This window comes from Furipterus horrens, unplaced genomic scaffold, assembly GCF_987537825.1.
Source record: "Furipterus horrens unplaced genomic scaffold, mFurHor1.1.pri manual_scaffold_3, whole genome shotgun sequence".
Classification (NCBI taxonomy): Eukaryota; Metazoa; Chordata; class Mammalia; order Chiroptera; family Furipteridae; genus Furipterus; species Furipterus horrens.
Window position 1 is genome coordinate 193,028,920 of NW_028327173.1, and position 144,179 is coordinate 193,173,098.

Genomic DNA, 144,179 nt, shown 5'->3' on the forward strand with positions numbered 1-144,179 from the left:
CTGCCACCAGATGCAGCTTAATTGTCACTTGCCTCTCACTGATAGGGTTTTGATATGAGTCTGCAAGCAACTGATTTATTATGGTCTCTGTGCAGCCAAACCTCTCTGCTAATGATAATCTGTACTGCAGTCGCTCTTCAGCGCTGACATCACTGCCTCAGCTCCACCTCAGAACATCAGCCATTAGATTCTCATAAGGAGCGTGCAACCTAGATTCCTTGCATGCGCAGTTCACAGTGGGGTCCGAGCTTCCAAGAGAATCTAAGGCCAACATTGATCTGATAGGAGGCAGAGCTCAGGTGGTAATGCAAGTAATGAGGAGCGGCTGTCAATACAGATGAAGCTTCGCTCCTTAGCTGGATGCTCAGCTCCTGTAGTGCAGCCCAGTTCCGAATAGGCCACAGACCAGTCATGACCTGGGGGTTGGGGACCCCTGTTAAGATACTACATTTGTGGTAATTTGTTACAACAGCAGTAGAAAATTAGCACATGTACTCCCCTCCCCCTGCCTTTTTAAAGTCTGAAATGGCTGACCCTACCATGATTCTAAATGGTTCAGTGACTCAGAGAGGTGGAATGGGGAGGTGGAGGCCCAGTGGGCATTTGCCTATCCATTTCAGAAGAAAAAGCAGTATTATCCAGAGTTCTGGAGCTGGGCTGGATATCTTGGAAGTCAGGTTGACTTTGGCCCTAAGAATAAGTTAAATTGGGCAAATGCTGGCTGTCTATTTGGGGAAGGGATGGACTGGCCTTGTAGGTTTTTTATTTCCTGTTGCATGTGTATTGTGTACAAATTTCAGGTAGTTGTTACCAGCTGGTAGAACTCTGGTGCTTAGAGAATCAGGAACCCTAAAGTTCAAGGCGTAATTTTCCCTGGGCATTGCTTTCTTTACTAAAACAATTGAATGAACCCTGTATCAATTATCTATTGACAGAATACTACATTAAAGAAAACATTCCCCAAACCTCATTGACTTAAAACAATAGCTACTTATTGCTGCTCACAGGTTTATAGATCAGCTGGCCAGCTCTGCTGATCTGGGCTGGGCTCAGCTGGACTTGCTTACACATTTGTGCTCAGTTGGTAGGTTGGCTGGAGGCTGATTAGTCTCAGATCACCTCAGGTGGGCAAACTCGGTTTTCCTCCACATTCTCTCTCATCTTCCAGAAGGCTAGGTGATCTTGTTGATGGGTGGAAAGAGGGAGGAAGGCAGAGAGAGAGAGAGAGAGAGAGAGAGAGAGAGAGAGAGAGAGAGAGAGAGAGAGAGAGAGAGAGAGAGAGAAGAGAGGAGAGAGAGAGAATGAATCATGAGTGCGTGCACCCCTTGATGGCTGGGCTTGCAACTGGTATGCCATCACTGCCGCTGCTGCTTTCTATTGGTCAAAGTAAGTTACAAGGCAGCCTAGATTTTAAGAACAAAGTAAGATAAAGAGACTGAACCCTTGATGGGAAGACCTTCCCATGGTATGGGAAGGATGGCAAATTAGAACCATTTTTCCTGTCAATCTGCCACAGACTCTGGGAAGAAAAAATGTCCTGTGTGCCCCATACCTCCTGAAGGCTGAACTGAATGAGGCCACTTTCCATATCTGGCTCCTCTCTTGGCTGTGGGAGCAACCAGAGCCTCCAGATCCTTTTCTCTCTTCATTACCTATCCCTCCACCTCTAAAGCCATGATTCTTACTGTGAATGGCCAGCCCCCAGCCCCTCCCTTCTCTGTCTCTCTGCTTGGAGCCTGAGGGCTGTCGTGGGCGACTGGCTGGCTTGATGAATGCTGCTTCTGTAAACCTTCCCCTGGCCTCCGCAGCAGCATCAGCGTGAAATGAACTTGCTAATACTCGGAGAGCCACAGACCTTTTCCTCTTCCCCAGCACGACGCATCAAATCGATCTGGCTGGGTGAGCCGCGACAAACCCCGCAGAAAAAAGCATCAGCAAATTTAAAACCTCGTTCGAGGTCTTGATTCACCATAAAGTAAGTTGCCGTCAGCAGGCATTGACACCTCCTCACTGCCGCTGATACTGGATTTATCGACTTGCCGTTACGAGGCTGATATTGACCAAGACTGAGTTCCAAATGAAAAGGCCCATGGCAGTATAGCTTTATTGCTCAAGTAATCCGAGGACTTGCTAATCCTTCCTTGTCCCACTCAATAATGTTGCAGAAATTCTTTTGGAACAGAGAGACCATCACTCAGGCACAACAAGATGCTCTTTCCCAACCAGGCCGTCTGAATTGGGGATGGAGGTACAGCGATGTGTTGAGAACATGAGCAAAGTGTTGAAAAATCTATTTATGCCCACACCCAATACCATAACACGATTAACTTTTTAGAGATTAACTCTCTCCTCTTGGGAGACGACCCAGGAGTAAACATGACAGGATTCCGCACAGGACCTGCTCCTGAACAGTATCTATAGTATTTCCCTTTCTGCACTGGTCCTCAGCTTTGCCTACATCCAACACAGGCTAATGAATCCCAGTCTCAGGGAACACTGTGATGTCACCCTTAGTACTGGCCCCTGACAATGAAATTAAAGTGACATTTGGTTCTTGCTAATTTCAAGGCCCCCGAGGAACACAGAGAAAGAAGAAAAAATTTATTTTCTGCTAATTTATTTTCTCATTGAAATAGGCTGCAGCCCTCATTTTAGGAAGGACATTTTTGCAGTAGAGTTGTATATAGTGACCTTTGAGTGATTTGGAGGGTCAGGATCCCTGGGGACACCATCCAGGAACAGATGAGCAGACAGCATAGGGCTGAGGAGGGGGCCCAGAGTGGCAGAGTTGGAGAGTGACCCAGGGGGGCAATTTTCCAGCCCAGCTCCCTTAGCCAGCTCTGTTACGCTGGATAGTCTCTAAAAGGCCTGTTCAAGGAGGAAAACAGAGGTGGTGGGGAGAGGCCAACGAAGGCATAACCACAGGAAGATGGGGCTGTCACAGGCATGCTCTCCTGCCAGTGGGCACACAGGTGCAGGAGGTCCTAGATGCTGGTCTACAGAGGGGCTCCTGGGCTGTTTTCTCTCTTCTAAGACTTGGGTTGTCTTTGGCAGTGTGATCTCCACTGGCCTTCCCAGCTTGCTGCTCCTGGGAGGGGAGAAATTGATGACAGCATCAACCACATTCCAAAGAGGCACTGACACAGGGATTCAGAGCACAGGTTTGGCAGCCAGACAGTTTTGGGTTGGAAATCCGGTAGGAGGGAGTGGAGTAGACAGGAAGATGTTGAGTAGAACTATATGCACAACCAATGGGCATGGACTAAGAGAAGGTGGGGACAACTGAAGGGAGGGGGCTCACTGGGTGGAGGGGAACAAAGGGAAAAGAAATTGGAACAAGTGTAACAGCATAATCAATAAAGCATATTTTTAAAAAAATGTCTCTATAGGTATATTGCATCAAATGGAGAGTACTTGGAAGGTGACTAAAGTTTAAACATGTAAGAATAAATACATCATTTTTTATAAATAAATTCCATTTGCAGTGGATCCCCCCCATAGATGGAACAGACTAATTCTTCAAAAACCACATATCACCCAAGATGAAATAGATAAACCAAATAGAACTATAATTATTAAGGAAGTAGAATTTATAGTTATTTCCCCCCAGAAAAGGAATCGACAGGACTAGATTATTTCACTGGCAAATTCTACCAAACATTTCAAGAAGATATAATTCTAGATCTTGTTTTCTTGAAAATAAAAGAGGAGGGTATATTTTGTCTCACTTTATGACATTAGCAGTATCCTGATATTAAGAACAAAGACAGCACCCCACCCCTCAAAAAAAAAAAAAAAAAAAAGAAAAAAGAAAAAAAGAAAAACAGAGATCTGATGAACTCCTTCAGTTTTATTTTGTCCTGGAAGCACTTTCTCTGCCCTTTTATTCTGAATGACAGCTTTGCTGGATAGAGTAATCGTAGCTGTAGGTTTTTGCTTTTCATTACTTTGACTATTTCTTGCGAGTCCCTTCTTGCCTGTGGAGTTTCTTTTGAGAAATCAGCTGATAGTCTTAGTGAGACCCCTTTGTATGTAATTCTCTTCTTCCTTCTTGCTGCTTTCAAGATTCTCTCTTTATCCTTATTTCTGACATTTTGATTATAATGTGTCTCGGTGTCCAGTTTTTTTGGAACTCTCTGTGCTTCCTGAACCTGTAAGTCTATTTCCTTCCCCAAGTTAGGGAAGTTATGCTTCATTATTTTTTTCACATAATTTTTCAATTTCTAGTTCTTCTTCTTCACCTTCTGGCAACCGTGTGATTTAGATGTTGGCCCGCTTATAGCTGTCCCATAGGTTTCTGAGCCCCTCCTCATCTTCCTCACTTTTCATTTCCTCTTTCTGCACTGGTTGACTGTTTTTTCTTTCCCTATGTTCCGATTTGTTGATTTGATCCCTTGTTTTCTTTCCCTCACCACTAGTTTCATATGTCTTTTTGTTCATTTCAGTAGGACTAGCCTTCATTCCTTCCCCATCTTATTTAAGATCTGCTGTTAGGTCTGTAAGCATTCGTATAACCAAAGCTCTGAACTGAGCCTCAGAAAGATTTTCTATCTGCTGCTTCTTTAGATTAGATATTTGCTGGTGGTCAGCTGCATCACCAGGATCTCTATCATGATCTGTGCCATCCTGACAGTTTTCTGTTTACCTTTTCTTCCTGGGCAGTGCTGTCACACCTTCTATGCTACAGGGGGCAGAGCCCCATGCACTCGTCACAATGGGGTGACCCTTCTTACCACGCTGTGGCATTTTCTGTGGGGGTGGGGGTCCAAGATGGATTCCTGCCATTCACTCTCCGCTGAGAGGCTGGGAGCTTCCTCCTCCATCCCCACCCCCTCTGGGCCTCACAGTCCAAGGCAATAAGGGTCTGTCTTCCCCGGCATTGGAATTGCAAGCTGACGGATCTGGTCTGCAGCCGTGGGTGCCCCCCAGGCGCTTCTTGCCTCCCCTTAAATACAGGTGTCTGTGCTCACCGCCGTCCTGCCACCGCTGCTGCTGCTGCCGCCACCAACACAGCTTGACCTCTCCGCTCCAGCTTCGCCCCTCCTACCCATCTTGTCCAGAACCACTTCTTTATAACTTCATACATTGGACTTTCATTTATTTTCTGGAACTTCTGGTTATTTCTGGTTTTGCAGTAGTTGTATTCCTTCTTAGTTGTGGAGGGAGACGGAACATGTCAGTCTAGGCCTCCATCTTGGCCAGAAGTCTCCCATAGAGACATTTTTTTTCACTGCTCAAAACAGCTTTTGAACTCATTGATTTTGATGTTTTTAGTGTTTCTGCCATTTTTTTGTTTCACCTCTTCCACATTGGCAAAACATTTCCCTTTGAGGACTTTTTTCATCTGGGAAAACAAAAATGTTGCTTGGGGTAAAACCAAATGAATAGGGAGGCTGGGGCATGGGAACCATGCCATTGTTGGTCAAAAACTGCTGAACATTCAGTATGGTGTGGACAGATGTGCTCACAAATCACCCATCATGAAATGTGCAAAAGCCTTGAAAGACTTAAAAAATTTTTTTTGCTAAAGGTAAACCCAGCCTCTTATTACAACTCCAGCTGGTACACTGATACAGTTGGGTTTTTAGAACACTCAATAGGGGAAGCTTGTATTAAAAGAGGCCTGTCCTCCAGAAGATAATTCTGGTTTTTGGGGGGTCCTCTCTTATAAGTTTTTTATGCGTGTAGAATTGTTTATAGTAATCTCTTACTATCCTTTTAATGTCTATGGAAATTAGAGTGATACATGTCTTTCAATCCTCATATTGATAATTTGTGTCTCTTTCTTTGTCTTTCTAGAAGTTCTGCAATTTTACTGATCTTTTCATATAGCCAGCTTTTGGGTTTTTTGAATTCTTTTATATTTTTCTGTTTTCAGTTTCACTGATTTCTGCTCTATTGTTATTATTTCCTTCCTTTTTCTTGCCCTCTGTTTATCTTGTTCTTTCTCTAGTTTCTTACTGTGGAAACTTAGATTATTGACTTGAGACCTTGATTGTATTCTAATTGTAATCATTTATTGCTATAAATTTCTCTAGAAGTATGGCCTTAGCTATCTATACTTCTAAGTATAGCTTGTGAGAAACAAATTTTGATATGTATTTTTATTGTTGTTTATTTAAAAATTGTGTTCTAATTTCCCTTGAAACTCCTCTTCTAAGTATTTAGAGACTTTCCTGTTATGATCAAGTTTAATTTCATTATGGTCAGAGAACATTATTTTTTGTACAGTTTATTAAAGTTTATTTTATGACCCACAACATGGCCTATCTTTGTAATGTTCCAAGAATGTATATTCTTCTACTCTTGAATGGAGTGTATTGTCAAAAAGAATATATATTCTTCCATTGTTGGGTGGAATGGTCTATAAATGTCAGTTAGATCCAGGTGTTTGATTATTTGTTTAGTCCTTCAATAGTCTTGCTGATTTTCTGTTTATTAGTTCTTGTTATCATTAAGAGTGACTTGCCTACATCTTTTAGTTCTAATTAGTTTTTTTTTTTCTCCATGTGTTTAGAAGTTCTGCTGTTAGGTACATGTTTAGGATTGTAAATTCTTGGTGAATTGATCCCTAGTAATTTTCTCACTTCTGAAATCTTTTGTGTCTGATATTAATATAGCCACTATGACTTCCTTTTATTTATTGTTTGCATTATATACCTTTAAAAAAATTTTAACTTATTTTATCATTAAATTTGAAGCAAGTTTATTGTAGATAGCATATAGTTGGGTCATGGGTTTAAAAAAATTGTTCTGACAACTGTGTTTTAATGATGTATTTAGACCATTTCCACTCAATGTAATTATTGATGTTTGATTAAGGTCTACCATAGTAGAAGTGTTAGGAGGACACTCGGAGGTACTGCCCATTCCGTCATTTGCTGTGTGTCAACAAATGAGGACCAGTGGGCAGGAAGGAAGAGAGGAGAGCGTGGAGACCCCAGAGACCTGTCCCAGAGGCCCAGGCCGGCGCGGGTGGAGGAAGAGCAGCAGATGGTGGGGAGGCCTGGGGAAGCCGGCCCCAGGAGCTGACAGGAGCTGTGGTCAGCTTGTTGCCGGATGTCCTTGCTCCCGATGGCCTCTTTTCATGGGATAGTAAGGCTGGCGGTGGGGGTGGACGGGGGGGTGGGGGGGCAGGGAGAAGAGAAGGCAGTGTAGAAGACAGAATCTCAGGGTTTTCTATTGGGGCGAGAAAAACAAATCACAGAATTTCCATATAGTGTCATGCTATACTGAAAATCATGTTTTGGAAGGATTCAAGGAGAAGTGCGCATATTACATGACATTACAGAGCAGTTTAGATACTATGGTTTTGTAAAATAGTTGTGTGTTTCTATTTATGAATAGGGAAATGCCTGGAAAAAGTTCCACACTCAAACTGGAGTTGTGTCTAAGTTGTGGTGTTACTGATAATTGTGCATATGTGTATATATAGGTAAAGATTTTTCTGCAGAAAATACACATTACCTTAGCAATTAAGCTATAAGGTGACTTTTTGGTAAAGGCTTCTAGGGAGCCCGGGCTCTGGGGACATGTGGGGCAGGGGATATGTGGGGCAGGGGCGGGGAGACACGGGAGGCGGGTGAAGGCTCTGACCCGACCCAGACTGCCGTCTGCGGTCCTGCTGCCCCGGAGGCTCACGCCCATTCCCACTGCCTCCCCAGGAATGTAAAAACCCTTGCTGCAATGCCTCTAATTGTACCCTGAGAAATGGGGCTGAGTGTGCCCATGGCGCCTGCTGTCACCAGTGTAAGGTAAGTGGCCCTTGCCCCTGCCCTGGGTTCTGACCTATCAGCCCAATGCTCTGCTGTGGGGGTGATGAATGGGACGCAGCCTCCATCTAGGGGACGAGGGGGCCTCAAAATTTCAGAAACATGGAGCCAGGACCCTCTTAATACATAATGAGCACACGTGGATATACATGTAGATGTTTGGGGGAAATGTGTATATAGATAATTTGGGTGTATATGTATGTGTGAATGGGTCTGTGTATTTGTACATGTGAGTTTATGTGTGCACGTGTCTGTGTCTTTGTGTATCCATTAATGGGCCTAGTTCTTTGCTATTTATTCACCATGAGACTTTGGATACATTGCTTAACCTCTTCTGCCTCAGGTTTTATAATCTATAAAATAGAGATAATTATATTTCATAAAACTGTCATGAAAATTAAATGAAGTAATATTTGTACTGGGCACTTAAGTGGGAGTGCCATAAAAGTAGGCGTTATTACCGAAGTCAAGTGTAAATTGTTGCATAAATATTATTTCTTCCCTAGTTCTTGTGAAGAGGAAGTGAGTTAGCATTTGTGAAAACACCTGGGAAACTCTAGGTCACTATTCCTATTAGAAGGTTAATGGTGGTTTGAACTAATGAGGTCATGTAAAATGGTAGTAATGGGAAATTCTGTTCCACAAGATTGATGCTCACAAGCTCTTCGCTGGCAGAGCTGAGGGCGGGCAGAAGAATGATGTTTCTCCCTCTTTTCCTCGGCTCAGCTGCTGGCCCCTGGCACGTTGTGCCGTGAGCAGGCCCGGCAGTGCGACCTCCCAGAGTTCTGCACAGGCAAGTCTCCCCATTGTCCCACCAACTTCTACCAGATGGACGGCACCCCCTGCGAGGGCGGCCAGGCCTACTGCTACAATGGCATGTGCCTCACCTACCAGAAGCAGTGCCAGCAGCTGTGGGGTGCTGGTAAGTGAGCTGGGTGGGCAACCCTCCTCTGGCCCCACCTCTGCTGAGCATAGAATCTTGGCTTCAGAGCAGCATCTCCAGATACTCCCCTTGGAGTATATGTGTGACTGGGCACAGTTTCAGGGAGAGGCAGTGGACTGTGCTCCTCCAGTTCCTCGGTGCTTTGAGTTCTCAGAGCAGGGAAATGCATAAGAAGAATCCAAAAGAAAAGTGGGCAGAGGATGAAGACAGAAAAGGAAATGCAAACAGCTCTTACCAAGAGAAGATGTTTACCCTCATTCATGTTAAGTGAAATCAAATTATAACTACTGTACGATAGGGTATTTTATATATCAGATGGGCAAAGACTGAAGAGTTAATATAATAATGTAGTAGTAGTAATAATAATAATACTATACCAACACAAGAACAATAATAATACAGTGATGTGGAGAGTGTGGGGATACAGATAGGTACAACCCCTCTGGAGAGCAATTTGGAGATATGCAAATTTTCAGTGCATTAATCATTAGACCCATTCTACTTAGGAATGTATCTTCCACTGTACTTGAACATGTATGTGAAGATAAATTCATGAGGATAAATATTGCAGTGTTGTTAGTTATAACAATAGCTATATACATCCATTATAGGGACCAATTAAATTAATTCTGGTACATCCACGAAGGGGAGCGTGATGCAGCAGAATAAAAGGAGGCAGCTCTGTGTGTACTGAAGAAAACCATCTCCCACAATGAATTACGTGAACAGTGCAAGAAGCAGAACAGTGAATAGACTATGCTGTCATTCTTCATCAGAGAAATTATCTCTGAAAGATGCACAAGAATTATATCTAGAAGATACATAGAAATCTGTAGAAGATACATTGTTAATTGCGATGACTTCTCCAGGATGTAGGGAAGTAAGAACTGTAATGGCTAGTTAGAAAAATTCCCAAGGCATAACTTTATTTCTTTTAAATTTTGCATATGTATTACCTATTTTTAAAAATCCTGGGAAAGGACAAAGCTTCTTTATTAGAGAGAAGGCTTAACATACAAATTCACAGATATAAAACCTCAAGAAGGTATAAAGAACTGATATAAAACCTTTTCCTGTGAGTAAAAATGGAATAAGCTGATGGTGGGGGTACAGGAAGCAAAGGCTGAATATTCTCTCCCAAAAGGCTTTCTTAACCTTGACACTAGCTTTGCCCTTGAAGGGGCTTCTGACTTCTACTCATGTTGGCTAGTGTACTGATAAATGTTTCTCGCCCACTCAGGAGCCCGGCCTGCTCCTGATCTCTGCTTCGAGAAGGTGAATGTGGCAGGGGACACCTTTGGAAACTGTGGGAAGGACATGAATGGGGAACACAAGAAGTGCAACTTGAGGTGATGACCGTAGGGCAGACCCCCATGAGTTGAGGGGTAACGAAGCGATTCCTGCTCCGTCCTCGCTTTCGCCAGCTCGGCAGCTTGGCTGGCCCCAGAGCTGGACCTCTAAATAAATTGTTCGCAATCAGTCATCTCTTCCAGGCCCGCTTTTGGACAATACCCCATTCAGCCCTAAGGAAGTCAGAGGCAGGGTGTGGGTGGCAATGCTTCCTAGAAAGCTGGTCAGACTTCCTTTGGGGACCTTTCTAGTAGGGCAGGGTATCAGCCTTCTTGGGTCACTTCTTCTGAAGGGTGCTAATTATACCCTCATCTGAATAGCCCATCATTCATTAACTCATTCATTCACTCATTTATTCATTCATTCACTCACTCATTCATTCATTCACTCATTCATTCATTCCAGCCAACCAGCCTCCCATCCATCTATTCATCCATCTGTTCACCTACCCCTTATCTATTGAGGTGTACCATGTGCCAGATACCATGCTGAGTACATGGAACTTTTAATTAACAATGCAGTGCAATAATGGACATGTAGAGAAAGCGACCCAACCCGATCTTAGTGAGTAGGGGTGGTTTCCCAAAGGAAGTGATGCTTAAGCTGAGAGCTGGGCAAACTATCCAGCTGAATAGGGTGGAGAGTGGAGCTGGTACATGGGAGAGGGTCCCCGGCAGGGAGATATGAAGAGTGAAAAAACAATGGTCTAAGAACTGATAACAGTTTGTTGGAGCGCAGTGTAGAGGGGGCTGCTTAGAAATGAGACTAGATAATTAAACAGGGACCAGATCATAAAAAAATCTTGAACACATGGCTGAGAGAGTTTGGATTTGACTTGAGAGCAACTTGGAAATTAGATTCCCAAGGTGCCAAACTGGAGGCGGAGAGATCAGTTTCCTGGTGTCCAGATAAGAGAGGATGATGGTGTGAATTCGAGTCAATATATAGGAGGGAGGATTGACAGGGCCTAAAAATTGCTTGAACCCAAGAGTAAGGGAGAATAGGGATTCTGGGATGACACCAGGCTTATGGTTGCAGCACCTGGGTGCATGGGTCCAAGGGCCATAAGGGGACAGGTTACTCCATCAGGCTGTTGTCCTTGCAGTAAAGAGGACTTCCTAAGGCCAGCTCTTGGCCTGGATCTGCTCAGGGACAAGGATCCTGTTTCCTTCCCTTGGTCTAAGTCCACCTGGTGGGTCTCTAGAGCATGCGCATTGCCCCTTTGACCCTTCCCCAGGCTTGGAAGCCTGCTGTCTTGGTCAAGAAATACTAAGCTCTCCTATGCCCCAGCTCTTCCCCAGCCTCTGGTGTGACCTCCTCCTCTCTCTCTCCCCTCTCTCGGACCCAGAGATGCCAAGTGTGGGAAGATCCAGTGTCAGAGTTCTGAGGCCCGGCCTCTGGAGTCCAATGCAGTCCCCATCGATACCACCATCATCATGAATGGGAGGCAGGTCCGATGCCGGGGCACCCATGTCTACCGAAGTCCCGGGGAGGAGGGTGACATTCTGGACCCAGGCCTGGTGATGACCGGAACCAAGTGTGGCCACAACCATGTGAGTCCCTTCCTGCAGCTTCACTCAGGGGCTGGGCTGCAGAGGGCAGTGGCTGAGGAGCGTGAGCTCTGGAGGGAGGACGCCCAGGCTCAGATCCCAGCTAGCCCAGCATCTCCGAGCCTCGCTGGGCCAGCCATTGTCATTAGCACTTTTGTCCTCATCATTATCGTATGAATTAAGCGATGGACTAGACTAGGAGTTAGGGAAACCTGGGGAAAATCGTGGTACCCATCTCAGAGTTAACTATGAGAATGAAATTATTTAAAAAAAAAAAAAAATATATATATATATATATATATATATAGCAATTGGTATAGCGTTGGCTGGTTTGGCTCAGTGGATTGAGCGTCGGCCTGCGAGCTAAGTGTCGCTGGTTCGATCTTCCAGTCAGGGCACATCAGAGAAGGAAAACTCTGACTCCAAAAAACCTCCGCTGCCTTGCGGCATACCTCTTCAGGGGAAAGGCTAAGGGAGTAAACCCCGACAGAAAATCCGGAGCCGGAGTCCCTAAGGCGGTTTGACATTGTAGTCAACACCGGCAACTCCTGCGGCGCACCTGAAGCCAAGCTGTATTGACTCCGTCTTTCCCTTGGACCCTTCAGCTGCGAAGAGAGGGGGGGTCTGCTGCTTGGGCAACAGCAGACCCTCCATATCACCCTGCCCAGGCTCTGTAGCTTCAGCTTCACTGGAGAGGACACTCCAGCGTCATCGCAAGATGTCGATTCAACACGGGAGGAGGCAGATACCTTGTCACTCCCGAGTCGGACTGCACAACCATTCTCGGCGGTGCAGATAGACTCTTGGGAAGCTACACCATCGTCTCTCGAGACGGACGGCTGCCGATACGATACCATTTTGTTATTTGTTTTTTATTTGTAATCCTTTTTTTGTTGCTCTGATTCCCTTCTCTTGCCATTATGTAGAATATTTAAATAGTTTATAGTGTTTCATTTTAATTTATTTTTCAATCTTATCTCTTTGAACATTTTTTAGTGGTTGTTCTAGGGATTATAATATGCATCTTAATTTTTCAAAGACTTCTTAGAGTCAATATTATGCCACTTCAGGTGAAATGTAGACACCTTACCACTTCATTTCCTCTTATTCTCCTCGTTTTCTGTTACAGTTGTCATCCATAGTATATTTACATACACTGGAAACTTCAGATGATGTCATAATTCTTCTTTGATTATCAAATATATTTTAAAGAACTTAAGAGATGGCCATGGCTAGTGTGGCTCATTTGGTTGGACATCATCTTGCAAACTCAAAGGTTGCAGGTTTGATCTGTCATGGTACACACCTGGGTTGCATGTTCAGTCTCCAGCTGAGGTGCGAGCAATGTTTCTTTCTCATGTCAATATTTCTCTCCCTCTCTTTCTCTATCCTTTTTCCTCTCTCTAAAATTATTAAAATAAAAAAAATAAAAAAAACAATAGAGGAGGAATTATATTAACCAGCTATTTACCCCTTCTGTTGCTATTCTTTCAATCTGATGCTCCAACTTTTCTTCCGATGTTATTTTTCTTCTGTCTGAAGAGCTTCCCTTAGTAATTCATTTAGACCAAGTCTGCTGGCAATAGATTCTCTTGGTTTTCCTTCATCTGAGTAGGTCTTTCTTTAATCTTAAATTATGAAGAATTTTTTTTTTATGACTGTGGAATCCTGGTTGACTATTTTTATTTTCAGCACTATAAAAATGGTATGCCACTTCCTCCTGGTCTCCATTGTTTCTCATAATAAATCTACAGTCATTTGAATTATTGTTCTATAAATAATATGGTTTAAAAAAATTTAAATTGTTTTTCTATTACAGTTGCCCACTTTTTTCCTCATTGCTACCCCCCACCCAACCCACCCCTTCTTCCACAGTCAATCCCCACCCTGTTGTCCATGTCCATGGGTTATTTATACTAGTTTCTTTACTAAACGCTTACCCTACTTATCCCCTCCTTTCCATCCTCCCACCCCCTGATAACTGTTACTCTGTTCCTTGTTCAATTTTGTTCATTTGTTTGTGTTGTTCATTAGTCTCCTGTATCAGGTGATAGCATATGGTATTTTTCTTTCGTTGCCTGGCTTATTTTGCTAAGCATAATTCTCTCTAGTTCCATCCATGTTGTCACAAATGGCAGAAGTTCCTTCTTTCTTTCAGCCGCAAAGTATTCCATTGTGTAAATGTACCACAGTTTTTTGATCCACTCATCTACAGATGGGCACTTAGGCTGTTTCCAGCACTTGGCTATTGTAAATAGCACTGCTATGAACATAGGGGTGCATAGGTTCTTTTGAATTGGTGTTTCAGGATTCTTCAGGTTTATCCTAGCAGTGAAATCACTGGTTCAAAAGGCAGTTCCATTTTTAGTTTTTTTAAGGAAATTCCATACTTTTTTTCCACAGTGGCTGCACCAGTCTGCATTTCCACCAACAGGGCACTAGGGTTCCTGTTTCTCTACATCCTCGCCAGCACTTGTTGTTTGTTAATTTTTTGATGATGGCCATTCTGACTGGTGTAAAGTGGTATCTCATTATGGTTTTTATTTGCATCTCTCTGATGGCTAGTGATGTTGAGTTTTCTTTCATATGCCTATGGAACCTCTGTATATCCTCCTTGGAGAAGTATTTGTTCAGGTCTTTTGCCCATTTTTAAATTGGGCTGTCTGTCTTCTTGGTGTTGAGATGTAAGATCTTTATGTATTTTGGCGATCAATCCCTTGTCTGAGGTATCATTGGCAAATATATTTTCCCATATGGTTGTTTCCTTTTTCATCTTGCTGATATTTTCTTTTGCTGAGCAGAAACTCTTTAGTTTGATGTGGTCCCATTTGTTTATTTTTTCTTCTTTTTCCCTTGCCTTAGTAGAAGTATCAGTGAAAATATTGTTATGTGGGATATCTGAAATTTTCCTGCTTATGTTTTCCTCTAGGACTTCTGTGGTGTCATGTCACACATTTAAGTCTTTGATCTGTCTTGAGTTTATTCTGGTGTGTGGTGTAAGTTGGTGGTCTAGTTTCATTTTTTTGCACGTCCCTGTCCAGTTCACCCAGCACCATTTGTTGAAGAGGCTCATCTCACTCCATTTTATGTTCCTCCCCCTTTGTCAAATATTAGTTGAAATAATGTGTTTTTTCTATGTTGTTTTAAATACTTTTATTTTGTATTTAGTTTTTGGAAAATCGATTATGTGTTTGGGCATGGGTTTTTTTGGGTTTATCCTGTTGTGAATTTGCTGATCCTTTTGAATTTTTAGGTTTATTTTTTTCCCCAGATTTGGGAAGTTTTCAGCCATTGTTTATTTTCTAAAAATTTTCAGTAGCATACTCTTTCTGTTTGGGAATCTAATAACACAATTATTAGACCTCAGTTAGGTCCTACAGATTCCCAAGATTCTGTTCATTTTTTATTTTTCAATTCATTTATTTCTATTGTTCATTTTGGATAATTCATCCATCTTCTGGTTCGTTAAATTATTTCTCTGTTATCAATATTTTTCTATTGAGCCTATAGTGTATTTTTCATTTCTAAACTTTTCATTTGGTTCTTCTTAACATCTTTTATTTCTTTGCTCAGACTTTCTATTTGTACCTTAATTTCCAGGGTGTTAGTGATTATTTGTTAGAGCCTTTTAATAATACCTATTTAAAGTCTTTTTAAAATATATTTATTTATTTAAATATTTTATTTATTTTTAGAGAGAGAAGGAAAAGGAGGGATAAAGAAAGGGAGAGAAACATTGATGTGATGTGTAGGAGAAACACATGTGCCCTGATCGGGAATTGAACTCATGACCCTTTGGTTCGCAGGCCAGTGCTCAATCCACTAAGCCACACCAGTCAGGATACCTACTTTAAAGTCTTTATCAGACAATTCCAATATCTGTGTCATTTAGAAGCTGACATGTCTTTATTGTCTTTTCCTGAGTACAAAATTTTCTGTACAATAATTTTGGATTCTATCTCGAATGTTTTGAATATTTCGTCAAGAGACTGTGATATTTTTGTTTTGTTTTGTTTTATGGACAATGTTGATAATTTTGCTATAGTCAGCAACTGATCTCGTCAGGTTCAGGCTACACATTCCAACTCACTTTCTGTGGGCTACAGCTCCCATGCCAATTTAGTTTTTAAATCCTTCATGTGTTCCTTGAACTTCTTCCATGTGTGTGCCACCCAGCAGCTAGCCTGGGACCCAAGTGGTGATCTGTCTGTTACTTCAGTGCTCAGAATCCTTGGTATCCTGATTCAAATCAGATCCACGATGTGCAGCTTGGAGGCAAACCCAGGAGTTCATAATGAACTTTATGGGGTCACTTTTCTGAGCTCCTCCCTCTCCATGACCTCCCTATTACTTTCCTGGTCACTGGGGCTCCATTTTCTGTCCTGTAGTCAGAAATCCGGGGCTTCATTCATCGTATTTTGCCACCGACACTCACAAGTGTGCCCTGTCTGGGTCTAAAGAGTAGAAAGAAAAAAAAGCAAAGGAGGCTCACACCATTCTCTTGAAGCCACAGTTCTGCCAATCATAGAGGTTCTACTCTCTCTGAGTTTTGGTTCCTTTGAGATTTGGTGGCTACAGCAGGATTGTTTGAGGGTTGGAATATGAGGGACTGGAGGAAAAAAAATCTGGGGAAATTTCTGTACTCTCTCTGAGCAATAGGTATTCCCTTTAAAAACAAAAGATTTTGTTTACTTTTTTAGAGACAGGGGAAGGGAGGGAGAAAGAGGGGGAGAGAAACATCGATGTGCAAGAGAAACACTAATTGGTTGCCTCTCACATGCCAACTGGGGATCTGGCCCTCAACCCAGCCATGTACCCAGCCTGGGAATCAAACCAGTGACCTTTTGGTTTACAGGATGATGCCCAATCCACTAAGCCACACCAGTCAGGACTGATGTTACCTATTTTGATCCCCAAGCAGAGCTAGAGGCTTCTCCTAGAACCCACTCTCTGTGCCCCTGTGCTTTTTCTGGGTTTTGGGCTGTGTCGAGTTTAGACTGGGAGATACTAGATGGAAAAATGGTAAACTCACTATTTCCTTTTGAGAGCACTCAAATAGCTTCTCCATGCATTATGTTCAAGATTTCTAGGTTCATCCAATGGGAGAACTAGTGTGAACTGCTCTTGTTCCATCCTACCTGGAACTGGAACTCCAGTATTTTCTCAGATTTAATAATAATCACCAGTTCTACACACCATGCTAAACACTTTACATGGCTTACCTTGTGTCTTAACAATCTAATATGTGGCTTCTGTTTAAAGGAAAAGTATTCTTTCATGACTCATAGAGTTGAGTTGTTATTTTTTTTCCATCATTTTGTTTCTTAAATATATATCAACACACAACTAGGTCTTAGCTTCTTATGTTACAATGTTTAAACAACTCTTACATAAAATGATATTTATCAAGTAAATGCCAACAAAAGTGCAACACAAAACAATTCAAATCAGCATCATTTATTTAACATGATGAATGACAATGTTTACGGAAACTAAATAGCTGTTCATACTGTGAATTGTCATGGATGACAGTGATGTAGGTTTTTTTTTTTTTTTTTTTGTCATATCACTGCTCCCTCGTGCTGAGCCATGGCTCAGTTCTCCCACTACTTTCTCTGTTGAACTGGTGTCCCACCCTGAAGCTTCCAGTGTGATGTGATATCATTTGGCCTATCTTTAACTCCAAGCAGCATTTACATATGTCAGCCCCCCACACTTTACCAGCCTAAGGTCATTTAAATAGTAGTCACTGGTGATACTAAGTCACTGGTGCAAATGGCATCAGAAACTTTGGTACTGAAATCTTTCAGTAGAACTTAGTTATGAGCCAGTGATCTGAAACATGTTAATATTAGAATTTTAAGGCTAGTATCAAATGGGAAACTCTTACATTATAAAATGTAGTTTTAAAGAATTCTGAACTAAAAAGCAAAATAGAGACAGACTCATAGATAGAGAGCAGGTTGACAGCTACAGGGTTAAGGGATAGAGGGATCAAGCAAAAAGGAAAAAGGACTCATGGGCATGGACAACAGTGTGGAGGGAAAGGTATAAGGTGTATAAATGGTAATGGAAAAAGTACAATAACAATTTTTTTTCTTGATTCTAGAGAGAGGGGGAGAGAGGGAGAAAGAGCGGGAGAGAAACATCAATGTCAGAGAGAAACATTGATTGGCTGCCTCTTGCATGTGGCCCAGCTGGGGACTGAACCTGCACCCTAGGCACGTGCTCTGACTAGGAATCAAACCCACAACCTGTTGGTTTGCAGGATGACTCTCAACCCACTGAGCCACATTGGCTAGGGCTAAAGAATTTTTAAGACTCAGAAAATATATTTGTGGTTTTTCATTTTAGAAACATTCAGTATTATTAAGTGTAATTCTCTTTAACACAAATTATCTTGTGTTCAGTATAGTATTCTTTCGGTGAATGGAAGTGATACCCATTCTATAATGCATGTAGTAAAGTATTTAGGAAGGCATGCAATGAAGATGTTTTCCAACAAGCTAAAGAAATTATTTCCCCATTTTATAACGAGAAAACTAAAGCTTAGAGAGGTTAAGTGATTTGGCCAAGACCTCAGAGCTGATAAATGGCAGGTAGAGGTACACTAAATGTAGCCAAGTCTGTCTTCACATTCTTCAGTGATAAATGTGACTCAGTCAAGGCTACTGCTTTCTTCATATAAGCTCATGCCTTGATCTGTTTTTTAAAAGTGGGCAGAGGCTATATGGGACAGCCTTCCACGGCCTCCCTTCATTTCTTGATCTAAGTCCTTTATATTTCCGCAGGTTAAAGAAAGACTTGTGTTGTTATGCCACTAAGACAAGAAGTTATACAAGGAACATAAAACTGTTGAACAAAGGTAGCAGCTGTGAGTCCGCCATGGTCCTGTGGGCTGGGCGTGGAGGAGGAGTTTGCTGGTTTGTCAGCTGTGGACAACCATTAGGTGTCCACTGTAGATGTCCTGGCTCCTATGGTCTATAATCACTCTTCTTGCTTTTCCCCACTCCCTAGCTTAAACAGCACCTAACACAAGGAGACTGACTTATATTGGACTCCCAGGTACACAAGAGCTCTCTTAATTTTCTGGAAGGCTCCCAGAAAGAGACATGGAGACCATTGCCTTTAAGTTGCAGTATAAACTCCTGGCTTGGAGAAGTTGGCATGTCCTCACTTGGCAGGGATCTCTCAGTAAAGGCAGGGGCAGGTTCAGACAAATGCATCCTTTTGAACATCTTGGGTGGAGTCCCTTTTCCCTTTTGGTGTGCCAGACTCATAGGAATGTGCCTTATTGCAGGAGCATGATCCTTACAAGCTAAGTGACAGCTGCATTGATTTTAAGACTATTGAGACATTCTGTATTAAGCTGGAGGCACTTAGAGTACTTTGTCCCTGGCTCTGCTCTTCTCCAGTGTAATGTTTCCATTCAGCTATGGTGATCACATGCTAGAAGGGACTCCTTGAAAATGCCCTTCTGGGTGGGTGGGAAGGTCCCTAAACCTATCTGTTGGGCATAGTTAGACTGTAGGCCAGCAAACTGCAGGCATTGCCCCGTCTCTCCTGCCCTGGTGTTGCTCTGTGTCGTCCCCTGCCGCAGACACTGTACTGGGTGACAAAACATACGGTGGGCTTCTTATACTCGACAGCTCACAGTAGCACACACAAACTCCTCAGGGTGTTCCTTGGACCCTTCCTTTCTTTTTTTCTTTTTCTAAAAAGTATATTTTATTGATTATGTTGTTACAGTAGTTCAATTATTTTTCTCCTTTGCTCCCCTCTGCCCAGTACCCCCCTTCCCTCCAGCAATTCCACCCCCCCTTAGTTCATATCCATGGGTCGTGCATATAAGTTCTTTGGCTTCACCCTTTCCTATATTATTCTTAACTTCCCCCTGTCTATTTTGTATCAGCCAATTATGCTTCTTAATCCCTGCACCATTTCCCCATTTATAGTTTTGATCTTCTTTTTCTTAAGTAAGTCACTTTGACATTTCATATACAGTAGTCCCTCTCTATTGAGGTTCACTTATCATGGCCTCACTCTATCGTGGGATTTTAAAAAACATTATATTTAATTATTTATCATGGATTTTTCACTATGGCATGGGATTTTGCTGTACTGTATACGTATGTTGTTAAAGTTATGTAGGTTTAAGAGTGTAGAATAAATGTAAGGTTCTTACTTCACGGGGGGTCTAGAATGTAATACCCGTAATAAGTGAGGAAATGGCTTGCTGATGATGAACTCTTTTAGGTTTACTTTGTCTGGGAAGCACTTCATCTGCCCTTTCATTCTAAATGATAGCTTTGCTGGATAGAGTAATCTTGGTTGCAGGTCCTTGCTTTTCATCACATTGAATACTTCTTGCCAATCCCTTCTTGCCTGCAAAGAGTCTTATAGGAACCCCTTTGTAGACAACTCTCCACTTTTCTCTTGTTGCTTTTAGGATTCTCACTTCATCTTTAATCTTTGGCATTTTAACCATGATGTTTCTTGGTGTGGTCCCCTCTGGGTCCAGCTCCCCCAGGACTCTCCGTGCTTCCTGGACTTGTATGTCTATTTCCTTTGCCAAACTTGGGAAGTTTTCCTCCATTAGTTTTTCACATAAGTTTTCAATTTCTTCCTCTTCTTCTTTTCCTTCTGGCACCCCCATGATTCAGATGTTGGCATGTTTAAAGTTGTCCCAGAAGTTACCCAGCCTCTCCTCATTTTTTCCAATTCTTGTTTCCTCATTCTGTACTGGTTGACTATTTTTTTCTTTCTTATGTTCCAAATCATTGATTTGAACCCCAGTTTTCTTCCCTTCACCATTGGTTTTGTGTGGATTTTCCTTCATTTCGCCTAGCATAGCCTTCATTTCTTCTCTTATGTATTTTCTGTACTCAAGCATATCTGTCAAGCCTGTGAGCATCTTTATCACCAGTGTTTTGTATTCTATGTCTGTTAGATTGGCTATCTCCTTGTCACTTAGTTCTCCCACTGGAACCTTGATTCGTTTCCTCTTTTGGGCCATACTTCTCTGTCTCCTTATCTTGACAGGCTTCTGTGTTTGTTTGCCTCTGTGTCTTAGGTAGAGCCGTCACTCCTGTTACATTGTAAGGGGTGGAGCCTTAGGGATTCATCAGTACAGGGCAACCTGTTTCACCACATTGTGGTGCTGTATGTGGAGGAGGGGCTTGTGAGGGAACAATGCCGCTTGTCTATCACTCACCCCTTTTCCAGGCACTTCTCCCACTTCCGTATGGGACTGGTGTCTCTCTAGCTGTTGCCCTTGCTGTCGTTCCCAGAGTGGATGGGTCTGTGTATGTTCTAGGACCATGGGAGCCCTTTAAACAAATAGACTGTGCTGAGAGACCGGCAGTTTCGTCTTCCACCCCAACCCCCACTGGTTTGCACAGTCAGAAACAATGAGGCTTGATTTTCCCCAGTGCTGGGACTGTGAGCTGCACAGTCTGGTGAAGACCTGGGAACACTCCCCAGGTGTCCCTCCTGACTTTTTAACTGTGCTTTCTGCTTGCCTGCTGCTGCCACTGTTGCTGCCACCACCACACCTCATCCTCTCCGCCCCAGCTCTGCCCCTCCTACCTGTCTGGATGAGTGTCTCTTCTTTATATCTTTGTTTGTTGGACTTTCATGTAGCTTGATTTTCTGGAACTTCTGGTTGTTTCTAGTTTTGAGGTAGTTGTAGTCCTTCTTAGTTGTGGAGGGAGACACAGTGTGTCTGTCTAGGCCTCCATCTTGACTGGAAGTCCTTGGGATCCTTTCTTTTATTTTATTTTTTAAACTGATGTGAAATTCACATAACATAAAATTAACCATTTTAAAGTGTATAATTCAGTGACATTCAGTGCATTCACAATGTTGTGCAATCACCATTTTCTCTAGTTTCAAAACTTTTGCCCCAGAAGAACATTCCATACCATTTAAGTAATCCCTCCCCATTCTCCACCTTTACCCACTCCCCCACCTCTGGAAACCATTAATCTGCCTTCTATCTCTCTGGATTTGCCTATTCTGGATGTTTCATGTAAAAGGAGTCATAGAATATATGCCCTTTTGTGTCTCGTTTCTTTCACTTAGCACATTTCCAAAGTTCATCCACATTGTAGCATGTGTCAGTACCTCATGCCTTTTCATGTCTGATTTCTCTTAAATGAAGTAGTTGTACTCAGATTTGACACACTGTAACATGTTTTTCCCAGATTTCTCCTCCTTTTCCTTTCACCTTTCCTTCTTCTTAAGGAGGTTGTGGGAGAGAGGAACATAGAAAGATTTGATTGTTGATCTCGATCAACATTTGTTTTTAATCTAGATCAGATAGCAACACAGTGTTTTTGAAGTCTCTTCACTAGGGATGGTGGAGGGTAAAGGCCTTCATGTGATCATACAACATTTATTAAACACTTATTTTGTGCTGCTAGGTGTAGGAGACCATGTTGGTCAGATCACTGAGTGAAATAAGATACTAACCCCACACTCACAGAATGTGCATCTCAGAGGGATGACAAAGATGTGAGCCAACCATGACAATGCAGTGCAGTAAATGTTTCTGTTAGACATTCATTCAGGGTTCTGCAAAAGCACAGAGCCAGCGTGTTAATTGGGTCAGGCTTCCAGAAGGGACTGATGTTTGAGTTAAACTCTGAAGGCAAGAAACAATTACCCAGGAGAAGGCCAAGAAGGGAACAGCTTATGGGAGGGTCCAAACATCATGATGAGCCCTGGAAGCCCATCAAGACACCAAATGAAATACAATGGAAAGCAAGAAAAATGTCAGGTAGTCCTGGTTTCTTTGAAGTAAGACAACATAGGAAGGCCCATTCATTGGCTGGTGAGCTTATTCCCACCAGAGGCATTTCTTGGGTAGAAATACGGGATGTCTATCAACATGACCCTGAAAACACAAGCTGCTGGTGCATTCCATTGGAGGTAGTAGACTATGGGGATTAAGAGCTGGACTGGAGCCAGATGGCCTGATCTTGAATCCTGCCTGATTATGTCACTTATTAGTTGTGTGACCTTTAGGAAAATATTTAACATCATAGATACCTTGGTTTTGTCATCTATAACAAGGAAATCACAGTAGTACCTACTTCTTAAGATGGTTATGAGGATTACATGAGTCAACACAATATATGTAAAGCACTTGAAGAGTGCCTGGCAACAGATCAGTGCTGTCATTAATGTAAGTGCTCAGTAAATCTCAGCTTTTATTGTTCCCCTGGACTGATCACAAAAACCAATCATCAGAGGTGAGAGCCATAAGGGGTGCTATGTGCCAGGCACTGGGTGATTTATACATTGTCTCATTTACTGCTCCTGGCAACTTGGTGAGGGAGGTTAAAGAGAGATGACAGATGAGTAATCAGGCTTGGAGAAATCTTCTCCCAGATCTATAGCTACTAAGGGGTGGAGTAAGCATTTGGACCTGGGTTTGCACCATTCCAGAGGCCTGCTCTTAACCATTCTCTATACTGCCTCCCCTAGGGGGAGGCTTCACATGCCTCAGGGCTGTGTGTTGGAGGGGTGGGATGACTTCTGAGGTCCCTTGGTATTTCAACACATGTTTGGGACTTTTGGGGCATTTATCACTTTTCCTTATGACTCAAGCAATTATCCTCTAGCTTGAACACATCCCCTCATCTGTGACCTGCTATCTGTTTGCATAAGATTAATTTTGTTTGTCCCCTAAACCAAAATACAGGGGAGGGGGCAGAATCTAACTGGGCCTAGGGGCAATGTTTAGATTCTGGGGAAAGTGGTAGGGCATGCTAAGTAGATTGAAACATATACTTAGGTTCTAATATTTTAACTGGAAACTGAACCTCAAATTGTGGTCATGGAATTGGCCTGAGAAGTACTGACTTCAGATAGGACCCCAGAGTTAGTCACCGGCCTGAAGGGCACATGGCTTTCCTGTGAGGGTTGTAGCAGTATCCTCTGGGGTGGGAGCATGGGAACCTTTCAGGACCCAGTGGTTTTCTAGCTATTGAAGGTCTGGGTCAGCATTTGTGGACTTAGAAGGGTTAACTCTGCTAGCCACTTGCTGCAGGAGTTGGCATTCATTTGTGGCTGCTGTTTCTGTCTTCATCATGATGGAGGGGTAATTTTTGCTAAGAGCTGTTAGAGTGCCTGAGCCAGTAATTGGCTGGGGAGAGTAGCCATAATCACATTTCCTGCTTCTATCAGGACCTTGGATCCTGCAAGATACCACAGCATCCTGCTGGAGGCTTCCCAAGTGGGAGCTTTCAGGGAAGGACCAGGGCTTTGCGATCTATCTGATATGGGACAAGAAGGCAAAGCTCTTTAGAAGCTTAGAATTTGAATGCTGTACATTGTGTTACTGTTGGTTTTGGGTTGGAGGAAGCAGAGGAATGGGAGATCCCTGCAGGTAGTTTACATTTGTAGATATTGTCCATGCTGGTAGAACATGAGCCTTATGGGCAGCAGGCTCCTTGAGATGCTTGATATGAGCAGTGAGGGATAAAATGCTTCTGGGACCTCTAAGGACACAGGCGTTCTCTTGGAATTCTCTCTGCAATAGAAGGGAGGTTCTCCTTTCACATTTTTTCCTCCCTACTTTTTCCCCCAAGAATTTATTGAACACTTACTATATGCTAGAGTTGGGTGATATACCTGTGGAGAAAACACACCAAAGAGTTCTCCACTTAGCAGGGGGTGGGGTAGCCAGCTGTTACAATGCAGAGTGGTAAGGAGGTCTATGTAAGGAGCCAGAGGAGGCAAGGAAGGAACAACTGACTGATTAGAAAGGGAGGTGGAGGTCAAGGGTGTGAAGTATAGGGAGAGTCAAGGAAGGGTTCATAATGGATCTCGCATCTGAATGGACATTAGAGGAGTTTGCCAGGTGGTGAAGTGGGGAAGGGTACCCAGAAAGAGGGAACAGTACAAGGAAAGGCTTGGAAGTATTAAAAAGAATTGAATAGGCATTCAGGAAATGTGGTATGTAGCATTCTAATAAAAGGTATGCATGAACAGCACAAAATAAATGCTACTTGTCAGCAATATGTTGATGTTGGTCTTGGACATTCAACTATTTGTGACATTAAGGAAATTAAACTAGATATTAGTTAACATCTTGATAGTAAATCATGAATGTATTTATTAGATAACTGAGGGTTTTAGTGTATCTGGAACATAACATGTCATGAGAATGAGAAAGATATGAATGAGATGAAGATAGGGCCAACTTAATTCTTGACTTGCTACATGTGTTATGATTTTTCTTTTTTCTCTCTAATTTTTTTAATGGAAAAAGTCTCTACTACTCATTAAAGTGAGAGTCTAGTATGATGAAGGCTTGTATACCCATAACCCAACTTTAATAATCACCGACTTTCTTCTATTTTTGTTTCATTGATTTCTTCAACTTTCTTTTTTAATTGCTGGAGTGTCTTGAAGCAAATTCAGTACCCATATATACTTCAATATAATTTCTCTTAAGAAAGTAGAGCCACAAAAATATTCCAGATAATTTCTTTTTTAGAGATATAAGCACAATATCATTTAACACTCAACAAGATAAAAAAAGTTAATATAATTTAAAATCTGATTCATGTTCACTTTTCACTGATTGTCTCGGAAATGTCTTTTTACAATTGGTTTGTTGGAATCAGACTCCAAGCACAGTCCACATACAGCATGTGGATGATTCATCCCTAGAGTCTCTCTTAATCTATATTTGTTCTCTACCCATCCCCTAACTTAAAAAAAAAAAACTTAATTTTTTTAAAGATTAAAAAACTGGTAATTAGAGATAGAGGCTTGATCAGATTCAAGTTCTCTTTCTTTTGGCAAGAAGACTTCATAGGCAGTGCTGTGTGCTTCTTATTGAGCAATGAATAGTTGTTCATAGTTAGTCAGGTTAGCTTCAGTCACAGAGTTCAGGTGATTTCAGACTAATCCATTCATTATAGAGTTTGTGTGAAGGTTTTTAAGCAGGAGTGGGCAAGGCAGGTTTGTTGCACAAAGATCAACTTGGTGCCTGTATGGAGCATGAGCTAATGATGTGATTTTGGAGCTAATGAGACCAGCTGAAAGCAATTGCAGTGGTCTAGGTGGAAAGATAAAGAGTTTGACTAAGGATGGACAAGAGGGTCCACATTTGAAAGGTATAAAGTAAGTGGTGGGTGTCTCCTGAATGTTGAGGTAAAGGAGAATACAGTCAATCAGTTATCCGATCTGTCTCTTTTCTCTAGATATATTGTGCTTTAGGTAATCTTACCCATCCCCATGGTTTTAAGTTCTCTTATATGCTTCTAATGCCCAAAGCTGTATCACTGGCCTTCAACTTTTATCTTGAATGTCACACTCTTAATATTTAATCGCCAGCTGAACATTTTCACTGGGACTCCAAATTTCCATGTGCAAAATTGTACTCTTGTCTTATCCACACAAATGTGCTTCTCCCCTTTCCTAGCAATGGCATGTCAAGTTGTTCAGACAAAACCCCCAAGTTTTCTTGTTTGTTACCTATCCCTCACATGCCAATCAAGTTCTGCAGACCTACCTTCAAAACATATCTGAATCTGAACAGTTCTTAGCAGCTTTGGCTTAGGTCAAAATACAGTCAGTCATCTTTCAGCTCATGCTTAGATCTCAGTTGCCAGTCTTGCAGTGGTCCATTCGAGAGACGTAGTACATACACATTTGATCAACATTAGTTTTCTTGATCTCATTTGCCTTATGCCAACGCTGGGAGGTAGGTTTGACTGGTGTTGATGTCATCCCATTTTACAGATGGCAAATTGAGACTAGAGAGATTTATTCTGAGTTTCCTGAAGCCATTGATCTTTCAAATAGGAGAGTGAGGTTGGTCCCCATGGTGCTTCCTCCCAGCATGCTGCCTCTCACGCCTTTCTGATCATGCTGTGCTGATGGTGTCAGAAGGCGCCAACACCAGGGAAACAGGGCCTAAACATTTGCCATGAGACAGGAGGGTGCTGCCACCTTTGCTTTTGTTATACTTTTGAAAACATTTAGAAGCAGAATGTTTAAAAGCCAAACAATAGACTTGCATGTTATCAAGGGTATTCTGATCAAATTATATAATCCCTAATTACATCTTGCCTTTTAGACATAACCTTTGTTGCTCTATTTCTGGTACTTCAGAGTGTCTGTCATTATTGTTTTTTTCTTCATGACTGAACACAGGCTTGCAGGCTGGAGGATGCTGGGTGGTCAGTCAAGGCTCATGAGTCGCCTTTGTCCCCATTGTCTTAAGTTCATGAGACTTTTTACCTTCACACTCGTATCAACACTTTCCCCTTCTCTTTCCCAGCTATTAAGAATAAACAGCTCATTCAAGTCAATATTAGGCAGCTGTCCAGCTACACAGAGCTGTACCAATAGGCCAGTCGTCTCGCTGACCCTAACAGCTGAGTGGAGGCAGCGTCGTTTGCCGTGGCTCCGTGCAGGCTGCTCATTTCCGAAGCCAGGAAGCAGCCATTGGCGGCTGCAGCGCAAGGCACTGAAAACTGTGCTAACGTTGCTCTTCAGAAGGTGTGACGTGGGTTGTCACCTGCCTGCGCGGGTCCTACACTCGTGTCTAACCAGGAGGTGGCACCCTTTCTCTGCCCAGTCGGCGGTGGTGGGTCACTGGTGTGGGGAGGGAAAAGATGAGCTTCCGTGGCGTGGACTGCCATTCCAGAGGCTCTGAGGTGCGTGCTTTCCTCTTCTAAACAGACACGCAGTTCTCTTGTAGGAAACCACGTGGGCTGCAGTCCTGCAGCTGCCGGAGCCACATCGCTCCTCCTCGGAGGTGCCACTGCCACCCCTGTTTCTCTGGGTTTCTCTCCCCTCAGAGTGGCAGTGGAGGCCAGGGGAGAGATGGGAACAGAGTCCTGCGAGGAGGGTAGAGTGGAAATGGAAAAGAAGACAAGGCAGCCGAGGGGCTGCTGCTTGTGACGGTTGCTTCCCTCTCTATGAGGAGCGGCCCTTCTGCCCTTATTCCCGAGTCACAAAGCTGTGCTGTGTTTCCGCACACAGAACTCAGTCCCAGTCCTGCTGGTCACCTGCGCTGCTCTGTGTTCCCAGCCCTCTCTCTCATTTTGGATGGATTGGGGGGAATCTAAGGTCTGAACTGGGAAGAGAGAAGAAAGGGGGAGGAGAAATGAATATGAGAGAAGAAAACTTGAGGAAAGAGACAGCTAAACAGTCATCAGATAAACACAAGGACGAAAGGCAGAGAGAAACACAGGGGAAGAGTTACACCAAGAGACAGCGCAGCACACACACAAGGCGGGGGGTATTGACTTGGAGGCAGAAGAATGGATTTGCATCCCAGCTCATCCACTTCAAGCTGTGTGAAGTTCGGAAAGTCACTGGACTGCCTGAGCCTCGGTCTTCCCATCTGGAAACGGGAGTAATGACACTTCATCCACACCACTGTGATGAGAACCTAATGGAAGGCATGGACGAGGTCCTTTTGTAAGTGATGGAGCTGTAGATAAAATGGATGTTACCTAATGTCAACCAGATCTTAGGAAAGAGGATGTTGTCCTGGTCCATGCTGAATTCTTGGACTGGGGCACAGGTGCTCTCAGCATCCCATGAAGGAAACGTTAGTCCCCTGAACCCCCATTCCATTTTCTCAGAGCATTTTATAAGAGGAAGTTGGCTTGCTTTCATCTTCTGGGCAGAGAAACCTTCCTGCCTGGGGTGGCATTGTATGTGCCTGCGCGCGCGCACGCACACACACACACACACACACACACACACACATTTCTAGATTACTCTCTCCCAGAATGAACATTCGTAGCTAACATTTTATGTAGCTTACTATGTGCCAGGTGCTTTGCTAAGTGCACTCCATGAACTAACATTTAATCCTCATAATTCCTTTATGAAATAGGTACTACTATTAGCCTCATTTTACAGATGTTGAAATTAAAGCACAGAGGAGTGTGAGAAAGTAGCAGAGGAGATTAAAACCCAGGCCATCTCTGCCAAGATTCTACTCCTAACCACTCTGCTCTACTGCCTCTCAAGATAGCTCCTGGCAGGAAGCAGGAGGCTGACTCAGAGGAGAATTTAACTGGCATGCACATCTTGCTTTGGGGGCACACTCTGGGAGTCTGTCCCTGCACTCAGTGTTGGGGAGGTGTTCCAGGTGGAGAAGCCCATAATTCCTTTTCCTTACAGTGAGGTAGCATTTTCAGCACTTCAGGAGAGAGAAGGGGAGAAGGACTTCCTGTGCCCTCTATTCCTGATCACACACTGCCTCGGTCAACATCTAGACACAACTAGCCACCCTGCTTCCAGCCTTGTTTCTGGAAGTGGAGACACCTATTGTCTGAAGGTGCCAGATCCCAGAGCTGGGCTTTGGTTATGCAGCTGGGAGCCTATAGCAGGTTTTGCAGTGAAGTGGTTCCTACAAAATGAAGGGTGCTCCCTGATTTTAGTGACTTTCTTTAGGGCAGGAATGGTGGGTCCAGAGTGAAATCCAATGACAACTTCATTTTGTCTTGTTTCATGTCAGAAAGTGATTTGCAAGTGACTAGGTGAACAAGATCCAAGACAAAGACACAGCAGGGAGGACTTTGCAGGTAGCCTCATTTTGCTTCCATGAAGATGCTCTTGACATCCATTGCCTGAGAGCAAGGTTTACAGTCTATTGGTCTCATTTTTTTCCCCCAGAGAAGGGAAAATCATCACATGGGCTCCAGGGCCAGAGATCTAAGGCCCCATGTAGGGGATCTTCCTGAGGTTTTCCCAATGCCCTCAGTGCTTTGATCTTCTCTCCTGTTTCATTGAGGAGTAGTTTTTAAAAAGAAAAGGTGCTAGGTGTCCTATTCCTTGTGTTCTATCATGTTTGAGAACATCTGATTATGACCTTACATTTGAAAACCAATCTGTCTTAATTTGCAATTATGCCAAACTTGATTTCCGCCTGACCTTTGTAGACATCTTACATACTCTTGGACAGGCATTGAATGTTGCCATTTGAAGTCTGAAGGCAGTCTGATGTTTCACCAATAGTTTATTTATTTCTGAGGTATAATACTTTAGTTAGGATGTGCCTTCAGATGTCTATCGTGATTCATTTATTTTGATTATTCTTTTTTTTTTTTGATGCTCAATAACTTAACTAGGCTACACCTTGATGCCTTTTACTGTAGAATAATTATTCTAGGTTATATGGGCTACCATTTTGATTTGCTGATTCTTTCTTCAGTGAAATTTTCTTGTACTATGTTTCAGAATTTTTTTCTGAGTTTATTTTTTTAAACTTGAGTGGCACAAATTATCCTTACATTTGACAATCTTTGTCCTCTACTTCTATCCTTCCCTATGGAATTGGTTTGATCTCTTTGTTTTATTTTCCCCGCATTCACTGTGACAACATCAGGCTGTCCTCCAATCCTATTAATTCTAATTTTCAGCTGGGTCTATTTCATTTCATTCATCTGTTTCCAACTTATTTATTAGACTTGTAATAAGTTATTTTGGTTCACAATTTGTTTCCTGAGCTCTGAAATTTCTTGTAATTTTATTCTATTGTTCTATCACCTCCTGTTTATTGATTTTACATATATTTATTTTATTTATATATTCTTAGAGGGGAAGAAAAGAGAAGGAGGGAAAGAAACATTGATGTGTGAGTGAAATATCGATCAGTTGTCTCTCGCATGTGCCCTGATCGGGAATCGAACCGGCAACCTTTTACTTTGTGGGATGACACCCTGCCAACTGAGCTACACCCTGCCAACTGAGCTACAATTTTATATTTTTATTAAGTTTTTCTATAGAATAGAACTTTCATGGGGAAACTACTTCTATTTCTTGGGTTATAGTCCCCCCGCCCCCGACTTTTGGATTTGTTTATAACCTTTCTTTTTCCTGTTATGATTCTTCCTCTGCTCAGGCCCCATAGTGTGATGAAGGGACTTCTACTCAATGGAGTTTTCCCACAGCTTTTCCTAGATCTGCCTGCTTTCTCTCTCAGGCCATGCCTCTCCAAATTGTAAGGTATTTGTAAGAATTCTCAGGAACCTTTGGACTCAACCACACTAGAGTATTCTATTTCTTTTCTTGACTACCATTTTTGAATTATATGCTATACAGTTCTACCCCTGCTCTTCTTTGGTTGCTGCTTATGACCTTTTGCTGGTGTTTCACATTTTTGCTTTATTTCATTGAGAATGTGAAGAGAGAGATTCTGTGTTCTTGATCTTCTCGGGTGATTCCACCCAGATGTCTGCATTATTTTTATAATCAGAAAAATGCTTTCGTCGTCGTCGGCAGCCGTCCGTCTCGAGAGACGATGGTGTAGCTTCTTAAGAGTCTATCTGCACCACCGAGAATGGCTGTGCAGTCCGACTCGGGAGTGACATGGTATCTGTCTCCTCCCGTGTTGAATCGACATCTTGTGATGACGCTGGAGTGTCCTCTCCAGTGAAGCTGAAGCTACAGAGCCTGGGCAGGGTGATATGGAGGGTCTGCTGTTGCCCAGGCAGCAGACCCCCCCTCTCTTCGCAGCTGAAGGGTCCAAGGGAAAGACGAAGTCGATACAGCTTGGGTTCAGGTGCGCCGCAGGAGTTGCCGGTGTTGACTACAACGTCAAACCGCCTTAGGGACTCCGGCTCCGGATAATCAGAAAAATGCTTTAAGACTGTTAAAATAGAAGAAGAGAGTTTGGTTATTTCTAGTTTTTTTAAACCAATTGTTATTTTATGATTTTGAGTACATTAATATCCTCCTACATGAATAAGTTTAATAAGGCCACCCTTTTTAGTTTGGCTGCTTATGTGAAAACAGATTGGGACAAATAAATAGAGAGAAAGGTTTATCACATTTTTACTCAATACCTGAATTTCACCTTCCTAGAAAATTCTGAAACTGACCTCTTAGAGGGCTTTAAGCAATGTTTAGATTTGTTTATTTGATTTTGTATTTCATTATATCGATTCTCTATAACATTTCTCTTCTTTGGGTACAGAAACTTTGGAGAGTTTCTTCTTCCTTGGGGAAACTTCAGTTTTGTTTTCAAGGTCTTTCAACTGATTGGATGAGGCTCACCCACATTATCAAGGATATTTTTTACTTAAAGCCATCTTGACATCTTGACTGTAGATATTAAATACATCTACAGAACACTTTCAAAACAGCACCTAGATTAGCATTTGACTGGATAACTGGGTATGATTGCTTAGCCCTTTTGGCACATAAAACTAATAATCCCAAATGGGGAACAGGGAGGGAGGAAAAGGCAAAATATCAGAGGGGTTGGTTTAGCATATTACTCCCTCCAGAATTTTTTTGGTTGGCCAAAGAGTTCATCTGTATTTTTCTTTAAGATGGCTCTAGTAGTGATTAGTTAGTTTTCTTGAACTTCATTCAAAACAATTTTGTTAGATTGTATTGTGACAGCTGTCATATAAGTGTGCATTAAAAAAAATTGGTGAATTTTTGTGTAGCCATTTTAATATTGAAGATGGAAGAAAATATGCAACATTTTTATCATATTACACTTTATAATTTCAAGAAAGGTAGAAACACAACTTAAATGCAAAAAAGACTTGTACAGTGTATAGAGAAGGTGCTGTGACTGATCAAATGTGTCGAAAGTGGTTTGCAAAGTTTTGTGATGGAAATTTCTTGCTGGGCAATGCTCCATGGTGGGGTAGACCAGTTGAAGTTGAGAGTGATCAAACAGAGACATTAATTGAGAACAATCAGCATTGTACCCCACAGGAGACAGCCAACATATTCAAAATATCCAAATCAATAGAGTTATTGGTGAAAATGAAAAATGTGTCTTTTATTTTATGGAAAAAATTATATGGACTTTTTGGCCAACCCAATAACAAATTTAAAATGTTTCTGGTCCTGGCTGCTGTGGCTCAGTGGATTGAGCGTCGGCCTGAGAGCCAAGTGTCGCTGGTTTGATTCCCAGTCAGGGCACATGACTAGGTTGCACGTCAGGTCCCCAGTTGGGGGCGCGAGTGAGAGGCAACCACACAGTGATGTTTCTCTCCCTCTCTTTCTCCTTTCCCCTCTTTCTAAAAATAAACAAACAAACAAACAAATAAATAAAGCAAAAAGAAAAATAAGTAAAAAGCAAAATTGCAAAAAAAAAAAGTTTCTGCTCCTTCGCTCTGGCAGATGTGATTGACAATGAAAATAGTCACATCTACATGAGACTCAGCAAGTAAGCTTCCTGGAAATCTTTCGCCATGACACTCCACGCGAACATGTACTGTGGGCAATCTGTTGGAGGTTTATAATCTACATCAGAGACACTTGTTCATCTTCTTCTTCTTCAATTCAGTTTTTCCCACGCTCATTTGACCACGAAACTTTTCCTTTCTTTCCCCCATGTGCAATAACATCCAGCCACAGACCCTGCTTAGGGAAGGCTGGCTCAAACTCCTCTCCCTGAAGTCACAGCCTGGTTTGCTTGGATGGCGCTGAGACTTCCAGCAGAACACGGAAAGACCGACGTGTTCACTCATTGCTGCACATAAACATTTCCCGCTTTCTCAGGGTTCCTAAGAAGTCCAAGGTTGACTGACGCAACAAGGTGGAACTTTGCTGTTTGTGTCTTGTTCATATGACCAAACCTTTTAAGAGACAGAAAATTTGAAACCTTTCACCAAATCTTTGAGCAAACGGTCTCTAGGAAAGGGCTGCTTTGGGTATCACTTGACACGCCACCAGGTACCCTCAGGGGCGTTGGTACTCTGTGGGAGACACCACCAGGTACCCTCAGGGGCGTTGGTACTCTGTGGGAGACACCACCAGGTACCCTCAGGGGCTTTGGTACTCTGTGGGAGACACCACCAGGTACCCTCAGGGGCGTTGGTAATCTGTGGGAAACACCACCAGGTACCCTCAGGGGCTTTGGTACTCTGTGGGAAACACCACCAGGTACCCTCAGGGGCATTGGTACTCTGTGGGAAACACCACCAGGTACCCTCAGGGGCGTTGGTACTATGTGGGAAACACCACCAGGTACCCTCAGGGGCGTTGGTACTCTGTGGGAAAGCTCGATCTTATGCCCTTGTGAGCTGGCTTACAAGGCAGCAGGAAGCAGTGATGCAGTAATGTGCAATTAATCTCATCCAACAGTTTCCTTAGCTAGTTTTTGAGTATCTACTGGTGATAGGCCACAGTGTGTGTGTGTGTGTGTAAGCTTGTGGAAATGTATAAAAAGCAATAGTGTAAGTTAATGGACTTTTTAGGGTAGGATTTGATTTAATAACAGAGACCCCTGAAGTAATAGTACCTTAGACCAGACTAGGATTTATTTGTTTTTCATGTAACAGTCTATTACTAAATAGACCAGAGCTAGAATGGGGTTCCAAGGTGCAAGAGATCCAAGTTCTGCCATTTCTAAGGTGTTTCTGTCATCTTATCATCCAAAAATAGGTAACTACCATGTCCTCATTCTAGACAGGAAGGAAGCAAAAGTGACGCGAAGAAGGGCACTTTCAGACATAACTCATAAGTTCCCTGTGTCCCCTACCATACACCCTACCCATCATGTAGCCACAGATAGCTTCAGAGAGGGGGAGGCTGAGAAACATAATTCCAGTGTCAGGTGTTCATGAAACCTAGTACAAAAGTGGAGGTCCCATTATCTTGGAGAATGGGCAAGTGGAGTCTGGGGGACAACTAACATTCTCTTCCACAGGGTTATACAAAATAAGAAATACAGTATTAAGTCCTTGGCTTTTCCAGAGCAAGGATGCACCACAGGCCTTTTATTCCAAGGACTGGCCTAAAGGATTTGGATGCCAAGGGCTGAGAACCACAAGGTGGGTAACATTGATACGTCTGAGTGGATAGGAACCGTCCCAGGATATACAATGTTTGAGGCTGACACTCCTGTTTCCAAAGAACTCCCAAAGTACTTTTATTTTTAACAGCAACTTAACTCATTGCATTATAATTACTTCTCAGTGTAGATGTGTCTGCCTCCCCAATTATACGTGCTCCTCTAGGGCGGGGACTCTGTTCTGTGTCTGACTCATGATAGGGAGTTAGTAAACACTGGCTGACTTCAATGTGGGGAGCTGACACCCACTCATATTCCCACTTCCACCTCCAAAATGACCTGAACTCTGACATTCTCTTAAGTGGAAGTACTAAAGGTGAACCCAAATGTGAGCAGAGGACTTGGGTGCATGCTATCAGCTCTATTCTTGGGATCCCTGGCTGTTGGGTGCTTGCTTAAGCAAATCTAACTTCATATGGGGAACATCCGCTTCAACTTCTAGATACCACCTATCCCGACTACCCATTGCCACGTATCAAATGACCCCAAAACTGAGTGGCATGAAGCAACCATTTGTTGTGCTCCCAGACTCTGTTGGCCAGGAACTTGGATGGGACGCAGTGGAGATGGTTTGTTTCTGTTCCGTAGTGTTGGGGCCTCAGCTGGAAGGCTCAGAGGCTGGGCTAGCTCAGCATCTGGGGGCTGGAATTATCAGAAGGTTCCCTCACTCTCATGTCTGACAGTTGATGCTGTCTGTGGGCTGGGACCGTCGCTGGGGTTGCTGCTGGAATATCTCCATGTGGTTTCTCCTTGTGGCTTGGGCTTCCAATTATGAATGTCCCCAAAATGACAGCAGGTGGAAGCTGCATTGCTTAGTTCTAACAACATGGGAAGCCACACACTATCACTTCCACCACATTTTGTTCTTTGTGGCAATCCCAAAGGCCCTTTCAGTCTCAGTGGGAGAAGAAATAGACTCTCCCTCTTGATGGGATAGTGGTGGCTCATCAAGAAGACTGGGGACTTCTGGCAGAATGACACCATCAGCCATACTCCCCTCATTCCAGAAGGCCCATGAAGTGCCAGGATCTTTGCCCAAGTCCCTGGCATCCCCCAGCACCCTGACAAGCACCATGGCGCAGTTGAAATCTCCCTTGACTGGGGGTGACGAGGTTTGTCATCTTATTGTCATGTGATACGGGACAGACCACTTGATCCATCTGTACGTCAGTTTTTCCTCCCTGACAGATGAGATGTTTGGGCTGAATTAGTTGTTTTCTAATCCTTTATAGCAGAGGGTCCTTCTCCTTTTAAATTTGTATTCTTTCCAAACACAGTTCAGGTGGAGCCCAATATAGGAACTGAACAAAGGCCATGGAAAGGGGTTTTGAGCATGTACACGCCCATCTCAGAGCACATTTGGAAAACTCTTGGACCAGGGTCATTCCTAAGGGTCTCCAGCATGGCACTGGGGTGAGAGAGGACAGACCTACCACCAGTCTCTCAGAGTTCCCTCCTCAGAGCAGCGTCTGCTTCCTTCCTGCTCCCTACTTGAGCTCCCACCCCTGCCTCTCACACTGAAGGGTTGGTGGTTATTCTGGGTGAGTCGATGTCCCCCAAGCCCCTGGAGAGAGCAATAGTTAAGAATCATGAATATCTGCTCCTGTTGTTTGAATTGCATACCCTTTCAGCTTTCTGTCATTTGTGCCAAACCAGCCAGGTCTGGGGAGAAGTTTGGGACTCCGAGGAAACCTTCCAGACCTCAGCAGGCACCTCTGGAAATCCCCAGCGGAGGAGAGGAGCCCCGCCTGCTCTCAGGGTTCTTTCCCTTCGCTGAAGCTCTTATCCGCCTTCCCACCCCACTTCCCAGCCCACTCCCACCCCCACTTTTTCTCTCCCACATTTTTTGCTCCATATCTTTGTCTCTCCGTGCCACCTCTCTTTTTTCAAAAAATCAATCCACAGAGCGATTAGATTTGCAAATGAGCGGGCAGAAAACTGGGAACAAAGGGAGCCAGAGCCAAAGAGGGAGCAGGTGTAATTACTGTAATTAACTCAAGCAGCAGAGGCACATCCCTTGTCGGCTGCACCAAGGTGCTGTTTAGGCACAGCAGGGGATGCTGAGGGGAGCCGGGCACCCACCAGGAAACTCAGCCAGCTCCCCCTTCCCCAGGGCTGGGCTGCCCTTAAGGGGCCCTGGCCGGGGATGTTCCCCCAGAAGCAGGTGCCTGTGTGAGGATTCATCTCATCTCCTGTCCTAGACTCTGCAGGATTCAGGAGGGAGGGATCCAGGCTCAGAAGGCATGATAGCGTTTCCCACCAGCAGAGTTGGGGCCAGATAACAAAGTTACCTCTCTTATCTCTTACCTGGACACTGAGCTCTTTTCCTGTTTTATAACATCCTGAGAGCCTGCTCTGGTATCCCTGAGATCCAAACACTTCTAGAGGCCTTGGGGAGAAACATGTCTCTGATCCCATGGAACTGTCCTATCTGTGTCCCCAAGTATCCCCAGACATATACCTCCTGGGACTTGAGGACTTCCAATGCACCTTTGCACCCTTACCTTTCACAGCTGCCCCTCCACTTCATCTAGCCAAATCGGACTATGTGCTGCATCCTGAATGTGACCTACACTTTTCCATTTCTCTGCCTTCACATGTGAGGTGGTCCCTTTGCTCCTGTGTGCACTTTCCCAAATGCCAGGTGGTAGAATGTTATCCACCTTTCCTGATACATTTGAAATTAAAGTCACTTCTGTGACATCTATACAGATCTCGCCTTCCAAAAAAGCCAATAGCCCTCATCTCTTTGATGGACCTTATCCCACTGTACCCCTGCTCATCTCCTATCCTTTGGGGAAGGCAGACAGACCCCAGCATCAGGTTCAGCCAATTCTTTCTCCTTAGAACTTCTAAAATTCATTTTTTTTTCACTGCTCTCTACCCTCATTCCTCATTTCTCAATTCAGCCCTTGTTACTTCAAGTATGGATTGCTCCCACATCCTCCTGATTGATCTCCCCTCCCTTTCTTGCCTTCTTACCCATTTTTCACACAAAAATGTAATCATATCTCTCCACTGATTTCTCTTTGAATGGCAATCCATAGTGATCAGGACACAGAATCCAAACTCTACGGGATGGCATGAAAGTGACTTTTCCTTGCTTACTTCTTAGCCTCATCCCTTCCCACAGCTACGTTCACCAGTTTTTTTAATGAATCCTTCCAGGGGTACACTATGCATGAACAAGTATACATATCCCCCTGCTTTACACATATGGTGCCATTTGCTACACAGTTTTGCCTTACTTTTGTCACTTATTGTCCTACAGATTGTTCCCTATAGATGGACCTCATTCTTTTAAAGGCAGAGCCTGCACTCCTAACCTCTACTCTATTCTGCCTCAGCGAATGACAGCCCAGTTATTATTGGCTCTAATTGATACTCAGTAAATAGTTGAGTTGAATGCATCATGTTGAAACTGCACCCAGGTGGCTCTACTTTATATCATCTTCGGTTCAATTTGTCTTTCCGAGAGTTCCTATAAAAGGAATCAAACACTACATACTTTTTTGTGTCTGGCTTATTTTGCTCAGCATAATGTTCCTGAGAATGATCCATTGCATATTTTTAAATCAATAGTTTGTTCTTTTTTATTTGTATTGTAGGAATGTAACACAATTTGTTTCCTATCCACTTTTTGATGGACTTATAGATTGTGTCTAGTTTTGAGTTACTATGAATAAAAATGATGAAAAAGTTATGAAAACTTACAAGTTTTTGTGCAGACATATGTTTTCATTTTTCCTGTGTAAATGCCTAAGGAATTGCTCAGTCATATAGTAACATGATATTTAACTTTAGAAGAAATGGCCAAATTTTTCCAAAGTGCTGTGCTATTTTCATTTCCACTAGCAAAGTAGGAGAATTCCAGTTGTTCTACAATCTTGCCAACACTTAGTATTGTTTCTCTTTTTAATTTTAGCTATTCTAGTGGGTGATAGTAATATCTCATGGTTTTAATCAGCATTTCCTCAATGACAATTATGTTGAGCATATTTTCATTTGCATACTTGCCATTTAGATTTCCTTTTTTGTGAAGTGCCTATTCAAAATTTTGCCTATTCTTGATTAAGTTAATATCTTAAAATTGAGCTATAAGAGTTCTTTATATATTCCAGACACAAACCTTTTGTCTGGTATATATGTATTGCACACATATTTTTTATGGCTTGCCTTTTCTTTCCTTTTTAATGCCATCTTTCAAAGAGTAAGAAGCTTCAATTTTGATATAGTGTAATTTGCCAATTTTTCTTCCTAGAATATATGCTTTTTGTGTACTAATAATTCTTTGCCTATACTATGGTCATAACATTTTTTTCCCTGCATTTCCATTTAGAAGTTTTTAGCTTATTTACAGATGAAGCCAATGAACAATTTTAAGTTAATTTTTGTTTATAGTGTAAGGCAATATTCAAGGTTTATTTTATCTCTGGGATATTCAATTGCCCTGGTAACATTTGTTGAAAACCTTTTTGCATTGGGTTACTTTGGCATTTTTTGTCAAAAATTAATTGACCATATATGAGTGGATCTATTTCTGGACTCTTTATTCTGTTCCACTGACCTCTGTGTCTATCATATGTTAATAGCACACTGTCTTTATTATTGGTAGCTTTATGATAAATCTTAAAACAGTGTAGCTCTTATACTATTTCAGGGTGAAGTGTAGGAGGTAGTCTATATCCACCAACTTTGTTCTTATTTTTCAAAGGTTTTTTTGGGCTATTATCGTTATTATTTTTGAAGCCTACAGCACCTCTTATTCCCAGGTGGTCTCCCATCCAAGTACTAACCAGGCCCAACCCTGCTTAGGTTATGAGATCTGACGAGATCGGGCATGTTCAGGGTGGTATGGCCGTAGACTTTTTGGCTATTTTGTCCTTGATATTTATGTATAAATTTTATTGCCAGTTTGTCAGTTTCTATTAAGAAAAAACCTGATAACATTATGATTGAGGTCACATTGACTACCTGTATCTTAACAAAACTGTCTTTCAATCCATAAACATTATATATATCCTCATTTATTTAGATATTCTTTAATTTTTTCAGTGATTAATTTATCATTTTTGGTGTAGAGATTTCCCATGGTTTGTTAAATTTATCCCTAAGTGTTTTTATGTTTTGGGGTTTCTTTGTCCTTTTTTTTTTTTTTTTTTTGAAAATTTTACTTGTTCAAGCCAGAATCTGATACCAATTAGATGGTGACAGCTTTGCCAATAAAGAAGAATATGCTTTTCCATGGCTAGGAAGGGAGACCGCCACAGCGAACAGGTCCCAAAGACACATGGAGTGCTTTTTGATGTTATTTTAAATGGTATTTGTGGAAGCCATCCTCTAAAATGTCTCTCAGTGATCCTTCCCTTCTGATATTAATGCCTTTGTGTGATAGCCAGCCCTCCGTTTCAACCCCCATACACATATTATACCAGATTTGTCTGTGTGAGCAATGGGATATGGCGGAAGTAGAATGCCACTTCTGAGACTGGGTAATAAAAGGCATCATAGCTTCTTCTCTGCTCTCTTTGCATTCCTTGCTCTGAAAGACATGGGAGCCAACTTGCTGCACGGGCCAGTATGGTGAGGAGCAGAGACTTCCACAACAGGCCTCCACCAGCAAGCCGGAAATGAGTGGTTTTGGAAATGGATCCTCCAGCCCCAGTCAAGCCTTGAGATGACAACAGCCTTTGTTGACATCTTGACCACAACATCCTGAGAGACCCTGAGCCAAAGGACCACCCACTGGAGCTGCTTCCAGATTCCTGACTCTCAGAAATTGTGTGAGATAATAAATTTGTTGTTTTAAAGCTGGTAATTTTTTAAGGCAGCAATAGAGAACTAAAACAATATTATTTAAAAAATTAACAGTATCTATTTTATTTTGATCTCCATTTTTTCAATATCTAAATAGCATATAGAAATTCTATTTTTTTATTTTTAAAATATAGACCTTGTGACCTGTGTTCCTGCTAAAATCAGCTCTTTTGCAGATATTTTAGGGTTTTTTATAATAGTCAATTATGTCATCTGTGATAAAGACAGTTTTACTTCTTTTCAAATATGGATGTCTTTTATTTATTCTACTGTCTTAGTAAACTAGGTAGGACTTATGTTACATGGTGAGAACATATATTCTTGCCTTGTTCTTGATCTTAAAGGGAAAGCATTCAGTCTTTCACAATAAGTATGATATTCGGTATAGTTTTTCCATAGATGCTCTGTATTGGGTTGAGGAAATTTTCTTTTCTTCTTAAGAAATTTTCCCAATTCCTGTTATTAATACTAGGCTTATAACTTTTTTATAGTAATGACTAGTTGTTATAGTGAGACCTACACATACACAGAGAATTACTATATTTAAATTTACATGAAACAATATTTACATGTTTAAGTTACACTTTTGAAATCAGAAGATAAACTTAAAACTTAAGTTTACAACAAAGAAAAGAAAAATACAAAGGATGAAAATAGTTAATAGTAAAAATATCACTGTCTGTTCTTGATACAACATGTGGAAAGTTTTTGTCAGAAAGCTACATAGTCTTAATCTGATTGTCCAAGTCATTAAAATATGGATGGTTCAGTGCCATTTTGCCAGAAACATGTTTGGCTGGTCATAAACTAACACTTTGAAAGCAAATCTAAGGTATTTTCAACCAAGTTTTTGCCATGGGATGCTAGGTTTCCTGATTTCCACTTGGGAAATGTCTTCTCATAGTCCTGTAAAGATTTCACTTTTGGCCATACTTTATTACTGGGGATGCTCAAAACTCTGAAAATCACAGAGTTGATTAATTTCTGGATCCCCATGGAAAAGTGGCTTATTAATTGCTAATTCTTCCAGTATGGTGTCTATACTTCAAAGGTCAGCTGCAGTTGAGTAGTGAGCTGACTGACCCCAACAATGCTGCTGGAGATCTATCTATACCAGAGTGCTACTACCTCCTGTGTATATGCTCTAAAAGGTATTCTAAAACCGCTGGCAAGGCCCAAACTGGCCAGTTTAATTGTTCTTTTGAGGTTTTAAGTCTCTGTAAGATCTTTTCTAGAGTGACAGAGCACCACCCTTTGCACAATTTGGTACAAATAACTCTTAACAAGTGAAGAACCCATGAACTGGCCAGAAGGGATAGAATCCAAGTATTTCTTGAGAACCAAGGTATTCAAAGATGAAATATAACCTGGAATCCTCAAAAGCACATCTTGAAGACTCACTATATTTGAATGGCAAAGTTCTTCTAATAGAGAAATTTCCAGAATTACTGTACTAGGAAACTTTCCCTCTTCGCTTTCTTATATAATTTTCTTCATTACTACCAGTTGACCTGTAGTTTTGTGTCTTCCCTGGTACATAACTCCATAGGTACTTTCTCTAACTTTTCCCTATTTTGGTATATAATATTCTTTAGTTACTCAACAGGTATGGTAGATTCCAGCTTATTATTCTGTAGTAGGGTGGGGGGTAGGAAGATTGGGGAGTTTGGGGAAGTGGTGAAGACAGAAGTGGGTGCTACCATGTCTGTGTCACTCTTTCCTAAACTTTCAAAAACATGAGAGTTTTTATTATGAATCATTTTTCCATAATCTTTCGGAGTCCATTGAGATAATTGTATTTTTCTTTTTTTTGTTGTGATAATATGGTGAGTTACATTGATTGATATTTGAATGTCATTGCATTTCTGAGATAAACCCCACTTAGTCATCACATATAAATTGTTTTTGAAAATACTTGATGAATGCTTTTCTCTCTTCTAGAGTTTCAGGCACATCTGCGTTCCGTGCACGTGAGTGAGGCCAGGAGATACTGCTTCCCATTGGCTGCTTCACCAGATCACAGCGGCCCCTTGGTGCCTGAAACTTGCACAGGTAGGTTTTTGTAAACTTCCAAGATCCTTGGGAGAAGTCTCCAGACTGAGACATGCAAGAATCTTAATAAATTGTTGATAATTTCCTGCCACCTTGGATCAATATATTTGTTCAAATCGAATTTTGTTCAATTTTAATTTGGAGGAGGAGCTTTAAACTGGGATCATGAGTGGAAGAATGAAGAAGAAAGACTGCTGGTAGACACCTCAAAATAGGGAGATATTTAGATACTGACTACCCTAAAATGACAAATATTCATTGTTGAAAGCATGGCCCCTTTGGGTTAGCCACATCTCCAGGATCATCTTATAGTATTCCTTAACCTACATACTCTTACTTTTGCAGAGAAGTTTGGAAAACATATTTTTTCCTCTGTCTCTTTAAGTTTCCAATGATACACTAGCTCCCAGTGATGTTTGGCCACCCTTTTCTTTATGTATCAGTGCATTAGGCAGCTGCATGTGGGACCCACCTCTTAATCTGACTCTGGTCTGTCTATTTCTTCTTTGTGCTTTGAGCTCAGTAGGAGTTCGATCAGTATTTTTCCCAAAGCTCAGTGTGCCCTTCTTTGTGAATCCAAGAAGATGGGTATGAGATGTTACAAAAATTTAATTTTATTCAAGAGCTTTAAGACCAGGGAAACCTTTCTTTGTCTGCCCTTGGAGGCTGGGGCTGGTATGCATATGTTACAAGTAGGGAGACTTGAGACATGAGATTCTGAAAAGGAAACTTTCAGTGGATGAAATAATAGGAAAGAGTCCAAGTGGCTCCACTGAGTCCCAAACAGCTGCCAACTTTTCAAGGTTAATATGCAGAGAAAGGGCTAGAACCTCTTGGCTTTCTCCTGTACCCAGTCAGCTACAGATCTGGGAGTCTTTGAAAATAGCTAGGTGAGCAGATTAGAGCAATGCAGTCTCTCTTCTCTCTAGCTCATTTTTTCATTCTCTTTGCCTTATCCCTCTTTAATCTAGACTGGGACAATCAGATGACAAAAGAGTTCTACTTTAACACAAGTGCACCCAGGTATTTATAGGAATTGGACTGAATGAGCCAGCTGCTAAAAGTAGAAGGTCTTACTTAATCCATTCAGGAAGATTGTGGCCTAATGCATTTAGGGATAAAATAAATCAATTCAGATCTAATATTTAGAAAACATATCCCAGGTTGTGATGATAGACCTCTCCTGAGAAATGCTGTAGATTTTTCCAAAGTAGCAGCAAAGTGGAGTTGGGCTTTGCAGGCAAAAGACTTCACATTAGACTGAACATCGGGAGATCTTCTAAAGTCTGTTCTAATTTTCCTCCAGGAAAATTGTTCTAAGTCTTCTCAGCTTTGCACTACATAAATGCCAGTAAAGCTTGCTGAGCCCATAAGGAAGATTTGGAGCTCTAACTTATGTTTGAGGGACACTGACTCTCTGTCAGTTTTATGGTTGATGCTCAGTTTTCTCACATGCATAAGTTATTTGAAGGGAGGAACCAATGTGCAACATTTGTTGAGCACATTTAATGAGTGTCATGCACTACGCTAGGCACTTCTTGAGCTATTTTATTTAGGCCTCACTGTAACCTTGGCATATGCTCTCCATTTTGAGACTCAGCTAGGATGTTCCGAAGCCATGTTGCTTATGAGTAGAAGACTAAAATTTGAACTCATATCTCGCGCTGGGGTGGACGCCACTAGTTCTGCAATCCTCATGGCATTTTATTCTGAGTTGTGCAATCCTAGGCCCTCAAACAGTGTTTTGTTTAAGACGAAGGCTTTCTTGACTCCTCTCTTAGTATGTTTTCCTCCTTTGAGTTCAGTAGCATAATTACAGTGTTCAACTTCATGTCTACTCTATGTTATCTTATTATCATCCATTGTTATCAGTTAGAATGTATTAATTTGCAAGGAGGAAACCTCAACCCAAGTGGTGGTTTAAAAACAATGGCTGCAAGTTCTTTGATACCCCTCCCATTGAGCGTTGGGGTCTGTGTCACCTCTCCTTGAATCTGGTGACCGTTTCAACCAACTGAGTGATGCAGAAACGACACTGCGTAACTCCAGCATGAGGCTGGGTCATAAAGAGCCACGCAACTTTGGCTCAGGTCTTTCACAGTGCTTGCTCTTGGAACGCAACCATGGTGCTGAAAAAGCCTACACGGTATTGAGGGGTCCCCTGTGTAGGAACTCTGGTCAACAGTCCCATCTGAGGCCAGTTTTTGATCTGGACACCCCAGTTCAGGTACAAGACATGTGAGTGAAGAAACAATTCCAGAAGTGGATATTTCAGGTCTAGCTGTTCGAGTTCCTGGGTGTTCGAATGGCTTTCAGGTGCCTGGGTCTTCTGAGTAGAGGCCTCAGGCATTGTGAAATAGAGACAACCCATTCCAACTGAACCCTGTCTGAATTCCTGACCTGCAGAATCTGTGAGGTTAATTAAATGACTATTGCATGCCACCAAGTTTTGAAGTAGCTTATTATGTAGTAAAAGTAACTGGAATATCCAACCAGCAGCGATTTACAGCAGAAGTGTGTGTATGTGTGTGTGTACATATACAGTGATCCCTCACTTATTGCGGGTATTACGTTCTAGACCCCCCCACAATAGGTGAAAATCCATGAAGTAGGAGACTTACATTTATTTTAGTATTTACTGTACAGTACTGCAAAATCCTGTGATATAGCAAAAAATATGCGATAAATAATTAAATATAATATTAAAAAAAATCCGGTGATACAGTGAGGCTGCGATTAGCGAACCGCAATATAGAGAGGGACTACTGTATTTAATATAGTGAGCAATCTGGAGGTGGGCTGTTGTTGGCATTAGGTCACTTTTCAACAAGGCCATCAGGGATCCAGGATCTTTCGATATGTCGATGTCACCATCCTTAGTATGTTGGCTTTTGTCCCCATGCTTGTTGCTTCATAGTTTTGACATAAATGCTCGAGCTCTAGGCATTGAATCAACATTCACATTAGGAAAAAGAAAGGAAAGGACAAGCAGAGACATCTATATGGTTTTACTAGAAAAGCAAATGCTTGCCAGAAATCCCCAGGTCTTTACTTGTGTCTCATCGGCTAGAATTTTGTCACATGCCACCTCTAATGAGAAAATGAGTCTTAACCTGGCATATTGCTGTCCTAAATACAACTTGGATTCACTTAGCAAGGGACACCCGAGAACATGAACACCATGTGGGAAAGACCACTGTCTACCACACACCTCAACTGTTTTACTGTTTGCTTGTTTGTTTTTTTCTGGTTGGCTCAATTAGATGGTGAGTCTTTGAAAACGGAGATAAGGCCTGTTACTTCTCTGGAATGTTACGTAGCATCCAATACAACACTGGGAAGGTCATTTCTGCTTAATATATTCACTTATTGATGACAGGGAAGAGTAAGGAGGAAGTTTTCCACAGCAAAGGTCTTCACAATTTTCACTTTGCATATATCTTGAAGGAATTTTGAGAGACAGTTGTACCCTCTTGCGCATTTTAACTTGATATCTACAGTTTTCATTATAACTTTACAAAGTTGCAAAGAATATAATTTTTGGCATGTTGACATAAAAAAATAAACATTTACATTGCTTTTTAAAAATTCCCAATGAAATCTAAATATGATGGTTATTTGATACTATTACCTTCTGTTTAAAACTACAAAGAATAAACTTTTCTTTAATAGAATTTTTGCATCATTCCTTTTCTCCTTGAACTTATATTTTTATTCCACATTCCCTACAGAATTTTATCCTAATGTAGTATATTTTTATGCTTGAAAGTTTTTATTGATTTCTGTATCATATTTTTCTGCAACAAAAATGCATGTATAAATGAAAATAGCATTTTAAAACATTCATGTGACTAAAAGAGTTTAAATATTGAAACATTTCTTCTGTATTGAATTATCATTAAAATTATTATACAATTGAGAAAAACAACAAATATATTATACATTTTGACATATAATTATTAAATACAGAAGTGAAAGTCATTGAAAATGTATCTGCTATGAGATGGATGGAATTTAAAAAATTATTTCATATATCTGTGGGTGAATATCACTTATTGCTCAAATGAGTCTTAAGTTTGGCATCAATTGCAAGCCAATTTTTTTGTTTATTAAGAGATAAGTGCTGGTGGATGTTAACTAGACTTATTGCATTGATCTTTTCACAATATGTAGAAATATTGAATCCTTACATTGAAATGAAGCTAATATAATATCTCAATTATACCTCAATTTAAAAAAGACATAAGTGCTGAAAAAATTGTTCACATAAGTAAATGGAAGTGTAAGGAATATTGTTACATTTGAATTATTTGAGCTACTTCCAAGTCATATATTAAAAATTCACACAGTGATCTATCATTGAAAATTACTTTTAATGCTCTATCAATTAAGTGTCCTTGGATTATTGGAAACCATCTGACTTGGAAAAGAATTTGTAACCAGTCATTTGAGTCGTTCACTTACAAATGAATTTTTTACCCACTCATTAGAAACATGCACAACCTCAATATTTCTATTGACTCCCCTGCTTGGAGCCCTGGAAGCTGGACACGTCACATTAAGATTTGGGATGAGTGAAAATTGTGTCTTCCTTTGGGTTTAGTGGGAGGAGGAAATAAAAGAAGATAGGGGGAAAGATAACTTGCCCAACGCCCCAGATCAATTTTGGGAGAGTGTGAAGGAAAACTTGAAGATTTGTCTTCAAACCAAGTTCACTTGTACCCCCAACCCAGGGCATGTGTACCCTAGTTTGAAGACTGTTGTTTGAAAGGCCGTTAGAATTCAAGAAATGTTAATACTCTTGGACAGGATGGATTTGCTTGAGTTTTCCTTCCTGCATATTGGTCGTGAAGGAACTACTCTGGGCTAAGGGCCTTATAGGTACCATTTCACTGAGTCCTGGGACCAACCTTAAGGGAAGTGGCAGCCATCAAGTACCAATACTGGGGTCTAAACCCAGGGCCTATGGGCTTATAGAGACCGAGCTCTTTAGCTGCTGTGTTAGATGGTGCTTGGCTTTAGGCACAGTGAACACAGATCCTCACCCGAGCTGCTGATAACACTGCTGTTGCTTTTATCCTTGTTTTCGTCTTGGGAAGTTTCTCTAAAGCATGGTTCTCAAACACGGATGTGTGGGCCCCACCTCCAGAATTTTTGATTCAATAGGTCTGACTGAGGCCGAAAATCTGCATTTCCTAGGTCTGGAACTACACTTTGAGAACCACTTCTCTTACACATGTCCAGCTTGATGGGAGAGAGCCCCATTTTTAATGCATTTGGGGACTGTATTTATTTATTTTTTCCTTTAAGTTTCATTCACGCCTAAAGTTTTTACCTGCTTGGAAGCGAGTCTGTATAAAATGCACATTGCATGTATATTTCAACACCTGAAACAACTTTGGAAAAACTTGTGCTGCAGGAATTTTTGCTGGAGATTTTTTCTGAGTGACATTGCCCACAGGCATGCCTGCGTAAGGGGAAACTGTCTTGACACATTTTTATTTATTCCTGTACATTTTGCACATGGATTTCCTCTGAGTCTCTGCCAAGTTGTTCCCTCTGTTCAGATGGAACATTTGGTCCTCCATTCTTCACCCATTCGTTCAATATTCAGGACTCATCTCAAGAAAATGCCTTATTTAATGAAGTTTCATGGCTGAGTAAATTCCTCTTTCCTGACACTCCTCTACCTCAGCACAGCGTTCTACAGGTGTGATCTTGTGTACACAGTATCTTTCCCACTGGGTGATAAACTTGATATTACTAAGTGCTCAATCAATAATAATTATCAGCTAACATTTCATAGCACTTACTACATATTAGGCATTGGTTGAATACCTTACATATACAACTGCATTAAATCCTTACAACAATCCTCTGAGGTAGATATTGTTGTCATCCCTATTTTATATTTGATGAAACTGAGGTACAGAAAGGTATTTTAGCCAACGGCACATACCTATTCAGGGGCAGTTCCTCGTTGAAGTCCCTGTGACTCAGGACGGACATTCAAGCTGTCAGCCCACGAACCTCGCTGCCATTGAGGCTCATGACTTGTATCAAGAGAAAGCCAGTCTGTTGGTTTGTGTGGCTGGCAATGATGAAGAGGATGGACACTATGGGCAGCCCATCCTCTCTCCTGGCAGGTTTCTCAGGGAGCCAAAGGATAAGCCTCTATTTGACTAGCCAGACCAATAAATTTAGACCAGGTGAATTAGTAACCTGGGTCCAATCTGTAGTGGACTCAGATTGAGACAATTCATCGCTGTAACAGTAGGATGTCTTGGGAGTAATAGGGCAAGTCCTTGGCCACTATTGCTTCACGGATGGGAGCAGGGACTCTCCAGCTACACTGCATGGTTCAAATGCCAGCTCTGCTACTTGCTAAGTAGGAGACCTTGGGCAAGTTACCCATCTGAACGGGATGTTTGTAAAAATGGAGCCTGTCTCATAGGCTTCTTGTGATGGCCAAGTTCTTTAGTATATGTAAGGAAATTGGAAGTGTACCAAGTATATAACAGGAACTATGGAAATAGTTGCTATTGTGACTATGAGCATTGTGTTCTTAGGACCTGGTCCACGGTAGGTGCTCAACGCACATTTTTGAATGAGTGAATAAATAAATGAATGAATGATTACTTTGACTAGAACTTTGTTAAACTCTGCTGTTTACTTGACAGCAGTGGCTTTCAAAAATATTTTTTTGACAGTCACCCATAGTAAAGAAATATATTTTAAATGGAGACTAGTACACATGTACACACGTACACACATGTATACACACATGTGTTTCTGGGGCCCGTGGATGCAACTTTTCCATGAAGCTCCAATTTTCTCAGGGTTGTGGCCTAAAAGTAACTGTGCCATGGACCTCGTGCCTCTTTGGCAAAGTTTAAACTTGGCTGAGGAAATGCTCTTTTCTCAGGAAATGCTGTCTTTTCTCAGTTTTTTTTTTTTTGTTGTTGTTGTTGTTGAACACGTTGGCTCAGGTTGACTAGCACCTGCTGTGGGGATGGTCTTGACCTTTCCCTGGACTCTCAACCCATCCAGATGTAAAAAGCCACCACTCCTTTTCCTGACATGGGCTGTTGGCTCTTCGGCCCAATTCTACTGTGGGGAAGCCTTTGACTGGTGGCCCCGATTCCTGAGTTTTTGGTGGCAGGCCAGTGTGAGCAGGAAAAGGTGTTTTTCTGCTGGAGAACAGTGATGGGTGGGCTGGGCTGCCACATGGTTGAAGGAGAGGGTGGGTGGAGTGTGTCCTGAAGTGCATTTAGAAGTGTATGAAAAAAAAGAAGTGTACGAACTCTAGACAGAGGTGCCCTTTTTGCAACAGACTGCCCAGAATTCCATTTGCTGCCCTTTCTCTGGTCACTCTCAGTTTTTCTGGGTAAATGGTAAGGACAGAATCCTCAGGAAAATTTCTTAGCCACCAACTTGGTTCTCATCAAGGCTTGCATATAAATGCCATCCATGTATGATACTACTTCAGGTCAAAGAAGAGAAAGAGAAAAGGCCAAAGGTACTCTTAATGTGAAAATAATAACATTAATAGCCCTTGCTTCTATTTATCAGGCATCCCTGAGCTTTGACACCTGTGGATTCTGCCTCCTGACTCAAGATGGCAGCTGTGTCTCTGCTCCTTGGCTTGTGGTTCATGTGACCTCTATTTATCTTTGTTGTTTAAACATTTTAAAGTCTATTCCATTGTTTCTTATAAATGTTAATGCTACTAGCCTTCTCAAACCATGGCCATTTAGGGCTCTTGTTTTTTCTGACTTAAGAAGGTGAATACCTCTACCTGTCTCCCCCATTCCTTTTGTCTCTCTGTTCTCCATCACTTTTCAAAATGTTAGTGTTAGGAAAAGCCTCCCAAGGATTCAGTAATGCAGACTCCTACAATTTGCTGATTGTGTATGTGTTCACATTTTCCAAGTATTCCCTAGCCTATTCGATGTCGATACATAGATGTTTTTGCAAAGTCTTCATTACTTCCTAATTGTTTAACTGTGTTTCTTGGTCCCCTCCTTTCCTTGCTTGTACTTTCTCTATTTAAGCAGTGGTCATGGATTTCTGGATTCCATAGAGAAAAATTAAAAAAAAAAAGAAGGGCTGGGTAACTTACATACGGTTGCTATATTTTTATTTTTCCAAATAATGACAACTACTATTTTACCCTCACATAATAAAAGAAGTTGTCCGGTGGGAATGTGTTCTCACAGAAGCTCAGCTTCCTCTCTGATTCCAGTTCAGTGCAATCTCTTGGACACTGACTGTGGGCTCAGCACCATGGTGGGCACCAAAGAAGGACTGGACTTTTACCTGTACCTTCAGGGGTCCCACAGAGGAGAAAGGACAAGCAGCCGTGTAGGGCTGTAACTTTTAGGTCTACCTTCCCCACAAAAGTATATAAAGGTAAAGATCATATCCTTATGTCTCTACGTCCCACTGCACCAGCATGATGTCTCAACGGTCATGCATGCTCTATCAATGTTTGTTCACTCAAAATGAATTACAGGACAGTACAAAGTCAAGTTTACATAGATGCTCAGTTGAAGTCAGTCATGTGCCAGTAGCGTACAATGCCGTAACGGTGAGTGGTAGGCTAGAGCAGGTGGGGGAGGGCTCATTGCTGATTCAGAGTGGCAGGGGTGAGATTTGAGGTGGGTCCTCAGGAGTGAGTAGAAGTCACATGACCTGAAAATAAATAGTTGACTCCTGTTGGAAAGCAGCTTCAGGCTCAGGTAATACTGTTTAGGAGAGGTTATGTCTGTTTTGTCAGCTGATCACTACTTGAAGCATGGGATGGTGACGGACAGCAAAGAATATTTAGGGCAATGGTTCAAAACTGGGGTCAGTTTTGCCCCATAGGGGACACTTGGCAACGTCTGGAGACATTTTGGTTCTCACACGTGGGGGAGAGGTGGCACTGGCATATAGTTCTGACATATGGTAGAGGCCAGGGATGCTGCTAAACCTCTTACAAAGCACAGGGCAGTCCCCCCTCCCTCCAAACAGTTGGCTGGCCCCAAATATCAACATGCTATAGCTTAGTAACTGATGTAGGGGGATTGCTAAGAAAAAGGAAATAAATATGGTGCTATCAGTGGTATTTCATGTTCATGAGCTGTGCCTGAAAGGCAAAGCTGCTATTACAGGGTATAATTTATTTCTCTCCTCCTCTCTAAGGAACTCCCTTTTCCCAGCCACCTTCCCATCACACTTCTCTTTCTTAACCTATGTTGCCAGGTATCTTTCTCCTCTCCCATTGGCTCCTCTTTGGCTTAATGCCTCTAGAATTTTTATTGGCCTTCTGCAAGTCAAGACCTACCTGGGAGCCACCTAGGGAACTCTGGAAGGCTGTTTGGACAAAGAATAGAATTTGGAGATGAATGCACTGGTCCTGGCCCAAGATATATCTTTACCTTCACGTCATCTAGGCTCAGAGTTCTCTGTTAAGCCTCATGATTTATGTATTTATTCAGAGGGACATTTTTGGCTTTGTCACATTTCTCACCTTTGGAGTTCAAGTTACACTCCCCCCCCCCCCCACCCCCATGAGCATGAGATAGCTGCATTTGTTTACCTTAAGGGTAGCAGCAGAATACAAAGCTGAGTTTTCCGAAGTCTAGTCCCTGTAACATTAATTCTCAATATTTTAATAAGTAGTCTCTGGAAAAAACAGAGTTTAGGAAAACATATTATAACAATCACTTATGTCTAGGACACTACTAGGTTAATAAACAAATGCTTGATTGCAAGACTTCTTAGAGCCTTTATTAGTCACATGGCATTTTGAATTTTGAAGAGGAAGAAGTGGTATTCTAGATTTTAAAACTTAATTGACCATGAGACACAGGTTGTAGAGTGCATATCAACAACTTAGTTTGTGAAAGATCATTACAGGGAAAAGCATGAACTTTGGAGCTCTGTCTCCCTGAATTCATATCCCTGCCTCCATCACTGAGTAACTTATTTCTTTGCATAAGAGTCTTAACTTTTTGAAGCCTCAGCTTCCTCATATGGACAATATACTTACAAGCAAATAATACTTCCCTCACAAAGTATTGGGCGTTACTTCCTATTGTCACATTTTCATTGCTTGTCACATGGTTCTGTAATTTGTTGTTGACAACGAATGCCTTTCTTTTTGGACCAAAATCACTGAAGAATTGGATGGTTTCTTATGATCTTTGTATTCTCAGTTCTTTCCTCAATTCTTGGCACATTATGACTCTCAATAATTGCTAACTGAATAAGCCAATTGGAGAGAGATATATATATCTATATATATAGACATATATATATGTATCTATATATATATGGCACTTCTACTGTCTCAGTGAATACTAGTTTTCACCTGGCTCCATCCCTTAACCCTCCTTAGTCAGTAAAAACTTTTTGGAAGAGAGCAGAAGAAGGTGTAGTTTAGCCATAGAGTAATGGTAACTTTGACCTTGACATTTCATTCGGCTTAAAGGCTGCATGAGGATCCATGCTCCCTGCACATGACAGTTGGCCACTGTATACCTGAGACTTGCTTAAGGAAGGTGTGCTTACCTATTTGGAGTCCTATGATACAGAATGACATAGGTTAGTTCTCATCTGGAGCATTCTATTCCATCTGAGACACAGCTGTTGGGAGGGAGGGGATATTGTTTTCTTTAACACCCCTAACCCTGATGCTTTTGGAGGGGGACCATGGAGAGGGTAAGAGAGTCATTGACAAGCTGAAGAGGGTCTGCCTGGGAGGGCAGTGGAGCTTCTGAATGTCCCATTGTGTTCCATTTTCTTGGGAGGAGTCCTCAGTTTTAAATTAAAAAAATATTTATTTTGACTTGCCTCACAGGTCTCTTACAGAGTCCAAGTACTGTGAGCGAGCCCATTCTTGTTTTTATGTATGTATGTAATGTATGTATGTATGTATTTACTTGTTTTGTCAATGGCAGACAGCTGATGAAGGTATGGGACTTAGAAAGGTTGACAGAATGCTGGATTTGCTAATTACTCTTCTCTGCTTCTCCCAAGCAGGGTTTTTGAGAGCTGAAACAAATATATTGTAAATGAGGGTGGCGAATGAGGAACCAGGGAGGCTGAGGAAGAGGGAGGGGCTGGCAGACAGAGGCAGGACTCAAGCGGACTAAAGGAAAACAGTGTGGTCAAGAGGGAATTAATGGGGAGTTTGGACTCTGGGACTAATTGAACTTTTCCAGTCTATACTATCCATCAGCATTTCTTCTGGATTACTGCTGGTACCTCTGGTAATGGGGGCTGAGAAGAAATGTTTATCCTGGGACAGTGGCTGGAAGAAAAGGCTGTTCAGAGTCTCTGGCCTTTTGTCCCCAACTCGCTGTCATCATCCTGGAAATCAGGCTTTTGTGGGCCATGGTTTTTCTGCTGCTCACAGCCAGAGTTGAATGTTTGTGTCCAAGTCGGCCCTGAGCTGGCTGTAGAGCTTTGATCTCACCTGTAAAATGACAAGTTAGTTTGAACTAAAAAGTGGAAGTATAGGGACGAGTGATGCTTGATTTCTTTTCTGTACTTATGGCAGATATTGGTAATTGATACGTGGCCTCAGAATCCTTCTCAACATATGAACTACATGTCAGTTGGGGTGGGCAAGCAAGGAAATGATTTGCCATCCCTAGACTTGATGCTTTTTAAGGGCTTCTTCAGTGCTACAATTGTAAGATTTTAAGATTCAGGTTTGCACAATTCATCCACTATTCAATCAATAAATATTACTGTGTACCTCTGTGTGTCAGGCTCTGTGCTACATGTTGGATAGACGTTGGGGAATAGAAGAGCCATGGTACCTGCCTTTGTGGAGCTTACAGGTTCTATGTTCTTTGACAAATGCCATGTGTTGTATCCCAGTAGCTCTTAGTAGCTCTTAGTACAGGTTAAGGCAATCGAAGTCATCTGACTGTGGGAGGGGTAGGAAGTAGATTCGATTAAGCACCTTGGGCAACTTTCAACCGTGATACCTCATTTAATCCTTCTAGCCACCTTATAAATTAGGAAGTAGTAGTTACAATTTACAAATGAGAAAAGCGAGGCACACAGAAGTTGCCCAAGGGCCGAGAGAGATAAGTGGTAATGAGGAGATTAGACCTTTGGTGCGTCTCATGCCAAAGGCAATGGTTTTTATACTGTACCTCACTCATGGTACCAAGTGGGATGTGTTCATTAATATAAAGAGAGAGTGACTTCAATAGAGGAGGACAAATTAGAGTCCATGCTGGGGAGGAGGGGAGAAGCTGGGTCCATGTGGATGCTGGCCTGCAGCTGCTGGAGGCTTTGGCTGGGGATGCTGAGTGGGGCTGATGCAGCCCATCAGCCCAATGGAGCAGGCTCTGGCTAGACCTGTGCTATAAATGAGGCCAGCCCAGAGCATGTGCCTCTTCCTGTCCTCTGGATCATTTATCATATCATATCAGTGATTTCCTCCTCAGCCTGCCTTTGGCATGCTCTGTCACCAATTCTTTCCTAGTTTCCAAACTGCTTTAAGCTTTAAGATTTCACCCTATGCTCTTGTGTTGCCTTGAGATAGAATGCATTCTGGAGAGATGTATTTAGGAAAGAGGTGGAAGGAGACAAATATTGGGCACAGGGGAGTTGCACTTGCCTTTCTTGATGTGCCCCTGCCCCAGTGCAGACCTCTGTCAGGGCGCCATCACCCAGCTTGGTCTTGCTCTCTTCCCACACTGAGCACAACACCTTCCACGAGAATGTCGTGATTCAGTTACTGACTGACTGCCCAGACTTTTGCCCACAGAGACTGGAGACGCTCAGTGTTTGGGGGCCCAGAAAGTCCATAATAGGTTCAAGCTGGGTGAAAAAAAAAAAGACTTTCCTGGAAAAGAAATAGAAAAGAAAACCACTAAGGCTTCATTCAGATATTTCCAGAGACAAAGGAGAACTTATTTTTTCCCTCATAGGGAAGCTCTTCTTTTCTTTGTTTCCTTAGTGGACAGTGGGAATCTCTTCTCCCTTATGAGTGAACCAACTATTCCAAATGGTCATAGTAGTGTTGCCTCAGTTTCCCTGAGAGTAAAGCCTGAAGCATGGACCTGGGTGCGGACAGTTTATTTGGGAGGGTGGTGGATGCTGGATGAACCACTCAGAACCTCCCCCAGGAATGAAAGGCTGAGTTGCTATGTGCTGGGAGTACCATCACACGATGACCTCAGTTGCAAAGAGCTGCCCACTTTAAGGCCACGCCCACTTCTAGGCCTCAACCACTTCTGGGTGGCTTTCATCCAATGACTGATGGAAGTCAGGATACAAAGCTCTGGCCCCTAGATCCAAGGCAAGATAGCCCGGAAGTGTCATTTCAGCCTCACAACTCCTCCCAGGTCAGTGGAGGCTCGCCTGCTGCTTCCTTGCCTTCCCCTCCACAGGTGTTTATTCCTAGAGTTCTCTGTAATAAACCTAACCTGTGAGCAGAGGTACCAGACCATCTGGGAACGCAAATGCTAGGATGAGATATTGGACCTAGATCACCACTGCCTGCCTGGCAGCAAGGACAGACTTATTGGAAGCAAGGGCAGTGGCATGAGCTTTAATTCGTGGTGCTGTGAGATGTATACCAGTGGAAAAGAATGGATGAGCTGTGCAATGTATCAACACTTGAAAAACACAGGGTAAGTAAGTAGTAGCCATGAGGACAGTGGAATTGAGTAGCTGTTGCTAAGCTCAAGAATGTGTTGAAAAAAGATATTGAAGGGTTAAGAGTGCTTAATCACAATTATATAGCTAAGTATGAAGGCCAGAGGACTTCCTTTGTAGTATGTAAAGATGTTTTCATCTCCAGCAGAAGTAGAGCAGGGAAAGCTGAGGCCTGGGCCCGACTCGATCATCAGAAGAGCTGAAGTCAAAGAAAGGTAAACTCCCAACTTAAGCAAGGGCTCAGGTTGCGTTTAAGCAAGGTCAGTGTCCCGGTTAGGAAAGAATGGGATCCTGACACATGGGATAGGAACATCTGAGTGATGTACCTGAAAATCTTGAATTCCTAGCTTTCTCTGTACAGTAGATACTGCAGAAATGACCCCTTCCTCCCTACTAAGGGCTAGTGCTCCCCTTTGCTCGAAGACAATGTAAAGATCTCTGCAAGACAGCATGTGCCTCCTTCAGAGTGCCCCCACCTCCCTCCTGGCCTCTGGGCCAAATATTAGGGTATGGTCAAAACACCTGCCCAGGCACACACTGGATGAATAAGGAAGAAAGAACATTCCTGCAAGGAACTTGGAGAACATGCTTGGGGCAGGATTTTGAGATGCTCGATCAAGGTGGGGTGAAACACAGAGTTGGTTGAGGGAGAGTTTAGGATTTGGGAGCAAGTCCTCCGCCTGGAGGCACACTGCTGGGACAGTAGTCGGGAAGAAGCCTAGGCTCGCACTGCGGGGAGGCAGGATTGCTACGGCACTCTGTAGGAGGAAGGGTGAAAGGCTGAGAAATGAGCGCGGTAGGGTCGATATACTAGCATAGCCAGAAATCCCATGATGTTCCATGAAGGCCAGGAGGATTTATGGAAGCAGTAGTGAATGCATCGGTGGGAGGAACACCCTCTGTGTAGTGAGCTGGTGTGGTAGGAGGGCTCACCTGACTTTTCTCAGTGATCACAGTCCTGTGTTGCCTGTTAACCTACTTTTTGGAAACTCACGTTCGTATGTTTCATCTGGTTGTACAAGTTGTTTAAGGTGGGAGAGTAAATCTAGGTCGTGTTATTCCATCTTGTCCAGGAGTGAAAGTCCTCTAATTCTTTTTTTTTTTTTAAAACAACTTTCCACTTAACTCTAACCACACAAAGGACTGCGAATGAAAACTACAGTATTCGGTGGTAGTGGTGAGGGATTCCTTGGACAACAAAGCATTCAGAGTTCTACAGTTTGGCTCTTAACCTGACCAACAATTGCCGGCACTTTTCAGCTGAGATTGATGGCTTTTCTGCATAGTGGAAGTCCATCTCTTATCATAACAGACCTCACTGGAGTCTGGCTGGTGTCCTGCAAGGGTTGTGAATATCTCATTGGTAGGTTTGAGTATCTACCACCCACCTCCCACAAGGGGCAGTTGCATGTGCTGGCATCAGAGTTTTGTTTTAAGGGTCAGGGCCATTTGGTCTGGGTACTGGTATCCAAGACTATCCAGGGGCAACAGGAGCAAGGGAGTGTGTAAAATTGGAACAGCCATAGAGGGGAGTGTGCAGTATATAAAAGAGAGCAAAACCCAACGGTTGGGAGCCAGGTAAGCACAGGAAGGAAGGAGGAGTCCAGAGCAGAGGTGGGAGGCAGGAACCAAGGCCCCTTGAGCCTGGAGCACCAGAGGCTCTTTTCTTTTTTAATATTAATTAATTAATTAATTAATTTTTAAACAAGGTTACTTTATTTTATTTTTTATTTTATTTATCTGTTTTTAGAGAGAGGGGAAAGGAGAAAGAGAGGGAGAGAAACATCAATGTGCGGTTGCCTGTCATGTGCCCCCAACTGGGGACTTGACGTGCAAACTAGGCATGTGCCCTGACTGGGAATCAAACCAGCAACACATAGTTCGCAGGCTGAGGCTCAGTCCACTGAGCCACAGCAGCCAGGGCTGAGGCTCTTTCTTTATGGGAGGGTGAGTGAGTCCTGTCAAAGAAGCAGAATCTGGGATTCTGGGAGAACGGGCCTGCGGAGTTGGGTCTGACTCTTTTGGCTGGAGGACACCTTCTATTCTTTTCCAAGTCTGACCTCTCCCAGAAAGCATCAGATTTGGTTCCGAAACCTCTGAAGCAGGTTGTCCTTCTCAGGAGGGCCAGGAAGGGTGTAACTACAGGGTCTGAGGCAGCTCTTTCAGAACTGACTTCCTCAGAGCACAGTTCTGTAAGGTGCTTTCCCTTTCTCATCATCTAAGTTTGGGAAACACTGTATTCTGCATCCCCACATTAAAGAGTCATTAGCATGTTTCAAGTTCTTAGAAACCTGCAAAGGAGAAAGCTATTGAATGTTACCTAGCTTTTCCTCAGTTTATCCTGCTACAAAGACTGGTAGCCCCTCTAGGTAACCGGTTGGAGGTGGGAGTAGGGTGCGGGGTGCGGGGCACAAACATGCTGTCCATAACAGCAATTGTGAGTGAGAGATGGAGGGTCAGTCTTTATATCAAACTCACTAGCAGTCCAGCCATACTGGTCTTTGTGTTTATGGAATCCATCCAGCTATTATAGCTAGACAGTGCCTTTGCACGTGTGGCTTAGGTTGTCCCTTCTCCTGGAACATGCTGTTTATGTGGTGTCCCTCTCCCACCTCCCATCTGGTTTTTCAATGGCCCATTCTTACTTCTACCCTCACCTCACCTGCTCAGAGGCTTTCCAGACCAGCCTGTCTAAAGTTGGCCTCAGTCAATCATTTTATTTTCCCTATAGTGGTTCTCCTCTCCTGCAATTATCTTCTTTATTCCTTTACTTGTTCTTCTGCTAGAATGAGATTTCCAGGAGAGCTGGGATCTTCTCCACCATTGCATGCTGATGGCCTAGACCTGCTAGAGGGGCTTCATACATGATGATAGCTAGTGAGCACCAGGTCTGCGTGAGAGCTCGCACAGGACAGGCACTGCTCTTAGGTCATTCCGCCACTGTCTTGTTTTGAGGTTTGTTGACTAAATTAATAAGGAGAGTCCTCCCCCTGCCATACAAATCTGGCCCACATTTAGTCCTGCGTCCATTAGGAAAGTAGTAAGGTGGCAGCAGCCCTCTGTCACACCACTTACTGTTTGGGTCCCACATTTCACCTGCAGATCATAACTCACCTGTTGTTGATCCCCTTTTTACTGATGGTTAAAATTAATTGAGTGGGTTTTAAAAACCCACGGTTTGCTTTGTAATGTTTATTATGGTAGCTGCGCTGGAAAAAAATCTGAATTGTGCTACAGTGTTGCTGAAAAGTCCCTCAGTGGGCTGGTAATGCCTAGATAGGAGCTCCTCGGTGGCAGGAACTTTCACTCACTCGTTCTAGTCACTAGATATTCATTGAGCACAGAACCTGCACCACACACAGGTCCAAGTGCGGGGTCAGCGTGAACAAGGCAAGCACCGCCTTTGATCCCCCCACGCTCTCATCCTAGAGAAGTGTATGGCCTTCTGCACATCTCATGGTGTTAACACATGACTGGACATCCACTCGCCCACCCACTCACTCGCCCACCCACTCACTCACCAATATTTGAGAACCGACTGGATTCCAGGCACTGGGCTTGGTGTATGGATACAACAGTGAGTATCAGTACCTCACAGGACATAGAATAGGGGGAGGGGACAGATAAACAAAATCATAAGCATGTCCAGCTGATATGGTCCGTGGTACCAGGGAGGGCTTTCTAGATCTGAAAGAGAAGCATGTGTTCTCTGACTCAGGACTGCTTTTCTCACACTGGGAATAGAAATGCCCCGGGGGGGGGGGGCAGGAAGCCATGAAGTTCTGGGGACTCAGAGAAGGCCAGAGAGCTGGGAACCAAAGAGAAGGGGCATCTAGAAGGTGCTTCTGTAACATCGAACAAGTAGGACATTTAACCACAGCTCTTATTTAAACAAAGACTTTTTCCTAGCGTAACTCAACCCAGGGAGGGTGAGACTAGAGACAGACATGCCCTTTCAGGGTGAGACCCAGAGTGCCCTGCCTGGGTGTCGGCAAGGAGCAGCGTTGGTGCTCCTGGGGCGATACAGGCTTGTGGAGCAAATCCCACAGAGAGGAAATGATTGACACCCCCCGCATCCTCTGAACCCCTTCCCCCTCCCAGTGGAGCCACTGTTTGTGCAAGTCAAACGCTGCTTCAGCTGCCGGTGGGAAGGGGTGCAGGGGGGGGAGGGGGAGGGGCTGAGGCCAGGAGTGGGGATGAGGGGGGAGGGGAAAACTGTCAGAGGAGGAGACTTGGGGGGAGGCCCACTCAAGGGTTAATTTCCCCTACTAGCATCTCTACCCCTCTCTGCTCACAGGCTGTATTTATAGATGGGATAATTGCAGGGGCTTTGAAAGCAGCCCGCTTTCAGCAGTGGGGCTGGTGGGTGGCGATGGGGGTGGGGGTGGGGGAGACGAGGCCTGGGTCCCACCTGCTCCAGGGAGCGGCCCCTCCCCCATTCTCCCTTTCTCCTTAAGCCTCCTAACCAGACCCAGCAGGGATGGGGCCCCACCCAACAGCCTCCTCATCAGGTATTTTAAGCACCTCACATTGAATCGCCCAAACAGCCTTAGGCAGCGGAATCCAATAGTTTTCCCCAGCAATTCGGTGAGGCCTCTCCTGGCCACTGTAGCTAAAGGAGCCCCTAGAACCCAATCCCACCCTCCCCCAAAGCCACTCTAGAACCTCGTGTGTTTTATTTCTTTAGTGGTACTGATCATAATCAGAAAATTATCTTGTTTATCTTTTTTACTTGTGTATTTAGTGTCTGCTTTGTCTCTTGTTTGCTGAATGCCTGGCTTAGAATAGGCAGGCAAAAATATTTATTGAACAAATGAATGCTTATTTAATAGAATGGGAAACTGAGGCCCAGTGGGGCAAAGTAACTTTCAGGGTCACAGGGTAAGTGGCAAAGCTGCCATTATCGTCCAGGTCTGACTGTCTTTGAAGTGTAAGGTCTCACATCAGGCCAGGCTGCCAAACGGATGTGTGCGTGTGTGTGTGTGTTCAGGGTGGGGGTGCTGTATTTGGTGGCTGGTGCTCCCTCCTGGTCCTGGCTGAAGGGGCAGATGCTCTACAGCTGTGACTAATTGTTGCTGGATCTTTTCAGGACAAGCCAGAAATCTGGATTTTAATGCAAAATGTCCTGATTTTTAAATGCTGGCAACAAATCTACATTAAAAAAACAGACCACACAGAGCACAGGCCACGCACAACACAGCTGTGGGCTGGGTGGGGGTTCCGGTTTGCAGCCCCTGCCCGCTGCTCACCTGCCCTGTATTGAAACGCCAGACGGATAATGCCAATTCCTTCCGGGGATGCTGCACTTTGGAAATTCCAAGCCCTGCCTTACCTAACATTTCTTTTAATGTTCACACTGTTCCAGGAAGAAGGTAGGGGAAATTGCTGTCCCCATTCTAGAGATTAGCAAGCAGAGACCCCGAATGACCCTCATGAAGCCACAGGAAAATAAGTGGCCAAGAGCGCTCACTCTCAGCCCTTTGCTGTGCAGGCCGGGGTTGTCTGCCCTGCCCAGTGTTTCATCTCTCCACCTCTGCGGGGACACAGGAAAGTGGCCGTGTGAGTGGGGATGAAGAAAGCCCACGCTGTGTCACCCGCAGGTTTGGGGTGCCCCCAACAGGATTTATTGCCAGCTCTGTGGAGAGCGGTCTGTGCTGGTTCTCGTTTGGAGATGCAGTTCTCAAAATACTGTCACGCTGAGTAATGATAGAGCCCCATCCACACACTTTAGTTCTAATTAGGCTTTAACAGTTGTCAGGCCAACAAAAGAAGGGGGAGCCTTGGCTAGTCTGCAAGTTCCTGTTGGTGGGGAGCCTCCCTTATTCCAGCCTAGGGCCTCCCCAAGAGTAGACTGATGGCAGGTGACTGCTGAGTGAATGAATGAATGAATGAATGAATTCCAGAGGGCCCATAGGGCAAGGGTGAAGCAGAACCCATGAGCTGTTCACTCATGAGGGGCTCAATTGCCTGCTACCAAAAAGCATAACTCTCAATCCCGGAATTTGGTGAAAAGAAAAGGAATTGTTTATTTAAAGGTTATACAGATTTAGATTAATGGCGGATTTCTGCTGTTAAGTCTTACTTTCTTTAAAACATCCACAAACACATAGTTCTACCTCTCCCTGCCAAGCCAGACTAGTTTTTGAAAACCAAAGTCCGAGGTACCATCTCCCTCTAGAAAAATAGAAGTTCGTGGCTTCGTATTTCACAGACACAGTTCAGCGTTACTGGCAGTTCCCAATCTCTCGTGCCTGATTGGGGAGGTTTTGCCTGTGTTGTGGTGTTTTTCAGAACCATGTGGCACCTCCTTACCCACCCAACCCTAAGGCCAGCTGGTGAGGTACTTTTTGCATGTCTCTCTCCTTCTACCTCCTTGCAAACTGCATGGAGTTCCCCCAGTTAATGGCTCCCACTATATTTTTAAATGCCTTACAGGCAGTGTGTGGTGACCAGTTGCGGCCACTTGTAGAATTTTGCACAGGCCCCCGTAAGCTTTTCATCACCATTCTACAGTCAAAGCCCCTCCCATCTCCTTGGAGCATGGAATGGCCATAGCTATTTACATGTCAAAAAACTAGGTATTTCTTAGGAAAATGGCTGTGCTCCACTAAGTCCCATCCCCCATTCCCAAACCATGGGCTCTGGGAAATTTTGGGGACCCTGCTCTGTAACAAGGGGAAGAGGGGAGAAGACCTCTGAATAATAATGTCATAACCATGGTTAGCATTTATTGTGCACCTATATATTCCAGACACTAACTTAAGCCTTTTGCCTGTCCTTCGAGGTAATCTGTAAATCTAGGACAGTGACTGGCACTCTGTAACTGCTTGGAACATGTTAGCTATTAATATGTTATTTAATCCTCACAGCACCCCTGGGAGAAGCATTATTATTATTATGCAGACAGGGAAACCAAGTCACCAGGAGGTCAAGCAACTTGCCCAGATAACCGGTAAATGGTAGCCCAGTGCTTGAACCCCCAGCTGTCTGACCCCAGAGCTCATGCTCTTACCCACTAGGGAACAGCAAAAGAGGGAGATTGTAGAGAGAGACAAGAGAAGTGAGAAAGAGCATTCAAAAGATTCGAGAAAGGAAGGGTGCGCGAGGGAACCAGGCTGAAAAAGGGCAGCAAACGGGGGTCTCAGGCCGAAGGGCAGTGTGAGCGGAGTCAGAACACAGTCCAAGGCATCCACCTCCTCTGGGCTCTTTCCCATGTGAACAAGATGGAAACTGACAGATTCAGGATTAATCTAAAGGTTTCAGCTCTCTGAGCACCAGGTGGAAATTTGCCTGAAGCATGGCCAGAACATGATTTGTGAGCACGGCCTGACCGCCTGACCTTGGCCACTAGCTGGCCGGGTAGCCTCCACACTTGTCCAGCGAGGCTGGGAGGGCCAAGGGCCCGTGCTGAGACAGGTCAAAAGGGTTTAAAAACAGGCAAACAACAAGAGAATGGATCGATTTTTCTCAGTGACTTAATGCTCTGTGAAGGAAGTGTGTAATTATATGAACTTACATGTTCGGGGAGAGACCTAGCGCTCTCTGTTCCTCTGTGTCTCTTGCCATTGATTACCCGTGGGTGGTCTGGAAACTTTTTTAGGACACGACTCCACAGCTCCTGGTTTTAGGTGAAGTGAGGAGAGGCTGGCAGGTGGTTTAAAATTTTTTTCTCTCTCTCATTTCCCATAGTAAGAAAACCTTTGATATCAACACACGGTATACAAATACAAGGTGGTGGCAGAAGCCATAGCGTCCGTGGTCCTGTCAGACCAGGCCTGGGAGCTGGAGCTGTAGGTGGGTGTGGTGGGGGCTGCATCAAAGCCCAGCCATAACCTTCAGGGAGGTTGAGCTTGTCTGCTCCTGTCAGGAGATGAGTTGAAGCAATTGGTGGTCAGAGCTGTCTCCTCGAGAAAGACTGGCCAAGTGAATCTAGGAAGGGTAGGCTAACTTTGGTTCTACTTCCTTCTTTGTTAGTCTATGGTGACCAAGTTCTGGCCAATGAGCTTCACAAATAAGAGTGTTGGGGCTTCTAGGAAAAATGTTTTCTTCCTGATAAGTAAGAAGTGTGAAAGAAAAAAGCCCATTTTTGCTGTTCTCTCTTTTTTTGTGAAACTGTTTGTATATTGTGTGTGATGATAAGATGCTTGGAGTATGGCAGCCATGTTGTGACTATGAGGGAAATGGGATATAATGAGGGTGGCAGAGGATTTATGGAATGAGGTGCCAAAGTCATGGCTGAGTTGGGGTACTTACCCCAAGACCACCTACCTCTACTTCTTGTCTAATAAGTAACAACTGTCCCCAAAGTTTAAACCACTGTTGTTATATTTCTACTCCTTGCAGCTGAAATGAATCTAACTGATTAATATAGAAGCATTAATAGAAGCATAAACTCGGGGGCTGTATTTCTGGGTTCTAGAAGGTTCAGACATTTTGAACAGACTTTTAGAACCAGTATTGGATCATTTAGGCCTATGGGTTGGCTTGCATCTTACTTCGTTTGTGTGAAGGAAGTTAGTGCGGAGACCTCATAGTCTTGGCTCAGGATCTCTATTCCTTGTTTTGCTCGCTTTGATTTCCTTTCTTCTTCTCCTTTCCATAAGAAAAAAAAATTCCCCTGAAAATGAAATTGCAACTCCTCTGTCAATTCAATCAGGAAATGTCATGGCCAAGTGCAATGGAAGAACCACACATATGGAGACGAATTCCCAAGGTGCATGATGGGAAAGGAATAGATTGGGGACCTCTAAAGAGCTAACATCAATTATACACCTATTATGTCAGGCATAAAAATTTTTTGTTTCTAGACCCTCAGTTTTATTCCATTGACCTGTATATTCTTACGCTAGTGCCACACCATCTCAATTACTGTAGCTTTCAAGTAACTTTAGAAATTGGGATGGGTAAGCTCTCCAATTTTGTTCTTTTTCAAGATTGTTTTGGCTATTCTGAGTCCCTTGAATTTTCATATAAATTTTAGGATCAACTTGTCAGTTTCTGTAAAAAAGGCAGTTTAGATTTTGATTGGGGTTATATTAATTCTGGGGGTCCATTTGGGGTGTGTTGCTGTCTTAAGAATATTATCTTAGTCATGAACATGGGGTGGCTTTCCATCTTTCAGTTCTTTAATTGATTTCAACAATGTTTAGTAGCTTTCAGAGTATAAGCTGTACATATCTTTTGTTAAGTATAGTCCTAAGTATTTTATCCTTTTTGATGCCATTTAAATATAATTGTTTTTTTAATTTCATTTTTAGATTGTTCATTGCAAGTATATAGAAATACAATTGATTTTTGTATATTGATCTTGTATCCTGTGATCTTGCTGAACTCATTTATTTATTCTGGATAATTCTTAATGGGGTAAGTTTTCTTTTTCCTCCTTGTTTCTGATCTCCAAGCTTTCTGAGTCATCTTTGGCTCCATAAGTGTTTTATTTTTTTCCTTTCATTTTTTAATGTAAGTAGACTAAACATTTAAAAAGAAAAAACAATACAAAATCAACAACAAAAAAAACAACCAAACTGATGGAACTAGATATTCCTTCATTCTTTACTGGTTTCACTTGTGCTCTGAGTATGAACTATATAGAGTGAAATAGGGAATAATTTTAGGTATCTGGGGAAAGAAGAAAAAAGAAATCTACTTATCCAGTGAATGAGAAGGGAGGGTCTCAGGAGAGAAAAGAGTAAAGCAGAGGAAGTAAAAAAGGGAAAATAAGCAGCCGCTTGAAGCGGGTTCCCTGAGGGAGTGTGAGGAAGCAGCCCATGTAGGAAGAGAAGAGTGAGAGATGGTGAAGGGAGGGTAGGGTTCAGAGAAAGACACATCAGTACACCTGTCCCCAAGCCAGGTTGCTCAAGGTAGCGGGTGTCAACAACTTGCCCTGAAGGACTTTTTGGTGTTGGTGGGGCTTGGAGTGAGGAATATGATCACTACTCAGTTTTTAATATCTACATCGGTGACTATTCATTGTATGCCTGCTATGGCTGACACTTACATTCATGACTTTAAAAATGATCTTGGATGGTGGACCATGGGATCTCCATTTTAGAGGCAAGGGCCTTGAGTCTCAGGGAAGTCTCCCAGTGAATGAAGGACAAAGTGAAAGGCTGAGAGCTGCCTTCCTCTCGCGTGCCTGAGAGCCTCCTGAGCCCTGGCTGGGCAGCTGTGCTCTGCAGGCCTGCTCTGCTGTCCCGCCTGCAGCCGCTGCCTCCCAAGCCTCCTCTGAAAGTCCTTTCTTAGGTCAGGGTGTTTCTCTGTGCATGTTGTGCTCCTAGGTCTGCCTCGTATCATCTTTTTGCAAAGTATCCTCAACTCTGCTCTGGCCCCGTCGGCTGGAGTTTTCTGCTCTATTGAACACTCTCCTGGGTGTAAGTGGGAGAACTGGGAATGGGAAATGGGAAACACACTTCCTTTTGCTTCCTAAGTTCTACAACCACTTAAGTCCTTTGGGAGATGAGTGTTCTCCTTGTATTTGGGCTGAATGGCCTGTCGGATTTAGTTCTGAGAATGTGGGAGCCTGGCCACCCCACCGGGCTTCGGCTTGGCTAATAATATTTGGTCACCTGGAAAAGCAGTTGGGTTATAATTGGGTCTCAGAAGTATTTCCTGAATGGTGAATGGATGGATTCTAGTCCTTGCCCCAGTAGCAGCATGACTGGGGCTGTAATCTGCTAGTCACTCTCGAAATGGGAGGCAGTTCCAGTTTAGTATGTGACGGGTCTTCCTGTTACATAGATCCCACCTTCATAAGCCCAGTGTCTGTTGAAGGAACAAACACTCATTGTTCTCTGAGGAGGTGCCAGGGACAGACCAGTCAATGAGTCTTGGTACTCATGGACATTCGAATTTAGAGGGGAAGCAGCCATACTGTAAACAGTTACAAGTGTACAAATCCTGAGCACTGTGTCATCTGCTACTGTGTGACTTTTCATGACTAAACAGCACCTGTCATCTTGTCTGCTCCTTTCTCCTTCCTCCTCTTGGCTTTCTATGTCACCCCCCTACTGTGGGCCACCCTCTCCTGTCTGTCTCCCCTCAGCACTGGGTATGAGTTTACCCTCCTTTCTAGGTAAGAAGGAGCTTCCCACCTCCTTTCTGAGCAGCTCCCGGAACTGTTCTGCATGAAGTTCTTGTTAGTCTCCATCTTTCACTCCTGTCTCCACCTGTAAACCCTGGTGGAGCTCCCCTGGTCAGGGTGGGCTCTGCAGAGGGCTTTCTGCCAGGGACAGATGCTGCGGAGGAGCATTTCTCCAGCTTAATTCTTCCTGCGCGAATTGCACGTGACCGAGTTCCCACCCTTGAAGGGAAAATATTTCCTATGATCATTTATGTCGCTGACCCCTTCACTAAATATGTCTTTAAGGACATTCAATGGGCTAGATAATAGGGCCAGGGGCTGGAGATGTGTGTGGGGATCAGTCCCCATCCCTGTCCTTGTCCTTTTGGGGAGATAGGATGTACCTGTCAAATGATAGCTAGTGACATATGCAATCATAGAATCTCAAGGTTATCATTTATTCTAATACTTCTCAAAATTTTTTGATTATGAAGTATCGTATCGGCAGCCGTCCGTCTCGAGAGACGATGGTGTAGCTTCTTAAGAGTCTATCTGCACCGCCGAGAATGGCTGTGCAGTCCGACTCGGGAGTGACACGGTATCTGTCTCCTCCCGTGTTGAATCGACATCTTGCGATGACGCTGGAGTGTCCTCTCCAGTGAAGCTGAAGCTACAGAGCCTGGGCAGGGTGATATGGAGGGTCTGCTGTTGCCCATGCAGCAGACCCCCCCTCTCTTCGCAGCTGAAGGATCCAAGGGAAAGACGGAGTCAATACAGCTTGGCTTCAGGTGCGCCGCAGGAGTTGCCGGTGTTGACTACAATGTCAAACCGCCTTAGGGACTCTGTCTCCGGATTTTCTGTTGGGGTTTACTCCCTTAGCCTTTCCCCTGAAGAGGTATGCCGCAAGGCAGCGGAGGTTTTTTGGAGTCAGAGTTTTCCTTCTCTGATGTGCCCTGACTGGAAGATCGAACCAGCGACACTTAGCTCGCAGGCCGACGCTCAATCCACTGAGCCAAACCAGCCAGGAAGTAATAGTAAAAATAATATATGATATAATAGTATATAATATATACTACTGATGATATAATAGTATGTATAATATAACATCATATTATATACTATTATATAATACTATACTAATCCTAAAACTTATATTTTACATCATGACCTAATGTGCATTTATATACATTATTCATACATATACACATACATATTAAGTAAATTAATGTGTAACATAAGTTTTACAAAGCAATATTTACCCTTACTATGCCTACATTTTCTCTTTTATTTAAAAATGTGGACCCTGCAACTAACTGAATTGATTCTGCGACTCAATAGCTGAATATTAAGTTTCAAACTGCAGTTTGGAAAATACTGTTCTAATCTAACAACCTATGTAGAGCTTTCACTCTCTTCATAGCTGTCAACTAGTTGTCTAGTCTTGGATTTCTCTGGTGGTTGGGAACTCAGTATCTACCTAGAAGGTCTGTTCTATCTTTGAACACCTTTGTCTGTTAAAAAAGATTCCCTTTTGAACATCTTGTCTTCCGCATACATTACTGACTTGGTCTTCTTTCTAAGGAAATCCCTCCAGAATAGCTGTGTACCGTCCTCCATCCCTTGCTCTCATATCATGTAGCGACTCTGAATTAGCTGGTGCTTGAGTTGGAGCGCATCAGCTTGTGAGATCCAAGTTCCAAATTTTTAGGAATTTTGGGAGCTGATTATTAAAGTTGTTGTTAAGAATTAAATTCAATGACTTATAAATTATATGGAAAACAAAAGCAATAAGTACTCAACACTCATCACTTCCTAATTACTTTATGACATTTGGAGTTATTGATGTCTCTTGGGTCTCGTCGTCGTCGTCGGCAGCCGTCCGTCTCGAGAGACGATGGTGTAGCTTCTTAAGAGTCTATCTGCACGGCCGAGAATGGCTGTGCAGTCTGACTCGGGAGTGACATGGTATCTGTCTCCTCCCGTGTTGAATCGACATCTTGCGATGACGCTGAAGCTACAGAGCCTGGGCAGGGTGATATGGAGGGCCAGCTGTTGCCCATGCAGCAGACCCCCCCTCTCTTCGCAGCTGAAGGATCCAAGGGAAAGACGGAGTCAATACAGCTTGGGTTCAGGTGCGCCGCAGGAGTTGCCGGTGTTGACTACAACGTCGAACCGCCTTAGGGACTCCGGCTCCGGATTTTCTGTTGGGGTTTACTCCCTTAGCCTTTCCCCTGAAGAGGTATGCCGCAAGGCAGCGGAGGTTTTTTGGAGTCAGAGTTTTCCTTCTCTGATGTACCCTGACTGGAAGATCGAACCAGCGACACTTAGCTCGCAGGCCGACGCTCAATCCACTGAGCTAAACCAGCCAGGGCACTCTCTCTCTTGGGTCTAGGTGGTAGAATAACCCTATGCGGCAAGCTATTGCTTATCTCTTCCTGCCTCTGTGTTCAGTGACGCCACATTGGTAGCTTGGAACTGACCATAGGAAGCATATTTACCCCATGGAAATCAGCAAGCACAACAGGGCCACACCTCCTGGCAAGCCAGTTTTTAAGCATTTATCTGCACACTGTTGCCCTGGAGTCACATTGCTTGGGGTTAATCTCAGTTAGTTGTGTGATTTGGGCAAGTTACTTAACATCTCTGTGCCTCAGTTTTTTTTTAAGGCGTGTCCTTCTAGGGTTGCTTTGAGGATTAAATTAATTAATACACATAAAGTACTCGGAACAGTGCTTGGCACATGGTGCCAATGTGGGTGTTAGCTGTCATCCTGGCTGTTGCTAGATTATTTCCTTCACCCTGGTAAGGTATGGTTTCCAAGCGTCACTCAGCTTGCTCATTGTCCTCTGTCTTGCCTTCGTATTTGACATCTGGGTTTGTATTCCCTTCCCAGCTAGATCCCAGGGTCCCTGAGAGTAGGGGTGTTTTTTCTTTTGTTTTGTTTTTTTTGCAACTGCTAGGGCCTAGTGTTGAGCTGGGTGCGGGACAGATGCAGTGTCTCAGTGACCATTGGGAACTTTCCAGACTCCCCAGGGACCCTTGCTGTTCCCAGTGTGGTGCCCTTCTCCTGTGGAGGGCTCTGTGCTTGGCTGGTGGATTTGAAGATGAGTAAGTATTTGGGTTGAGGCCGCTCGGAGCTGGCTGGCCGTCACAGACAGCCCAGCTGCCACTGGGTGGGCGGCCTATAAATCACCAGGCCTTACCCTCCCTGCAACCCGATAGAGCTGAAGCATGAACAGCATCTTGTGTCAGTGATGAAGCATCTGGCCCCGCCCCCAGCTCTGGACAAGGCCTTATGGAAGCGGTGAGGCCCTGGCTCCTTTCTCATGCACAGCTATCATGCTGTTAGAAGTCAGGAGACTCTCCTGCCTCACACCACCTCCACCATAGTCTCTATTTTACCATTAGGGATTCATTCCTTTGGTGAAACAGTGCTTTCTCCATGAGGTTCTATTTAAAAATGGTAGTATCTTGGCAGAGCGGCACATTATTAAGCCTCTAAAATCTTAGTGTGAGTAAACTCACCAGCTGCGTTCCCGCTGCTCCACTGCCGTTCCCCGTCAAAGTGGGCATCACTGTACTGGAGGCCGTGCTGTTTAAATTATAGATTTCCTGTATCCTTCTCTAAACCTATAGATATAGAATATTCTGGAATTGGGGCCAGAAATCCTTATTTTAAAACATCCTCTCTCAATGATTCTAAGTATGCAGGCAGGTGTAGGGACTGGTGGAGTAGTAGACTGCTGTTTATCAGTGGTAGCTACTATCTTTGATTCATTTTCCTATCCTACATCTTCTTGCCCAGGGCTTGGTGCATAGCAGACACACAGAAGATGCTCAATAAGTGATGTTTAAACTAAGCAGGAAGAGGCTGGGTGTTGGGCAGAACTGGATTTGAATCTAAGCTTTGCTACTTCCTGTGTACTTTGAGCAGGTGATTTCTTCCTTACCTGGCAAATCAGGATGATAACGTGCACGCAAATAGGGCTGTTTAAAGGCCAGTGGGATTGTTCCACTCCCTGTTGCGCCTTGTTTCCCGGGCTGTAAGGGGAGGGGTTGGGGTAAGTCCCAGGAGGTTTTGTATCAATTACTCTAGGGACAACTATAAACCTGCTTCAAGCACGGGCCTTCCCCTGCTACCACAGGTCTCATGACACAGATGAAAAGCTGGGGACATTGGCAGGGCTGAAATCGATCCCTTCTCTGCCTGCCTGTGGCCGGATTGATCGGATTCCTGCTTGATACCTGCAATTAGGAGACCAACTGAAGCTAATTTCTAGCTCAACCTGCCCAGCTCCCGAGGACTGTGGGGGAGGAGGCATTAGAGAAAGCCACATGACTAGCAGGGAGCTTGCAGAGGAAGGGGCATGGGTGGGTGTGGATGGCATGGCATCTGCAGAGGGCACTACGCTGGGGACAGGATTGGGGAGGCGGTTTGCCTGCCATCTGTGTCTTGCCTTACTGTGTCTTGCTGACACCTGCTTCTTCCACCTAGTTTTAATAATCATGCTGTGGGTGCATTTTCTTAAATATTTTATTGAACGGGGAGACTCTGGAGTGCGTAGGGGTGAGGATGGTCCATGCATCACTGTCTGTGCTCCTGCCCTCTTCCTTTGGAGGAAGGGATGGAGTTGTCTCACTTTAGGGATGAGGTTTCTGGCTGAGGTCTCAGTGGAACCCTGGGGCCAATTCTTGGTGGGGCTAAGGGGAAAAGTGTGGGGCTCTGCTGCTGTGCCCCACACTTTTGGTTACTTAGGGGCCGAGTTGTTCTAGGGAGTGAGGCTCCCTGAGTTTCAGCCTCTTTATCTGTAAAATGGGACAACGATATCTACTTTACAAGGTGGTAAGGATACAATGAGAAAACCCAGGAAAAGCACCTAGCACAGTCCTTGGAACATAGTAGTTGCTCAATAAATGGAAACTGTTGTTGCTGTTGTAATTTTTTCTTATTTTCTACTCTAGTCTAAGACTTCCCACCCCTGCCATTTTAATGTGTCTGAAATCATGTCATGACTTACAATAATTGTATATTTTAAGTGTAGTGTTTTACTTCCTCTTCCCCCAAGAGCGGTTATTAAATCAACAATGACTTTTATAACTAAGAGTTTCTCAGACCTGAGAAAATGTATCCTGGATTTCTGTTTCCCAGCCCTCAGCTGGGACTGCAGTGATTTGCAGATTTCTTTGGCCAGTAACCTCTTTTTAAAAAGGAAGATTAGCAGGTATTAAAATTGTATTAGTAGCTAATTGAGCAAAACTAAAACAACATTGAAGAAAGGGAAATATTTGCAGAAAAGTAGGTAACTGTGCAAATCATTTCATGGAAGGGAAAAATATTTAGGAACTTCTCTGATCTGGAATTCTCCAGAACCCCTGTTTCTTGCTTCGTCCTGCTCACCTGCCAGTGTCTTCTTTAGAACAGCCCCTCTCCTCCTGTGAGGTTATCCACCTGCAGGGTAAGAGTGCGTGCCCATTTGTGACAGGGTGTCTTGGGGATCCTGTCTATAGCGTCAGTTTACAAAATACACTCAATTAAAAAAATTTAGAGCCTAATCTGAGGATCTTGAAAATGTCACAAAATAGGAAAACAGTAGAATTTTGGCCCATCCATTCATAACTATTACATAAGAAATTGGAAGGTATTCTGAATCTTCCTATTTAGTTTTGCTTTTGCACGTGTACTGTGCAATTAGGAAGTCTGATATTCCTGAGAAAATGACTCTTATTGAAATCACTCCAGAGAATTAACACCATGCTGCAGGCTCCCTGCAGCCAAAGGAAAACTCCAAGTCCACCTTGGTTTCCAGGAGCTGGGCTGTGAGCAAAGTTCTTCTGGGGTATCTCCTTTCAGTCCCGTGTTCTTGTCAGGGTAGGGAGTGGATCGCTGTTCTCACTAGAGAGAAGCAGCATGTGCTAATACTACCCTTACTGATACCACCACTGCTACAGGTAGCAGGTACCTAATTTAATCCTCACAGCATTCCTCTTAGAGAGATCCTATTATCAACACCATTTGGCAGATAAGGAAATATAATCCCAGAAGACTTCTTTCATGATTCTCAAGCTGGTGTGACTCCACACTGTAGAGTTTAAAGTTCTCTGCCAAGATCACTGCCCCCTGACTGCCCCAGAGAAGGGTGCTGAGTGTGAAGAGAGATGGGCTGGGAGGAATTTGGGTGGCCTTCACTGGGTTTGCTCCAGCCGAGCCCTGCTTCTGTCCTGGGCAGCCCCTGCTTACAATCCCTCTTAGGGCCGCTCTTTGCACAATTCCAGGAAGCATCATTCACATCCTGGTCTATGGCAGAGGATGGCAGACTTGTAAAGGGCCAGATAATATTTTGGTTTGAAGGCCATACAGTTTCTGTTTTGAGGATTCAACTCTGCTTTTGTAGCATGAAAGCAGCCACAGGCAACTTGCAAATGGATGGACAGGGCTCTATTTCAGTAATACTTGACTTAGAAAACCCAGGAGCAGGCTGCAGACAGCTGGCCTCAGGTCAGTGACAGGGAAAGGGGTGACGTTCACAGAAACAGCCATGTGGAAGGGGCCCCCAGGAGGGGTGCAGTGAGGGAGCCCTGCTTTGTGGTGACTGAGGAGTATTCCTGACAGAGAGAGTGGTCAGCTGCTTTGGAGGAAGCTGGTGTGTGTGTGCGTGGGGAGCAGGGTACATCTGTACTCCCATAAATGAATCATGTTCCTTATTAAAAGCGTGCTAGTTTAAGAATCCTTATTAAGACCAAAGCAAACATGTCCGCACCGTCAGGAGAGCCTTGCAGGTAGGAAGAGTGGTATAAGTCAAGGGCTTGCTCTTCCCCCATTTAAAGGTCAGGCTCCAGTGCAGGCAAAAGTCTTTTTTTAGTCCAAGTGCAGCCTAAACATGCAGAGACCCAAGATTTTTCAGGGCATTTAGAGGAAACCGAAGGCAGAGATGCACACACTGTAAGCTATAAAGCCGTCTTGTTTGCCACACACAGCTTTCAGACTCTGCCCCAGCCAGATTGCTTCCATGGGTCTCGGCAGTCTTCCCTTTCCCATTCACTTTTCTGGTACTTTCTAATGAAGCCTTGCTTCAGGCCCGAGGACACCCCCTGTTCTTAGGTAATCAGTGGCGTGGGGTGCTCGTCATTATGAGTGACCTACATGGTGGACCTCATTCTCAACATACAAAGAGGGCCCACGGCCATGCCATGACAATGAGCTCTGAATGAATAAAGCATGTGTTACAGTACAAGCAAGTAGAGTACAATTAGGAAGAAAGAAAATAAAAATCACGTGTAGTCCTTGCGTTCTGGGCTGGCCGGGGCACATCTGATGTCATTCTCCATGTACCTAAGACCCACTTACGTGCATAACGCCCTTTTCCGGTCCATGCTCGGCCTGTCTCTTAAACCATAATGATAAACCCATCCAACAGCAGTGACAGTGCAGTAACAGAGGGCCATTCTGCCATAGCAGAATGTGCACTGAGCGATGTTTGGTGAGGGGCAGGGAGGGGAGAGGGACTACAGGGGCACACAAGGTGCTAGGCTGTGGCTCTGTTGCTTTCTGGGTGTCCTGGCCCTGTGCTCAGCCTGGGACCAGCGGCAGGGTGGGGGCGGGGTGGGCAGACTCAGCTCTCTGAGGTGCCCTTGCCATTCCTTGCCTTGAAAAGGAGGCGACAACTGTTCTGCAAAGGGAGATGGGACAGGGATGGGAGCTGGTGCCTCCTTCTCATTCTCTGCAGCTGCCCATCCACCCTGGTCAATGATGCTTGTCCATTACCACCCAGGTCCAAGTCCAGCCATGTGCGAGGGGACCATCTGTCCCCACGGCTGCAGGGCCCTGCAGCCCCGGAGCCAGTGTGACTGCAGAAGCCAAATGTGGGGTCACTAGTTGGTCGTGCGTGTGTTGGGATGGGAAGGGGGTAAAATGGTGCAGAGTGGAGGGCAAGGGTCTGGCGTCACTGGGGGACCTGCCTGTTCCCACAGCTAGCTCATCAGACACCGGGGCTTCCGGGCCCCCTGAGCCCAGCGTCTGGCAGAGGGAGGTAGGCAGCGGCTCCTTGGGTGCTCAGCAGGCTGTGGGCAGAGAGTGGAGCAGAGTGTGTTTGTCTCCTGATCTCTGTGTCACTCGGCATTGAGAGGGTTTTGTGGCCACAGTGCCTTATAGCCTCAGGAGGTCACAGAAGGATCCACTTCCATCTTTCATTAGTTCTGCCACCAGAGTTGCCTGGATAACACAGGGTTAAGGACCTGTGAGACCAAAGTGGGTTCAAATACCAGCTTCTTTGCGTACTGGAGCAAGAGGTGAAACCTCTCTACGCTGCTTTCCTCCCCTGAAAAGGAGGATAACAATGCCTGTCTTTGGAGGGGGTGGGAAGGATTAATTGAATTAATGTACATTAATCACCCAGCTGGCTTTAGAGCTGCTATTGGGGTCAGTGTTGGAGGTTCCTTTCTTTCTTGATTTTGTTCACATCTGTAGACTCTGTGACTGTGCTCTTTGAGGTGGCACCCGGGCATTTGCCATTCACGGAAGGATCAAGGTCAGTACCTTTAAGCTCCCTGTTTGATCCTGTGGTGGCCATCTGGTCACCACCACTCACTGTTCATGCCGGCAGCCTGTTTCCCAGGCCTTACAGATACAAGAGTGCTAATGGGTCATGTGGAGGACCATGACCTGTTTCCTGGATCTTGACTTTACCTGCTTACCTGGGACGTCAGCCTGCAAAGTGCCCCTTTCCCTGGCACATCTGGCTGTGCCTGGGGCAGGGGTCTTGAGTGATGTGTCAGAGCTGGCCCACAGCCTCAGGGCTCTGCAGCTGTCACTCTGGTTCCCTCACCAGGCAGCCCCCACCTCCACTGTTGGCCAGTGGACATCGCCGCCCTTCTGATCTTTCTTCAGGCCTGTGCATCCTTCCACTGAAGCCCTTGAGCTACCACGGCTGTCCCTGAGTCTGTGCTGAATCATGGATTGGCAGGAACAGGGTGAAGGCAGAGAATTCCTGTGAGTGTTCTTATGGGGCCATGTTCTGATGGGATGTTGTACCCTGAAGCAGTTCTGCATCTGTTCTGTTCTCAAGACTTTCTCTTGAGATGTCTCTTTTCACTTTTAATTTCCAGCATCTCCCTCACCCTCCAGACCTGGATCCTATGAGGACTGGCTGGGAATAGGTCTGAAAGCCTGCCTAGATTCATCCCTTTTTCCCAACCCTGAGCTTCTGTGGGTTGTGAGATCTCCCAGGAAGCCCCTCAGACCTCACGAAGTGGATCTGGCAGGCCTGTGCTGCGGGATTGCCTGCCAAGCCCAGCTGCCCAGGCTCAGCGAGGAGGCCTCGGGCCCACATCATTCATTCACCATTTGCTTGGAGACCATCATGGGTGATCTGGCCTTCTTTTTTCCAAACTAAATAATCCTGTTTCCTACAACTGTCTGCTTCCAAACTGCTTATGCACTATGTAATACTCCTCTGATCCTTTCAAGTTCAGCTGGTTTTTCTTGGCGTGGGGGCCAGCTGGGGTCCCGGGGCAGAGTCTGAGCAATGCTGAATGCACAGGCAGTTGTGGCACTGACTGCATGCCATGTCCTCTGTGTTTGGTGATCCTTGCAGGGCTATGCCCTGGTCAGTGGGCTTCTCTGGAATCGTGGGGTTGCTCAGGTAGTCAGCAGAGCTATGGCCCTCCTCCCAACACAGATGGCTTTTCCTACCAGCCAGCCAATCCGATGCAACCTGGCCCTGGAGACCCACCCTCACTTCTCTGAAGGCCAGTGGTCTGACTGTGGTTGAGGTCTGGTCCAAAGGCCCACCTCCCCAGAGTCACCCTAGGGTTCTTGTTAAAGTACAACTTCAGAGTCCTTCCCAGACTCAGCGCCATTATATCCACTTAGCTCAGTGCTTTCGGCGCAGGGCGTGGCGGAAAAGCTTATGTACTCTTCAGGGGCCTGTGGAAACATTCGAGCCTCAAGGAGGGCCACAATATGTGAAAAGAAAATTGCTACATCCAGATTAATAAATGCTTAATTAAATGTCTGGAAAATGTAACCGTCAACTTGTCAACCACAAGTCAATTCACTCTCGCATAATTACATAGGATTTACATTCAGTGTGGGATGCGGATGGCTTTTAATATGTTCCTTATGAGGTGGGGTGATGCTCCTACAGTAAGAATACCTAGGGCCTCCTACAGTCTTAAGATGGCTCTGTCCAGACCTTACAGGATCTGAATCTCTGGGGGTGGGACTAGGAATCACATGGGTCTCCTAGTTTTCCTGAGATTCCCACAGTGCTGACTAAGGATGTTATTGAGGGACAAGACTTGCATACTGGAAGCTGGCAGTTCCCAAACCTAGCTGATCACAAGAACCTCCGTGGGACTTAAAAATAAAAACACAGTAGTCTGGGCCCCACTTCAGGCCCATTACATATGCTCATCAGAGTTGGGGCCTGGGAATCTTCATTACTAAAAAGTTCTTTAGGGGATTTTAATGATTAACTAGATTTGGGAACCATCAGAGTTGAAGAAGGGGACCAGACCAGCACTTTTCAAACTACCATGTGCACAGAGATCACCTGGGGATCTTGTTAAACCTTGGATTTGACTCAGTCGGAGATGCAGATTTATTTATTTATCTCTTAAATTAAATTTATTGGGGTGGAGCCCCAGATTTAGTGTTTCTAACCAGTCCAGTGTTGCTGCCACTGCTTGTCTATCAATTGCACGGGGAGGGTTAAGGACCTGGCCCTTGGGCTGAAATCCTGGTGTAGCTTCTTTCCAGTTAGGAGTGCTTGGGACCTTTTAGTAACACCTGAAAGCTCTAGCAAAGAGATTGCAATCAGTTTGCCCTGAGGGTTTAGAGTTTTAAGGAGGGGCCCAGGAGGTGGTGAGATTTGGTTGGTTCAGGGCCCACTCCTTGGCTCACCTGTGGATTAGGGTGACCTCCCCTAGGGCCAGGAGTGCCTGGGTTTCTCAGATTGCAGCCAGGGATTGGTGTGCCCAGCCAGCAGAATTCCATTTGCGGCTGGTATTTTTCTCCAGGCTTCTCAGTCCCCAGAGAAACACTTACGATGTGATCAGATATTGTTCTTCAGATTGGGCCTCTTGGAAATTCTACGAGCTCCCTAGTATCCTTTAATAAATTCCCCTTCTTCTTAAATTAGTCAGATGGATTCTATTGTTTGCAGTTAAGAACCCTGACCTACATGTGCGTGGAAGGGACAGGGTCAGAGCCATAGAAAATGTTAGAAATGGCTGCTCCATCTTAACTGTCTATGCTGGGTCCAGCAGTGGGCAATTCTAAATTCTTTTTATCATCAAGTGCCACTATAATTTATTTTCTAATGCTGTGTTTGTTTTATGTTGACACTTTGTTTGAAAGCCTCTTGAGGGCAGGATTGGGTCTTCATTCATTGACTTAATCAGTCAAACATTTATTAAATGTCAACTATGTACCAGGTACCAGCTGTCTTAACATGGGTTTCCCAGAAAGCAGAACCTGAGACAAATGGCTTATGTGGGAGTCTTTTACTGTGGCACGATCCCAGGGGGCAGGAGTGAGGGTCAGGAAAAACAAAGCAAGAAGGAGGGAGAACCTCACCTGGGATGCATTACTGAATTGACCACAGATATGGGTGACTAGATGATAGACTGATGGGACTCCGGGGGGCCATCTGAAATGTGTCCCAGGACTGCCTATCCAGGGTAGGTGAGGAAGAAGCATCTACTGATCCACTTCTGCACCCCATGTGTATTAGTTTCCTTGGGCTCCCATAACAAATTGCTGCCACCACAGAATGTATTCTCTCACAGTTCGGGAGCCTAGAAGTCTGAAATCAAGTTGTTGGCAGGGCTATGCTCCCTCTGAAAGCTCCAGGGGAGAATCCTTCCTTGTCTCTTCCAGCTTCTAGTTGTTGGCAATGCTTGGGCTCCTTGGTTTGTAGCAGCACCATTGTAATTTCCGCCTCTATCTTATCTTGGCTGTCTTCCCTGTGTGTGGGTGTGTGGGTGTAAATCCTTCTCTCCTTATAAGGATACCAGCCATTGGATTTAGGAACCACCCTAATCCTGTATGACCTTATCCTAACTTAGTCACATTGCCAAGACCCTACTTCCAAATAAGGTCATATTTACCGGCAGAGGGGTGAAGAACATTCTGTTTCTTCCTCTACTCACAGAACTACTCTTAATGCTTTACTTCGGAACCAAATGTGTGTGTTTTCCTCCCATATCAAGCAGTTCTCCAACACCAGCTGGATGTCCTACGACTTAACTCAGTTCCGACTCCACCTGGAGCTAGTGTCAGATTTACAGGTTAGGACTTCCCCGCGTCCTTTTAGATGCCAGTCACAAGTCCAGGTTGTCATTTGTGCCTTTGATCCACTGGCTATGAATTGAAAGTTCCTGTAACTTTCTCCTCAGGTTCAATAATTTGTTAGAATGGCTCAGAGAACTCAGAAGAGTTTACTTACGAGGTTACCAGTTTATTATAAAAGGATACAACTCATCAATAACCAGATGGAAGAGATGCAAGGTATGAAGGAAGGAGTGTGCCTCTCAGCACCTCCACATGTTCACCAACCTGCGATCCAGTACCTTTTGGGTATTTATGAAGGCTTCATGAACTTAGGTGTGGATGATTAAATCAACCTCCAGCCCCTCTCCCCTTCCTGGATGTCTAGGGGTGGGTGGGAGAGACTGGAAGTTCCAACCCTCTACGCACTTGGTTGGTTTCCCTGGCAAGAAGCCACCCCCCACCCTGAGGCTGCTCAGGAGCCCCCAGCCACCAGTCATATCATTAGCATACAACAGACACTTATGACTTAGGAGATTGCAGGAGTTTTAGAAGCGATGGCCCACGAAATGGTAGCATACATATTTCTTATGTCACAGGGAGTTAGGACTTCAGTACATCTTTTCTGAGGGATGCAGTTCAATCCACAACACCGTAGTTAAAAGTTACTCCCACGCTGCTTACCCCACTGCAGGTCCAGGTAGCACGGACATGGTGAAGCTGGTAGGGGCCACACTGAGCTGTGTGCTACAGCAGGGGCTGAAATAAGTGATGAGGGCAAAGGATCTGAAGTGGTGCATACAAGGTGTCCATACTGACAATGATAATGTTAGGAGCTGATATGCAGCCCGACTGTGTGCCAGCCCCTATGCTAAATACATAGATGAATCTTCTCATTGAAGTTTCCCAACAATCCTATGAAGCAGGTGCTGTTATCCCCATCTTACAGATAAAGAACCTGAGGCTCAGCACCTAGAATGTAAGCTTCATAGAGGAGATGCAGCACCTAGAATGAGTTCTGGTATACACTTGGTACCCCCTAAGTGCTTGTTTACTGTTTAAATTATGAAGCTAGAATTTGAATCCAAGTAGACCGATGCCCAGACCCATGGCTTTAACCTGAGAGAATCAGTGATGGTGAGAACAGAGAGGTGCCCTCTCTTTCATTTGGGACACAGGCCTTAATAAATAAATCTAAATATTTGGTCTTGGGTCAGCCCTTGCTCAGGTGATAGGCATACAGTAGGTGCCACCCACACATTTGATGGGTCAGTACTGGGCTCACACAATGCAGGATTTGCCCTTTCTGCCCGGTCTGGCCCATTCTTAACAATTATACTCTGGTCTCTTCCGCAAAGGCCAGCCTTTGCCTGCCAGATGCATTTCATGACACTAATAAACATTCACACCTACCTGGAGCATTTAGACAGAAAACAGAGCCTGAAAGCTCCATATAGCAATGTGCTTCCCCTCCTGCAAGCCTGGGGAACAAACATTAACTGAAACACACACACTACGGAAACTGGCTGCAGCATTATTGGAACTGATGCATGCTCACTCCAACCAATCTATTTTTATTTGAAGCACTTACATTGCATGAAACTGAGCATAATAACTACAGTCAATAGAGATGTATTTGTTTTTATTTAAACTCATAAATGTGCTAATGCCAATAAAGGTTATTTTCCCCTGTGAAAAGGAAGACCTGTGTGGAGGAGATGGAAATTTATATATCCATCCAGCCAGGAGGGCCCATCTTCTCAGGAACCATTTTTTGAATTGCCAGTGATTTATGGTAGCAGACTGGAGACTGAGTTGGCGAGGCTGGGAGAAGAGGGAGAAAACCCATTGATGTAGTGAGTTTATTTCACTCCATTTACAGAGCCAAGGACTTTAGACTAGAGAATGGAAGGCAGAGATAGGGTGTCTGAGCAAGGTTTGGATTCTAGGAATACGAAGACATTTTTGTCCAAATATGCTTTTGGAAATTTGGGGATTGGATAGAATGTGAGAACAGCCTGGCTTTAGAAGGTTTTGATTTGCTGCTATCTAGCCATGTCATTGTGATATGTGTCTTGGACTTCTTCTTCCGTGAACAGGACATCAATGTTGGCCTCACTTGGTGGTTAAGAGCACAGGTTCCTTAGTGTCAGACTCCTTGGACTCAAATCCTGGTTCTTTCTCTGCCACTTGCAACTTTGTGGCCTTGGGCAAGTTATATTACCTCTCTGGGCTTTGGTTGTTTCCTTAATCTGTGAGGGGATGCTCATACTGCTGATATTGTGATTTGTAATAAGAAATATACATCTGGACTTCATCTCCTGTTTCTAGCACAGAGTGCCTAAGCCCTTGGAATCTCCTACATGATGAGAGCTAGAGGTGCCTTTTGTTGTGTTAATGAGGTGACTTTGGAAAGGATGGAGGTTGACTCAATCACCAATGGCCAATGAGTTAAGTAATCATGCCTGTAGACTGAAGCCTCCACAGCAACCCCAAAGGATGGGGTTTGGAGAGCTTCTGGGCTGAACACATGGAGATGCTGGGGGAACGGTGCACCTGGAGAGAGCATGGATGCTCTGTGCCATTTCCCCAACATTGTCCTATGAATTTCTTCTGCCTGGCTCTTTCTGAATTAAATCCTTCCTAATGAACTGGTACTCTGATAAGAAGAAGGTTTCTCTGAGTTCTGTGAACCTCTCTAGAAAGTTAATTGAACCCAAGGAGGGGAGAGCGGGAACTTCCAATCTATAGCTGTTGGTCCAAAGGACAGGTGACAACCTAGACTTGCCAATGAACTGGGTCTGAAGTTGGGGGGAGGGGCTGGTCTTGTAGGACTGAGCCCTTGGCCTGTGGGATCTGATGTTGCCTCTGGGTGGGTAGTGCCAGAAGGAGTTGATGTGTAGGCCTTCCAGCTGGTGTCAGAGAATTGCTTGTTGGTGTGGGGAAAAAACCCACACACTGTAATGGGTGTCCAGAATCTTAATACTTACAGGTTTACAGTTTTTGGATTTAAAGAAGTAATGCATATAAAGGACTTAGAACAGGGCCTGGCACACAACTAGCTTTTTAGAGGTCTTCCATCATTAGTTATAAAGGCAAGTTAAAAAGTATTTAGTCCAAAGCCATTCATTTTACAGATGAAGAAACTGAGGTCCAGAGATATGTCCTGCATTAGTTTCCAATTGCAGTTGTAACAAATGACAGTAACACACATGGCTTAAAGGAACATACCTTTATCCTCTCACAGGTCCTGGTGTCAGTAGTCCAAACTTAAGTCTTATAGAGCTAAAAATTAAGGTATCTAGAGGGTGGTTCCTTCTAGAGGTTCCAGGGGAGAACCTGATCCTTGCTTCTTCCAGCTTCTAGAAACAGCCCACATTCCTTGGCTTATGGCTACACCACTGTAGTCTCTGCATCTGTTGCCACATTGCCTTCTCTTTCTGAGTTCCTACTGCTCTCTTATAAGCACCCTTATGGTTGCATCAGGCCCACCAGATAATGCAGGAAATTCTCCCATCTCAAGATTCTTAACTTATTTATAAAGTTCTTTTTACCATGTAAGGTAACACATTCACAAGTTCTGGGAATTAGGGCATGGACTTTTTTAAGGATTGGCAGGAGAGCAGTATTCAGCCTTTCACAAGTCCCAAGGTCACATAGGTGGTTAGCAGCATGGACTGGTTTTGAGGAAGAGATTTCTGGACTCAAAGACTCTTGAGACAACTTGATGACTACCTGCAGGCACCTGGCCAGGAAGAGGAGGTATCCTCAAATGTCTGAGACCTCCTCTCTCTGAGGAGTGGCTCCTACACCAGGTTCCCAACTTCCTGCTCAGGGAATTCCTAGCTCAGTGATGCCACAGGACCTTAATGAGGCTGCTGTATGGATCTTCCTGAAGGTTTGTCCCCTCAGTGGCCTGCCAGCTGGGGCCTCAGGGGCATGAGGGGCAGGCTAGATCCAAAGCTCAGCTGGTGTGGAGCTGGGGCCCTGGTACAATACACCCTGGGTATGCAGGATAGGTGGTGGGGAAGAAGAGCTCACTTAGCTGGGTCTGCTGTGGGGAGGGAGGGTACACATGGTCCCAGGGAGGCTCAGGAGGATAATAGACACTGAGTTCTTTGGAGCAGTGGTTTCTAATCCATACCAGCCTTGGCTTTTTAAAATTTTATTTTTTAAGCACACCTATGAGGATTGCTATTATTAAAAATAACACCAAGTGTTGGTGAGGATGTGGAGAAATTGGAACCCTGTACACTGCTGATAGAGATGTAAAAATGGTACAGCCACTGTGGAAACAGTATGACAGTTCCTCAAACACTAAGCATAGAATTACCTTATGATTCAATAATCCCACTTCTGGGTGTATACCCCAAATAGTTGAAAGCAGGAGCACAAGTATTTGTACACCCATCTTCATAGCCCCATTCTTCACAGGGGCTGAAAGGTAGAAGCAACCCAAGTGTCCGTCGATGGATAAACCAAATATATACAGAGAGTGAATAATTATTCATCCTTTGTTCCTTTATAAAAGGAAGAAAACTTGGACACACGGTACAACGTAGAGGAGCTTTAAAGATATTATGCTACGTGAAATAAACTAGCCACAAAAAGGCAAATTCTGTACGATTCCACTTACAAGGTTCCTGGAGTTGTCAGATTCACGAAGACAGAAAGGTTGTTGCCGGAAGCAAGGGAGATGGGAATGGGATTTATCGTTTAATGGGACAGGGTTTCAGTTTTGCAAGATGAGAAGGTTCTGGAGATGGTCATGATGGTTGCACAGATGTGAAGGTACTTAATGTCACTGAATTGTGCCTGTAAAAGTGGTTAAGATGGGTTAAAAAAGAAAAAACACCCGAAATACAAACCAAAAACCTGGAAACTAAGACAACTGTATGTGGAGCTGCTGAGGTTGAAGTAGGATGAGGAGCCTGTGCTCTGGTTCCACCCCCTCCAAATAATACTTTATTTATGTATTATTTTTACTATTTTTAGTTGTATTTTTCCATTCTCCCACTGCAATCACCACTCTGTTGCCCATGTCCATGAGTCGTTTTTGCTTGTTCCCTCCACCCCACGCCCCGTAGCTGTCGGCCTGCTCTCTGTCTCTATTTTGTTCATTCCGTTTGTTCATTAGAGTCCACATACACTGTCTCCTTTCCACCCCCCGTGGAGGCCCTGAGTTAGCTCCTGGAACTCTGGGGCTCCGGACAGTGTTGGGAAAGATTGTTTAAGTCCTCGCCAAGCTAACTGAGTAATGGAGTCTGGCTACCTGTAGCTCACATCCAAGGCACCTTGTTTGTACTGCAGATTCTCACCGTGGGAAAGACCATTCTGTCTTTGAATGGGCTCTGGATGGCAGTGGTGGTGGAGAAACCCTGGCCTGGGAGAAAAATGGGGCAACACTTGCCTCCCTGGAGCCTATCTTTGGGCCCCTGTAGTGTGGTGGTTGCATCAGATCATGCCCAGTCCACCTGCAGTGAGACTCTGGTCCTTTGCTGGAGGAGGGGAGCTGAGGAGGTGTGGAGCAGACTTCTGCTGGAGGCTTCCCCAGTTGGACCTGTGAGGGCTTCCTTGCGGGTGTGTCTCAGCAGCAACCCAGTGTTATGTGGGGGGAGGTGCACAGCAAACAGAAGATACAGAGTGTCTGTGGGTGGCTGGTCCCAGCCAGCTTGCAGCTCACACTCCAAGTCTGCATGTTCCTTGGCCTCAGCCCGAAGGCTTTGCCCATCGGCAGATAGTCACAGGCTGTGTGAGACTGTGGCTTTCTCTTCCTCCGACTATCACCTCTCCTCTCTCTCCCTCCACCTGCTCTGAAACCTTTCATTTCCTTCCACTGCCTGGTCCTTGTGGGCAGACAACTTGACCAGACTGGCTGCTGGAAGTTGTCCAAGGCTCAGCCAGAGTGGCTTCCGAAAGGGGAGCTGGAGTTACGGCTTGGGACAGCTAAGCAGTCTCTGCTCCCCGCTGGTTTCTTTGGCTGCCCTGAACCAGCGCCTCTGACCACTGAACCAGGTGTTGGTTTTGGCAAGGTGGGATAGATGAGGTGGGTGGGCAGGGGTTGGTAATAATGAGCCTGTCACCTGTCTAAAGGGGTCAAGAAAAGCTGTCACTCGGTGGTACACAGCAAAGCTCCCTTGAGTGACACAGCCTGTAATATTTAGGACATTGGAAACGAGAGCCAATGTCATGTCTTTTGAGGAGGGGCCAGGGGCTAAGAATGGGCCATGAGGGGTACATGGGTGTACTGGTAACCTTTCAGTTGTGGGAGGGGGAGAGGCTCAAGAAAACAAAAGGACTTTATAGTCAAAAAGTAAAGATGTAGATTTAACTGGAGGCCAGAACTTCTTCCTTGAGTGATGTCATCAGGAGCCTCTCTTTCCATCCCTCAGTCCTGCCTTCTCCATGTTGGCTCCTTCCCCGCCACCTGTTGGCAGCGTGGCTCCTGGAAGCCCCAGGCTCACACCCATCTGCTCAGCAGTAAGGCAGGCGAGCAGGCTGCTTTGGTGACAGCAGAGGTTTCGTGCAGGAGAGAAATTTGGAAGAATAAGGATAAAAGTTTAAAAAATAGATTGGGTTCAGGTTATGGGCATTCTTAAGTGCCAAGCTAAGGGTTTGGGCTTTCCTGAAGGTGTTTTGAATTGGAAAGCAACATGGTTAAACTGGCAACTTGGGGAGTTAGTATTGGGGTAGTGAGGTCAGAGGCTGTGGGACCATTTAGAGAGTGCTATAGAACAGGGGTCCCCAGTCTTTTTGGCACTGGGGACTGGTTTCATTGAAAACAATTTTTTCCATGGATCGATCGGGGCGGGATGGTTTGGGGATGATCCAAGTGCATTATAGTAAAGCTCACCTCCTGCTGTGTGGCCTGGTTCCTGACAGTCTCAGAATGGTACCAGTCTGTGGCCTGGAGGTTGGGGACCCCTGCTCTAGAAGTTTAGGGATGAGCAGAGGGCCTGGAGTGGCCCCAGAGTGTGTCCCACCCACTGTGTTGCTGATATTGGCACAGTTACCCCTATGTAGAGTCTAGAGGCACAGTGGGGGCTTAGTAAACACTAAAACTTGAGTGGATGGGTGGGTGCATGTCTGGGTGGGTATCCCAAGTCTTAGACTAAATCATGCTAACGATGGGAGTTTCATGGAGAGAAGGTGTAAATATGAGGAACCCCAGTGAGGATATACATGCATGAAGTTCCATCTAGGCTAAGCAGATCATAGCAAGACCGAGGTGCCCCTTGCCTCTAGCCAGCGCTTAGGGTACTGAGGGTTCTGGCCACAAATCAGCAGGGATTAGGACCCAATACTTCCCCACCTCTGACTCTGCTGGGCACCTGGCATCAGGTAATTGTTTCTGTTAGAAAACTTTCAGTGTCTCTTTCTCTTACAGAGAAAACCAGAAGCAGAGTCTTCATATAGTTTGTTGTGTCAGGAAAAGTTGGCACCAAAGAATCTTCTCCCGTCCACAACAGGACACTTTGTCCTTAATCTGATCTCATGTGAAGTTGATTGGCAGGGGGAAATTGGGCTTTCATACGTTTAAAATGGAGTTATTGAATATCTACCACATGTTAAATTTTGTGGTTGGTATTCAGACCAAAAGATGAATAAAATGAAATTAGATTATTTGATTTTTTTTTATTGCATTTGATAGAAACCATCCCTGGTTAATATAAGCCAAATACACAATTAATAGGAAGGATATTAGGATGATTGCCAGAATCTTCCAAAGAGGAGACTAGCTAGGCCTCTGGAAGAGTGGGAAGCAGACCTGCCTAGGGTTTCCACTTGCCCCCTTATTGGGAGTTTTTTTTTTTTGAGAGATTCACAAAGATCTCTAGACTGGCATTCCCTTAAGTCTCAAACTCCCAAGATAGAGAATCTGATTGGCTCAAGCTTAGATTAGGTGTTTTTCCTGGGGCAGATAAGCTGTGACTGGAGGTTAAGAATCAAAGGTCAAAGACATAGCTATGCTAGGGAAATGGGCCATTTCCAGAGAAAGAGAAAGGAATTACTGTTGTGAGTCAGACAGCTACTGATACTAACATGTACTACACAATCCCCTGTTTTTGGCCTGGGGTGGGTGGGGAAATCTGGCCCAATATCCCTCTTGATTCCTAAATTTTCACACTTGTGTAATGAGTTGCCCCATTTCTTGCCAGGAAATCATTCCCTCTAGGCACTTGGAGATGCTCATCCCATCTTTGAGTGAAACAGGTAAATGGACCTTATTTCATTGATTTCCAGGCCACTTACAAGGCTGGCAACCCTACACAGTGCTTTGATGCCAAAAGGGCTCTCTGGGTATTGCCCAAATTTCTAAGCCAGCTCCCCCTCAGGATCTTTTGCAGCAGAATCAGCAGTAGGTACCAGGGAAGACTTCATCCGCATCCTTCCTCTTCTATTTACAATCAGTTTCATTTATGGCCATCTATTTTTTTTTTTCCTTCTGGGCAGTGTTTGTGATTGGTGTTTCTATTGTAAGTGGGTCAGAGCCTAAATAGGTCATGTTGGCTCTCTAAATGTGGTAATCCCAAAATGACTGGGCAGGGGAGGGGGAGGGAGAAGTGCTTAACTGGTATCTGAAGGGAGAGGGAAGGTGAACTTGGGGCTCGTGGTCCCACTTGTGTGGAAACCTTTGATGACAGGGGCCAGAAATCCCTAAGTGAATTGATGGAGAAATGGCTACAGGCATTGAAGAGAGAGGGAGGTGGTGTGTGAGAGAGCAGTCCTTCTTCCTTCTGACCTGAACTGGAAGGGTGATAAGAGCTGACAGGGATTCTGGGTCTTTCAGCAGCTGGAAATATGTAGGGGAGAGGAGGGGCAGGAGGAGGCATGTGAGTTGTTATGGGCTGAGTTATGTCCCCCCCACCCCCGAATTCCTATGTTGAAGTGCTGACTCTCAGTACCTCAGAACATGACTACATTTGGAGATAGGATCTTTGCACAGGCAATTCAGTCAAATTGAGGTTATATGGGCGGACCCTAATCCAGTGTGTCTGGTGTCCTTACAAGAAGAGAATACAATACAATACACACAGGATGCTTTATAGAATCATATACCTGAAACCTATATAATTTTATTAACCACTGTTACCCCAATAAATTCAATAAAAAATTAAATAAAGAAGAGGAGGTCAAGACCCAGGCACACACTGAGGGAAGATCATGTGCAGACCCGGGAGAAGAAGGCCATCCACAAGCCAAGGAGTGAAGCTAGAAGAAACCAACCCTGCTGACACCTTGATCTTGGACTTCCAGCCTCCAGAATTGTGAGACAATAATTGTTAAGCCATCCAGTCTATCGCATTTGTTAGGGCAGCCCTAGCAAACTAGCACAGGGGCCTTCTGTGAGGGATACTGCTAAGTTATTTGAAAGCAGTATGATTCTCTCAGGTGCCGCTTTTATGTTTTATTATGCAGGACCAGAGCAGTGTTTAGTCCAGGGCAAATTATTTCCTACTTCTGCGAAAAGACTCCTCTGAGTAGTCTGTTCAATGCCTGATAAATTTTGTGCTTTTGCAGTCTGGCTGGTGGGAACAGGCATCATTCCCAGTCCTGAGCAGGTGTTGAGTGCTGTTTCTTCTAATGCTTTTGGGTGGTTCTTTTCTCAGCCTCTGTTAGTTTCCTGACTGGCATGAAGACTGGAGGGGGACCCTTTGCAGATCTCCAGAGTTCTCTGTCTCAGGCTCTCTCCTTTACGGTAATGACTCAAACGGTAGCTGCCTAGGACTCTCAGCAGCCTCCCAACTCAGCGAGGCTGTTGGGATCCACTTACATTGGGCCCTGGAAACTCTCAAGGCAGTAAGCTGGGCACTCTTGGGGCTCACCTCATGTTTCCTGTCCTGCAGGTGCCACTGGCTTTCATTGACTGATGTCATTGTTTACATACATAAATTTATTTCTTGGTTGTTTCAGGCAGCAGGGTGAATCAGTTCCTGTTAGTCCATCTTGGAATAGAAGTTTGAATAGTGGTGTATTTTTTTTTTTTTAAATACTGTTTTAAAAATTGCATTTAAAGATCTTCAGAGGCGGATTGTTTTCTCAGGTTGCCACAGTCCCCGCCATTTCCTGTGTTCCGTTTCATTACTCTGGCTCAGTTCTTCCATGGATGTTACTTGCTGGTCCCCTAGCCATTTTAAATTGCAACACTTGAAAGACATGGGCCATAGAATGGATGATGTTGGTGGGTGTGGTGGGGGGTAGACAGGTGGGTTCCTTGAGTGAAAATAGCACCACGGCACTTTAATCTTTGTGTCTCTAGTGCATGGCACACATACATTTTTACTGAAGGAAGAAAAGAAGGATCAGGAAAAAATGAATTATTGCCTGGGTTGACCAATGGATTTATGGGCTTTTAACTTAAGTAGATGTTACCAAATGCCTTCCAAAATGTCCGTAGTCTTTTATACCCCTACCAACTCTATGTGAGACCATCACATATTTGAAAATATTGTTGGTACCTCCCTGGGTCTTTTCTCCTTTAAGTTAAGCCTCTTGAGCTCTGCATAGTATGGTGCTGAAGACTTATTGCCAAATCTCCCAGGCCCCTAGTGAGGTCACTTTAATGTAGTTCCTGGACATGATGTCTTCCTGTGTGTCTCTGCCCGAAGGCATTCTCAAGCCTTAGGAGCACAATGACCACTTGTGCAAGATGGAAATGCTGGCAGAATCATACCCTCAGGTGCGCCTCAACCTGTGAGGGTTGGGAGTTGGTGGGTCAGTATGCTATTGGGGACCAACCCTGCTGTGTGTTCTACAAATCCCTCTAAGGGTCCCCCAGCTGGGATTGAGCCCCAGTTTCCCCACAGTGATGACCTGTTCATCTGTTCATTGACACACTTTATTTTTTTATTTTTACTTTTTTAGAAAGAGGGAAAGAAAGGGAGAAAGAGAGGGAGAGAAACATTGATGTGTGAAAGGAACAATCAGTTGCCTCTTGCACACCCCAGCTAGGGACATGGCCTGCAACCCAGGCATGTGCCCCTGACTGGGAATTGAACCAACAACCTTTTGGTTCACAGGCCGACACTCAATCCACTGAGCCACACTAGCCAGGGCTCATTGACACACATTTAACTGGCATTCCTCCCTTCCCTGTTCTACTTCTCCATGCCCTCACTGCACTTCCTGGGATTATCTCCCAATAAACTACCTGTACCTGAATTCCCATCTCCAGGTCTGCTTTGGGGGTGGCGGGGTGGTGGAGAACCCAAAGTAAGGCAGGTGGATTTGGTTAGGAACCTTCCTGGAACTCAGAGCATCCTCTGTGCGGTGCCCTCCCTCCCCCCACCCCTCCCCCGCCAGTACAAACACATATGTGTGGTAGGAGACATGTCAGAAGAAGGTGCTTGGCTGGCAGAGAGTCTTGGCTGCCAGTGGATCCATATCCATGGTGGCCATGTTGACATCCTTTCTGTGATGGGCGGGTCAGCGCAGCTTGGAGGAGGCCTGGCTGGGTCTTCACTCCTGAGGTGGATTTGCTCTGTTCAGATATATAGGTGCTGACACCGGAGGCTGCAGGCAAGGTAGGATGTGACAGGATGGAGACCTGCCCCTGGGTCTAATGATTTCATTTTCTGTTTAAAACAAGGGTTCTCATTTCTAGGGCATCATTAAGTAGAGCTATAGTAGGTCCTTGTGTGTGTGGATCTATATGACTACTGACAGGTACCCTGTGAGTAATTGGAGGCAGGATCTGTCTTATTTTCTTAGTACCATTTTTTGTGAGTTCATTAAAAAAAAATAGGTAACATATTCATGTGGTTTAGAATCTTCTTCTCGCCTCTGCCCTCACCTAGACGTCCACCCAGTTTCAACTCTAACCTCACTTCAGGCACTCTGTCATTAGCTTCTTAGGTAAGCTGCAAGAGCTTGTTTATGTTTATGCAAATAAATGTAAATAAAGATTCTTATGCCTGGTCTTCTTCCCTGCTCCCTAATCAAAGTTATTACATAGCACCCAGTTTTCTGCTTATTTCTTCTGGTGATGTATCTTGGAGATACTTTCAGATTTGTGAATAGAAAGAATTGTCATTATTTAATAGCCTCATAGAATTCCACAGTATGAGTGTATCACAATTCATTCAACCAATTTTTATCAGTGTGATTTGGGTTTCTGATCCTTGCTAGTACTTCCATACTGTGTTAATTAATCATAACTTTGTACATAGGTCATTTTACATATATGTAAGCGTATTTATGGAATAAATTCCCAGAACGGAATTGAAGAATCATAGGGTTTATTTATTTATAATTTTGATAGGTTTTACTCAGTTGTCTTGTATGAATTTATATTACTACCAGGAAGCAAGAAAGTGACTGTTTCTCCGCAGCTTCATTGACAAAGTATATAATCAAAGTGTTGGGGGTTTGCCAATCTGATGGGTGACAAATGGTATTGCAGTGTATTTTAATTTGCATTTATCTTAATTGCAATGGAAATTGAGCATATTTTCATATGATTAAGAGTCATTGTATTTTCTGTGAACTCTCTCATATTATTTTTCCATTTTTCAGTGTACTTTATTCTTACCCATTCTAGTAGTTCTTTTTCTTACAGATTCTGATAGTTCTTTATATATTAGAAAGATAAGCTCTTTATCTATGACATGAGTGGAAATTTTTTTGTTTTTTTTTGCCATTTATTATTTGTCTTTTGACTCCCCTTAACAGTGTTTTTTTTTTTTTTTTTTTTTTTTTTCCATAAAGGAGTTATTTTTATTTAAAAGATATTTTATGTAGTCATAGTTATCAACTAAAAACATATCTTCTGGGTTTTATGCATAGTTAGAAAGGACATCTTCCACTCTCCTTGGTATCCTTAGTATAAAGCAAGGAGCAGTTTAGCTTAGAGAATGCTGTAATTAATTGGTTACCAAGGCCTTCCTCCAAGTGCTCTTTTTCTAAAATCTCTGATTCCCACCTGCCCCCCACCCCGACTTCAAATTAGGCACTTTGATCAGGTGAGTAAAGGAATTCATACTCTGGTGTGACTGATAGACTTAGCTTTCCTGAAAGGTAATTCTATTTAAATAAGCAGCTGAGTCAACTGAAATAACTTTCAAATTGTAAGAAAGTTGGGAAATGGGGAAAGAAGGTCAAGGAGGCTGCAGTAAGTGAGAATGATGGCTGTTCTGTACTCCAGGCTTCTACCCCCTCATTTCACCAGTGTACAATCAATCCCAAGGACTCAACTTGTAAGGGAAATGACTTTTCATCCTGGGCTCCGTTTCTGATGATAGTAGCTGTGAAGCTGCTATGGGCTGGTGTCTGGTTGGAAAGTAGGGAGAATTTATCTTATATAGGTATTGAAACCTGTTTGGCTTCTTCCTCCCATCCTATTCCTATTCCCTAGACCAGGAGCCCAGTGGAGGGCACTAGCTAAGAGGGGGCTGAGCAGTAAGACAGCATTGTAGAGTTCTATTGGAGAAAGAAATTCTGTATTCATCTGGACCCAAAGTCTGTCACCAATGGCCTGTGGGATTATATGTGAGTTCCTTGATTTCTCTGCCCTCAGTTTCCTTAATTATTGAATGAAAGGGAACACTGTTAAAGACCCTAACATTTTTAAGCTTGCAGATCAGGTGGGTTCTCTTGGTTGAGGGCGGGTAGAAGGGAAACTAAAAGCCGTCTGAGATGCCTCATTCTTTTGTTTCTCAAACTTTCCCCTCATTTGCCCCATAGAGCTTGATCAGTCTCAGCATCTCCTCCCACTCCCTGTCCCCGCCCACCCGCCTTCCGTGTCGCCCCAGCTCAGCCCAGCCCCAGTGGAGCCAGATAGTCATTTACTAAGTGAACAGTTTATGCACTTCATTGCATTTATTAATTTGTAATTTTACTAGGCTACAAGGAATGACTGAAACTTTTAATAAGGCAATCAGTTCCATTAGTGTATTTTGTGCTTGAACAGTAAAAAAAATATTTAAAAAAATGAAATGATTTGTATTGGGTCTTGGCTACTGGTCTCTGTCCTGCCCCCACCCCTACTCTGAGCCCTGAGATTCAGGGCTGCTGATGCTATAGCTTCAGGTTACAAGGCGTTTTTCAGAACAGTGGGCTATACAAATAAAGCACATTTTATGCCTATTTTATTGCTGTTTGCTTTTGAGTTCCTAGGAAATCAGAAGAGCGGGGTGTCTAGGGCTGTCTGTGACTATTTCCTCTTGGGGCTCTGAAGGCCAGTTCTCAGCGCTGATTGCAAGCCCTCTGACAACAGGACTTGTGTGGAAGTGGAGAATTAAAATTGGGTTTTGCCTGCTCTCCTTCTAGCCCTGGGGTGAAAAGCTTCCAAGGTTAGGATTAGGAAGAGATTTTTGAGAGAGAGAGGATTTCCCTGGCTTCACAGGGCCAGTCAGAATTCCTGGTTTCGCTGTCTAAATCCACAGACTTTTATCCAAATTTTATCGAACTCCTTCTGTGCGCAGGCAAGGCCTGTCCTGTGGGACAGTCCCATCAAGTTTCTGTGGAGCCAGGCCCCATTGTCTACAACTGAGATCCTGCTTGGTGGGTCTCTCTCCAGATCTTGACCCTGAGGGGAGAAGGCCCTGGTGGTCTGTCTCTTGCTTATTTGGAAAATAGGGAGGAAGAGAGGCACTTCAAAAGGCAGATTTATGCTCAGTGTTACTAAGTCCCAAAGAATAGGTCCCTTCCTGGATAGAAACAGAATTACTGCCCCAAGGATGGCAATAGGGCTGGCACTTCAGTGGCCGGTAATGTACAGATCCCACTGGGAACAGGAGGACACTGCAAGCGCCTCCTGCTGGGATAAGCAGCATCAAACAATGTGAACAGAACTGCAGCGGGGCTTTGCAGAGCCTTTGGTAGCTGCTGTGGCGTACACACAAGACACGCAGCATTTCCCAAGCCTATGTGTCCTTGACCATAAAATGTATGAATATCTTTTAAGGAGTATCACAGGGTTTATATTCTGCAAGCCATGTTCTGGAAACATTAATCTTGCCCACTTGCAAGATTTATGAATTAATGGTAGAGTCACAATTTCTTTTATTTTCTGTTTTATTGTATTTTTTCAATTACATTTGACATTCAGATATTACATTAGTTTCCACTGTACAGCATAGTGGTTAAACATTTATATAATTTTTAAAGCAATCTCCTTGATATGTCTAGTTCCCACCTGGCCATATACATAGTTACTATATTATTGACTATATTCCTTATGCTGTACTTCGCATTCCTATGACTGTTTTGTAATTGCCAATTTGTACTTCTTAATTCCTTCACCTTTTTCACCCAGTCCTCTTCTCCCCTGCCCTCAGGCAATCATCAGTTTGTTCTCTGTATCTATGAATCTGTTTCTGTTTTGTTTGTTCATTTATTTTGTTTCCTAGATAGCACATATTAGTGAAATCATATGGTATTTGTATTTCTCTGTCTGACTTATTTCACTTAGCATAATACCTTCCAGGTCCATCCAGGTGGTCTCAAATGGTAAGATTTCATTCTTTTTTTTTTTATGGCTGAGAAATATTCTGTTGCATATATGTACCCCATCTTCTTTATCTAATTGTCTATTGATGGATATTTAAGTTGTTCTCATATCTTGGAGGTTGTAAAAAGTGCTATAATGAACATAGGGATGCATATGTCTTTTTAAATTAGTGTTTGGATTTCTTCAGATAAACATCCAAAAGTAGAATTGCTGGGTCATATGTAGTTCTACTTTTAATTTGTTTGAGGAAAGGTCATACTGTTTTCCATAGTGGTGACACCAGGTCCGCATTTCCACCAACAATTCACGGGGTTCCTTTTTCTCCACATCCTCACCAACGCTTGTTTGGTGATTTAGTGATGATGGCCATTCTGACAGGTGTGGTGATATCCATAGTGGTTTTAACTTGTGTTTCTTTGATGATTAGTGATGTTGAGCATCTTTTCATATATCTGTTGGCCATCTGTATGTCTTCTTTGTGTCTCTTTGGGTCTAGAGTCACAGTTTCTTAACCCATGGGTTTCCTACTTCATCCTTGCTACTCAAAGTGTGGTCCATGGACCAATGGAATGGGTATCACCTGGAAGCGTTTTAGAGATGCAGAATCATGGCCCATCCTAGATGTACTGAATCAGAATCTGCATGTTAGAAAGATCCCAGATGATTGATGGATGTCCTGATCTACACAACTGACACTCTGCTTTAGATCCTTCTGTGACCTGACTCAGAGATGAGTGCCTCTGGGCAGTGATAGCAGTGGTGCTAGGTCTGGTTTGGTTAGAAGATGTCTGCGCTTTTTGGTCTTATTGGGATGTCTGCTTCATGACTTCCAGGTGACAACAGTAACCTACAGCAGGGAGAGAGGTCAACTGTATAAAAAGATTCAGGGGTAACAAAGGAAAAAGAGGAGACTGTGGGGGAAAATATGGAGAGATTTTGATAAATCCGGAAGGACAAGGCCCCTGGGTGGGTAAACATGGTCAAAAATAGAAGGAATTTTATGCAGATTTGTGCCAAGGTCTCTGATGTGTTAGCGGGTGATGGTGAAACGATGCTCCAAGTTCTGCCACTCCTCTCATGGGAGGCTGGGAGAGAAGCTCAAAGATACCTTTTTTTCAGCTGAATGTGAGAAGTCTTTGCCAGATCAGATGTTCAACTTTAAAACAAATGGAGGAAAAACGATCAAATGCAGTCAAGTAGAAAAATCCACTTTTCCTATTTCATAAAAAGCAAGAGCCCATGTGATAATCCCTCCCTTGGCACATGTTAGAGATTTCTTTATCGTTTCTTTGCTTGCAGCCAAGTCTGCCACACCCAGCTGGGAACAGGGGCTACAGTGACTTCATTTACACTGGGTCAGCATGCCAGTTCCAAGCCAGTGGGTCTAAAGCTGGATTCTAGTGGTTTTCCAGAGAGAAGGGCATGCCTGCCTATGAATGAGAGGAGGGGAGAGAGAAGCGTGGAGGGGGCACAGGATGCCCCTCCCCTCCTGAAACAGAGGAGTGCACTTCTCAGCATGGATGGTGGAGGGGGGTTGGATCTGTCCCCTTCCTAAGCCTGGACTGAGAGATCCTTTAGTGCCAGGATCAGGACTTCCCTGCTATGCTTTAGAGATAAACACAGTGCCTGTAAAGCCTAGAGAGGCTCAATAAATATTTGTTGAATGAACTTTCAGAAAATCAAAACCTCTGAGGTAATAGAAAGCTCATGAGAGATGCAATCAGGAGCTGTGGGGTCTAGGACTAAATCTCACCACTACATATAACCACCCCCCATCATACTCACAATAAGGAAATGAAACTAAAGTGAAGAATAAAATGTCTTCCCATTTTATTCAGGGGGGCTTAGACTTGAGAGCTCCGTAGAAATTGAGGTCAGAGCACATTGTTGGGTGTGGATAACATTGGAGTTAATCTTGACTCCTTTTTCCTTCACACTTCACATCCAACCCATTGGCCAATCCTGATTTGCCACCTCTGCTGCCATGACTCGGATCCAAGCCCTTGTTATATGTCACCTGGATTCTTGCAATGACCTCTTGACTGGCCCCTCTGCTTTTTCCCTTATACCATCAAGTCTGTTCTCAAGTTAATAGCCAGAATGATGCTGGCCAAATGTCAGTCTCTTCATAGATGTCACTTCTCTGCCCAGAAATCTGCAGTGATTTTCACCATCTCACTCAGGATAGAAGCAGAAGTTCCCGCAATAACCTCAGACCTCCCCACCCCTTGACTTCTCTGGCCTTATCTATTTTCTTTGCTCACTCTACACCAGACAAGCTGACCTTGGTGGTCTTCAACTGCACCAGGCTTGTTTATGCCTGCACTTGCTGTTTTCTCCATTTGAAAACCTCTTGCCCTGTCATTCCCTAACCTCATCGACGTGTGGTTGCCTCTTGTGCATCTCTGACTGGGGACCCAGCCCACAACCCAGCCATGTGCCCTGACTGGAACTCGAACCTGTGACCCTTTGGTTTGCAGGCTGGCACTCAATCCACTGAGTCACACCAGCCAAGGCGAGTAGGCAACTTTTCAAAGATGTTATGAAGTAGGAATTGGTGTTGTGTTTGGTCAGTTTGTCTCAAGGGCTCTTGGGTAAGGAATATGTCATTAGGCAAAATTTATTACATTGCTCTGACAACTGCTTCCTGATTTCCACGTGTTAATTTGTCATATTTTCCTCTTACTCTGGGTTATGCTTCCTCCTTTCCCTCCTTCCCCCCATTTATTCCTCCACTTCCCTGTTCATCATGTACTGAGTGTCTCTATGTCCTTTCTCTCACCCACTGCCCAGAAATGGGAACTGAAGTGGATGGCTGCTTCTTTGGTTTTCAAAGTACTGACTCTTCAGGCTCCTCATATCCGCTCTTCCAAGTCCAAGTGGCACTGATGAGTTCTACTCACAAGTCAGGGCAGCCACATACCGAGCCTCTACAAGTCTTTGCTTGGAAGTGCTTTAGTTTTTGTGTTCTAAGCAAAGAATAGCTCTTGCTGATATCAGTACTCAGTAGGAACTCTCTCTTGTCCCTGGGCTCTCTTGACACAGCTTATAGTTAAGGACACGGACCTGCTGTCTATGGCTTCGAGTTTGAGTTCTGACCTTGCTTATTAGCTCTGTGTCTTGAGTAAGTTGTCTTACCTCTTTGAGAGGCTCTGAGCCTCAGTCTGTCACCTTATCTAAAATGAGGGCAATATGACCTATCTCCTGGGGTTACTTAATGAGGACCGAATGAGATCATGTACTTTTAGCACTTACTATAGGGGCTGGCATCCAGGAAGCACTCACTGAATTGTAATTGCTGCCACGATTGCCATTGTTATGTTGTGTCACTGATAGTGAACTCCCTGGCTTTTCTTTCCAACTGGGCAGCCTCTGACTATGTGTGTGTCCGAGAATCTAGATAGGTGGGATAGGTGGAGGTGGGGTCGGGGGGTAGGATTCACAGGTTGTTGTAAACTCATCAACAAATAAATGGAAGATTTATAGCTTCAGGGCAATGACTTCTACAGCTTTGCCCAACATTATCTCAGTTCCGGGAACAAATGCAACCCTATAATGGATTATAATCTTTAGGTATTTAGAATACAAAATAGTTCCCTGGTTTCCCATTGTGTTATGAGAAAACAATAACTGTTTGAAATGCAACCCAAAGGCAGTGCGCTGGATGGGGTCAGCTCTCTTGTTATTGGCCTGTGATGTCCTTCAGAGAAAAGTTAGGGGGGAACAGATATTCTTAACCTTCCCACAGAGTCCTAAGAAGAGAAGACAGCATCTAAATGCTGAGGCTGACCTTGATGATGGCAGCAGTGAAAGGTTTTCAAACTCCCATTTAACCACCAGGATCCAGGTCCAATGGCCCTACCTTCCTGGACAAAGGAATCACTCTGTCCTCTGCCCTCAGTAGCACTAGATGTCTCACCGAGTATCTCACCTTATGTCATGATCTTGTTTCTGTGTCTCTACCCAGCTCTGCAAGACAGGGAGATCTTTGAGGGCAGGGACGTGGTTTAGGTATCTTTGCATCCCGAGGCTCAACACAGGGTGTGGCTCTGAGATAGTGGGAGGATGGGAAGCAGTGTTGATTGACTGCCTCCCAGGTTCTTGGGCACTGGCTTGTGGTGTGTTACTTGATCCTCACTGCAGTCCTCCTAGGGAGCTGTCTCTTCCACACAGAAGCAGCAAATAATCTGAGATTTTGTGAAAGCGCTTGATAATTTAGTAATTAATGGCAGAGCCATGATTCAAATTCGGTTCTGACTCCAAAGCCTGAGATTACGTGTGTTTTTCCTTTTTCTTTCTTCTTCCCCTCTCTGTGGAGTATGATGGTTAAGAGCATGGACTCAAGCTGGATTACTTGGCTTCAAATCTTAGCCTCATCATTTACAAGCTGTGTGACTTTGGACATGTTACTTAGCTTCTCTCCATCTTAGTTTCTCAATCTATAAAGTTGAATAACAATAGTACTTCCCTAGAGGATTATGGTGTGGATTCAATGAGATAATTTAAATAAAGACCCTAGAACAGTATCTGGTAATATGTGAATATTGGCTATTACCATTATAATTTTCTTTTCTTCCTCCTGAAGTCATACCACATGTGCCTTTCATACCATCTGCCTCTGGTGTTGATGAATGAATTAGGGTACCTGGCAGGCACCTGGACTCTTCTCCCAGTGGGTCTACCGAGTAGCTTTGGGTGCACATTCACTTGATATTTAAGCTGGAACCTTTTGTCTCTCCTGGCTTCAGGAAGCTGTTGAGAGATCATTTACCTAACCTCTAGGAGATCATGGCTGAGTATGGGAACATGGTCTAATATACAGCTCTAATCTGGTTCTCTAAAACATGCCCTTGAATTTAATTTACCCCCCAGACTGACACCTTCCCCTAGCAACATAACAGGAAACAGTATAGCATAGTAGTCCCAAGCAAGGACACTGGAACCAGACTGTCTGCGTTTCACTCCCAACTCTGCCACTTGGTAGCTGTGCGACCTTGGGCAAGTTATTTAATCTCTCTGAACCTTGGTTTTCTCATCTGTAACATGGAGATAATAATAGTAATATAACTTATAGGATATTGTTGTAAAGATTAAGTGAATTAATGCCCATAAAATCCGGAATCAGTGCCTGTCATATTGTAAGGGCTCAGTAGACCCTGGTTGTTGTTATTACTGTTTTTCCACCTTGGGTTTGAACCCGGTAAATGTAATGGATGGGCAAGGAGAGAAAAAGCTACTAGAGGTCAGGGTTAACTTCAAGCAAGGGAGAGAGCAGGTGGAATGAAGTACATTCAGTTCCTTCTCCCACATCGGTCTGATAAGTCACTCCTCGTGAAGAGGGGAACAGAGAGGCAGGGGCAGGAGGAAGAGGCTGGGCCTGTCTTCTGTTCCATGGGAATTGATGCCTCCGGCCAATGTTCTCCCAACACGTACCACGGATGCGCTAGGTCGCGACAGAGAACGCAATAAGGATGCTTTCTGCTCTCACGCAGCTTACGTGACACGCAAAATTACTCTTGCTTTAAGTTAGTTTTACACAAAGTATAATGTTAGTCTGACTTTTGAACAACTTAAGGCTGAACGTCTTGACCCAGTCAGGAGGCCTGAGCTACGGAAAGCCTGCTTTATTGTCACATGCTTAGGCCAAACGGCTTATGGCTCTGTCTGGGGATGAGGGGCCCAGAACCGTGCAGGGGCCTATGACAGGCACTGCTTTCATAAGCTTTCCGTGACAACAAAGGCAGCACTGCGGGTCGGACTGCTTCCCTCTTCCCAGCCCTGTACGAATCACCAGCAACGGAAGGAATGACTACGGTTTACCTTATCCACATCAATTGGGAACTGTATTTCCACTTTCCAGATGAGAAAACTGAAGTTCAGGAGGGTTAAGCAGCTGAGATCTAGACATTTTATTCAAGCTCGCTTGGCTAGTGAACATTGGACTTGGGATTACACTTGGGGGGCTGCCCCAAGAGGTTTTGGAGCAGGGAGTAATGAAAACATCAGGAAGACTACTTGCATGGTGGTATCCTGGGTGAGTGGAGAGGGAGGAGCCGGAGGTAGGGAGAGCAAGAGGAAGCTGCTGCAGCAGCAGCAACAGCCGCCGCCCAGGTGGCAGGCAGTCGAGGGCCGAACCAGAGCTGTGACAGTGGCAGTGGAGAGGGAGAAGCAGATGCGAGAGGTGTCAGGAAGGAAGAAATGACAGACTTTGGTGGCTGATTGGATGTGGGGGTGAAGGGATTTCTCAGCCATTCAAGGGAAGAAATGCCACCTCCCTTTTCCTGCTAACTTCAGCTCAATGGCAGGAGTGTATCAGTGACAAAGAGCTGGCGTGATCTGAGCCTGGAAGCAGCTGTAAAAAGTAATGAAGTACAGGCAGCTGAATGTGACTGAGAAAAAAACGTGTGTCACTAGGTGGTCCTACTGTAAAATCCACAGGGAAACCAGCATTTATTTTTTTCAGAAAAGACCTGCTGAGAACACGGCACCTCATCCCTTGAATGGCTCTGGAGGAATTTGCTCCCGCCCACCTGTCCGTCATGTGAGCTGCTTGTTCTTGAAAAGGGGATTAAAATAATGGCAAGAGGCAGCCCCAGGAGATTTCAAGTTCTGTTGGTCATTAGGTCAGCCTGAACTTTAGCACCTCTGAGATGGGACATGCTGTCCTGCTAAAATATATAGACTTTCAGGGAGATTAAAATAAAGATTTATGAAGTTACTGCTGGCCAATTCCATAACAAGTTCGCTGTGTGAACTTGCACAGGGTACTTGGCCAGTTCAGGCCTTCCTCTCCTCACTTGTAAACATAGGGCCTGAATGAGACAGAAATTCCATTGTTTCTCCTTGGGCTAACCTGGGACTCTGTGGCCCAATGGAACCTGTTGAGGGTGGAGAAGGATCTCACAGATTTTTTATTTAAGTGGTATCTTGAATCAAAGCTTTCAGGGGAACATCTTTTCCCCCCACTCGGCTCCAGTATTTCTTTCCAACCCATCTCCATCACCTACCTGTTAAACAGAGCCACTCTGATAGATCGCTTTCTGTCGGGGCTGGGGATTATTTTCATTTTCATTTTCCACTGGGTGGTATGTAGGGTTAGTGTAATTTTGATGTAATTTACATTTTTTAGTGTCTTTGCTGTTTCTCTGGTGGGCAGTAGAGCATGATGGTTAAGAAGGAGGCAGGCCCTGGCTGCTGTGGCTCAGTGGATTGAGCGTCGGCCTGTGAGCCAAGTATCGCTGGTTTGATTCCCAGTCAGGGCACATGACTAGGTTGCACGCCAGTTCCCCAGCTGGGGGCGCGAGTGAGAGGCAACCGCACATTGATGTTTCTCTCCCTCTCTTTCTCCTTTCCCCTCTCCCTAAAAATAAAATAAACAAACAAACAAATAAATAAATTATTTAAAAAAAGAAAAAGAAAGAAAGAGGCAGGGAAATTAACGTGTGAAGCCAGGATTTGAACCCAGGAGGTCTAGCTCTGAGGCTCATGTCCACTCACTACTTACTGCCAGTACCTTTGTATTAGTCAGCTCAGGCTACCATAACAAAATATAGACTGGGTGGGTTTAAAGGCAGAAATTTATTTCTCACAGTTCTGGAGGCCAGAAGTCCAAGATCAAGGTGTCAGCAGGTTTGGTTTCCCTGAGGCCTTTCTTTCTGGTTTGCAGATGGCCATCTTCCCTATGTCTTCACATGGTCTGTCCTTTGTGTGTGAGTATCCCTGGTCTCTCTCTCTCTTCTTAAAAGTACACTAGTCCTATGGGATTAGGGCCCCACCCATATGACCCTATCCACAAATACATTCACATTGGAGTTAGGACTTCAAAATAGAAATTTGGAGGAACACAATCAGTCCATAACAACCTTCCTCATGGATTTGTTGAGAGGATGAAATGAGATTGCATGTGAAAGTACATACCTAAAACAACAGTGCCCTGCATACAGTTACTGCTCAGGGATACTGTTGTTATTTGTTGATGTCAACATAAGGAAGGGACTAAAACTATTATAAGACGCTGAGGGCTCTCAAGAAGAACTTTTCCTCTTTTCCCCATGTCCACTACTGTCACCCTTACCACCTAAACCACCAATATCTCCTTCCCAGAGTCCTTCAACAGCCTCTGGACTGTTCTCTCGGGTTCTGCCCTTGTGCAGTATAGTTCATTAGTCACACAAGTATCACAAGTATGATTTTATGATCTTTAAAAACGTAAGTCAGATAATGCCATTCATTTACCTAAATCCTCTGGCTCTCTATTAAACCTTGATCAATATCCTGCTTTCTAAGACTGGCTTCCAGACCTTACAGGATCCAGCGCCCGTCCTTTTCTCCTACCTCATCTCCTGTCAGGGTGTCCCTTGCTTGGTATGCTCCAGATGTACTGGCCTCCTTTAAGTTTCTTGAAAACAATCAACAAATTCTACCCCTAGGGCCTTTGCACTTGCTTGTCCTGAATCCTCAAACGAATTTTCCCCCAAATATCTGCTACACTTGCTACCTTCTTTTATCCAGGTTTAAGCTCACAATGCACCTCTCTGCCACTCTACCTACAGCACCTTCCCCTCCCATAGTTACTCTCCACTCTATTACCTTGTTTTATTTTTTAATAGTACTTATTTCTATCTCAATAACCTCATCTTATTTGCTTGCCTATTACCTTTCTTTCTCACTAGACTAGACACTATAAATGAAGGGATGTTTTATCTTTGGTTCACTGTTATCACTCCAGTGCCTGGCACAGAGCATAAGCTCAGAGCACACATTATTTGAATGAATGAAGAAATGAATGGTATTGAACAGGGAGATTCAAGTAGCGAGGACTGTCCAGGGCAACACCCCCAGATGAAGGGGGAAGAGCAGCCTTTGCCTTGGCCATCTTCATGCATCTCTTGGTCCCGATGAATTTCACCTGCACTGCCCAGGCCCATGCTGCCCAGACTGGAGATGACAGTGCCCATTTCCCTATGGTGATATTCTAAATACGTAACAACCAGTATAGCAATGACACTGACCATTCAGCTGTAAACATCCTGTATAGCTGAACTAATGTGTATTTGCCAAATGTCAGCTCTGACTTCCCCATCCATCTCCTCCCCAGAAAATGGGCTGTGGAGTGTTTACTGTTGCCAGTGATGAAGTGGTTGTACTTGCATGCCCATCAGCCACCCTTCCCCCATGGAGTCTTTTCTTGTGGAATCCTTTACTTTCTCCATTGCAGCTGAAGCCCCTTCTTGTATCTTGGGAGGTAGGAGAACTTCCAACTACACTTATTATTCAACAAGTATTTACTGAACACCTTTTATGTGTCCGACACTGTGCTGGATGCTGGGGATAGAGTAATGAACAAATAGGCAAGTCACCTCCTTCATAGGGACTGACATTCAAGGATATTCTAGTATATCTGTTTGGTTCTTTATGAAGTACAATATTGAATTACAAAGTTATCGAGGTGTTGGGGGGTGGGAGTAAAGAAGGAAAAACCACACTTGAGATGAAAGGGAAGAGTCTCCTGCTTAATTATTGCCAATAACTTCCACCCCAGGAGGTGGGACATTTTTTCCCCGTACTTCTCATCTTGCCTGGGTCCTGCCCCAGACAGGTTGCTCACCTGGAAGCACACCAAACCATCTGTCTGACCACATGCATTGCTGCTTCCTGGAAGCACTTACCCCACTGTGCTGGACACTGTGAACACTGATATTGCCTTAAATCATACAGGGCTGTTCTAGGCTTTTTGAACAATGGTTTAAAATTTTCATCTCCCAAGCCCTGTCTTCCTTTTGCCTTCTCTCATTTTTTCTCAGCACAACACTGAGTCTCAGGGCGACTCTCAGTGAAGGTTCTCCACATTTTGGCAGACACAGAGCCCCAGAAGCCTTTTGCCTTTACTTCTCCCACACAAGACATCCCATGACACCAGTAGGAAGGTGTGTGTGCCCGATCTTTTAATTGCAGACATTTACCAGCTACTTCTAGTGGAATTCGGTCAGATCCCTTTCCACCTGGCCTGCTCTGTTAGCTCTTCTTTTCTCCTAATTCATTTGCTTTTGATAATTTTGTCTCCTGAATCACGATTGGTTCTGGTATGCACCCTCATTTGGCTCTTGATGTCCCCATTCCAACACTCAGGAAGGTGTTTTCATTAGGAAGTTTTGGGTTGCAGATAATAGAAAATTCAACCCAAATTGGCTAAAGCTGAAAAGGGGAATCTTTGCATTGTAACTAAATGGTTCGGGCAAGGCTTGAATCAAGACTCAATAACATGACCAGAATCTCGTTTCTCTCCCTTGTCGAGCAGGCTCTTCTCTTGTGTCAAAGATGACTGTAAACATCTCCCATGGCAATTTCTTCATTCATATCCACGAGAAAGAGAAACTTTGCTTCTCTGAGCATTCAACCAAATATTGAGTCTTATTGGCTCTGACTGGCCTGATTTTGATCCTGTGCCATCTTGGTCAATTGAGACTGCTATAACAAAGTATCATAGACTGGATAACTTATAAGCACCAGAACTTTACTTCTCACAGTTCTGGGAGCTGGAAGTCTGAGATCAGGGTGCCAGCACAGTTGGGTTTTGGTGAACGTCTTCTTCTAGGTAGTATCCTCACATGGTGGAATGAGAGCAAGCTAACTCTCTGGCCCCTTATTTGGACACTAATTCCATTCATTAGGGCTCCACCCTCATGACCTAATTATCTCCCAAAGGCCTTACCTTCAAATATGTCACATTGGGAATTTGGGGTGGGGCACAAACACTCAGTTTGTAATGTGTGCCTCTTCTTTAACCAAGCACCGTGGCCAGGGTAGAGGGGGTATACAGAATCACTTAGGCTAGTCAAAACTCAACTCCTATTGCTGGGAATGAAGTTAACTACAGGAAAATTACCTGGATGGAAAATTCAGGATGATGTTAGAAAAGGCAGGGTGGGAATAGACTCTGGGACAATAGATGCCCCCTATAGCTACTTCACCCTTGCCTTAAAATTCTACCCTTGCCACCAGAACTGATATGGCATTCAATATGATTTCTCTGATAAGTGTTTAGCATGTCTTTATTTTTCATCCTGCAAGTCCTTCTATCCCCCCTCTCCTGTCCCAACCCTTTTTTCCTTCTTGGGAGTATGACCTCAAAGGTATTGTGCCAGGTGACCCCATAGCAGATCATTGTAAGAGCTTAGATTTTTAAAATGCAAAATATACATTTTATGCGATAATCATAGTAAAAAAAAACTAGGCTGGTTAATAGTGATAGGTACACTGAAAGTAGATAAAACAGTTTACATTTGTCAAGCCTTAGAGATACTCTTATTGATTTTCCTTGGCTTGATATTTGTGACATTTATCTCAATTTGTATCCCTTAACTCTTAATTTTATTCCTATAGAAGATTTCTTAGAATTATTGGACTTAACTTTGGTAATTATCTAAATTTAGACTCATTTTTCTTGTTAGAAGACAGACCCAAATAGGTTAGGTGACCGGCCCAAGGTCACACAAGAATACACAGAGCTTGGGGTCCTGTTCTCAGCTCATTGCTGTCATTGTATTTGTGGACTTGGAGGGGATGGGGAGTGTCACCATGTGGCAGTAGGTGCCACGACTGAGTGTTCTGAGCCCCAGGTGCTACCTGGCATTCTCACTGGTTGCTAAGGCTCCATTAAAGATTTATAACCGTTCTGTCTCTTTTAAAAGGAAAAATATAACTTTATTATTAAAACTGGTGAAGACAAGCACCATATTTTTATTCTAGCAGATTATAAAAGATATATCAGCCAGAAGTATAATTATGTATTTCCTTGCTATTCATAAATTTTAATTTATGGCTAAACCAATCTTAGTCATTTTTCCAGTTTGGGACCGAAATTTTGTTTTCTGCATTCCCCTTTCCTGAATTTTATAAGATTCTTTGGGACTTTAGGCCCATTAGGCATCAAATATGCTTTCAGCTAGCTTCCTTCTACTGAGGGCACCTGTTCATTCATTCATTCAACAAGTATCTGGTTAGGTCCTTCAAATTAGGAAGTTACTAATATGGGTCCTTGTTCTCAGTTTGCTAAAAACAAACAAATTAACGAACAATTCTGGGAACTTGAGACTTATTTTCTTTTCCATAGTCGTCTATTTCACAGTAATGATAATGTTACACACATGTGTGTCTGTATTTATATGTATATGTTTATACATAGGCCCACCTCTAAATGCTTTATGTATATTAACCCAATTAATGTCCACAGCAAACTTATAAGTAAATATCATTATTATACACATCTTACAGACGGGAAGAGGAAAGGTCATATCACTTACCCAAGGTCACACATTTGGTAACTGGTAGAGCTGGGATTCCTACTCAGAGTCCATGCTCCAAACCTCTAGAGATGGAGAGGCCTCTGTGTAGGTAGTATATAGACTGTATAGACATTGGGCTGTCTTTTGAATATTTTTTCTCAAATAAGAAGAGGGTACTTTTTCACTTTTAAAGAAGAATAAAACCAACACTGCTATTTCCAACTTACTCTGGGGAGATGGCTAAAAAAAAAAAATTAATAAATAGTTGTTTCTAACTTTTAGTTATAGAGGTCTGTGAGCTTATTTTTTTTCTCTTTCAAGAACCATTTTAACAGTTTTAAAATACATCTCTATCCAGTTATGGAGTATAGCTTATTCTCTTGTCGAGTCACTTTTATCTGGATCTGAAAAATGTTTCTCTTTCTAGTTCATGCCAGTCTTTAACTCTTCAGAGCAGGCAACATGGACTCTTTGGAAGAGCACTGGACTGAGCGTGCTCTCTGTGATCTAATTTGGTTTCCTTGCAAAAAAGATTTTCAATTAGATAACTTTGTCATGTCCATTAAACTCTTAAGTGCCCTAAGTCTTGGTTACCTTTTCTTAAGGTAGCAAAAAATACACTAGATCTTTTAAAAAATCTCTTTGGTGGAGGATAATAAAAATTTCAATTACAGTAGATTAAATTTAAAAAGGTTTTTTTTTTTTTTTTTTTTTTCCCCACACAAGAGAAGCCCAGGGGTGGGGGTTGGTGTTCGTAGCCAATAGATTCCCATGCATGTCCCTGAACACTATGGCGTCTTCTATTTTCTTGCTTTGTTATTTATATGATGTCACTTTTATCCTCATGATGGCAGGATGGTTGCTGTACCTCCAGGAGCTGGGATCCTACTCCTGACAGAAAGCGGGAGGGAGGAGGAAAGAAGAGAAATGCCAGCATCAGGAAATAGAACATTTTAGACTTCTTTTAGGCTTCTGCTCATCATTGGCCGGAACTCGGCTGCATGACTACTTGCTGTGAGGAAGTCTGGGAAGGTTAATGCTCTCAGCTGAATATATTGTAGCCCTGAGCAAAACTGGGGTTTCCGTGGAGAAGAGGGAACACAGACTAGAATGGGGAGCAACCAGAAGTTCTGGCACATGTCACAGCCTACTTTGTTTCTTCTAAACTTAAAAGCACTAGGTGAATAAACACACATGATCTTTCAGTTTCTGTTTTCTTTCTTTCTGGCTGGATTCTACAGTTCTTCCTTAGTTAACTTCTGTTACTATTAAATGGGACATCATTATACATGTCTAGTTGTTTATAACATTATTAGCCATTAGTTTATACACAGAATCATGAACAATTCCTTTTGCATTGTCCTAGACATCCTGTGTCAAGGGTGAGGCGAGAGGCATGACAGTTGCTGTAGCTAGAAGGAACATAGAGAACACATGTGGGCTGGACCAGAAAGCCCGATGGATCCGGGTCTGGGCTGTTTTCAGTTCACCGTGTGGCTTTGGAGATGTAACTTCATCTGTGGATCACAGTTTGTTCTATTTTATTATTTAAAAGTCAATGAAATGATGGACTAAGGCTATTTTTTGGGGGGAAAAGAACTATTTTAAAAAGTCAGTATGAGGTAAAATACATGTTCATTAATACAGACCCTACTGGGGGAAGCGCTAATTTGGAGTTTGTTATAACTCAGACAGAAATTGAATCTCACTGGGACCCTTTCATCTTCTTAAGAGAATAAACTATTTGTAGACACTGTAGAAAGCACTTTTAACAGTAAAAGAAATAATAAATAGAATTTCTTTTTTTATTTATTCAGGATTTTTGCTTGGCAATACATTATTATCATAGTTATCTTTTTTTTTTGTTTAAAAGTGAAAAAAATTGTATTTCTTTAAAAATGTTTTATAATTCAGAATTTTTGAACAAATTCAAATAGACCTCTTTACTTATATACTTCGCTGTGTTCTTGTTGCATTCTTGTCCCACAAGGAAAACCTATTTGATGCCATCTCAGGATTCACTTCTGGGTCGGCTAGGAGAACAATGACCTTCATGAGGACAGGGACTTCTGTTTCCTTCCCACTTAGGAAACATCATGGTGTGGTGTATGAGGTCAGTCTTCAGTAGACTAAAGAGCTGCTGTGTTACTCACCTTACCTGCCTGTGTTATGAGATGACACATACAACCCACCCATCATTAAGCATGGCATGCAGTAAGTGTTCATGGCAACTGTAGTTGTTAGAAGGCAGATTGTGGGATGGTTAAGGGCTCAGGACCTGGAGTCCAATACTCTAGGACTGCAGTTTCAACACTAACATTCACCAGCTGGGCAACTCCCTTCTGTCTGACCTTAAACTTCTCACCTGTATGATGGCAATAATAATACATACTGCATGGGGTTGTCGTGAGGATCAAGGGAGATACTGCAGGTAAGGTGTCACAAGGACTGGCATGTACTAAATCCTCCATAAATGGTAGCTACCATTATTTTAGTTTTTGTTGCCAGTGTGGAAGTGTATCTCACCCAGAGGTCAATAGATGCAACTTTGCACAATCCAAATCTGACCGACACGGGATATGCTCCCGAGTGTTTCCAGATCAGAGCCTGAAATGATTGGAGTCAAGACGCTTAATGCTGAATCCACTTTCAGTGCAGAGAATGCTAACACTTTCCTAACTTCATTTAGGAAAAGCTTTATTTGTTCTCCAAGGAAGGCAGTAAAAAGAGCTTTAGCTGTTAACTTTCTAACACCAGGTGGCTCAGTTGTCTTAAGAAACCATGATAGACATTTGCAAAAGGCTATGACAGAGCCTTTTGCTTGTTGCTGGCCTATTACCCTCCTAGATTTTGTTGGGATCACATCTCCTGATCCTAAAGGGAACTATTTACTTATGGGATGAAATTGAGTCCCCTTCTGATTCCTAACATAGTTTTGAGCAATGAGTCTTTGCATGTACTGCTGAGGGCGAAAGCACTCTAGTACCACCCTGGGAAAGAGCTATAGATCTGCTATTGATTTGCTCACATTTTCCCTTCCATATTAGGCAGTTAGCTAGGTGAGCCCCATTCCCAATGTGATTGGTGTTTAATATTGGTACTATACTTTATGTTTTTTAAAAGCTTCAAAAATCAATTCCTCATTAACTTGATTGAAAGAGAAGTTATACTTGCTCTGCTATGTTCTGAACAGGACTAGATCATAGCAGATGCTTGATAAATATTAAGCATTTAATTTGCACCATTTCTCCCACCCAAATAGGCTACAAGAACTTATTTTCTTAGGGATGAGAGTCATCACTTCTAGACCAACATTGCTTCTGAAAATCTTAAACTTTCCAAAATATAGACTCTCACATAGATGATATAAAACGAGCTGAGTGGTCACCCTGTTCTTTTCTTTTCTCTTGCTGCTTTTAAGATTTTCTCTTTCTCTTTAACCTTTAGCATTTTAATTATGATGTGTCTTAGTGTGGTCCTCTTTGGGTCCAACTTGTTTGGGACTCTGCTTCCTGGACTTGTATGTCTATTTCCTTCACCAAATTTGGGAGGTTTTCTTTTGTTATTTTTTTAAATAAGTTTTCAATTTCCTGTTCTTCCTCTTCTCCTTATGACACCCCTATGATTTGGATGTTGGTACATTTAAAGTTGCCTGGGAGGTTCCTAAACCTCTCCTCATTTTTTTCAATTCTTGTTTCTTCATTCTTTAGTGATTGTTTATTTCTTCCTTATGTTCCAATACATTGATTTGAACCCTGGCTTTATTCCCTTCACTATTGATTTTTTGTGGATTTTTCTTCATTTTAGTTGGTATAGCCTTCACTTCTTCCCTTATGCATTTGTTGTACTCGATCATTTCTGTGAGCTTTGTTATCATCAATGCTTTGAACTCTGCATCTGTTATGTTGGCTATCTCCTCCTCCCTTAGTTTTCCCTTTGGAACATCGATTTGCTCCCTTTTTTGGGCTATACTTCTCTGTTTCCTCAACTTGACAGCCTGCTGTGTTTGCTTCTGTGTATTAGGTAGAGCTGTTGCTCCTGTTATGTTGTAAGGGGCAGAGTCTTAGGTATTTGTCAGTGCTGGGAGACTGGTTTCACAGGCTTGTGGCACTGCCTATTGGGGAGGGGTCAGAGAGAGAACTTGCCCCATTTCTAATCCCTTCACCCACTTCCCTTATGCAACTGGCACCCCGCTAGCTGTTGCCCTGGCAATGGTTCCCAGAGGGGGTGGGTTTCCATACATTCTAGGACTGTGAGGGCCCTCTAAACCACTCTTCTGAGAGACCAGCAGTTTCTTCCACCACCCCAACTCCCACTGGTTTTCACAGCCAGAAACAATGGGACTTTATTTTTCTGTGAGCTGTGCGGTTTGGCGTGGTGCTGGGATCACTCCCCAGGTGTTCTTCCAAGCTTCGGTAATGTGGACTGCCTGTTCCACCAGCCACAGTCTCTGTTTTTGCACTGCCACCTCGCTTCCGCTGCTGCCGCACCACGTCCTCTCCACCCCGGCTCCCCAGCTCCACCGCTCCTACTTGTCTGGATGAGTGTATTACTTCTTTAAATCTCCGTCTGTTGGATTCCATGCAGTTCAATGTATCTGGCAGTTCTGGTTGTTTTTTGTTTTGAGGTAGATGTAATCCTTTTTATGGTTGTGCAAGGAGCTGAAGTGTGTCTACCTACCCCTCCGTCTTGGCCAGAAGACCAACCTCTCAGAAAGTTTAGCTGCAGAATAAAGATGGCCTTGTGCAGGACTCTGAGAGGGCACCACTCGATCACACGTTTTGGCTCCCAATCTTCATTTATCAGATATAGGTTAAGAGGGTGACTGGCCTAGTGATAAAGCCAATCTGAAGGGGGAAGGCACATCTGGATAAGATGCCTGCATAAGGCTTAACTTCTCCAAGGAAATGCAAAAGGCGGTGCGGCTGAGGGATTTTCAGGCTGCCTCTGTTGTTCAGCCTACACAACATATACTATGGAATAAGTGCTGTTTGTTTACAGAAAGAACACTGATAAATGCCTGGTCATTAAGGGGAGACCATGGAGAAGGGACCAGCACAGAGCTCTGAAGCAATGGGCTTAGAACTTAATTTAACATATGACAGGGACGTACTCTTACATTGTGGTTAATGCAGTTTGGACAAAGCTTGCATTCACTGAATGATATATCACCATGAAATATTACAATTTACTTTAAGCCATTTTCTTCCTTTGCCTACTGATTGGGTCTACCCACCTGTTTGAAAAGTGTCAGAGAAGAGGGTATAAATTCTTCACCATAAGAATCCAAGAATATTTTAGATTTTGGTAATGATGTCAATTCACACTGTAATGTTTTCCACGAGAGGATTTTGCAGGACTGTCTGAGTAATAAACCACACCATATCCACATGAGCTTAGGGTTTTCTTTTCTTTCTTTTTCTTTTAGCCTATGGAAGAAGGAAGGGATAATTAACAGTGAATAGGCTAGCCAGTGGTGCTGGATGTGTAGAGATGACTCAGGATCCCGACACCTAGATATCTCTCTCTAAAGATCACAGCATAATGTCTTTTGATATCCACTTGCCACTGGCTGAATGTTTATGTCCCTCCAAAATTCATGTATTGAAATCCTCACCCCCAACATGATGTTATTTGGATGGTTTTTGAGAAGTGATCAGGTTGTGCATCTCTCACTTGAATGGAACAGTGCTCTTATAGAAAGACAGGAGAGCTTTCTCTCCCCACTTCTCTGTCTCTCTGTCTCTCTGTCTCTCTCTCTCTGTCATGTAAGGATGCAACAAGAAGACAGGTGTCTTCAAACTAGGAAGAGGGCCTTACTGACACACGGATATGCTGGCATCTTGATCTGGGACTTCCTAGCCTCCAAGTAAGCTGTGAGAAATAGCCTTAGTGATAGGAGTTCTGTTCAGTTAGTCTTCAGATTGTTGTCAGGGTTGGTTGTGCTATAATTTAGTTGTGGTTTTGATGTGGTTTAGTGAGTAGATGAACACAGTGTTTATTCCACCAGTTTGACCAGAGTTCAAAACTGTGAGAAATAAATGTGTGTTGCATAAGCCGAGGCTATGGTATCCTGTTACAACAGCCAGAATGGACCAAGACTGCACTTATCCCTCTCAAACTGTTTTGGTCATCATTTTTCTGTGCTATATTGTATGGGACTGTCATTTACTTCTAGATAAAGTTGGAGAATTGCTTTGTTAAGGGACTCATACCTAGTGTCCTCCCATATTGAACAGGAAGTCATTCTGGGTCATCGTATGGGATTAAAGTGGCCACAACCCTTACATTCTGTTCAGGGCCAAGGTCTTCTATAGCTCAGTGATTGATTCTCTGGCAGTTATTAGACAGACATGCCTTTGGTCACGCCACCATTTCTCCCTTGAATGCTCTTATTTCTCTTTTACTAGAATATTTTACATCCACAAGGCTTTAGTTTCACGTCACATTTCCTTTGTGAAATCAGGCCCTTGACACATATTACCCATACTGTATATTTGTCAATCATCATATTCTGTGTTTGGACATTTCTTGTGCTGTTGTTTTATGACAGAGGGTTTAACACAAACTACACAGGTATAAATACAGGGTTGAGTTAATTTATGTGAAAGTGATTATTGTAAGCCATTAAACTATTAAAATACATGGAAAATAAGATATAACATTCTTGAAGCATTCTGTTTTTATAGTAAATCATCTCCCCAGTAATGATAAAAAATTACCAAATGTAGAAACTCGTGACACTTGGTCTCCTCCAGAGTCTAGTACTGTATCTCAAAAGAATGTGTGCTCTAAAATTGTTGGTAGGTTGACTGTTTTCCACATTTAAAGCTCTGCCAACTGCTGAACTATTACCAGACATAGCCCATGATGCTTTCATATAAACAGCGAGCCCAGTGAAGTGTGGATGAATTCTTCCTAAAAGGTTAGGTGTTGATTGACTGATAAGCTCCTTGGCAAGGAAAGTATTTCTCACTTAATATCATTACAGTTGGATCTTTGGGGAGTCTGTTTCTGAGAGGTACAAAACAGTTCAAACATGTTTCACAGTAGGAAGGTTTTCATTACCATGGAAGGCATTTAGTGGCTTCAAGGCTCCATCAAAATATCTTGATGCCCAGGTCATCTGGAAAGGCAGAGCTCACAGATGATCCTCTGACACTCATCATCTATGCAAAGCCCAGGCAGCCCAGAGTGGGATTCCTGCTGTACCTTCCTCTTCATTACCAGGCATTAGTTATATGGGGTGAGGGGAAAATTGTGTTGGGGGACTTCTGCATTTGTATCTCCTCTTCCTTAAAGTCAGGTTATTGAGGTGTAGTTTCCATATAGCAAAGCTGCCTATCTCCTTTTAGGGCTCATTTTATGAGCTAAAATGTAAACAATATGGTGATGCTAGGTCATTCTTATGTTTTCTTCCTGGTTAGCTCTCTCTGCTCATATAGTTTTATCTGGAATTATAGAGTTTTGTTAAATTTTCACAGATTAAAAATAATTACATTGACAGATAGGTCAATCATTTCTGTTCTGCCTGCTCTCAGCCCCCTGACTCCTCAGCTGATCTGTGCTGCTTTTAGGCCACATCATATGGGACAAAGGCACCCTTAACTTCCAATTTGCTGAAATGAGTAGGTCATTCTGTGACTCATGATCTTTTTCTTTCCTCTATTCCCTTTTTTTCCTTATCAGCATGCAAAACTTTTTGTTGTTATTATTGAATATTCTTGGTGATTCCACAACAGAAAGACTGGAAGAGATGATGTCATGAATTGAGCAAATGTGAGGCACCAAGAGAGGAAAAATTTGATTTCTGTAAGAGAAAGTGATTTGCTGGAAATTTGAAGAACTTGTCTCAGGGAGCCAAGTGCTCCATTTTTTTCTGACAAGAACTTCACCTCTTTTTTGCCAGTGTGGTGAAATCAGGCCCTACCTCGCTGTATTTCCTCCTCTATCCCATTTGCTGGTAAGCATCAACTATGACATCATTTAACAATTTGGACCTGGGGCCAATTGGTCACTGAAAAAAAGGGCAGAAGTTCCCATTTGCTTCCAGCACCTGAAACACCTGGGATTACCCTGTCATTATAGCCACTGTTATTGTTATTGTTGCTTCTTGTCAATACCCTTGGATAACTCGTGATAGAGAACACAAGAAATTACATTTCAGATGGGGTCATGCCTTTTCTTCTTCTCCTTTTAAAAGGTTTTTTTGCACGTAGCACAGGGGTTTTCAAAAGAAATTCACTAGGGCCTCGCTCTGGGCCACGACCTTATGTAGTAGATTGGCGTTTGGCACACTGCAAGCCTGTCTTGGGTTCTGTCCGTGGGGGTTAGTGACTGCGCATACTGGAAGGTCTTCATTTCAGTGCTTGGTTGCCACTGGAACAGATGGCGTGACATTACACACTGTGGCCCTAAGTTAATGGAGAGCGATTTAAAAAAACAACAACATAATAGAACTTGTACATCTAAATGAAGGTTGTGCCCTTCAAAAGTTGTAGCATGGAAGGTGATACGTTTAATCTATTGATGCTTTTCAAAGCCAAGCAATGTTGTAACTTCTGATTTGAAGTTGCCTTTGGGGTCTGTGGCACATTAAAAATATCTAAAATATTTATTGTGCTTTTTTCCTGATTACAAACATTGTATAGGTTTGTTGCAGAAAGTTTGGAAAGCACAGGAAAACACAATTAAAAAATAAATCATCCATGATCTTCATACCCTGAGAAGACCTCTGTCAAAACTAATGTACATCTTCCTGTAAATTTCTCTGAATCTGCAAGCATAGGTGTAAACACACACATAGCATATATATGTTTATTCACTGAATCAGGGCAGTAATCTTTATATTGTTATTTAGGTTGCTTGAAAACATGTTGTGGCATTTTGCTTTAAATATCCTCAATGGTCCAAATGTTTTTCTTGAAGAGGATAGATTTTATTTTTGGAAAGAGCCAGAAGTCACTTAGAGACAAGCCTAGGTATCTTCATTACCAAACTGGCTAATAGGTTTTGGGGAAACCTATAAACTCATGTGACTATGGAATTTTTAATTTGTTTTTCTTGGGTTAACCAACCTGACTTAATGTTATATCCAAAAGCAGAGTCACATGAATGTTTTAAGCCCTAGCAAATCATTGGCTTAAGTGTACAGATTTTAAAGGTGAATAATCTGAAGGAGAGGGCACTTCTTTAGATACAAAATTTCTGGTTCTATATTTAATAAATGTGTACCACTTGCTGCAAAGCAGAGGATTTTCTCCCAAAGTCTTGAAGCTTCTGTGTTTTAAGTGGTATGGTGAGCAGGTAGCATCCTCAGTTTTTTGAAAGCCATCTTTGGCAGGATCTTGAACCTCTCTTAGGTTGGCCAGGGTGTTAATCTGATAGTTAAGACTGCTTCTTCATGAATGTTAGCTGGGGTCAGCTCTCCTTTATGTAAATGTCTGGTTTTCCTTTGCCATGGGGCAGTCAAAGGATGGGCAGAGGGAGAGGGTTATGTTTTCAAAATATCACTTATCATTTATCCATTTTGAAATAATAGTTTCCCATAGATTAATTAATATGCATTAATAATTCAGTGCAATTATGAAAGATGACAGAACCCATTAATTAGGACCTTGGAGTTCAATTTCCTGTTACCCTCCAGCACCAGGGTCTATTGTATAGATGATGGTCTCCTTGCTAGCCTCCTGGGCAGTTACAGAGATCCTAGGAGGCCTGATATAGCTTTATTAATGAAAACATATTGGCAGCCTCTCCTGTATTATGAATGGTAATTTAATACTAGAACTTAATATTTTGATCCCTAACCTTGCTAATCCCTACTTTGTCTCTGATTGTTATATAGATGATAACCTGGGAAAAATGGAAGTGAGGAGCTGGCTTGGCTCTGGAGTCCTTCTCAACCAAGAAGATAAATTACCCTTTCCTAATTAGCTCTCAGATTTTCTCTAGACTCCTTAACCAGTTCTTCAGTTCTAAGACTCCTTTGGTTTCATGGGGCTTATACTTTGTGGAGATCTAGGTTCAACATTCATTTATTAAGCCCCTATTATGGAGCAAGTAGGGTGAAAGGCATTCTCATATTATTCCTATATCAATTCAATTTTTACATAATGATGAAATTGAGGTTCAGAGGGGGTTAGTAACTGGCCCAAGATCATACAATTAATTAATGTGGAGATGGGTTTAAATCTAAGTATGTATTGGGATTTCAAGGTCAGCATGTGTTCCACATTGCTTTGCTTTCCAGCATGCATCTCTCATCTGTCATTCATTCATCCAATATATTAGTGCATTTGTTACTTATACATTATCTGCCTTCTCCCATTAAAATGTCTGCCCCTCCAAAGGCAGGAACTTTGTCTTGGTCACACTCTATTTCCAGCACGGAGAACCAAGTTTTGCATATAGTAGGTGCTCAACAATGGTTTTGCATTGAGTAGTGGAGAGAGACCACATGTATTAAAATCCTGAATTAGTCACTCTCTAGCTGTGTGATGCTAGGCAAATGACTCAATCTCTCTGTGCCTGTTTTTTTACCTGAAAACTTGGGAAAAATAATAGTGTCAACTTCACTGGTTGTTGTGAAGATTAAGGTGCTTAGAATAGAACTTTGTTCAGATGAAGTGCTGAACAATTGCTAACTACTCTTATTATTTGTTGAATGAATGAAAGGTTTGAGTGCCTTTTATGTCCTAGACTTGAGAGGGAGCAGTAAACACTATGTTCATTGTCCTATTCCTAGTGAAGGACGGGCTGGACAGAAGGGTAAGTGCTCTGAAGACAGAAGTATAGGATGCTGGGGCAGGGGTGCAGATGAGAGAGGGTCGGGGATGGCTTCTTGGAGTAAGCAGTATCTAGACTTAAAGTGGAAGGATGAATAAGCATCAGGTGGAGGAGGGTGGCGGCGTGGAGCGGGGAGGATGAGGGTCCAGATGGAAGGAAAAAAGCATGTGCGGAGGCCCCAGAAGTAAGAGCAGTATGGCCTGCCTACCAATTGCGATGCTTTCAGTTGCAAGTCATATAAGGCCCAAATGAAAGTCGTTTTAGTGATAAGGAAAATATTGGGTCATTTCCGATAATAAGAAGTCTAAATTTAGGCATTCCAGGGTTGATTAATCCTATGGCTCAAATCTTAAAATTTTCTCTCATTCTGTTTTGCTATCCTTTGCATCTTGGCCTATCCTGTTGGGTTGGCCTCCCTTTATGGTCCCAAGATGGTCCCAAGATGGTGTCACAGGCAGACAGCCCCTTGCCTATTTAGGAGAGAGAGAAAGATTCCCGGAAGCCCAGTTTTTCCTTTCAGGTCCCATTGGTCAGAATGGCATCATGTGCCGACCCCCCGCCGCCCTGCTGTTTTAAAGCCGTTCACTAGCAAGGGAAGCAGTATTACCCTGTGGCTTAGAATCATCCACATTCACTCCTTGGGACTGGGGCCGCCCCCCATAAAGCTGTGGTTGCCTGATACGGGAACAGGCAGGCAGTGAACAGGAACCCCGCAGTCCCCTTTGTGCCCCGAGCTGTGCCGCTCCTGTATCACACAGGGAGATGCTGACTTGGGAGAATGTCTTGCTCCCCAGAGAGGGCACAAGAACGCTGCAGTAGCACTCAGATGGTTCCAACTGAGAGAAACAAAAACAGTTTCTGCATCTGCCTTTTGGACCATGGCAGATAACGGAGTTTTTATTTGAGAGAACACATCCTTGCAGTTTAGTGGACTTTTATACTTTCGAATCATTTTCCCTCTATTACCCAACCAGTTTCTTTTACTAATTTGATGACATGGGTAGTTGAGGCTAACTGCGTATATATGTGTATAGGTGGAGGGTAGGTCGTGGTAGGGAAGGTAGGAGAAAGATAAATGTAATGGAATTGTACGATCTTAAATTTTCATGCACCCTCGATGACATCTCCTCTACTCAGATGATACCCGAACACTGCTATGGACAGGGAGCTCAGCATCTCGCAAAGTAGCCTTTCTATGGAAAGTTTAATCTTCTATCCCTTTGTCCTCTCTCTGAGCTTCTGGTAAGAAAAGCTCTTTGATGTCCCGTGGCTCTCATCCTTCCCCTGGACACCTGTAGCCCTACAGTCCACAAGTTCATTAATTCACTGGATCCATTGCCCAAACCTGAAAGCCCAGGCTCACTCTAATCACCTGCAAACACCTGCTGAGTCCGCCGTGGAACACTTGCTACCACAGCCTAATAATCTGCTTACTTCATCTTCACTTACTTGGCTGACCTGCCTGGATTCCAGACCTTTCCTGATTTCAGGCACTGGGCCCCACATGTCTCTTCAGATCTTTAAATCTCTTCCGTTCCTGACCCCAGGCTTGTTTTGACCAGACCGCTGTAATTCTAAGATGGGTTCTCCACTCTGCTATGTTACCTCCCCTCTCCCAGGCCAGGGGAGTTCATGTGACCTCCAATTCTTCTTTAATGCCAATGGAGGAGGAGGATGAAGGTATACTTGTGCATTTTGCTGGTTTGGAACTTGTGTTTCTTGCGTTCCCCCAACTCCTAGCTCTTGGAGGCAGAGATACTGTGGCTTGTTCCCACTGTTTTTCCAGTGCTGCAGACAGGCTTCCCTGCATCTCCCACCTTTCTGTCTGGTCCCCTTAATGGCCAGTAGTGATGTGCACTTGCGGGTAGTGGGCCAGGGTGACAAATGAGAGCCAAACTCCCAGCCCACAATGGCCCTGTGACCCAGGCCTGCTGCCTCCACTCTCCAGCCCTCAGAGGTGAAATAAAGAGCATCCTGTTATCCCACACTGTCCTTGGAAACCTGTGGCATGTGGCACTTTGGTGTGGCATGGCGCTGTCACCCGCCAGGCCAGAGAGGAAAGAACCCTCCTGTCAGACTGGCTTTGTGCCTTGTTTACTGCATATTTTTATCTCACTTTTGCTTTTTTATTTTTTCCTCCATTTCTGAAATTTAAATATTTGATGTCAGTTCAGTTATTTTTATGACAGTCCCCTTTCCCTTCCAGAAACAGAGCGAAAGAGATGCAAAACCCACTGGGGCATCTGTCTCCCACTTTTTAATTAGCCCCTTTCCTCTTGCACGACACTAGCAGTAGTGACTGCAGGGTGTTCTGTTCTGCCACTCCCCGCCTCCACCCCATTCTGTGCCAGCCCCTCACCATTATTCCCAAGCCACCCCCATGTGTCCCTGCTGTGCCACAGCTGGGGACATGATATCAGGGAGAATGCCGGGTCCTTCTTTAAAACTGGGTGAATGAGAGGGCAATTCTCCTACATGAATTTATTTCCTGTCTGTGAATTCATTGTGGGCAACCACATCTTAGGATGATAATTTTCCTTAAATGAGAAGTAGCTCTAAATACTCCTCTTTAACCCAATTTTTCCCAGAAGTGCCAGCGTCGCTCCCAGAGACTCTTTTTTCAATGGCTATAAATGTAAATAACAATGGAATAATTCATATTTTATGTTTTGTTCTCTTTTTTTGTACCTCAGGTTATATATTGATATAACTTTTTCTCATATTGATCCAAATTTCGAATTACACATGGCCCTCAAAGGGTTAAGACTTAGGTCCTAGCAAGAAGGCTGGATGAGAGGACAGGAGCTGGTATTTCTAGCCCAGATTTTGCTTCTTGACTTACACAAGCCCTCTGTGGCCATCTGGTCTACAGAGGAAAGGCTGTCCCTTACTCCTATCCTCCATGGTAAGGGCTGAGCTTGGTGTGCTATGGTGGAAATTTTGATTACTTATTGCTCCTTGCTTGGAGCCCAGCTCCTGTTCCTTTAAGCCCTTGTCAGCAGAGGGGCATCGGGGTTTCTTGTTCACTGGCCCTCTCCTACGGTACTGCTCATCACCTCCTGGGCCTGGGCACAAGCCTGCACTGTCCCAGTAAGTCAACCCTATCCAAGCCCTGGTTGCCCTGCATAGTAGGGGCCCCTTCTTCCTTCTTAGCCCAGGCCCCAGCTCAGCTGAACTGAGAGGAAGGCGCATTCTGTCCATTGATGGTGGCCTTGCTTCCTCTCCAATGGCTTGGTGGCCAGACAGAGCTGAGCCCCGCCCCCACTCCCAGGGCCATACCCCACAGAAGGGCGTATGTATCTGATGTTGGAATGGTGCATTTTAGTTTTAATGACATGTCATCCAACCTGTCTTACCTTTGCATCCCCACCACAACCTTGTGAAACATGAATAATAGGAAGGACATTTAGCATGCTTTCATAGAAAACATAATGGAGGTTCTGAGAGGTTAACTAATGTGCTTGGTCTCCAGTTAGAGGGGAGAACCCAGGACTCCTGACTGGGATGCAGGCTTCTTGTGTCTGCATCCCACTGGCTAGCAGACCTGTAATCTCAACAGAGCGGCCTCTCTGCTTGTGCACATTGTGCCTGTCACTGCCTCCCTACACCCTCCTCTCCTGAGGGTCCCCCAGGTGCAGGGTCCTGTACCTCATTAAGCACTAAGCTGTAGACAGGGCAGGTGGTCCAGAGAGCGGACCACCAGCGCTTGTGTGGGTAAAAAGGTATGGGCTGTGTGGTGTGTGGGAGGGAGGAGGCTAAGGAACACATGTTCCATATTAATCTTTATTTCAATGAAGTTGTTTGAGTTCATGCTTTATTGCAGTGCTTTAAAATAATGTGTTTCTAACGGTGCCCCCAGGGAGAGCACTTGCACTTTTGAGATCCTATTGCTGGAGCAGCGGCTCACGGGACCAACCACAGTAATAGAAAATGAGGCACCCCCTGGTGCACCATCTGAATTTATAATAGCAATTTCTACGATGCCCGAGGCCAGCGCTGTTTGTATTGAGAACGTGAGAGTGTGGCACCGGGGGCTCCTCCCTTCCTGTCCTGTTCTGATCTTGCCCCTTTTCACCTGGGGAAAGGACTTCCGCAGGCTGCTGTGCCTGGCTCTCACCACTGGCCTCAGAGAAGAGGACCAGTCCTCCCACTGTGGTCTCTGTGTGGAGGCGTGGTCTCCTCCTGTCTGTCAGCCCCTCCCTCCCTCCTTCTGCCTCCCCACCTTGTGTGCAAAGCAGAAAGGCCCCGTGGGGTCTCCTGTGCCCTCACCATCAAAGGGGTGAAATATGAAATGACAACATAATGAAATGAACTTGGTCTCATTAAGATTCCAAATGTCTGGTTTTTTTTTTTTTTTTTTTTTTTCTTTTTCCAATTCAGCCAGAGACCCACACCATGCTACTGACAGCAGAAGTGGGTCAGGGCTGCCGGGGGAGGGGGTGTGTGTGTGGCAGGAGAAGTGAGGACTAGGGGCCAGTGTGGTTCAGGCTGGGACAGCTGGCCCAGAGACGCAGCAGCGGACTGAGGAAGAGCTGCACCATCCATCAGGATTTCTGGAGGCAAGAAAACAGGGTCTGGCTGGCTCCACTGGAAACTCAGCCGCACAAAAGGCTTTCCTGGGCCCAGGAGAGGGGTGGGGTGGGATGGTTGCACGAAAATGAGAAATTCCGACTTCCTTCCAAGCTACTTAGTGATCGCCCTGGAAATATTTGACGTGAAAAATGAACAACAGCACCCCTTCCCCTTCATCCAATAACAATAAAGCCTGCTTTATAGAGTGTGTGAGCAGCATTTGCATGTGGTTACGCGTTCTCCATGGGGCTGTGTGTCATTTTGCCTCATGGCTGAAGCCTGGGAACGCCACTGCTGTTCATTCATTCATCAGACATTATTGACTCCCTACCATGTGCCAGGCACTGTGAGAGGCATCAGAGCTAAAGAAGAAGGCAACACTGTGTGTGCGCATCCTGTGACCATGACCTCATCTCCTTGCTTGCTTTTCCAGTGCAGAGAGCGTCCTAGGTCAGTTTATTCGTGAACTGCTCTCATTTATGAAGGGGTCTTGTTTTTAGTCATTGGACGTTTGCCTAGAGGCAAAGTCTAGCCCAATGGCTCTCTACTCTGGTGGCACATTTCACTCACCTGGGTTGCTTTTAGAACACACTGATGACTAGGCCCAAGGCTAGGGTTGACATTCAGTGTGTTCATACAGATAGGGTTGATTGGTTGGACTCATGCCTTACTGGCTAGTACATATTTTCGTCACTATCCCTGACATTACTCCAGACTACTAAAATAAAAATTCCTGGTTAGGGAGGCTTGGCCATCGATAGGTCTTTTCAAAAAGTTCCCTAGGTGATTCTAATATGTTGCCAGAGGTGGTTTTGTGGGGGCAAGACCCATGTGTGGTATTTAAACCTTTAAGGCCTGAATACCACCAAAGCCCCAGGAGCCAGTGTTGGAGACAGCTGAAGTCTTGCCCTCACGCCCCACCTGGGGTCCCTGGACATAAAGTGATGTCATTGACAAAGAGGGTCAGTCACTCAATGTGGAGCGGCCACTTAGCATAAAGTGAATGAAAACAAAGCTTTCAGCTTTCAGCTTTAGGATCTTAGAGGTTTTAGAAGCAGAAAAATGCCTGATTCAGTCCCCTCCTTTTACATATAACAAAATGCAGGGTCAGGTGCCTTCTGATTTCCGTGGGTGGTTATCTGACACGTGACCCAGGACCCTCAGGTAGCCCACCTGAGAATTCTTAAAAAAATTTTTTTAACTTACAGTTTACATTCAGTGTTATTTTGTATTATTTTCAGGTATACAGCATACAGCACAGCAGTTACAGTCATGCACCCTCCCTCCCCCCACCTGGAAATTCCCAGTACCCACCTGGCACCATAGTTGTTACAATATTATTGACTATATTTCCTATGCTGTACTTTACATGCCCACGACTATTTTGTAATGAGAATTATTTTTATAGCTGGAGAATATGAGACAAGGAAGCTGCAGGATGGGCTTTTTAGTGAGTGCCTCTCAAGATAGGGACATTATCAGGCAGGAGAAACTCTTAAATCTTTATAGTTGTGCTAAGTGTGTGAATTATTACCTATAAAAACAACAAATTCTCTAACAAAATAGTTTGCTGATGGGGGCTGCCTGTGTTGAGACGGGGGACAACCTGTTTGCTGTGGTGCGGTGGCTCAGAAGCCATGGAAAGGGAACATCTCTGTGACTACAGGGTGTTGGCCTCTCTGTGTGGCACTTGAGGCCCCTCCCAGGACTAGCACTGGTGCAGCTGGCTCCGTGGTACCAATTCTCTCATGAATTCCTGACACCTTGACCTCGTGACCCTCACCACTCATTTACCCCCAGGTAGGCCTTGCCTACTGGCTTCCTCTTCTGTATTTCCTCGTTAGAGAATCTGACCTGCCTCAAGGTGCCTGCTCTTGGAACCTGTCTCCTGGAACCAAGGAATTGAGAGACGTGGGCCTCCTACCGTTGTTTCTCCCACCCCCCCACCCAGTGGCCTTTTGCTGCCCTCATCTGGCCCGAGTCCATACCCACCAAGGAAGTCCTTGAGTTGTGCCCCACAGGGCTCAGGAACAAATGTTTCTTTTATAGGCCTGGCATCGTCCTAGGCACTGTTGTTCGTGCCATCTTGTTTAGTCATTTTAGTTCTGGGTTAAGTATAATCTCCATTTTACAGATGAGGAAACTGAGGCTCAAAAGAGGTAGATCTCAGAGCTTGATGAGGCAGAGATAAAAAGTTTAAACTTAATGTAATACTTCTACTGTATGTTGACTGCAGCTTTAACCCTTTTGGTTCTGACAGGTTACTGGGGAAAAAAGAGAAATGGTCGTGGAGCAATGGAAATTAGCTACTAAGTTCTCAGAAAGTGATTATGGTGAGACTCGATGATCATTCATGGTACAGGACCATTGCATCTATTAGAACATAGTGTTACTTTTCCCTTCTCTTCCTTCTCATCTCAAGTGTCCTACACATTCTTCATCTTATCAGGGTATTTGGGTGGCAGGAAAAGCAAGATTCTTGGACTGTCCCAGAAGACAAAGCCCACTTACAGCTCAAGACTCAGGAAGCAGATAAATGGAAAGCAAAGGACACAGCCTTCCTTTGGGCTGAAGAATGTGGGAAGGTCAGCTCCTCCATGAAGTGTCAGCCAAGAAATCTTAAGGGAACTAAGCAAGATGTGGGTTTGCTGCATGCAGAAGCCAGTGATGGGAGGTGCATGGAAGAGGGGAGCTGGGAAGCAGAACAAAAGAGCCTCCCCCAGAGGATGCCGGTGATGAGGCAGGCTCCAATGGAGACCCAGCAGCCTTCCCTACCTCCTCCAATGGGTCTGACTTGATCCTAGGAGTGCTAGATGTGGAGGATGCAGGTGCTGGAAACTGACATTTGCTCCTAGGTAGGAAGGTTATGATGGAGGCGATGGAGGCATTTCTCCGGCATCAAGTTTACCAACATTCTTTACGTGAGGTTATTGAGGAGTGCCCTGTTCCTAATGGGAGTGTGCACCAACTTTGGTATAATGGTACACAGGATGATGTTCTGAGTGTAAACAATTGTATATACACATCCTGCTGGGTCTGGTCATGTTCGCATCTACATTAACTCGTACAGTTACTCTGGGGTGATGCATTGGCACCTGGCACAGAGGTGCTTTGAAGGATCTAGGACATGAGGTAGAAGACAGCTGATTGGTAAGAGTATGAATTTTGGAGCAAAACCTAGGACTTATAAAATTAGAGATGCTGCAGCTGCCTCTTGAAAGGCTAGGAGTTAAGTTCAGATAAGTCTGCTAGGGTAGGAAATATCAAGGAAGCACCTCGGAGCCAAAAGTGATGTCTGGAATCTGACCACCCATGCTACAGGTGAGAGCCAGTGAGGCATGCACTGATCTTAAGGCAAAGGCTCCATCCTGTTCCCTGCTGGGGTTGTGGATCTAGCCATAGCCAGGGACAATGGAGACTTCAGGCCATTTCTTCTTCCTCCCTACCCTTAGTGTTAAATTGGTGGGAGGAAAATCAGCTCCTGGAAAGAGGTGGTCATTTTTGAATTATTTATAGTACAAGATTCCAGGCAGAAGATGATGAAAACATTCCAGATTTTGCATTATATCATTAAATTTTGTTCAATCATTTATTTACTCAAAAATGTATTATGATGTGCCTGTGATGAGCAAGGACCCAAAGATGCCTACACCAAGATGTATCATAATTAAAATGACAAGGCTTAAAGACAAGGAAAGAATCCTAAAAGCTGTTAGAGAAAAGCAGATAGTTACCTACAAGGAAACATCAATTAGACTGTCATCTTAATACTCAACAGAAGCATTTCTGGCCAAAAGGGAGTGGCATGCAATATTCAAGGTGGTGAAAAGCAATGACCTACAGCCAGGGACTCATTTCTCAGACTCAGACCTCAAACCCATTGGAAGCTTTCTGCAAATTCCAGGAGGCAGTCCACACCCTTGGGGTCCCTGGGACCAACCAGAGCCAAGCCCAACACCACTGCCAGTCCCTTCTCTTTCCCGCCTCTCTGTCTGAGACCACGCAGCCCCGCCCTGCAAGTCCTAGGAGACCCCGACAGGCTAGGTGCTGCCCTACCTCCACGCACCTCTATGAATATATAGAGATTAAAAAGACTCTTGCTCTCAAGGAGTGTACAGCCTAGAGGGGAAGAGAGGCATGCAAACAAATAACTCTAATGTGAGTTAAAAGTGGCCTGTTGTGAAAACAAAGGGAAAGGAGTGAATAATTAAATATCATGGGGGCGGGGGCTTAGGGCAGTGTCATGGAGGAGGTGACCTTTGACCCGGGCCTTGAAGTGTGAATATGATTTTAATTGGATGGGGAGATGAAGAGGAGGAAGTAGCCAGGAGGGAATCTGAGGATGAGGAAACAGCATGAGTAAGAACATGGAAGTGTAAAAAAGTGTGTAGCAGGCCTGCAGAAAAGCAATGAATTCAGCGTGGCTAACATTTAGGGGGCTGTTAAGGAGATGAGGCTGGAAATACTTAGTATATTCATTGAGAAGCATCCGGGTAATTATATAATCCTCCCACTTAAAACTGGCTAGTAGGTAAGGGACCTAGAGGCGGGGGACAAGGTCTAGAAATAATACATTATCTTAAGCACATGCAGTTGCTTCAACACATTTTTCCTTTTCTCTTTCCCTTGCAGTCGTATGACTGTGTGTGTGTGTGTGTGTGTGAATGTGGACACTTCTTCAGTCCTTGTAAGTTCATGCTCTATTTTCCTTACCTACATACTCTTAGGCCTTCCTAAACACTGGTATCCCACCACCTGACCCCCAATGAATGTACCTCCTCACACCAGCACAGTGGGGCAGGCAGAGGGCCAGATGACCATTAAACAAACATCACTGAACCTAGTAGGAGGAAGCAGAAATGGGTTGCAAATAAGCTGCAAAGTCATGCATTCTGCAAGTCGGCTAGAGTAATTTCAGACCCCGGACCTTCTGCTGAAGTGAAAAATGACGTTTAGAAGAGGGAAGCTTAGAATTAATCCTCTAAAATGGTAGTAAAGCAAATTTTTTCCTGGCTCTGCTGTGATTGCTATTCCTCCCATTTCTGTCACTCCTTATTATTGTAATGAGTTCTGCTCTCCAAAGTGGATAAAGTCACCATTCAGATAAGATCAGTTTTGTCTGGTGCAGCCACTGTTGATCTGATCACAGTTTGGACTGCGGTTTTTGAGTTCACCTTGGGTATTTAACTTCTGGGGAGAAAGGGAAATAAAAATGCCGATCTGGCACTAAAGGAGCTGCAATCATTAGTCAGTTGCCTTCAGGCTTGCTCTCTCTAGAAGATTCTTTGGATGGTTTTCGGACTTTGGGACGCTTTTTATCCCAACCACCTTTGTCCCGTGCTGGTATTTGAATTGCAGTGGGGGTGGCTTCATCTGTCTGCAGTTCCTGGTGGAGTTGTCACTGAATGGGAAAGGTATTAAGTCCCGCACACCTGCTGAGCAGCGTGGGGAGCTCTCCGTGGTGCTGAGCAAACTGGCTGCTCCGCCGAGAGGGCAGCTGTTGGGAGCTCTCCGTGGTACTGGAATTTGAGAGGAAAATGTGCACCAACGGCTCTAAGGATCATTATTGCCCCACAGGAGGGTTGAGATAAAACCAGAGTAGCAAGCTGTTGAGGCATTGCTGGATGGAAGTCCACCCTAGATGCTAACGACCGCATTTACATTTGCTCTTATTCTATGATGCCAACCAATCATTTTAGAATGCTTCATTGATTTAGTTTTCTTCCTTGTGGTGAGGGCAAAAAATAGACGGTTGTGTTAATTACTGGGAGTGTATTTATTGTTCACCCAAAGCACAAAAACAATGAAATAACCACCATTTATCTATTCTACAAACATTTTGGGGCACACTTAATATGCTAGGCAGTGTGCTAGGTGCTGGGTCTTGGGTAAACTCATGCTCGCACAGGAATCAGATGAGCTGTGACTCCAAGAAATCTTTTCTTTCCCCCTGACAAGTATGAATATCTGGTAACTGTGAGCTCTGGACTTCAGGTAGTGGTTGTAGCAAGAAGAGACCTGGGATGGGATGAAGTCCTGGGAGTGCTGGGACTCCCTTGTAACTCCTATAAACTGAATGTGAGTGTTACAGCAGAGGGCCATTGTGTGGCTTGAGGTAGCTCTAAAGGAAGCAGAGGCCACTATAATTCTGCATGAACTGAGCCTCCATCTTTGCTTTTAAATCTCTTTGGATCTTGAAGCAGCTTCCTTCTAGGATCTAGATCTCTCAGTTTGCATAGGGGTCTCTGCACTGATTGCCCCAAGGAGTGGGCTGGGATATGCCTGATGCTGATGTGTGCATGGGTGCTCATAAAAGGCTGCACCCAGAAATGTTATGGTTATACTTACACAGCATATACTATATTCTGTGATTTGTTGTGAGTGCTTTATGTATATTAAGTGATTTAATTCCCATAACCTTTTGAGGTAGGTACCATTATTATAACTACAGTCATGTACTACTCAACAGTAGGGATATGTTCTGAGAAATGTGTTGTTAGGCAATTTTGTTATTGTGCAAACATCATGGTGTATATAGTTCTACAAACCTAGATGGTATGACCTACTATTGTAATTGTATGTGCTGTGTTTTCCTATGACTGGCACAGCAGTATCTTTGTTTACACCAGCATCACCACATATATGTGGTCCATTGTTGACTGGAAAGATCATTATGTGGAATATTACTGTATTTTATAAAGTGGAAAAATGAGGAACAGAAAAGTTATATAACTTGTCAAAGGCCACACAGCTAGTAAATAGCAGAGCCAGGATTTGACATCAGGTAGTCTGCCTCCACAGTTCATTCTTTTAGTTTTTATGCTATAAAAACCTGAAGATTACAACCTCCTGGGAGGTGGTTACATGTTTAACAAGGTATGAAAAGTATTTGGATGACTTGATTCACCCCTGATCTTGTGTCCTCCCTGTAACAAATGTCTGCCACCTTGTTTCACAGACTGGCTTCTAAGAATGACATGCTTTAATGTCATTTCTGAAATTTTATTTACATTTTAGCTGGAATTTTACCAAATAATCTTTATCTCATCATCCTCAAAAAAATTATTCATGATTGGCTACTTTTTGTTAGTCAAGATTCAGATCAATTTTCTTTCAGAGGAGCCTTTCCTGACCATCAGTCACTCCTTTCCCTTAGCCATTCTTATTGCACCCTATAGTTTTGTTTCCTTCTCAGTAGTGATCACTCTTTGAAGATGTCTAATTTGTTTATGGGCTTTGTGATTTTCTAAGCATCATCCCTATGAGAATATAAGGTAATGAAGACAGGAGATTTGTTTGTCTTGTTAACTGCTGTGTTCCCTCTACTTGGAATGTGAGATTATCAATAAATGAATTAATGCCCAAGAATAGTTCAGTAGATTCTTAGAGGAAAATCCAGAGAAAGGGAGAGAGTCGATAAAGCCCCTGGATTAGAGAGATTTGCAAGAGCAATTTAAAATGGGGGAAAAGACAGTGTATGAGTTATAAAAAGAGATCTGGATGGGGGACCTCTTGTAGTCATCAAGGGCCACCAGCTCATGGGAGCCAAAGCAAGGAGGCACATAATAGATGCTAAATAAGCTATATTTGTAAGCCTAGTATGTCTCACAGTTCCACCAGAGTTGTTATGCATATGAACTCACATTGGAGACTGACATGCAGGAAGATGGGGTGTGATTAAGGAGAATGAGGCAGTTAGCCTGACCTATAAGCATGTCATCATTTTTCCTTGACTTTACCTGGAAGTCAAAGGGGGCATCTTGTGTCTCCTACACTGTAGAGGTCTTACCCATCCCCAGCAATATGGCCCTTACATTCTTCAGTCCTTTGCAGCAATTCTAAGATGGGACAGGATAATCAGTTTTCAAAGTGACCCACACTCATTACATGAATTTGAAGATAAATTGGTGAAAAGATGATAATGGGGCATGGAAGATCAGAGCAGAGAGTTGATATTTAAAAGTGAAGAATGGGAAGCTATTGATATATTTGGATTCAATTCTTCAGAGGTGATTTAGTCATATTTGGTTTGTTTTCTGGACTTCTAGATAATTTTCTTTCCAGTTTTTGGCACTGATAGTGCTTACTTATTCACTTACCAGAGGCTGCAAAATAGAGAGAAGACTTGAACCAGTTAATTCAGAGTTTGGATGCAGAAGCATCAGAGCATTTGGTGGGAGGAGAGGTCGATCCCCTGATCCCCACAGTTACATGCCAGATTTTTATATTTGGAGATTTTCTTAGTCAACAACTGCCTAAAATCTATTTTCACTCCCAGTGTGCATAGGGCATTAATCACTGAAATCTGTTTCTCACAGTTACCCTGCACAGAGGTCTCTGGTTTGCTTCCAGAGCAGCCTTTGATGCAAAACTTCTGTTTTCTTATGTCTGTATTTGCCACTGCCCAATGGGAACTTTTCAAAAATGGGAAGGAATAAAAGGACTTCTTAAGGGGTTGTAGACATGGGAAGGGGAGTGGTCAGAGAAGAGACCAAATACATTTTGGAAAGGGGAGGAGGAAACTAGGAAGCTAAAACTAATCTCTGTGGGAAGAAATTAGGGGATGAAGGACCTGAGGTTGGATCCTTTTGATGGATACCTTTGGGGGTACAGAGAGGAAGAAGGAAGTGCACAGATATGGAACCCAGAAAGCCATAGATTGGAGTCCCTTTTATGAACCTACTTTCCCAGCCTTAAAGGATACTTCCAAGTATTAAATGAAAAATATATGTGAAATGTCTGGCACATAATAGATGCTAAACAAGTGGAAATCATTATGGGCTTCATAAGTACTCACCTCTTTCTTTCTTTCTTTCTTTCTTTCTTTCTTTCTTTCTTTCTTTCTTTCTTTCTTTCTTTCTTTCTTTCTTTTTGCCATTTCTTACATATGTATTGAGAACTTTAAAGTCCTACTTAAGACTATAGATATGATAACTGTCCTCCCAGAGAGCAGACCTTTCTAGTGAGGAAAAGAGTAGCAGTCATCTTTAGGAATATTTCTCAGTGACCTAGTACTATCACTCTGCATTTACATTTACAGCTACTGTGTACCCAGCCCTCACCAGCTTTGTGGGAAGGGACTATAATTGTAGGAAGAGAAGCAGTGGGCTTAAGTGATGGTGATTCAGAATATGCAAGGCCAGGCTGGGGTAGAGCAAGGCAGAAAGCAATGACCTCATTTATTTATTCAGCAAACACATATAGCCTAGCAGCAAAATCTCAGCCCAAGAAAAGGGCTCTGGTGGGATTTCCAGGTTAGTGGAGGCTTGGCATTTGAGAGGAGATTACGCAGGGGCTCACACACTTGCAAGCTCTTGAAGTTGTGGGCTGAAGAAGTGAAGATGCAGCGGATGAAGACTGTTCAAAGGGAAGGGAAAAAGGGAATCACATTTCAGGGAGAGTGGCTCAAGCAGTGGGTTAGGGAGCTGAGCGAAGTGCTGGGGCGGTTGAGTGGTATCAGAAAAACAGATGGGAATCCTTGAGAAGGAGGGTGCAGATGGCAGTGTTGCTGAGGAGGTAGTGTGGGGTGAAGAACAGTCCCAGCTCGGTCACCCCAGGAGGGGAGAGGCTGGAACACAGCTTCCCATGCTGGGGGAGCTCTGTGACTCATATAGCCCCTAATGTGATATTTGAGGTGGGCACCAGGAGGAAGAGTGGGGGGAGCTATGTGATTCTCTGTGATAGACCTTGGAGGTTAGACATGGACCTCAAGCATCTGGGAATTCCTGCTGAGGAAAAGATTTCCAATGAAGAAAAGAATACAAGCCCCTGACTATATTCAAATCTGATCTCCCAGGTTAAGTTTCCACTACCTGTTTGACCCTGGACACCTGATGGGATTGCTCTTGGAGATGGTTTTCTCACCTGTAAAATGAAAGGGATGGTTTAAGCAATACTTAAAACATTCTTAAGCTCTAAAATTCTGTGATTCTGAGGACTGTTTGAAGGTTTGGACTGTAGAGGACAGAGCAGACTTAGTCTACTACTACTACAGTTGCCTGTGAAGAGTAACAGAAACAATGATGAGTTCTCTGTGCACACTGGCAGCAAAGATAGATTTTAAGCAATTGTTGCCTAAGATATTAGGAAGTGGAGGGTTTGGGCTTAACAAAATGTTTCTAAATATTGGACTCATTCAATGATGAGTTGGGTTGTTTTGTAAAGTAGTAAGCTCCTTGTTGCAAGAAGTGATCTATCACAGGTGGAACGATGACATTTTGGTGATTGTTATAAAAGGAATTCTGCCTCCTGCCCCACCTTTAAGAAACATTATAAAACACTTATGCTTTCCTGCAGACTTGTTGAGCATGTGATTAATTGATAAATGGTGGTGGATTCCATCATGGTTTCTCAGAACATGATATTTTTCACATAATAGGACTTCTGGGGCAGGGGGAGGTTTTGTGGTAAAATAACTTTGGAAAACATTGGATCAAACAAAGTTAAGCATGTTTCTTTAATGAAGGACTTCTCAGAGACTTAAATATATTGGGTCTTTTCCACAGAGCATCTGATAGGAATAGTGACCTACTGAATCTACTTTGAGAAACATTGCTTTAACTGATTGTCTTATGTTCCAAGTTCTTTGCCCCTCGAAAGAAGGCATTACAAATTCTCTGCTGTCCTTGGCTAGGTCTGATGATGAAACCTGATTTAGGGTCCAATATCCTAGGGGAGGAAGGGTGGGTTCTGGATGGTACTGTTAGACTGACTCAGCCAGTGACCTTAGAGAAGTCCCTCCTTAGGTCTCATTTTCATCATATGTCAAATGGGGAGAACTGTTTTGAGTCCAATTCTTTTTAGGGTTGAGGTGTCATGATCGGGTCTAGGACAGTACCCTTGGCATTTGAATTTGAACTTGAATTTGAATTTGAATCACCTGGGCATCTTGTTGAAGTGCAGATGCTGATTCTATGGTCTGCTGGGGTGGGGCTGGAGTGGGCATGGGAGTGGGGGTGGGGGCTGAGAGTCTATATTGATAACACACTCACAAGCAACGCTGGTGCTGCTGTCACCACACAGAGCAGTGAGGGTCCAGGAAGCCACGTGGGTGGCCCTTAGCAGGAGCATCTCCTCATATGGAGCAGCAACAAGCTTTCCCTGAAGATCTGGTCTGTGTTTTGAAAGGTATTCATGTGAGAAAATAAGACCAGGCATTATTACTCCTGTGTCCCTGTGACGTGGTCTTCCCTTGGCCCCTCCAGGGGAATCCCTCTTCCTCTTCTGCTTCCCCACCCCCATCGCCTACTGCTCCCTAGTCAGTTAAGCTATTTTTTGAGTCTGAGTTAAAACCATTTCAGACATATTTTTAACTGCGTCCTGTTCGAAAAGCTGTTAGCATTTGGCAATCATTCCATCTTCAGCTTGAATCTTGGGGAGGGTGTTTCTTTCCTCTTTTCCCCCACAACCGGGCAAAAGTATATCATTTAAAAATAGTTCTAGTGCGTGGGTCAGAGAGAATGGTTGCTGGGGATGAGGAAGGAGATGGGGTGTGGTTTGGACTCCACAAGATCTTCTCTGCTGGTGTTGCCTTTCCTGTCTGCACTGTAGGCTGAGCTGACTCTCCAGTGTGAAGGGGTAGGGATGGTAGCAGGACTGTCTAGCCAGAGGGAGAGAGAGCTGATGGGAAGCAAGGCTAGGTAGGGGCCCAGGGCAACAGGCATCAGAACTGGGCCTGGTTGCACCTCTACAGGCAGAGTCGCCAGGAAGGAGAGCAGAGTTGACACTTTTCCTGACCTGGATCCTGTGACAGCACATTTCATTACCATTATCAGGAAGCCTCCTGGGAGTTGTGCCCATGGGAGTGTTTTTTTAAATCATCAAACACTTATATAGCCTTTACATTGTGAAAACCACTCTTTGACTCCTTTAAAAATATTGACTCACTTAATCCACATAACAACCCTATGAGGTAGGCCCTGTTGAGTTTGCATTGCACAGAAGGGGAAACCAAGGTGCAGGACAGTCAAACAGTTTGCCCAAGGGTGCCACAGCTTGTATGTGGTAGAGCTGAGTGCTGACCTGTGCAGTCTGGACTTGAACTTTGTGGCCTTGGCCACTTACACGGTGTGTGCTGCCTCTCCCAGAGATGCAGGCCCTGGCCTCTCAGTATTCAATTGAAGAGTGGCTCTGCCAGCCCAGCCTGCCTTTACCTGTCTTGGTGGTAGGAATGAAATTGAAAACATACAAGAACTTCCACTGTAAGTGCAGAAAATGATGATTTTTTGAAAGCAGCCATCAAGTATTAATAGGTAACTCCCTGCTGCTCAAACGTTCAAACCCATTAAACACTCCAAATATGCCTGGACCATGTTAAAATTTGATCCCCAAGCAGGAAAATTTTAAATTGCTCTGAAAATTATCAGAGTGGGAGGAAATAGTTTCCTTTTCAGCTTTGTTTCTGGTAAAGTGTTTTGGTGAGATATTCTGTCATCATCAGTGTAACCAAGTTGCCTGTCCTGGGTGCCCCGGGAAGATGATGCCAGCACAGGGGACCTTCTGCACCTGGGCCTGGATCTCCTTGAGGTTGCAGACAGGGGTCCTGACCTGGGGGCTGGCTCCTCTCAGCTGGCAAAAGGCTGCTGAACTCAGGGAGATGGCTGGGAAGCTTCTGCTGACTGCTGAGTCCCTGAGAGTATTTTATTTCAATGGAATAAGTAGGAAGGAAACACGAGGGTAAAAAGCTCCCCTTTGCTGTTTAAAGTTGGAAACTTTTGGCCTTTCTGGGAGCTAGCTTTCCTTGCATCCTATTGGGGGTGGTGGATACCCTGGTGGAAGGGATGCCAGGAGCTAGAAACATTCCCTGGGAGCTAACCAACTCAAGGCATGAAATCTCAGGCTCCCCTTTGGGCTTACACCCTCCCATGCCTGCAGATCTTACACTTGTTTGTTCTCCTCTTGTCCTATGCCAGCACACAGTTGTCCTGATCAGGTGACTGGCTTTCAGAATTTGGGGAGTTCTGGTGTTGGCTCCCTGTGTCCTCTTACTGGGCTGCAGGAACAACTCTTTCTGTATAAGTCCTCTCCTTGAAGGTGCCAGGCCCTCTCTGGGACTGTCTGCACTGCATGGTGCATGTCTAATAATACTAATTAATAAGCAGTCACTTATTAATAACACTGGAAACATCATCACGTAGGTGACAGAATGTCAAATAAATTCCAGTAGGCTAGCCGTGCAGCACAGTTCTGGGGGGAAGAGAGAAGAGAAGAGCACCAGGGATATTTGTAAGAGGTGTTGGGCAAACTGCTTTGAGCCAATAGCTTTTGAAGCTGAATTTGAAATCTTCCCAGGAGCAAGGCTTGTGGGGACCTGAGACCTGTCTCTACTGCAGTGCTGGCTGGGGGTTAACAGGACTGTCTAATGCCTAATTTCTAGTAACTTGAGTTTGGCTTGAGAAACTTTTGATATTCCCCCAGGTTGGTTGGGGAAGAGCAATGGAAAGTCAGAAAGAAAGAACAGTTTGTACACCCACTTAATGGATGAAGAAACTGAGGCCATTGACCATCATCATCTTCCAAAGGCTATTTAAAGAATCAGTAACTAAGATAATGAACCTCTCTAACAACATTAAAAATCTCCCAGCCAAAGCAGCCCCTGGAATTCACATACAAGAGTCATCAGGGCAACTGGAATGTATATGTTAAGTCTGTTTACCTATACCCCTGATTTTATAGGCATAATCATGTTCATAAATATGCAATGGAATCTGTTTCAACAAATAATAACATAATAAAGCCAAATTGCTGTGAATATTAAATGAGATAATGCATTAGTGCATGCCAAGTGCTTACCTCAGTACCTGGCAGGGCATGACAATGCTAAGGTTTAGGGCTGATAGCTGCTGCGCACAAGTAGGGTCAAACCAGTGGCTTATAGCCAGCTACTGGTCTGACCAGTTGCTGCTTATACCACTTTAGATACTAACTATTTTAAATCCACTCTAATAATGATAACCAATACTGTTTATTGTAAACTTTTGATTTGCTCTTATGGCTATTTCTGATCTAATTAACCCAGGATATGTTTGAGGATGGTGTCATTTCCATTTTACAGAAGAGAAAACTAAAGCTTGAAATGTTAGTAGTTTGGCCAAGGTCTCATGGCCAGGAGATGGTAAAGCTGAGATTTGAACCCAAATATCCTCTTGGCAGAGTCTTGTGACCTTACCCACAATGCTGACAAGTAGATGGCCAACAGGGTGATGTGTGGTGGTGGTGATTATTGTCATTCTCATCATTATACTAGCTTGATTATTTTTCCAGAATGTCACGGACAACTTATCCTTTTGATTGATGATGAAATTGTTCCTTGTTTCATCCTCAAAGTGCTGCTATGGCACATTTGAGAAAAGCTGAAACAGACCCTGTCTCATTTTGTCCTCCACATGAATGAATAAGGGAGAAGCCACACAACCCAGGGAAGGAAGGTGGGCCCACAAGGGAAACTTCTAACCCAGTGGTCTCTGAGTGTGGCCCGCTGAGCCCAGGATACAGAGGCTAAGGTTTCAATTGCCCCCACCAAGTCTTCCCTTAAAAATAAAATAATCACTGTCAACCTAGCATGATGGCTCAGTTGGTTGGAGCATCATTCTCTACACCAAAAAGTTGTGGGTTCGATTCCTGGTCAGGGCACATACCTAGGTTGCAGGTTTGATCCCTGATGAAGGCATGTATGGGAAGCAACTGATCAGTGTTTGTCTCTCTCTCTCTCTCCTTTCCTCTCTCTCTAAAATCATTAAAAAACATATCCTTGGGTGAGGATTAAAAAAAAAATCAGTGTCACTGACATGGCACCATTATTTGGGCAAACACCTGATAACTGCTTTATGCTTATGGTTGCATTACATAAGGAGACCTACCTTATGGTCTTTGAAGTTGCCTTTCTCTGTTATTTTGTACATATCCATCCTCATAAATCTGGAGCTCCCTGATGGAGCACTGGATGACTGGGAATGATCAGAGCGGAGTTAGCTAAATTGCTATGGAGGAATGAGTGAAGTGAACCCAGAGATCTCGTGATAAAAGGTAGACTTAAAGAATATGCCAGAGTAATTGAACTATAACTAACACTTAAAAAGCCCACATTCATACTAATAGAATAAAATGATAATAACCAGTATATCCAAAATATACAAAGCAAAGTAAGAAGCAAAAGGGCTAAACCAAGTGAGTGACAGTTATGCCCTAGTAAGCTAAAATATTAATAGTAAAATGATGAAATAAGGGAATGTTAACTATAGGGGGCAGTCCAAAATTAACAATCCCATGCAGGGGCAGATGCAGACCTTTGGGCAGAGGCAGTGGACATTTGTTAAGCATTTCGGTGGGGCAGGTGTTCTGCGTGTATTTTCTCACTTAATTCTTGCAACAGTCCTATGAAGTCAGTACAGGCATTTTTATCTCTTTATAGGTGAAGACCATGAGACTTGGAGAAAGAAAGAAAACTGTTCAAGTCACAGGGAATTTGGGTGGCCGTGTTGGCGTTGGAATCCAGCTACACATCCTAACCTCTAGGTTGTCCTGCACCTGTCCAGTGGACTCGTGATGGTATGTTTGTTCAAGGTTGCTGTTTGTCAGAGGAATCCTATGGGAACTGACATCTATCTGTAGGGCAGTGAGTCCTCAGGCTCTCCCTTTGGGCTTATTCCCTCATGTCCCCTGGGTTCCTTAGGTCTCTTTCTGCTGTCCCAAAGGTAAATCTACAGCTGCCCTGGTTGTCCTCAATGTCCTGCTTCATCATGGTGGTTACTCTGCATCGTTCTTCCCCCAGGGGCTGCAGGCAGCTTAGCTTTCCCAACTCTCTGCCCTCTGCCCTCTGGATTTTGCTTCCACACTCTGAGGACAAATAAAGTTCATGGGCTTCACAAAAGACCTGGTAAGGAGGATATATACAATCAGGTGACAGGGCAGTTCAGATCTAGCATAAGCAGGTGAGAAGTCAGGTGTCATGCACGAAGTTTCAAGCATGTTTGTGTTCCTGATACGTGCTAGATACCATGGAGGCATTGAAGACTAGGGACCCAAAGAAGCATAAAAATATGAGATTATGTTCTGAGACGTAAAAACAGACTGAAAAGTAGGCTAGGAATGGCAAAATTGCACATGTGTAAACCCAGCCCAAATGTCACTTTATCCACCAAGCTTGCCTTGATAGTCCCCATCTGCAAATCAAAATTTACCAGTTGTTTCTTGACAGTCCCATAGAGTTTCCTTTACATTGCTCCCAGGACTGTTATTTTCTCCTTTTGTTTTTTTAGGGACATACCTCTGTCTTCCTCCAAAGCATAGAGGATACCTTAGGGCAGGGATCTTGACTTACCAGTTTTGTTTCCTGTGAGCACAATGCCCAGTACATGTGCCATCAAATTTGTTGGGTTGGGCAGTGCTGGGATGGCTGGAAAAATGCTCAGTGAAGGGCAGAAATATAAAACCCACTCCACAGGGAAAGGGGGGGGGCAATATAGCACTGTGGCTGAGCAGGCAGACTCTGGAGTCAGACCCAAGTTCAAATTCATCCTTGGTTGCTTCCAGTTGTGTGACCTTGGGGAGCCTCCCTAAAGCTGTGCTTTCTTCCACAGAAAGATGGACAACTGTCAAACAGCACCGACTTCCCTGGGCTGAATGAGATGACCCACGTGCTGGCACATGGTAAGTGCCCAACAGCAGTTCACGACTCTACCAGTCATCGGTGCTAGCCAGAGGAAGGGTACATCGTGCAGCCCCTAGACAGGGGAGGCAGGATAAGAAAGGGGGAGGTGCTGTCTTCCCACCGTGAGGCACCAGGGCCTGATGCTGAACAAAACGTTGTACGTGGTGCCACCGACTGTCATCTCTTGTTTAGGCTTGACTGGGGAAATGTTTCCACAGACACAGACTAGTTCAGATGGATTTTGAAGAGTTTGGGGGTGCACTGGAAATACCTAGGTCCTGGGCTCAGGGTGCAAGCCACAAAAGGAAGCCATCCTCCCCATCTACAACAGCACTTGATCCTTTCTCCGTCTCTCTTAGCTTAAAGAACCCCCACCCCTAACCCCTGCCATCCCGCCTGGGGATAGGGTTGGCTGTGCCTCTGTCTTCCCAACTAGGAGCGCTTGGAGGGGAAGGCCCACTTGCCACTTTCATTTCTATGTCCCCAGCCCTCATCCTATGCATTGTACCTCACCCTGTCATCCTAATAGACATTCTAAGGGCTTGCTGAAGGAATGGATTTGTGTCCTAGTTACAGCCCTAACCTCCACCAAATGTCCAAGAATTGCCTTGGTTTTGTAAGGAGGAATGACTACTCAGGGAAACTGAGGCACACTTGCAGGTCAAGGTCCTCTTCACTCCCCCCGTCTGCAATGAAACACACGCATCTTCAGCAGTGAGAGGTGAAGCTGTCCATGAGGATTTTGCCTTTTATTTTAATTTCTGTTTCAGTTCTAGCCAAGAACCTTCCTCAAGCTGGGGTGAAGGGAGAACTGAGCTCCTGGCACGGCCTCTCAGTCTTTCGGGGCTGCTGCCGAGTGCCCCTCTCTGATGATATTTTCTCAGCTGCTTGCAAAACAGTCAGGGAGGAGGTGAAGCCTTGAGCCCGGCAGCCCGGCTGTCTCTTTAAATGCCTGGGTCTGTGTGGGAGAGGGAGGGGCTGGCTCCGGAGTGCGTGAAATTCCTGGGCTCCTCCGGCAGAGTCAGTCTCAGGCTCCGCGCTCAGCCCTACACATCGCCTCCTGCATGCAACTCGCGGAGGGGGAGAGGCGAGCGTGTCCTCCCCTCTCGAAGCCGCCAGCATCTCCAACCGCCGAGGACCTGCTTTTCGCACCTCCAGCGCCCTCCTCCCTTCTTTCCTGTCACTCCCTCCCAGAGAGAGAGAAAAAGAAAAGGAGAGAGAAAGATTCTGGAATTTGAACCCTCCCAAAGAGGAAACATACCCAGCAAACTCAGTTGATTAAACAGCCAACAAACAAACGGATCCCAAATCTTCTGCCCAACTGGCAAGGTAAGATTTGCGGGGAAAGGAAGGCCGGCAGGATGTGAAGCAACTCAAGGCTCCCTCCCCTCCGTTCTGGGAGGCGGTAGCTCCTGAGAGGGTAGAAGTTTTCAGCTGGGAGCGACCAACCTAGATTTTTTTTTTTTCCGGCATGTCGGATTGGAGAGCCTCAGCTGACCATGAGAATGGCTCTTCAACTGCCTTTTCCTTCAGTTCCTCCTGGAAGTTGGGTCCGTCTGCTCCAGATGTGCAAAAAGTCAGAATGTTTTAGATTTTTAAAAAAATCTTTTAAAAAAGTCTTGCTACTGTTCCCTTGGATTGTTAGTGTGAAGTGATGTGTGCTCATCACTTCATTTTGGGCAGATACTTTTTTTGGCATGTTGTAGCCACTTTTCTCATTATTATTTGTTCCTGGGGAAGGGGCTGATTCAAATGAAAAAGAGAAGGGACTCAGTGAGTCACAAGAAGACAAAACGGAATTGAGACAGGCTGTTGAGGAATCGAGGTGTGTCTGTGTGTGAGTGTGTGCAAGTGTGATCTGGTGGGGGTGGGTGGGGTGGAGGGAGTGTAAGGAGGTGAGCCTGAAGGTTCAGGTTGGACTCCCGCTGTCTTGTTGTGAAGGTGGGCATACTCCGAGAAGGTGGAAAGGGAGTGTGTGTGCGTGTGTGCGCGTGTGTGTGTCCGCTCCTATTTGGATCCTTTACAAGGGAACCTTCTTCCTCTGCCTTCCATTTGTTTATATTAATGATTTAGTAGCAGGCTTGCCTGAAAACTTCCACTCCGTGTAAGCACTGTGGGTTTTGCAAGCTCTCAGTGACCTTAGAGGCTGGTTCGATGTATTGTTTTTTCAAGGCATTGTGTTGTGCCCAGAGTTTCAGCTCTTTCCCTCTCTGTTTTTTAACCACAAAACTTAACTGCTTTAGAAACATCTTCCTGATGACAAGGGGGAAAAAAATCTGTCCCCCCCATCACTTCTTAGGCCAGTGATGTAATGCCAACCTATGGGCTTGGCTGCTTTGCAGGTGACTTACCCTGTGATTACTTATTTAAAAAAATGAATTTCTCACTTCCTCCATTAAATGTCTTCCTTTTTTGATTTGGATGTAGAAATATTGTCATGCAGTGAGAAAAATCATATTTTTGCTAACAATTATTGGGGTTTAGGTAAAGTAGGATTTCTCTCCCATGATCGTTATTTAAAAAAAAAAAAATTTTTAATGCAAAGGTCAGAGATCATCCAACGAATAGGAGAACTGGGAGAGCCAGAGCTGCCATCTCCCCGCTTCCTCTGGCCATTCCCACTTGGGGAGATAGTTTTCTTTTACCAGCACTATCCACCCCAACATTTTCATTCTTTCTCTGCCCTGGGTCTTGCGGATGGCCTTGGGAGGGAGAGGGGCACTCCTTCTCACACCTGGAAGACGGGGTAGTTGCTGGGGTCAGATGACCGTTTGCCTTTGTGATAAAGGTTCCAATGGAAATTTGAACTCCCAGCGCGCTGGGTGACTCCATACCCAGGATAGTCTATCTGGGGGCACCTGGAGGTTAGGTCTGGGGAGCTTGAAAACCTAGTCCTTTATGAATCTGCTGTTCTGGGTAGAGCTTCCCTTCATCGTTCAAGGGCTTCTGTATCGCCTTTCAAGTTAAAATGGTCCCGCTGGTTATGATGGGCAAGTTTACCTAAGGGCTACTGGGTACGTGGCGGAGGGATGGAGGGGGAGAGACATAGGCAGGCTCGTGTATATATATATATATATATATATACACACACAAATCTTCTGGCTTAATCTGCCCAAGTTATAGTGGGGCAAACGACATTTCAGGCAGGTGCTGGGTGTGCAGAGATGTTCCTATTGTTTGATTTCTTTTTTTTTTTTTTTTTTTTGGTTGGGGAGTGAAGAGTAAGGGCTCTTGGCCCATTTTCTGCAGCCTGGGGTTCATCCTTGTGAGCCAGCTTCCTTCTGGAAGAGGGGAAAAAGGCTGGATGCTGGAAGTTCGCTATTAAAGTGAGCAACAGGGCTGGGTTAATTTTTAAAAAACAACTGGACTGTGCGAATGCCCTTTTCTGGAGCTTTCCGGTTCTTTCTAGTGAAATAATAATTTTTAAAAATTGCTTCTTAAGATGAAGGGGCCAGAAATCAAAGGGATTCTAGATTTTGAGAGACGACTACGTCTCTGCTTCTCTGGTAGCTCCTTATTATTAATTATTGGGGGTACGACGGAGGTCTGGCCTCCTTTTGTTGATTTCTTTTTAATGCTATGTTTCTACTGAATATGTTGATGATTTGCAGCTTATATAAGGAAAGGGATGTACCGAGGTGGGTTGATGCTTGGGGTTTTGAGATCGGCTACTGAGATTGGGTGGCGGTTGGTGTGTTTGTCGATGTGCCTGGTAGGAAGATCTTTTCTTTTGGGCGGTGGGGGACCAGGGGATGGTTGGAAATGGTAGATGAGACGCTACAGTGAATGGGGACCTGAGGGGAGATGGAGATGAGGTGGGAAGTCACCGGTTTGCAGAATTTCTGTCCCGCATCCCCCTTTCTCTCGCTCCTTGGGAAAAAAAAAATCCATTATCTCTAAAAACACATTATTCTTCAATTGGCCTTTTAGAGAAAAAAGAGAGGGAGGGGAGGGGTTAATTTGGTGAGGGGGCTTGGTTGTCATTAGCCCACTGCTGCAAAACTGAGATACAGAAATCCATCGGCACCAGCTTTGGGGGCACAGAGAGGCAGCAGAGAGATGGGGGACGGGTTGTCAGTGCTGGATGAACAGCGGAGCGGTGGGGTTGGCGGTTGGGTATTGTGTGTGTTTATGTCTCTGTATGCGTGCAATTTTTTCCCCCTACCACCCATGCCCCCTCCACCCTCCCCTAATTCTGCCATGCTTTTGCCTTCTGTTTCCACACATCCCTCTCTCCTACCCTTCCCCCTCCCCCTTTCCTCTAGTCCTTTCCATCTTGATGAGAAAATTCTGATTCTGATGGCTCTGCGGCTTTTTTTTTCATTTTTTGCAACACAAAAGTGGTGCGATGGCCTCTCCTACATACCACACGGATGCAGCCTTCTGATAGGAGGGCTCCGTCGGCACAGCTATACACGCACTTGCACACGTTCTTGCACACACACCTTCACACGGACACAGGCGACCAAAGGCTTGATTTTATTTGGTTCCATCCCCTTTTATGGCTCTCTCCACCCCTACCTCCACCATGGCTCCTTTCCACCCGGCTTCATACGGGGAATGCGGTACCATTATCCACATCTTCTCCCCACACCGCTCTCTTCTCTCTTTGCACCATTATTCTTTCCCAAAAGCGGTGGTGTGTCGCAGTTCATGGGATTAGCATGTTGGAGAGTCTTTGGGGGAGGGGACCTCATGAAAAGGAGATTGGAAGGGGGGTAGAGACATTAATGATTTTTTTTTTGCCAAATAAGCACCCGGTGATAATGATCCAATTTAACCATCCGTGTAATATATGTTTGCGGCACATCAGAGGAAGGCTACCCAGGGAAAGCAGAGTCTGGACTGGGGTCCCTCTGGGGAGATTTGATGCCTGGACACTAGAAACATGGACCCCCCCTGCCCCCTACACCCACACATGTATGCGCTCTCACACACACCAACACACACAGCTCTGCTCAGTGGGCTGTGTCAAGCCAGAGGGCACTGCAGAATATCCCAGAGTTGTCGTGGTTTGTTGGGAGGATGGCGTGATGTCTTTGTCCGACCCAGCTCTCGCCCTACGGATGTTATCTGGTCTTGAAATTCTTGGCGGCTTTTGTATTGCCTTTTGGGTGGTGGTAGGAGGGATGTTTGTGTTGGTCTGGTGCCGGTGT

At 44.0% G+C, this 144,179-nt stretch overlaps 1 protein-coding gene, 1 non-coding gene and 2 pseudogenes across 2 annotated transcripts; 1 reads left to right on the forward strand and 3 right to left on the reverse strand.

The window, feature by feature from the left end:
* The first annotated feature begins 7,074 nt into the window (after positions 1-7,074).
* On the forward strand, positions 7,075-11,792 carry LOC150017113 (disintegrin and metalloproteinase domain-containing protein 19-like). The gene is made up of 5 exons (XM_090268369.1): positions 7,075-7,095; positions 7,665-7,754; positions 8,499-8,694; positions 9,956-10,064; positions 11,414-11,792. Exons 1-5 carry the CDS (start codon positions 7,075-7,077, stop codon positions 11,790-11,792), a joined length of 795 nt encoding a protein of 264 aa, XP_090124495.1.
* A 27,371-nt stretch (positions 11,793-39,163) lies between these two features.
* LOC150017114 (5S ribosomal RNA) lies at positions 39,164-39,282 on the reverse strand (annotated as a pseudogene).
* Positions 39,283-39,581: 299 nt separating this feature from the next.
* LOC150017115 (small nucleolar RNA SNORA24) lies at positions 39,582-39,712 on the reverse strand. Its single transcript, XR_016510335.1, has one exon. It is a non-coding gene; the product is annotated as a small nucleolar RNA SNORA24 (small nucleolar RNA).
* Positions 39,713-40,952: 1,240 nt separating this feature from the next.
* Positions 40,953-111,598, reverse strand: LOC150017116 (cyclin-dependent kinase 1-like; annotated as a pseudogene).
* Positions 111,599-144,179: the final 32,581 nt, after the last annotated feature.

What these genes read in the sequence shown, in the direction of transcription:
- LOC150017113 (XM_090268369.1), top strand. Translation starts at nt 7,075, where the DNA reads ATGGCCTCTTTTCATGGGATA. An exon ending in CCTGCTGTCACCAGTGTAAG is followed by an intron (nt 7,755 to 8,498) that starts GTAAGTGGCCCT and finishes TCCTCGGCTCAG; the next exon opens with CTGCTGGCCCCTGGCACGTT. An exon ending in CACAAGAAGTGCAACTTGAG is followed by an intron (nt 10,065 to 11,413) that starts GTGATGACCGTA and finishes TCTCGGACCCAG; the next exon opens with AGATGCCAAGTGTGGGAAGA.